This window comes from Protopterus annectens, chromosome 1.part2 (genome assembly GCF_019279795.1).
Source record: "Protopterus annectens isolate FY-2018-M chromosome 1.part2, PAN1.0, whole genome shotgun sequence".
Taxonomy (NCBI): domain Eukaryota; kingdom Metazoa; phylum Chordata; order Ceratodontiformes; family Protopteridae; genus Protopterus; species Protopterus annectens.
Genome location: NC_056727.1, coordinates 46211851 through 46356029, shown reverse-complemented (window position 1 = coordinate 46356029; position 144179 = coordinate 46211851).

The following is a 144179-nucleotide window of genomic DNA, read 5'->3' as shown; positions in this document are numbered from 1 at the left end:
AGGTTAAGGATGGTAGAACTGAAGTAGTTGTTAAATTAGGTAGCCATCTCTATATTATCTTGCCTGACATGGGAGGAGGGGTAGTGGGTTTGCCTGTTTGTAACACTTGTTTGACAGCTGGCCAGAATTTTCTAGGGGTTAGTGGTATGTTTTCCTTGTAGCTCTGAGTAGTGATTTTTCTTATCTTGCCTTATCTGTTTTTCTTTTTTGCTTTATTACGTTGTTCGAGGAAGATCTGCCTGTTGTGATCAGTCTTACTGTGATACCATGTATCCCAAGCTTTATTCCTAAGTTTGAGAAGGGCTCTTGTGTTTTTAGAGAGCCATGGGGCTGGGTTGGTTTTTATTCAAATTGTCCGTAAGGGAGGCATCTGATTTAACATGTTTAAAATGGTGGAATTGAAGTAGTTCACTGTCTAGTGTGAGGGTTTTTAGGGGTCCACAGTTGCAGTACCTTAGCGTATTAATGAAATGCTCAGGTATGACATTTTTTGAATTATGTAGGATGGTTGTTTTAGTGGTTTTGAGGTGTTGTCTTAATATGAATGTGGGTAAATGGTCACTAAGGCCATTTGGTACTGTAATACAGTATTGAGCAGTAGATGAATTGTTTGTAAAGATCCAGTCTAGTATGGATTCCTTGTTTGTATTTTTGTCAATGTGACTGAGTGATTGGATAAGTTCAGTATAGGAATACAGGATGATGTGATTAGAGGGGATAATTATACTGATGGATTTCCAGTCAGTGTTAAAGTCCCCTAAGAGAAGTGTCTCCTATGGGAGGTTTGCAGATGTCCAGTTTAGTATAGACTCAAGAGTATGTGTGGTCACCTGAGGGTATGGTTTAGTTGCTTCTGTTGATTGATTTTAATTTTGGTGAATAGAGTTTCTGCATTGTTAAATTTTGGGATTTTTTTATGTATAAGGTCTGCCTTGAGGACAGTCTTGTATAGTATGACTATGCCTTCACCTTTTTCGATAGTTCAATTATTTTATAGCCTGGGGGAGTATCTCATTGTCCTTAATGTGGGGTTTGAGCCAGGTCTCTGTAATGAGTGTAATGTCTGGGTTATAAGTGCAGAGTGTGGCATGTACTTTGTCAGTTTTGACCAAGATATTTCTAGTGTTCATACCAAGTGTAAGTAGGTCACAGTTTTTTTTTACAGTTAATTGCATGTTGGATGTTTGGTCTCATGAGGTTGCTAGTATCAGTTGTGGGGCCTAGGTTGGTGTGTATATCATCACAAATTTGGATCTGTGTTTGTAAGAATAGACATAGAAATTGAATTTTGAGTAGAAGTTTAGTTAATCTGTTGGGTTTTGTGGAAGGTATGGTGGAATTAATATATTTGAGTTTGCATAGCTCAGTGGTAGAGTAGTTCTGTAAGTGGGGATGGATGTTGGAGAAGAGCGTGTTACTATGTGGTTGCTAGGTGGAAGTTAGGGTTGGGCTGGGGGTGAAATATTATGTGAGCATTATGGTAGCAGGTAATGGCATAAAGTGTAACAAGGGCAGCTAGGAGTAGTAGATGAGAGGTAAGCATAGTTAGTTGAGGGTTTGTGGGCAGTGGTTTGGTTGGTGGTGATATTATGGTGGTATAGAGTATGCTAGAAGGACTTGGTGGGTGTGGGAGCTTGTTAATGTTTGCAGTTGTGTTCTTGTTTTGGGATTGGTTGAGGTGGTGGGTGGGTTGTGGGTGGGGATGTGGTTTTCTATCTATAAATTGGCAGATAGTGGGGATGGGTAGGAATTGGGGTCAGGGCAGGGGAGGATGGAGAGTGCAGGCCAAGATCTGTAGTCAGCTGTTTGAAACTACTCAGTGAACCTCAAGAAAAGGTATGCTAATTTGCACAGTTACTACTTTATACTGTTAAATTAATGCAAGTGTAGCCATTATCTAATTTTACCCTGAAATTCTTAAAAGGATATAAAATTAAAGCTGGTGTTAGTTACAGATAAAACAGGAGAGGTAATGGAATGCTATTATATAGATTTAAGTTTTTTCTCAAAAGAAGATAGACTTTAGTTGGGGGGGCACTTACTGGACGCAAATTTCTTTGCAGTCAGAACAGAAAACAAGCATTGCTCCTCTCTTCTGTGAATCACAATAATCAGGATTGTATGATTTATTTGCCTAATTCTCTTTCCTTTTTTCCAAAATTCATCCTATCTTGTTGTTTATTTAGGTATATTTTGTTGACTTTTGTGCACTTGAGAGATGCAAAAGCATATTTGAATCCAGACTATGTGTTTTTTTCTTTCTTTCTTTTTTAATATTGTTAATCTGTTATATTATTTTAGCTTCACAAGTTCGATATTTATATATTATAATAAGTAAAATGGCATATCTGACCTAGTTCTTTTTTTCTGTTGCATAACATGTATTCTTGCATGGAAGGCCTATCTGCGTTGCTTTCATAAAGATGTAGTTTGATAAAATTAAAGTTTCATAAGCTCTCTCTCTCTCTCTCTCTCTCTCTCTCTCTGTATCTCTCTTTTTCTATTTTCATGAAGACATTTTCCATCTGAGGAAGTATATAATTGCAGACTTTCTCATTTTACTTCCAATTGTCCAGATGTATATAGTACATATAAGATTCAGTCTTTAAAATTATTGTATTTTCTAATTCTGCAGATGTAACTGTTCTTTCTACCTTGTGTATGCCTTTTTCTATGAATGCTTTTGTTATTTGGTTTTGTAATTTAATCATTTTCTTTCAACTATTTTCTTTTTAAAATTAAAGTTATTTTAGTTCCTTTATGTGCTTTTATTTATTTAGAAGGCATGTTGGTTAAACATTTTATTGTGGATGCCTTTCAATGCTTTCAAATTCTCCTTCATGATCTGGAGTTTCAAATATTCAGTCCCATGTGATTAATTTGTTTGTATATGCAATTATCTCAAAGTCTTATTGTCTTATAGCTATTTCCTGCTTTACAGACCTTCCTTCCATGATTTTTTTAGAAGGCTTTTCTGTCAGGCACATTCAGCTATACTTTCTTTGTAGATTTTTTATTTTATAGTCAGTCCTTTTTTAATGAAGTCTGAAGTGCTGTGTGTATGAACTCAGAATTCTACGGCTTTTTAAAAATATTCTAACAGACAGATTAAATAAAGCTGCATGGTCTATTTATACTGTGTGTGCATTGTGCCATGATATGCGCACATGATAGTGAACCATTTGGAATTCAGTAAACGGATCTACATGGTGTGTAGAGCCGCGCACAGCTGCACAAACATGATAAACACTGTGGCATGCAAATAGCATAAGCAGCTGAATTGAATTCTAATTAACCAATCCAAGATGGAGGAGTTGTTCAACAAGCTACAAAGCACCTGTATAGATTCAGTGCCGGTTTTTCCTGAGAATTCCATAACCTATTGTTATACAGCCACAGAAAGTAGTCTACACAGAAACAATGTTAGCGGCTGCTGTTGCTTTAATTCATGTGTATGTGCAAAAGGCTGAAGTCTATGCCTTTGCTGCTGCTAATAGACCAAGGCCAAGAAAGAAAAGAGTTTTCAGACCCCAGGTAACTTATCACAACCTGTATGATTGGAAATTATACAGCTCTACAGGGTGGATAGAGATACACTACAGGAAATCTGCAACCTCTGTTGTTCTCAACTCAGAGCCAGGGCAAACCGAGAGGAGCCCAACCCTGCATCAACAAAGGTATGTTTAGCACTTCGAATCTTAGCTACAAGTACCTTTCAGAAACCAACAGGGGACATAATGATGGTGTCACAGGCATTAGCATCCAGGTTCCTCCATCAATTCTTGAACACTATGCTCCAACATGTTAGTGACCACATATATTTTCCCAGTACCCCTGAGTATAGGGCCAGAAATATGCAGGAGTTCTACCCTGTAGCACACTACCCTGAAGTACTGGGTGTAATACATTGCACACATGTAGAAATTAAGGCACCACCTGGGGAAAAAGGAAGGCTCTACATTAATAGAAAGGGCTTTCACTCTATTAACTGCCAAGCTATGTGTAATGCCAAGGGAATCACCTTGAATGTGTGTACTGTCAACTCTGGCAGTTACCATGACTCACATATCTTGCACACTTCTCAAATGTATTAGATTTTGACTAGGGAGATATCCCACATGGCCATTTACTGGGGAATGCAGGTTATGCACTGGAACTGTGGCTGATGACACCCATCAGAAATGCACACACACTCAATGAAGAACACCATAATAAAGGACACACTCAAACCAGAAGTATCATAGAGCATGTGTTTGGGCTGCTGAAGTTGCGGTTCTGGTGTCTAGATATATCTGGGGGAACCCTGCACTACAAACCATGGACATATACTGAAATATTCATAGTATGTGCCATGCTGCACAACATCATCCTGAGAAAGCACCTTCAGCAGGATCAACAAGGAAAAGGAACACACATCCCTCCACCAATGCTAAGGTCACTACAGCCACACACAGGTGAGGAGTCAGAAGGGGAACCACCGGGGCGTGGCCAAGGATGAACACAGGATAGCAGCAGATTTCTTCAGCTCCACCAATTTCATTACACTGACAGGAATTAATTACTTAAAAAATTAATTTTTGAAGTAATTTTCTTTCTAAATATGTTTGTTTTATATAGTTCTTGAACTATATCTAAAAAAAGAAAGGAAATCTTAACGATATTCCTGTCAGAAATCACTTTGGAAATTTTCCTGTCAGTTTATCAGTCTGAAATGAGTTCCAGTAAGACAAATTTTCAAGACTCCAGCATCAAGAAAGAACTTCAGTCTCTGATAATTATAATCCAGCAACTTACTGCTAAGATGGATAAAATGGATACTAAAATAGACACCTTCATAGAAAAAACTACAAAACAAATAGACTTGTTACATATAGACCTGCAACAACAGAAGATCCAGATGACAGGCATAGAAGAAGCTGTGAATGACATGGAAAATAGAATACAAGAAGATCAACATTGAGTTTCTGCTGAAACAAAATACACATTTACAAACAAAGCTGGATGACCTGGAAAATAGATCTAGGCGCAATAACATTAGGATTTTTGGACTGCCAGAAAATATTGAAGGTAACAATATTACTTCTTTTTTAACAACATGGCTCCTAAAACTTTAGACTTACCAGAAGCATTCTCTTTTGGTATCGAAAGAGCACATAGATCTATAGCTAATACTAACTCTAACAAAAACTATCCTAGATCAGTTATAGTTAGATTTCTATCATCTTTTGATAAAGAGATGGTTCTTAAATCTGCTTAGGCTAAAGCTCCTGTTAAAATTAATGAGACAACTGTGCATTTTGACAATGACTATTCTTCCATGGTAATAGATAAAAGAAAAGTTTTTCAGCCGCTAATAAGGGAGCTTAAAAAAGCACAGTTTAAAACATACCTTCTGTTTCCTGCCAAGCTTAAAATCTTCCTTCCTGATGGTCCTAAAATTTTCGATGACTTAGACTCTGCCTTACTGTTTATCAAAAAAAATAAGATTTTGGATAAAATAGAAGAAATGGAATGGGCTAGTCCTTCATTAAAGAGACTGGCAACTGAAACTTCGTGGAAGACTTCAGAGAAGAAGAAGAGACTAAAAAACAAATGATCTGTTCTATGTTTTTTTTTCTCTCATCATTATATTTCATTATTAATCTTTTTAAATATAGTTCCTGCATTTCCAAGAAGCAACAAATATTTTGAAAAAGATTTAATCAAAGTTATTCTCTGTGTGCAAAGAAATGTTTTGTTTCATAACTAGTCAAAATATCTGGAGATTTAATGGCAAGTTGTGATTCAACTTGTTTCTCTTTCGGAAAAGGAGAAGTAAGGTCAGTAATTTATTACATTTTTTTCTTTATCTTTTTTTTTTTCTTTTCTTCTCCTTTTCTTCTTTTCTTTGTTTAAAAAAATGACATTCTATTTAGATTATGTAGTGGGTAAAAGGTGGGGGAGGGCAGGGAGAGAAGAGTAATGAAAATATGATTAATAGAATAATAACATATTTATTCCTTGTAAAAAGTTTATATGTTCTTCAAATGCTATTCCTAATTATACTTTCTTGATTACACTGCTTATGCTTGTTTGTAAATAATCTGTCATGCTTTAACTAATAATAATTAGAACTAAATAATAGTAAATAATATGTTTTATTTTTAACTCTATTAATATAAACAGTAAGTAATATTCCATTGTATATACTTCTTATAGCTTTCTCTTACATTTTTTTTATTTCTGCCTTACACCCTTTTACTTTCTACTCTCTTTTCTTTTCTTTATTAATATATAGAAATGCTTTTGATCATATAGACACAGTAAATATTAAGATTTGCATAAAAATTGAGTTGGGACAAAAATATTGAGTTTTATTATTTATTAATAATTTTGGGCTTAATTTCACTTACATAGAGGCTGTAATAACCTGTAAAATACATTGTGAAGGTTTTGTCATGTTTAGATGCATTTACACTGCTAAATGAATGTTTGTCACTAGTTTTTAATAAGTTTCCCGCCAAAATGTTAAGAGAGACAATCTGGGATGTGGACTGTCTCATGCACAGTGTCCATGAGCTACTTCAAAAGCTTCAACTCTCAGAATTCTCACAGAGAAGCTGAAAGCAGCTAGTCTCACATTTGACCTAGATATCACACTGACAGATCACAGATTCAGCAATGACACTCTACCAGGAAATAGAAATGATACAAATGCGACTATGTGAAGGAAAATGAACTCTTTAACATCTAAATGTGAGTTATTTTATATAATTACTTAAATATTTATGTTATAATTCATAAAATATGTCAGTAATAATGAGTTTAAATGATACAGTTTCTTGTAGTAAGTAAATGTCTTATTTTAGAAGGCATAGAAAATGAAACATTTATTCAAGTGTTTTTGAAAATCTACTTAACAGCAGCTTAATAATATGTGTTAAAAACTTATGTTCCAAACATATACATTACTATAACTCATTTAATTCATCTGATTGACAAGCATAAATAATTTTATAACTCTATACTGGAAGAAATTGTCATGTGATATATTTTAAAGCAGTAGTATAGCATGGTTGTAAAATCTGGTTACTAAAATGTGTTTGCTGTGCATTATTTTGTATAAACCAGACAGATTTATTGTACGGAATGCAAGTAAGATGGTGCTCAGTAAGGACACAACTCAGTGAGATCAGATATATATATATATATATATATATATATATATATATATATATATATATATGTGTGTGTGTGTGTGTGTGTGTGTGTGTGTGTGTGTGTGTGTGTGTGTGTGTGTGTGTGTGTGTGTGTGTGTGTGTGTGTGTGTGTGTGTGTGTGTGTTTGTGTGTGTGTATGTGTGTGTGTGTGTATGTGTGTGTGTGTGTGTGTGTGTATGCATATGTATATATATATATATATATATATATATATATATATGTATATGTGTATGTGTGTGTGTGTATGTATGTATGTATATATATATATATATATATCTATCTATATATATATATGTGTGTGTGTGTGTGTGTGTGTGTGTGTGTGTGTGTGTGTGTGTGTGTGTGTGTATGTGTGTATATATATATATATATATATGTGTGTGTGTGTGTGTGTGTGTGTGTGTGTGTGTGTGTGTGTGTGTGTGTGTATATATATATATATATATATATATATATATATATATATATGTGTGTGTGTGTGTGTGTGTGTGTGTGTGTGTGTGTGTGTGTGTGTGTATGTATATATGTATATAAGTGTTTCTGAGAATCTGCATAACTATGCAGTATGATTTATAACAATTTCTAAGAATACAATATTTTCTTCTCTTGACAATAATGAGTTTGAGTAAATGCTCATATACAAGCAATTCAAGGTTTTTTTTGGAAGCTGTTAATTGCATTTACATGACAGAAAATAGATGCATCTTAATATATGTAATGTCTGAATCATATTAGCCAAAGTTTTTGATTTAAATGAATGTTAGAACTTATTTTTCTCTCCTCTTGATTTCTAACATCAAGATTATTTGAATGCTATTTGAATACAAGTGTTTTATATTACATGGATGTATATAGTAGTATGAACAGTTTTTTTTTTAAAAAAGGTTTATTTTAGTTTATATGATGCTGTTTTACCAAATGTGTAGTCTTGTCTTGCTAGATAATTGAATTGAAAATTGTTAACCTCAGTTAAATATAACTAGTATTAAATTGATAAGGTGGTAGCTGAGGTACTGCTGCTTAGGGTAGGGGGTTAACTTGAGTGGTAAATACTACTCTAAGTTGGAGTTTATAACTCCAGGCTGGATGCAAGGTTTAATCCTTACATTATTTTCACTTGTTCATTGTTATTTGTATATAGTTTTGACATCCACAATATATTTTGTACATTCATTGTCACTACAAACAAAACTGAATCCTATACGAAATCCCATAAGAGATTCAATAAATACAGCTATATTTAAAGGTACACCTAAAGGAGGAGATGTAACATTACTTATCTTGTTATTTGTTATTTTGATCATAAGATTCTTAAGTTTTAAAAATGCCAAATGACATCTTTAAAAGGAATTTCTTTAAACATTAATGGGTTGAATAATCCATGTAAAAGGGCAAGCCTAATAAGATACATTAATTTATATAAGGCCAACTTAGTCTTCCTGCAAGAAACCCATCTCTTGAAAAAAGATATTGATAAACTAGCCACAAGCAAATATACAGTATTGGTTAGTTCAGAGCACACTCAGAAAAAAAGAGGAGTGGCTATTTTATGGAATAAAAGTATGCCCATTCCTAAAACCATTAAGTCTTATCAGGATGACAAAGGAATGTTTTGTATGGTTACAATACAAATTAATGGGAAGACTTACACTTTAATTAATGTATATTGGATACCTGGAATTGGTATTAATACAGTGAAATATCATATTGATAAGATCATATCATTCTCTATAGGAGATATTATTTTAGCTGGTGACTTTAATTGTATACTACATGAAAGTGATACTACCACTATAGGGAAAAGAAGAATTACATCTAATGCAAAACATTTAAATGATTTTGATAATTCTTATCATTTGAATGATATTAATAATCAGATAGATTCAAAATCATTACCATACACCTTTTTTCTAACAGATACAAAACTTATTCAAAAATAGATAGGGTCTTTATTTCTAACCAGATGGTAACAGATTTAATTAATTCCAAAATCATTTCATGTCCTATATCTGATCATAATTCAATTGTTTTGAATTCATTATAAAAATACTCATAATGTTCAGATCAAAAGGATACCAGCATACTTAACTCAACTAAAAGACTATAAAGAATATATACTTTCAGAAGTAAAACATTTTTTAGACATAAATAATACTCCTGAATTCTCCATTGTTTATGTTTGGGATGCCTTAAAATCATATCTATATGGACAAAGTATCAGATGGTATAATAATAAAAGGAAATCTTGGGATAAGGAATTGTTAGATATTCAAAGTAAATTAGACTCTTATAAACATAATAATAAAGAAAATATTATGGACAAGAAAGTTATTGAAGAAATAAACTAAATGAGAAATACAAAGAAATTTTAACTCATAAAGTTAAAATAACTTTAGAGAAATACAAGTTTTTGTCTTATTCAATAAGCCCCAAATACTTACATAGACTTAAAAATAAAACAAAAGGTTGAATAAACAAAACCATATCAAAGAAATCTTTTCTCTAAGGAAAAAGAAGAATGTTTCTAGTATACCAGAAATACTAGATGAATTTAGAAATCACTTTCACAAAATTAACCATAATAACATTAACATGGAACCTAAAGATAAAATAAAGGATTTTATAACCACAAACATGAATAAAAAGCTTAATAAACAACAGATTAAACTATTGGACAAAAGTATTTCATATACAGAGGTTATTACATGGAATAAATAAGCTTAAATCAAACAAAGCACCGGGTAATGATGGTATTATACCAGAGATATATAAAATCCTTTCTAAAAGTACATATACATTAATACATAAGGTTTTTATTTTGGCCCAAACTGAGTTAATAACCCCTCCATCTTGGCAATATACATTTATTTCGCCAATTTTAAAACCTAATAAAGATCCAACTAGATGTTCTTCATATCGGCCCATCTCATTACTTAATGTTGATTATAAAATGTTTATGAGTATCTTTGCTGATAGATTGAAGACAATCATTCCCGGCATTATAGATATAGATCAGACAGGCTTCATTGTAAATAGAAATACTTTTGATAATATAAGAAGAACTTTAACATTAATAGATTTTGCAAATAGGAAAAAGAAAGACTTAACACTTATTAGTCTTGATATAAGTTCAGCATTTGATTCAGTAAGTTGGGACTATCTGTTTACCTTAATGAAGTGCACAAACTTCTCAGATGCATTTGTAAATCTAATTGAGCATTTATACAAAGGAACGTTGGCTTATATTAAGGTAGGAACATATGTTTCACAAAAATACCCATTCTTAAAGGTACAAAACAAGGATGTCCACTTTCTCCACTATTATTCACTTTAGTAATGGAGCCTTGGGCTAATTTGATCAGAAACAGTACTGACATAGAGGGTTTTGAAATAGATGAAAATACAACATCCAAAATTCAACTTTTTGCAGATGATGTTCTAATTACATCAGCAGGATCTAATTCTTCTATGCAGTCTCTATTTGATAATATGATGAATTTTAAAAGTATTTCTGGTTTAATATTCAATGAAGAAAAACTAAAATGCTACCTATATATACACGAAAAATATTCTCATTAGTGATTTTACTAAATATGTACCCAATTCAGGTCAGATAACTTATTTAGGTATAATACTATCTAAAGATATTAAATCTATTATATATAATAATTATAATACCTGTTTTCTTAACATACAAAATCTTTTTAATACCTGGAATAATATGTTTTTTACTATGGAGGAGAGACTTACAATTATTAAAATGATAATATTCCCCAAGATTTTATACTTAATACAATCAATAATACTTCCACCTACAAAAATAATTATCAAGAAACTGAATACACTAATGTTAAATTTCCTATGGGCACCTAATAGACCTAGGATTGCATTAAAGAAACATACTAATAGCTGGTCTCAAGGGGGTATTTCTTTTCCAGACTTTAATTTATATACTATCTCTTCTATTGTAAAAGTTATTACTTTATTTATAGATCAGTCATATGTCGCAAAATGGAAAGATTATTGGGAGCTAATTAGTATGCACTTCATGAAAATCTCCTTAACACATAAACATTTGATTGTAAATAACTCCATGTTATGGTTACTAAAGGAATTTTGTACTTCACCTATTACACCTAAACATATGGTTTGTTACCCATTAAATATTATTATTAGTTATCGTAACTTTATATTCATGCACCCTAAGTATAGGGAATGGAATTTTATTGTATTCCCTATAATGTATACTCAGGGTATGCTTTTGTCATCTACTTCTGAAGGAACTCATTTAGCTATAGATAATGATCTAAAGTACTGGTATCAGTTGATATCTGATAATAAAGTTAAAAATCTAGATTTCTTAAAACAAGAATTTGATCTAAGAGAAACTTGTTGGTTAGAGGTTCAGACCTTTAGACAACATCTCATTAATAAAATAGATCTAATGTCTATAACAGTTAAAGAATCTATTCCAACACTTATTGATTACTTGATATTAAATTTACAACATAAAGTTTCTGATAAAGGTAAACTTTCATACATACATAAAATTATCAGACAAGAAACTTTTTACAGTGTAGATTCATACTGGAATTATTTCACTTCTATTAATGGGGACCCACCAAATCAACAAGATAAACAATATATATTGGAATCTGCTTATAGAACTACGTCTTCCATTGTCTGGAGACTTTATACATGGAAAATACACCTTTGATGATGAATAAAATAAATAATAAAGATAATTTATGTAAGAGATGTAATGTAGAAATTAATGCTGACTGGGCTCATATGTTTTATGACTGTATAAAATTGAAAGAATACTGGAAGTCAGTTAATGAATTTTTGCAGGCTCTTTTTACAGATAATTTAATTATTTCTAAATCTCTTATATTATTCAACACACCTGTACCTCAAAGTGTTAAAAAGGTTAAGCTTCCCTTGTTATGGTCTATTCTAGCAGTGACTAGGAAAATAATAACTAGAAATTGGATTTCAGATACACCTCCTTCGTTCAATGAATTTAAAAATGTTATGAATATAGTGTGCCATATGGAAATAAACACAATTAGGACAAGAACAAATAGAAAAACATCTTATTATATTGTATGGGATAATTTACAAAATTTGTTAAAAAAATTTTAATTTAATAGCATGGTATTTTAGTTTAATTAATTGATCTGATTGTAGTGGATGTCTTTGTAAATACTTTAGTTGTTTTGTTGAATATTATAATAATACCTATTTTTAATTACTTGTATAAAATTGTTATGAAATTTCTCTTATATGTTAAAACAATAAACCTGTTTTGAAAAAAAAAAGAAGGGGAACCACCAGCTGCTGTGGGTGAAGGCAGACAGATGTAGATGTGCTCAATATGCCCTTGCATTGGCTAAGAGACAATGCATATCATACTCACTCTCCACCTCAGGAGCTAAAGCCTTCCTCCTATGCACATACATATACTAACATTGATGCCAGGCAACTCTCACATCCTTTACCGCCTCATGTATGGGCTGTGTACTGCTTGCATAAGACAGAGTCAGCCCTGAACTAATCCTGTTGCAATTGTTGTATTTACAAGGTAAGTGTTGAACCTGGAGTGTATTGTATAATAATATGAATGAGTGGCATATCCTTGCATTTTGTTACCTGGTAGTATAAGCAAGTAAAAGGTTGGAGATTTGTACAGAAAAGACCTTAACACATGACAGCAGAGACTTATTTGACTTATATGTGTCCACTATTAAGTAGTAGGCCTCAGGCATCAAAGATTCACACAGTCATACCTCTCAAAAGTAGTTATGGTCACTGCATGCCCTCAGAATAGCACCATATGTTTGTGCTTTAAAATTATTAAAGAGAGAAGTTAGAAAGCAATGATATACATTGCAGTTTCAGACTTCACAACCTTCATAAGGTCACTCACAATAAAGTTGGAAAATGTTGATTCTATGAACTGTCTAACTTTCTAAGACCAGTATAAGTCAAAGGTACAATTACCAGTTCAACATCACAAATGCAGGTATACTAAGCAGTAAGTCAACCATGCATCCTGAGCATCAGACACAAAGCTTATGTATCCCTGAATCCAAAAGATATAAAACAGGGATATGGCACAGTTATCATCACTTGCACAATGTGTTGGGGGCAGCAAGCTTGGGCTGACACAAAAGTTTGGTGAGTGTGTTTGAGTAAGAAAAAGAAGCAGGCTGACATCGGGATAAACTAACAAATGACCAGTGAGACAAAATCAGTCTTAAGCTGCATGGCTGAACCACATAACTGATGTGTGTGTGTCTGTAGAGGTCCTTGAGGTGAAACTGCTGTGTGGGTGTCTGCATAAATACAGCCTACCTTTGTGCTCGCTGTACATCTTGGTATGTTGGACAGGTGTGAGCTGTGCATGCTAGAGGTGGAAGTTCATTGTTATACCCAACCACAAGAACTTGATCTGCCAGGGGTTGCACTGACATGTCCATTCCCATGGTCAGATGCACTACCTGAATGTTACTGATGTCTGCTGGATGAGCTCCTCTCACAAGGACGCTCAGGATCATGACTCCATGACCTGCCACATCTGGGTGTAGACAGCGCACCCATTGAGAGAGCAGTAGAAGTACTGCCACTATGGGAGCGTTATTGGGCACAGCCACATTGGTGAACAACAGATGATGTGGCTGACCTATGTCCATGATGATGCCGTTCCCCTCCCAGCAGATGTTCCATCACAGACACCACTCCTTCCAACGTGCCATTCATCCAGTCCATTGAATCAGCAACATGGTGGAGACAATCACGCATGTCAGCTTGTGCCACAGCTACAACCCTAAGACTTCTCCAAGAAGAAAAAGCACCAGAACCACAGCTAGACAACGTTGGACTTTATTAAAACATTGATCCAAGTTAAAACTTAAAATTTAAAACAGAAGACTTAAAACTTAAGACACAAGTAAAAACATTCACCATAAGGCTTCTACAGACTAATAGCTACATAAATCATTAAACCAAATTTATAGAGGTGAAACCAGTCATGTAGTCTAGTGTATCTGTTGGTTAAGTTGACATACTATTAGTTTTAAAGTTGCAGTTCTATTTAAAACCAGATGCTAAATGTGCCTTTAACCTCAAGATCTACTTTAGCTCTTTGTATTCAGCAAGGTGAATGATATTACCTCCACGTAATTGTTCACATATTGTGGTTAAAATCAACCATTTAAAATTATGTGATTTGTTCCAAGCATGTGCTTCTATGGGGCATTATTTTTTTTTTATTTATTTATTTAACATTTGTTAACTGGGAAAGTCCGACTTGGAACAAAGCCAATTTCCAGCGGAAGCCTGGGAAGAAATGCTCCAGACTCATGTCTTTGTAACATGGGAGGAAACAGGAGCACCCGGAGGAAACCCACACAAACACAGGTAGAACATGCAGACAAGCATTAGTAACAGTACATCTATTACTGTCTGAAATATGGTTGCCTATTCAATCTTTCAACTTCCTATTAGTCATGCCAACATAATAAGAGGACATTGAGTGAATTTTGCCAGGTATACCAGATGTTGGGTATCACAGTTGCCATATGTATTCAATTTAAAGCCAAGACTAGGTACAGGATGTTTAAAATATCTTTCTGTGTATTTGTATGAACTGTAAATAGATTTATTACATTTAAAAGTAATTCTGGAATAGCATTCATGGTTGGCCAATATGTTTCCATAATTTGTTGTACAGTGCGAGTGATCTTATTAAATATAAGCATGCATCATGATAGTTAGTTGTTGTGGTTTATTACTTTAATAAGAACCATTATATAATATTGCTTTAGTCAAAGAGTCTAGCATAACTATAACCTCAGTCTGTATTTTCCATACCTTGATAGGGTTACAGCCTCTAGCAACTTCTTGTGAAGTCCTCCAAAGTAAACTACTAACCCAAATTAGGACGGGTCTATATTATAACCTTAAACAATTAAAAGAGTGAATGCTCTTTAATTCACCCCTTAAAATTGAAAGCACTAAATCCTGAACACACTTCCCATGGGAAATAAATTGCTGCTTCGCAAAAAAAAAAAAATCCATACACAAAATAATGTAGGGAGCTTCACCCCCCACACCCTCCCTACTTAAATAACTTAAAATATATCAACTCTGAGATTGTACCACAGTGGAGGAAATGGCAAAGTCCTGAAAATGGTCCAGCGATTTTTTTTTCCCCTGGGAAAACAAATCGCTGTTTCGTTGTTTCAGGATTTAGTGCTTTCGGTTTTAAGGGGTTGATTAAAGAGCGTTCCCTCTTTTAATCATTTGAGGTTATAATATAGACCCATTAGGACAAACATAAGGTATTCTTTAGTTACATCCATAATGCAAAAGGAAAGGCACAGATATGTGCAGAACTGGTAGTTAATGACAACACATATACTGAGCCTGTGGACATAGCTAACCTGTTAGATGACAGGTTCTGTGAAAACTTCACTCCTCTGTTAACATAACACATACCCCTTAACATCGCTACCACCTGTCCCCTACCTTGTATCTCTAAAGAGCAGGTCATAAAAGCCCTCTCTAAGGCCAAAAACACAGCATCTATGTGACTTGATAACATCCCAGGCTGCATCCTACATGGGCTCCAACAAGAATTAGCAACACCATTGGATACTCTTTTCAGTCAAAGTCTAAGCACCAGCTTCATCCCAGTTGAATGGAAAATGGCCACCATTATTCTTTTGCACAAAGGTGATGCTTCCCCTGACCCTGGAAGCTATAGACATATTAGCCTGACTAGCCTTATTTGCAAGGCCATGGAACAAATCATCATGGACTTTATCAACAAATATATAAGTAATCTCCAACCACTTGACCCTACTTGGTTTAGTTTTGCCAAAGGAGATCATGCCTATTAAACCTGGTGGACTTCGTTGAGACAGTCACTAAGACCCTGGACGAGAGGAAATCTGTGTATACAGCCTACCTAGACTTAGCTAAGGCTTTTGACACTATCCCCTCAACTCAGGCATCATTGAAAACTCATCCAGCTAATTATCATCTCGTACATCATTAGATGAGTCACTAACTGCCTCACTGTTAGAAAGTATATAGTCAAAATAGGAGAAGCCACTTCCAACAGCACACCTGTAACCAGTGGTGCTCCATGTGGATCTGTCCTGGGACCTCTACTGTTTGGAATCTATTTCTCCGAAGTACAAACAAAAACTAAAGGTCTGTGGCTGATCAAGTTTGCTGATGACTGCAAACTTGGAGCGGTCATAGAATCTCCAAATGATGTCAACATCCTACAGCAGGGTCTTACACAAAAAAAATGATTGGTGCCAAAGTCATGGCCTTACACTTAATGCAAAAAAATGTATTATCATCCCTTTTGGTAAGAGCAATGTTCCTGCTAACTACCACATCAGTAGCAATGCCCTAAGTATGCACTCAGTGGTGAGAGAGTTGGGCACACAAATTGACAGCATCCTTACCTTTGATCACCATATATCCACTCCATAGTGATAAGAAGGGCATTCTATATTGTTCACCCCATAAGTAAGGGCATTGTCACCAGACAAAAAAAGAGGTTATAAAATACCTGTACTCTTCCCGCATCAGGTCCATAATTGAGTACAACCCTCCTTTTGGTATGTACCATTCCAAGCACCTGCAGCAAATGGAGAGACCACAGGGGTTCCTCACAAGAAAAATTCAAGGTCTTCATCATCTCTCCTATTTGTATCATCTAATATCACTGTCACTTTATTCTGTTTCATACATACTATGCAGAGGTGATCTCTGCCTTACATATAAGGCAATCTCTGACCCTACTTTATTGGAAATGCTGCATATCCACAAGTCAAATGGTACACAGGTTACTCGCTCTAAAGACCTTAACCTGGTATGTGAAATTAATAGAACCTGCTGGACAGACAGATTTGTCTCACAGAGGTTACCACACCTTTGGAACAGACTCCCACTTCATGTCAAACAAAGCACCTCATTGGCCCTCTTCAAACGAAATCTGCACCATTGGATGGGTAACCATAAATTCACCCTGGGAGTTCTACCTGTTTCCCTCTTGGACAGGGGCAATAGGGGATGATTGTGGAAATAAGGGTAGAATTTGGCTAGGCTTGTAAGGGCCCTAGGACCATTAGCCTAGTAACTTCCTACGATACTATGATCCTAATCTTGTGCAGTGATACTGAGCTGTTCATTCATCTTGTCATCTTGCATGTTCAGTTTAGCAACCCTTAACATGTGGTTTTTTACATCATTTTTAAACGCAAAACTTGGATGCATGCTTGTGTGATGAAGTTAAGTATTTTTCTTTACTGGCTTCTTGTATAGTGTGGTATGTATTTCTCCTTCCTGATTTTTGTTAATGTTATATAAAAAATGTATCTGATCAGTTGAAATTTCTTTCTTAAATTTAAGAAACTACTGTATTCAAAATATAGTTGAAAAAGTTACCAAAAGATGTTTCAGAGCCATACCAGACAAGAAAAAGGTCATATACAAATCTTGCATAGAACATTACATGGTCCTTATGTGGATTCTGATTGGACAATGTGTATTGCCTTTCCCATACATACATACATAAATACATACATACATACATACATACAATGTTGGCATCTGTATTAGTTACAGGTGTACCCATAGCTACACCTCTTTCTTGCTTACTACAGTTACTTTTGGAAAAGGAAAATATTATTGTTAAATACTTGTGTGAGCAGTATGCATAACAAGTCAATATGGACTTGAAAATAAGTTGAGAATTATATTAAATACTTAGCTACATATTGCATCCCTGTATTATTGGGTATAACAGTAAAAAGTGAATCTAAATCAAGAAAATGCACTCAGGAAGGTCCTTTTCTTTAAGCCTTTTGGATATTTGACAAAGAAAGTTGCTTGTGTCCTTAATAATTGTACCTGTGTTCTCAAGGCTGATCTTAAGCTGTCCCTCAAGACATTTTGATAAAGGACAGTAATCCAACCCCTAGCTGATACAATTGGCCATATGGCGGGATTTATGATGGATGTATGAATGTTCAGAATGCTGTATATAAAGGTAAGTCGAGGGGAGGAAGTTATTAAGTACTTATATAAGTCAAGTTCAATGTGTTTGTCAGCATATAGTTTGTTTAGATAATCAGTCACTGACTTTATTTTTAATGTACATTATCTTTTGGTTATTGTCTTATATTCATTGGTGTTCAGAAGTTATTGCATGGTATCCATATAGAATGTGGTGTTAAGCATTACAACTCAACCTCCTTTGTCAGCCGCTTTAGTAATTATTTCATCATTATTCTTAAGAGACACAATGGCTTGAAACTTTAGGTTGTGAAATGAATTGGGGTGTCTATGTTGATAAAGCTGATAAACCTCTCCCATTCAACTACTTTTTCAAAAGTTTGTAAAATCGTATTGTTTTGTGGTGTGAACGTATTATTTCTTCTCTACTGAGGTATCCAGAATTCACATCTGTACCAAATAAAATTTTAGATTTAGTGATCTAATATAACATTAAATTTCAGAGACAGCTTAGGCTACGTCTGAAACACATACTGGAATAAAATTCTACCCTTTACTCAAAATGAAGTGTTCGTGTTCAGTGAGAGTGTGGTTCGATAGATTAAACACTAGTTCTGTACAATTTATGTCTGAGACAGGGTGCTGATTCATTTTCCTGCCCTTTTGTGTTGTTTCTGAATCTCTTGTTCAGCTGTTGTTTCTGTAACAGAGGCAATGGTTGTTCATTCAACATGGGAAAATCCACTCAGTCTAAATCTCTTATTGAATTTGCATCCACTGGCAGGGAGCCTTGGTCTAAATTCTGTGTATTGATTGGTTGCTCAGGTGGTGTATGCAGTACATCAGCCTGACATTCTGAAAGAGTTCTATTCCAGTTATACCAAGAAAAAATGTGACCCTTTTTAAAATCATTAATGTCCCATATCAATTTGTGTTTTTTTGTTTCTATCAACCTTTGTTCAAAGACAGTGATACAGCCAATTGTTTCATAGAGCAAACTAGGGTGTATGTTAAGGTCTATGTTTTGCACTAACACTTGAATATTTTGTTTCTACCTCCTGTTGTAAATCACTCTCAATTGGTTCGAAAAAATGTGTTTATTAATCGCATATAATGGAATGAACAACTTAAATTAATAAGTTGCCATCGCCTTAAGAGGTCAGGGTATTTATTCCTAAACATAGGCATTTTGAATATTTTGAGGCCCCTAGGTACTATTCTCCATTTTAAATAAACATTGAAACTTAAGTGCTGCCATTGCAGTCTCTTAAAAAAGTTTAACTGTTTGTTCAAACTTTTCTAACTGCTGCATATACAGTATTGTGAAAGTGAATTCATATCTTGTATTGAATTTTACACAGTTCATACCACAAAACAATACGATTTTACAAACTTTTAAAAAAGTAGTTGAATGGCAGGTTTATCAGCTTTATCAACATAGACACCCCAATTCATTTCACAACCTAAAGTTTCAAGCCATTGTGTCTCTTAAGAATAATGTAAAATGTAAATGTAAAAAGTGAAAATGTAAAATAAAATAAAATAAATAAAATAAATTTTCATCGCGATTTGGGTATTCTTATTATCCAGGTCACCAAACAAGGGATTCGATTGTACATCCATAAGTTTGTGGACCTATAACAGCATCTGAGCTGGCATGTTACTAGTGGAAGGTAAAGTCTCTGTTCCAGCCATGTTCATCAGCAACAATAAAGGAAATGCAATCAGAAAGAAAAACACTTCTGAATGGTAAATCCGGTAGTTTCCAATGGTTCAGTAATCCAAGAATAAAAAGCACCGGAATCACGGCTATACAAGATCAAATTTTATTAAAACGTTGATCCAAGTAAAAACATAACATTTAAAACACAAGACTTAAAACTTAAGAAGGAAGTAAAAACTTTCACCATAAGGCTTCTTTAGGCTAATACATACATAAATCATTAAACCGATCTTACAGAGGTGAAACCAGTCATGTGATCTAGTGCACCTGTTGGTTATGTTGACGTAATAGCAGTTTTTTAAAGTTACAGTTCCATTTAAACCAGGTGCTAAATGTGATTTTAACCTTAAGATCCATTTTAATCCTTTGTTCTCAGTAAGGCAAACAATATTGCCTCCACATAATTGTTTACATATTGTGCTTAAAATCAAAAAGTTAAAATTATGTGATTTGACTGTTTCAGGCCTGGGCTTATACAGAGCATTTAGTAACAATACATCTATTAATGTCCAGAATATGGTTGCCTATTTGTTCTTTCAACTTCCTATTAGTCATGCCAACATAATAAGCAGGGGATTGAGTGCATTTTGCCATGTATACCAGATGTTGGGTGTCACAGTTGCCATATTCATTTAATTTAAAATCATGACCAAGTACAGGATGTTTAAAATGTTTGTATGTAGATATATGTAGATATATGTAGATATATATATATATATATATATATATATATATATATATATAAACAGTAAATGCATGTATTACATTTAAAAGTCCTCTTTTTTATGCTGTGGAGCCTTAAAGAGTTCTTGGATTGTAAATCAGTCAGTATCTCCCAATTCCTAATGTTCGTGCTTGCATGGAGAAGTACAGTTATGGCTAAAACATTGCCATGAAAAGGAAGGTGATATTTTTCATCTCCCAGAACCATACCACTGTTTATTTATTTAGTCATGCAAACAAGTTTGCATATCTTGATCCTTATTCCAGGAATCATCAAATCTCAAAAACAGATAAGTTAGACTGTTTAAAATGTTACCTAAAATGAACAAGATTATAGAATAGTCTGAAAAGGGATTAGAAATTATTCACATATCTATATTAGTGTGAGTTAATTACTTAGACCTAAAAATCCTAAAAAAACCCTAACGTTATTAAATGTCCTACTTTGCCAGAGCACAAACTTTGTTCATGCATAAATCTAAGGAGGGTGGAGTGCTGCTTTGCAACATAATCATTTCTGTATCTCTCCACATTTTTTTTTTGCCTCGTTAGCGCACATGATGTTTTATTATGCACTCATTAACATGCAGTATGATTGGCCATGTTATTTTAGCTGTTTGTATCATGTAGGTATGTTTTCTGAATCTCACATACACACTTTGCATTTGGCAACTTGAAAGCCAAACTCAGCATGATGTTGTAGGGTTTCATTATATATATATATTTTTTTATTATTTTCTGCTGTTCTCAAGAACATCTGTGTAGTATTGCATGATTTCTTTATTTCGGGTATATGTATCATTTATTAACCTGATTCACATCTACTTCAGAATGCTTAATTCCCTAGTTGTACGCCTTTCTGTAATTTGGCCTTATACCTTGATGTCCATAATTGACAGCAAAGAACTATAGCTGTCATTTGTGTGCATTATATTTAAATTGAATGATTAACTGGAATGTGTGAACAATGGCGATAGATGATTGTCACTGTTGACGTGACACCCCGACCCCATGTGCAAAAATAGGAAAAGAGGTTGTGGACAGATGGATTAAGTAGAATAGGTGAATGAAATAGTTGACTTAAAGAAGTCTTATATCTCCTCAGTAAATTAGGTAAGACACTGTAGCCTTGGTAAGGATTAATGCCCAATTTAAAACTAGAGAGTTATAACTATTTTCCTAGTTATTTCCAGATAAAAAGTAAAAACCTAACAGTAGAACAAAATAAGTAAAATTGTTGACCACTCTTTCTACATTTTCAGTCATATTTACTGGTCATCATAACAGACTACTTTAAAAAGAGGTCCTTTAATTTCATTCGTATAGATATGACCATAAGAGTATAAATCATTATCTGAATGAACCTAAAGACTTGTCTCATGATTCAGTGAGAGACTGAATTGATAAGTTTATTCATTTTTTTTTTTAATGGTATGGTGGGAATGACACTGAGATAAGCATCTTGTATTATTCCATGCAGACTCAATATCATTAAAAAAATGCATAAACTGCACCACATTGTACCTTAAACAGACTGAAAGTTTTCATATTTCTACCCAAAGAGTGAATGATTAGTGAAATTGCTTTGTCTAGTTCCTGGCAAATTAAAATTGGTTATTCTACAGACATGATATTATAGTTACAGAATACATTCATTATGTTGAATGCTTTAAACATTAACGCACAGAACATTGACCACACAATGCTGATATATAACAGTGAAAGCATTGAAACTGACATATTTGCAGGGGGGGGGGGCATTTACATCTCACATCCCCTGCTAATTATACATGCCTACTTTGAAATCACTCTGTAAAGGGGAAAGGGAAAAAACAGACACTACTGTACTGTTATTTTGCACAACATATTACCAGCTAAGATGGTAACAACATATATTCACTGTTGCATGTTTTGACATTGTATGGTGAATTTCTGTACTTCAGTGTTCAAAGCATTCAATGTACTGGATGTAATCCCATGGGAGTGATTGTCATTCAAGTTTTGTTCCATCTAGACAAGACAGGACTTCTGCCATATGCAGATCTAATTTTTTAAGTCTAGGAACATTAAAGCTTTACCTAGTGGGTTTCTTGAAGTGGAGGAGGTAAATTTATATAGATGCAAGACTTGGAATATGTAAAGCAATGGTGGATTGTGTCAGCCCGCAGACCACATGGTATATGAGTTTATGTGAACTTTTTTGACTGACAAACCCTCTTATACATCATTTTTAAATTTCAAGAAAGCTGGGATAAATACACTTAATTGCCATAAACGGGGCAATAAAGAATTTGCAGCTGAGCTGAAACAACAATGCATTACAGCATTTTAAAGCTTAGTACCTCTTTTGGATGGTGTAGGCTCTTTCAAACCAGTTTGGATGTACCCTTCTGGATAGGCTGTCTCACTGCATTCTTTCATGATATGAGAAGTATGTAAGAAGAAAAAAGGATGATGCTTCTGCATGACTGAAGGGCAACTACTGCATAATTACCTAGTCTTGTGCTTTTAGATAAGGGGAACATATTTAGTATTGGGATTAGGCACCTTAATTTTTGTTTGAGTCTTTCATACTTAATGTTTTCCAGGATTAGGAAAAATTAGAGCACCTAAGTATATGAATTCAGGGCAAGACCATTCTGCTGGTATTAATTAATCAGATGAAGTAAGGGGAGAAACTTAAGAGATGTATTTTGATTTTGACTCTTTTGAAAGGTAAGGTGTCATTCCAAAAACTAACTCTCTATTTCATACGATACTGATTGCTCTGAGAAAATGTTAGTAAAACATAATCCACATCAACAGTTATCTTATACATATCATGGACATTTGCAGACACATGGCTCATTAGGTCATGACAATTCCTAAAATTTCATTCATCATTCATTCATTCATTCATTCATTTATTAGAATCCTGATACATGCTTTATTTCATTTAGGGCTTTGGGAAAAAAAGAGCTGCAACACACTAAACTATTACTGGATTACATGTCAGCGTATTGCAAAGAGTTGAGAGGGTGGCCTAATGGTTAAGATGTTTGCCTTACAAACACAAGGTTCAGGGTTTGAATCTCACAGGGGATAATAGGCTAGGCTTAAAATGGCTCGCAAGGGCAGTTAGCCTAGTACTAATCTATGAATCTATGAATCTAAGATGCAAAGTCTAGGAACTCCAGATACTATCCTGGAATTCACAATAATTAAGGTAAATATCTAAACCTGGATGGGTTAGCACCAGCACATTGCAGAATGTGAGTGTACGCACAAGGCACACACACACACACACACACACACACACACTCACACACACAGGCATGTGCATACATGCACATATACACTTGCACACATACACACCTATTTGGAGGATTAGTAACTCACTTTCAAAATGTATTTAATATGTCAAGGGGAAATGGAGCTCATGGCATGGAAAAAGACAGGAACTCATAATCTGAACTGATGGCAGGTTGGGAAGTTCAGCAGCCTTCTGAAGACTCACATGAAAGTCCAGTTTGAATTGTACAACAAAGGAAAATTGGGAAATGATAGAAACTCTGGTGTTGGTGATACTGCTACATAATGGGAAGATGAGGCCCCACATGGAAGGTCAAAGGGGCAGGATGCATCTGAAGAAGTTACAACATAGGATGATGGTCTGAAACAGTCTGTAGATGACTCAAATGAAGATGCATTCAGAACTGCACAGCAAGTTAATGAACAGAAAAGAAAGAAGTGAAGGTCTTCTTAGTCCTGAAGAAAATGGTCCAAATGAAGATCTGACTGGGTTATTAGAGACATATCATATTAAGATAGTTTAAAGAAAGTAAAGGAGGCCCACAATGTTAGAAGACTTGTAAAACAAACACAGTTACCAGGACTATTGAGAGAAATACATGTGATATAACAGGAATAAAAAGACTACATTACTATGCAGCTACACTAATAGATAAAGGGCCAAATTCAAAAACATTCACCATATTACACCCATAGTGAATGTGCAGTGACTGTTCGCGGGCAGACTGTGTGCACTTCATGAAATTAAGTAACACAATGTGGTCAACATTGTTGATAAAATCTCTTCAAATGCATGTGTCCTAAAAACAGCACCCTGTTTTTTTTCAGGGCATAGATAGCTAATACATAAGTCAAGAGTAAAATAGTTAATCAAGCAGGGGTTCAAAACCAATGTTGTGTTCCTTGTATCAGTGAGAAAATCAATATGCCTAGCAAGCACTACTGATTTAGCATACACATATGAAGTAAGCTATACTATCTGGAGGTGACAGTTTGTGAAAAAGGTGTACATTTCCAGTAAATGGAATAGAGGGCTTGATCTCTGCTTGCTGTAATCTGTTTAACATTATCAGTCACAAAAAGGTACCAATAGAAGGTGCCGAAATAATCACCGTGCAAAGATGTCGCAGCCACAAACAGATTTATTGCATAAACGCCAGCCAAAATCCACAGCATTTTCATCCACTGACTTCTTCAGATGTACAAACAAATTCATCAGTTAAGACAGCTTATATATCCTCCCCTAAATGTTTAATTGAATAATTTATTAACATATTTAATCAATTCCATACAAATTCCCCTTAAAGCCATAATAACCATACTAATACTAATATAAAAGCCATACAAATTTAAAATAATTTTTATAAAAGGCAGATGAGAAACTGAAATACATCAATACTCTTACTCAAATAAGTGACCCTTTCTAATAAATAACAATGATAATCTAAAAAATAATAAATATTTACTAAACAAATGTATATATATATAATATATATATATATATATATATATATATATATATATATATATATATATATATATACATATATATGTATTTGTAAAATACTTTAGAAAGTGTGAAATACATAAAAAATTACAATTAATGTACAAGAATTGACAACAATAATCTGAAACCCTAAAAAAATAGAAGTAAAAAATGCAATGTTTCACAGAACGTAGGACTAAATTCACTTATATCCATTTACAATGTAGCAGCTCTCATTCCCAGTATGGGAGCAATAGAAATGTGTTCAATAAGCCCGGAGAGTTTGTTAGCTTCCAAGAGTAATTGGCAATATATCTCTCTTACTTCTATTCTGTTCTCCCACGGGCCCCCCCTAGAAACTTGGTGCACCATTTCAATTACAAAAAAACCCTACTGGACCTCAGCACACAATAAACTATGTTTATATAATGCATTGCTACTGTCCTTCGTTCAAATGGCATTTAGATGTTCATATATACTCCTTTTTAGTTTTCGTGTAGTTTTACCTATATAGAATGCCCCGCACGTCTTACAAAGACCTAGTTATACAAGTCCTGCACTATCACAGTTAGAAAAACTAACACTTTTAATCAAATATTGTCTATTCTTAATGTACCCCAAGTCCTGCCTAAGAATATATGAACATTGGGCGCAAGACCCACACTTGTAGGTCCCAGGTTTTTGTCCTTTCTGTCCCTTATAGTTGTTGTCCAGTACCTCTTTAAGGTTTTTACCTTTCATATAGGTAAATTTCAATGGATGTTTGAACACCATGTCCAATTCTGAATTGAAATCCATAGAATACAATAACAAATTGTCATCATTTTCACAAATCAACTGCTTGTTGAAGCACTTCATAAACAATCTGTGAAATGAGACAAAGCTAATTCAGGTAGTCTAGGTAATAACATGGCTTTTCAGTGTACTCATACAGTGATGTTTAAATGCGCTGGGTGAAGCATTGTAATCCACTGAGTGCTCTAAATTGTTTTAAGGACTCTGCTTCCAGTTTGCAAAACTATTACATATCACTACAAGGTATCTGTCTCTGCATCAATAATACACTACTACTACAACAGAGAATATTGGTATGAAAGGCATAAATTCAAAGGCATTGCTATCCACATTTTGTTTGTTACTATCAGTCTGTACAGCTGTAGTTAAAATCCCCTGAAATGTGATATCTGGACTTTTGAGTTTTTGTGTGACTTGCTTTTTCTCCTTCAGTGTTGCAGAGACTATCACAAACATGTGGGTTCAAATCCATTGAGGAATAATTCCGTTATCTTTCCTCATGTTTTCTGTTCCAATTAAATTTTTTTTTTTTTCATGCATATCATCTAGAAGTTATTCTATGGCGTGCCTTGCTATTGCAGAGGACTACAGATTATCAGAAACTGAGGAGTGGACCTCAATCCATTCACGTGTTCTTTTTTTTTTTTTTTGTTCTCATGTGTTCTGTTCCCCTGAAATGTATTTTTCAATAAAATCAAAGGAATGCCTCTTTAGCATGCATTGCATTGGCAAGGTGGTGTTACAGTGGATACCAATAATTAAGGCATAAGTTCAGGTCCACTCAGCTGTAAAGCTCTTTTGTTCTTGGTGTGTGTTATTTTCCTCTGAACTGTGTTCTTCACAGATCTCTTTGAAGAGTACATCTGTGGTTTGCCTTGTTAGGTAAATAATACAATGCATGCAGACTGCTTTGACATGTCAGTCCTCCTCAGGATTTCCTATTTACATTTATATGTCACATTTGCATTATCATTTAGGTACTTGGATCAATTGTTGATATCTGGAGTGCTATAGGAGTTATATCATGTTTCTTTACTGTATCCCCATTGTTGTGTGTTAGGTTAACCTAAATCCACCATCATCTATTTGCATCATCCACTGACCAATTATGTTTTGCAGTCTTGGTGTTTTCTGTAGTTCCCGTTGCAGTCTTTTGTCCATCTCTGTGCTTCACATTGCTGAAAAAAACATTTAGACTCCACATATAGTCATCCATAATACTTACCACTTCATAATACATGGCTCTGAATATACAGTTCATTAAATTATTACATTAGAGTGGCAACATAATTTTGTTATGTGCACATGCAGAGTTGCAATGATTACTATCATTACTCATATATGAACTATTTGTGTTTACTGCAGATCCTAATACATCAAAATGGCTTCAAGCTGCTCGGCCACAATCTGGCTATGGATATGTATTAGGGCCACACTGAGAAGCTTCTCATCATGTACACTGCCCTGGCCACATGCCCAAAATCTGGTTATGGATATGTATTAGGGCCATGATGAGAATCTCCTCATCATGTACATTGCCCTGACCACATGCCCACAGTCTGGCTGTGGATATGTATTGGGGCCACAACGAAAAGCTCCTCATCATGCACACTGCCCTGGCCACATGCCCACAGTCTGGCTGTGGATATGTATTACAGCCACAGTGAGAAACTCCTCATTGTCCACACTGCTCTGGCCACATGCACACAGTCTGGCTGTGGATATGTATTAGGGCCACAATGAGAAGCTCCTTGTCATGTACATTGCCCTGGCCACATGCATTCATAATGAGCCTTGGATGTCATTGTGCAAGCAATGCACACAACATTTTTGCTAAATCATAGCTGTAGCATTTATGAATCCCTGGGAAAGTGTTTCCACAAAAATGTAGAACAGCAGAGGGAGAGAGGAAGGTAACCATTAGCATGCCACCATGGAAGCATCACATAGTGAAAATGACAAAGCAGCTAAGACAAGAAGTACTATTGTTAGGAGAATACAGAAAAGTGAATAGTTCTTGAAAATTCCTTAAAAAGAATACAAATCAGGGTTCATTATACACTATTTCCAATTTGTCAAGTCATCCAGCCTTATGGCTGATTGTCTGTATAATAAAAGGCATAATAATGTGGCAAGACTCTTGAACTGGGAGCTGTGCAAACACTACAATAAAGAGGGTCTATATTTAATGATCAAATGGAATGCTCATCGAACTTATCGGTAACGTAAGGATAAAGAAATCTGCCCTTTCCCCAATGCAGTGCAATATTGGCATTGGTATATATAATAGCAGGGTCTATATTATATCATCGAATGCTTAAAAAAGCAAATGCTGATTAATCGACCTAATTTAAGCGAAAGCTTACAATCTCGAACTGTCAGATCAGCGATTTTTTTTCCCAGGGAAAAAAAATCGCTGATCCAAAACATCTGATACCTAACCCTACACTAAACTATGCACACACCACTAACTACCCACTTACCTTAACCCAAACCCTAACCCTATGGTCCATCACTATCGCACACTCACCTCACCCGCTCCCTAACCCTAACTCACTTAAATCCACCCTAACCCTCATGTCCACTCAATCGCAGACACACCTAACCCAAGCCCTAACCCTAACTCACCTAAATCACCCTAACACTCACATCCACACAATCGCACATGTACCTGAATCCGACCGGTAACTTTCCACCATAACACTGAAAATACCGAAGCAACAGAAACGGACAATCAAATTCTTTCCCTAGGAAAAAATTAGAGTTTCTGCTGCTTCGATATTTTGCAGTTTCGCGAAAATACGTTCAATCAATCAGCGTTCGCTTTTTTAAGCGTTCGAGGATATAATATAGACCCTAATAGCAGGGGGTGTGGAGGGAGCAATCCCCCAGAAAATCAGGGTCCGGTGTTCACAGAATCCTCATCCTGTGGGCGGCTGTGCACCCCACATTCCCCTGCTAATTATATATACCAGCTCTGAGATCACACTACAGTGGGGAATAGGCAGCCCCTATGTTACCGATAAGTAAGTACTGTGTTACTTTTCTTTTGTGTTGGCCAACTATGATCATTAATTGAAATTATTTATGATCAATTAGCCTTTCAAGGAATGGAAGTTCCAATGGTCTACGTACAATGAATGTCCATTCAATGAACTTTCCATTTAATCGTTAAACATAGACCTCAATAAAGAAGCAGGTGGAAAGGATTAGAAACACGAACCGCAAAGTATTATCAGTCATGTTGTGGTTCAGATAACATGATATAACTCAGTGCAAACAATTGAGAAAACAGATATGCAAAAACCTGATACATTAGCTAAAAAAAGGTGGAGGTAGCATTAATTATTGAAATTGTTACACCCAGCAGTTAGAGTGTCTTATATATTAAGAGACACTAGTCATAAATTATCAGGAATTGCACTGTGGAAGAAAGATACCCAGACAGTTCCAATAGTAGTTGGAGCAACAGGACTAATCATAAAAAAGTATTTACAATCATACTTAAATATGCTACCAGTACATGTAACAACATGATCCGTAGAAGGCAGCAATTCTGGTTATATTGTAGATGATGAGAAATGCACCCTTGGCAAACATCAAACACTGAAGGAATAATTATTCCATGTATTCAGATGAACATCACATAAACGGATTGCTGAAACTGCAGTGCAGCATAAGAGGGCATTAGTCCTGTGGATGAAATGTTAAAGAAAGTTCCCATCTGCTTGAATTGATGTTTTTTCAGATGGATATAAAAGCTCCCTTGGTACCTTTACTTATATACAAAATAAGTCTTATTTACAATATATTTACACATTTAGAAATATTACAGCTGCACAAATATATAGCTATAGAAATCTATTTATGCACATTCATAATTTCCTTTACAATCATACTAAAGTTTCATCCCTAATAGACTCCCACACCATTTTCCATAACAACCATCTGATTTTATGTGATATTGTTGCTAAAATCCATTTACCATTAAACATAATTTAATTTATTTTTTCATTCCATATAACCCGGGTCTATATCATTTAGTTGAAACTCACATAGTTGAACCCCTTTTTATAGAACACCTTTTAATCGAACTCTCAAATCAGTGAATGGACTTTTCATCTAAGTTTTTCCCAGGGCAAACCAACAGTTGGCCACCATATGGAATTTGCCCTTTTCCCCACTGTAACATGCTCTCAGAGTTGGTATATTTAGTTAGGGTGGTGTGGGGGTGCAGCCCTCCACATTGGGTGTGTGTGTGGGGGGCCCAACCTAGATAGGTTTTAAGCTTTTTTATTTTTTCCACAGTCACTATGGTGGACTACCATTGGTTTGTCCTGGGAAACAGTTTGATTAAAAGTCAATTCACTGATTTGTGTGTTCGAATAAAAGGTGTTGGATGAAGAAGGGTTCCACAATGTGAGTTTAGATTAAATTATATAGACCTCATAAAACATAAAATAACTGTTCATCAACTCTTTTAACATAGTCTTTATTTCTATTCTTATAATATCCATATTTAATTATATCCATCTTTAATTGATCCACTTCTTTTATATCTTTGAAAAAATCTTCTTTACATAGTTTTCACCATATTTTTTACTCCTTTATATTTCAAAAACACGTTTCAAAGTTTCTTCTTCTTAATAATGCAAATATATTCCAATCACATTTCTTTTTATATCGCATATTTCCTTTTATTAATAATTTGTGTATTAGCAATCTCCATAAAAAATCATTACATTCTACTTTTTGAATGCACCATTTTCTTCTTATGTGTATAGCTTTATTTTTTTTTCATTTGTTAGAATTTCCCATGGTTTTACATTGTAATGTTTTATCATTACATTCTTCTACCATACTTTTCTATCTTTTTCTATTTCATCAACTTTTATTTTCCACAAAAATATTTTTTATGTAAAGCTGTATACTTCTGTGAAGTTACTAATGTTCTCCTTTTTTCCTCTCACCCCACCACTTCTCTTTTGTTTTTTTGTTCTTATTTTTTTATTTTATTTATTTATTTAAGTTTTGTTTATTATGTATAATTTTATATTGCTTGTTTGTTAAATACATTTTCATTTATTTGTAATTGTGTTTGTCATCATATTATTTAATATTGTTATATAATTTATTATATTATTGTTTCTTTTTATTTCCATTTTTTGGGTTAAGTTTTATTTCATTATTGTTTTTTTTAATTTTACTAATGTTATTATTACAGCAGAGTAGAGTGGGCCGGTTCCCCATTATCTGCCTACACTCAGCCCACCATTTGAACCACCAAGGCCCAGCACTTCTGGGCTGCTGTCTGGTGGCATCCCCCTGCTGCCACTGCTCTACCTGGACCCTCAGGTAGTTCTGCCACAGAGGCTAGGCTTGTGGTTTTCTATCTCCCCAATTTCTTTTCTTTAAAGAAACTATACATGGTGGTGTGCAGTGTGCAGCATCACTAAATAATGGTAAGCGGCAGTAAAAGTATAATACACACTTGTAAAAATTATGTCGACGCCCCATTTTGAACTCAGTGCCATCTGCCTTCCTCACCAGTGCATTAACCCTTCCAGCCATAGAGTCAGTTAATTAGCAGATTTATTTTATGCAATCAACACTAATTGTCACATATTCTAAATAAAGCATGTTTGTGTAATGCTATGTATCATGCAGCATCACTCAACAAGGCAAATAAAATATTAATTTCATAATAGGAACATACCTGTCAACTTGTTAGAGCAATAAATCTGGACAAAGTCATACATAATGGGGGGGATAAAGGCACATAAAGGGACAAGTTATAAATATTGCTCTTACAAACTTAGCATGGTGAGAGAATAACAGGTATTGCATTATTATTTTATTAATATTATTATTATTATTATTATTATTATTATATAACCACAATTTATGGGGAAGCAGAACAATCATACAAGGCAAAAACTGTTGACATTATGCAAAAATCTGTACAATTGAGAGAAATGAAGAGGAATGAGAATGTATTATCTGCACCTGCTTTCCAAAACAGTTGCATGAGGGCCAAGAAAAGTAAGTAACACTACCTGAAGTCAGTTACTACCTGCAGCCAAAGATTTACTTCAGTAGCAGATGTATGGAACAGCAGTTTAGTGTGCAATTATGTATTTGATATATCAAATACACCTGCTACTCAACTGACTCTTTTGCACTATCTGTTAAATGCATTGATGGTATATTTCTTTGGTTGAGATGGTAGTGGGTTAAAATACAGCTGTATCTATTATTTTCAAATACTTTTATGTCTACATCAAGATTATAAATTGCTTAACTTATGACTCTGTGTCATCAGCTGTTTATGCACTTAACTGAGTAATAATGACCTGTTTGGTGCTGCATGGCAGTGGCATCAAATAAAAGTTTATATAACCAATAGTACTCCATTTTACTTATGCTAAGCCATTCTGCACATCATGTACCATCACGTAAAGATTCTTTAAAGAAAAGAAATGGAGAGATAGGGAAGTGGTGAAAGGGAAAGCAAGCAGGGGGGAAAACAAAAGGAAAGGAAGGCAGGAATATGCAGGAAGGGTGTAGGTAAGAACCATAGCTATCCATTTCTTTTGCAGTAACAACTGAGTACATATACAGAATCTTAGCTAAATTTGGAATGGCACCTCCAGAGAGGGGAATGACAACAACATAATTGTGTTGTGAGGCCAATTGCACCAAAGTAGATGTGTCAAATAGACAAGTGTGTGAAATGGAGAGCTATGTATGGGATGATACTTTTTATTTTGGGGCATTTGCCCTTTTTTGTTTTTTTTTTAAGCAGAGAGATGAATGTTGGGGAAGGGACATAGGCATGTCTGGGGCAGGCAAGTTAGGAGGCTGAGGAAGCATTTGCTGACAGACAAAACATACAAGACAAGAGACAGGGTTGGTGAAGGACACAAGAGGGGGTGAACACCATGCTTGGAGTGAGGGTGGGGAGATTGTGAACTTATGGATGTCAAGATTGGTGACAGTGAGAACTGAGTCCTTACCCACTGGACAGTCATCACTGTCACCTCACTGCACCAATGGCTACAGTGTCTGATATCTGTGTGTCCTTGTGTTATTCAGGATGACAATGGAGAGCAGTGTCTCCACTTGGCGTAGGCATGCACCAGTTGTGTGGAACGCAATCCTATGCAACCCCTCCCTCTACCTCTGCTCCCAGAGGGAGCTACAGGCCTATCCTCTGGGTAAGAACTACCTGAGGGTCCAGGTAGGGCAAGGGCAGCGAGGGCGTGATGCAGGTGGATCACTGGGAACTGGCCTACCCTTCTGTACTGTAGTAATAACATAAAATTAAAATTCAATAATGAAATAAAACATAACCCAAAATAAATGGAAATAATAAAATTAAATAAATTAAACAATAACATAATAAATTATTATAAAAATAATAAACAATATAATTACAAACATGATAAATAATAAGAAATGAAAATGTATTTAACAACATAGCAATATAAAAGTATACATAATAAATAAAACATAAGTGAGAAAAATAATAATAATCATCATATTAAAAACAAGACCATATAAATGATAATACTAATAATACTACTACTACTACTACTACTACTACTAATAATAATAATAATAATACAATAAAAAATCTATAAAAAAAAACAAGTGAAGAGAAGGGGTGGGGTGAGAGAAAAAAGGAGAACATTAGCAACTTCACAGATTATGTACAAAGTTTTCTACAATAAATTTTTACTCTCTTCTGTTACATTTTACTTTTAACACTACCACCTGCTAAGAAATGTCTTTATTACTTTGAAAACTACCCTGTTCCTAACACATACACATTATAGTACAGGTCATATTGCATCCAGCATTCATTCATGGGTGCATATATTGCGCATATGCATGTTCCACGCAGACTGATTACACTTGACAGCAGGCCTTTGAAGTCACAGGTATAGAGGTCTAAACATAAATACTATCATGATGAATACATAACAGTTCTGTATTTTTATTGCTGAAAACCTAAAACAGGATTGTAAACAATTGAGTTTTATATTTGAGGAGTGTGTATTTGAACCCACAACCAGTGACTACTATAATATTATACTATTCCTTTGCAATACAAAATAACATGAGCACTCTTTCCTTATCAGAGAATGTGCAACTACTGCTTTGTTACAGACCATACCTCTCAAACTTTTAGAATAGGCTATCTCGACAGATGATAAAATAATGAGGGGTACAATGACCCATAAATGGGAACATATTTTAAATATTGCTCTTACACACATGGAAAGCTGCATATAATTTGTGTTAACATACATTTTGACATTTTTGCATGTCCCAATTATAACAACAATCTTCAGCAGGCTATTTTAGCCCCTGGTTTATAGGTCTTATGTTACCTTTCAATACTGATGCCAGGTTAAACAGTATTGTATAGTTGGGAAGTCTGTTTTTTGAATCGACAACCCCTGTATACTCTGTAATACTGGACTGTTGTTTTATCTTACTTACTAAAGTATGCATATTTTTCCTTTACAACTGACAAATGCATACTCAATGTGACACAATTGTTTACCACAATAAGCTGTATTTACTCTTTATAGGTTCATAGATAAGTACTAGGCTATCGGCCCAAGGGCCTATGTAGGCCTAGCCAACAAGGTTCCCTGGCTTACGCCACCCAAGAAAGTTATTTTCCTTAACACTGTCAAGCAGAGGCATAGAAGTGATCCTCGGGGTATATTTTCTATTTCCCATCCACTCATCAAGATTTTTCTTGAAGAGTGGTAATGAAGAACTTTGCTTGAAATAGATTGGTAGCCTGTTCCAGAGTATGGGAAGCCTCTGTGACAGGAATCTATCCCTCCAGCATGTCCTGTTTATTGTGGTGACAACTTTTATGTCCCTAGACCGTGTAGCTCAAAGGGATTGGGATTTCTTTAGGTGTAGCATGTCCAACAGCTCTGGGTTTGACATAGCCTTATATGTTAGGCAGAGATCACCTCAGAGTAGGCGATATGCTACAGAGTAAAGCTGGAGTTTTTTGAGGCGGTCAGTGTAGGGCATTTGTTTAAGGCCAGTAATCCTCTTTGTGAGGTGCTTCTGTTGCCTTTCAAGCTGCTGCAAATGTCTTATGAGGTACATTTCAAAAGGGGCCTTGTACTCTATAATGGGTCTACTGAATGTCGAGTAGAGGGGAACAATTACCTCTTTTTTCCTGGATGAGAACCCTTTTATGATGAGGTGTGTCATGTAGAAGGACTTCCTGACTACTGTGGCAATGTGACTATCAAAGGAGAGACTACTGTCCACCTGGGTCCCAAGGTCTCTTATCACACATTCGGTGTTAAATAGATTGCTGCCTATGTGGTAGTTCATGGGTACAGAGTTTTTACCAAAGGGGATGACACTGCACTTTTTGGCATTGAACTTGAGGCCATGGCTCTGACACCAGGCATCTGTCTCAGCGAAGCCCTTCTGTAGGATGTCCAAATCACTTGGGGACTTGACTATGGCTCCTAGTTTACAGTCATCTGTCAACTTTGTTAGCCAGAGGCCTTCTTTGTTAGCCTGTACTTCAGAGAAGTAGATACCAAACAGGAGAGGTCCCAGGATGGAACCCTGTGGGACTTCACTTGTTACTGCTTTGAGGTCAGATTTGGAGTCTGCAACTTTTACAGTGTGAGTTCTATCAGTAAGCCAGTTGGCAACCCATCTTGTGACGTAGGTATTTATACCTAGTTTATTGAGTTTAGCTATAATTCCAGAATGGGGGATGTTGTCAAAAGCCTTGACGAGGTCAAGATAGGCTGTGTGAACCACCTTACCCTCATCTACGGCTTTGGTGACTGCCTCAAAGAAGTCAATTGGGGTCAGGAGGCATGATCTGCCTTTCACAAACCCAAAATGGGTGGGATCCAGAGTTTGGAGGTTACCAATATCTTTCTTTATGAGTACCATGATGATACGTTCCATGGCCTTGCAGACCAGGCTCATCAGGCTAATAGGTCGATAGTTCCCGGGATCAGTTGTGGAGTGGGATAACTGTTGCTGTGCACTATTCAGTGGGCACAAAGCCTGATGTGAGGCTATTATTGAACATGGTGCTTAAGTGGGGAGCCAGTTCGTTCTGAAGTTCATGTAAAACACAGCCTGGGTTGTTGTCCGGTCCCATGGATGCTGTGTTTTTTGCTTTAGAGAGTGCAGCTTTTACCTGCGTAGTTGTGATCACAGGGACTGTGCATTCTTCCTGTATAGATATGGGCCCTTTAGGGGGTGAGGGGGGGTAAAGTTAGTACTGAACCTATCTGCCAGGATGTTGGCAATATCAGTTGGTTCTGTAATTTGCATGCCTTTGTGCTGTAACTCAGAGCATATCTGGGTGCTGCCATCGAGATTCTTGACATAGCTATAGAATGCTTTGTGGTTGTCCTTAGAATTAGTAGCGGTTTTGTTTTCATAGCTAGCTTTGTGGGATCTTATAAGGGATCTCAGCTTCTTACTGAGGCTGACCAGGGAGCTCCACCACTCATGGGATTTTACTCTTTTTTGCAATAGTTTCTTCCTTCTGTTGTACAGTTTGTTTATGGCAGGTTACCACCAGATTGGCTTCCTTTTTTTGGAGGATAGCATCTTGGTTCTGTTTGGGATAGCACAATCCATGCACTTGTGTAAGTGCTTATAGAGTGCATTTGTGTAGATTCAGCAGTTGTAACTTTATTGTCCATCTGCATGGGTGGCATGAAGTTCACCACATCTGTCTTAAGAAGCATGAAGTTGGCTTTGGAGAAATTTTTTACCAATGGTTTCCTTAATGGGGGGTGGGGGTAGGATGTGGATATCAAGGGTGATTAGCTTATGGTTGGATCGGACCAACGGGGAGTTGACTTCAGGTGTGGAACACTGGTCACTCATGTTGGTAATGACTAGGTCTAGGATACTGTTGCCCTTGGTGGGGGTGTGGATAAGTTGATCCAGGGCATTGGAGTTTATGAATTCCAGAAAACGTTGCGCTAAGGAGTTGGTACATAATTAGTTTTCTCAGTTAATGGTGGGGTATTTGTAGTCACCCATTATTAGGGTGTTTGGTTGAACCCTAATATTTTCCAGTACACCAAGAAAAGAGGAGTGGGAATCCTGGGTCATGATGGGACATCTGTAGCAAGTTTCAATTTGGATTGCAGTTTTCCCCAGAGTTAGTTTCACTTGGATAACCTCGGATGCATTATGCTGAGCAACTAGCCTGGAGGTGTGGATATCCTTAATGAATATGGACACACCTCCATCTTTGGTGTTTCGGTCCAGGTTACATGGCCAAAAAGTGTGGTATGAGACTTATAGCTGGTAGTGCAGGGGTGCTTTCTGCAGCCTTGAACCAGGTCTCAGTCACTGCACAGATATCGATGTTCTCCATTTTAAGGAGTGCCTTGAGTGAGTGCATTTTGAGATTTAGACGTCTAGCACTGAGTACCATTACCCTCAGTTTTTGCTTGCCTGTTCCTGTTACAGTGGTGAATTTGTTATTTTAACCTTGCCTAAAAAAGGCACTATAGGGGCAGCAAGAGCCTTAGCCAGTATCCGGAATCCCAGGGGCAACAGGTGCAGGCCATCTGTGGCAAAGCATCGTGGTCTGTTGACCATGTCGTCCCAAGCAGACAGATACTGGATCCCCTTAGAATGACACCAGAAGCTTAGCCAATTGTTGAAGTCAATCATTTTGTCCTTGTACTGCGGTATCATTCTGGTGATGGCAGAATGCTACTCAGGGCTAGGGTCATACCTGCTTGGGCTACAAGCTCAGAGAGCTCTTCCATGTCTCTTTTCATGTAGTCCAGGGTGGTACGTCTCAGGTCATTCACACCAACATGGACAATGACAGAGTCATATTTGTACTTGTTGTGGAGTAACCTCAGTGCATGGGTTATGTGATGGATCCTGGCACCCGACAGGCAGCTGACAGTAACCTTCCCCTTGTTTAGCCTGGTGAGTGGGACATCAGTGTGCCTGACTATAGCTTCACCTATGACTAGCGTGTTGGGTACATTGTTTTGCCTTATTGGCTGTGGTTGAGTGGCACACTGAGTCTGTGGGCTATGTGTCATTTGGGTTGGGTTGGGGGATGGAGGTTGCTTGCGTTTCTGCTTTGGAGGTCTCTTGTTGCTTAGACAGATTATTACTGAGAGCCTCCGTGAATGTTTTTGTGTTACTATGTGTGGATTTTGGTGGTGTAGATTTAATGAGACTATATGATGACTGTGGTGTGGTGCAAATGTTTACCTTCTCCTCATGACTGTCAAGTTCAGTCTTGGTTGGAGAAAGCTTTACCTCCAGTTTGGCTAGATAAGTGCATCTCTCACAGGTTGTAGTGTTGTGTGGTAGGAGGAGAGAGTTGTCTGTATACATGAGGCAATTTCTACATTGCGTCAAGATGCCCAGATTCATCAGATAGACAGGAGAGAACACTGGGAGCTGACTCTTGGACATGCCTGAAAAAAAACTATTTTCCTCTAGAAAAGTGAGGAAAGTGAGTACAACAGCTGTTTTTCTCTAAGCAAGTGAAAAAAGTAAGTACAAAAACTGTTTTCCTCTAGGTAATGAAGAAGATGGAGTGCTATAGTAATTAGTAGCTTATTTAGTGCTTAAAAGTTCTAAACCAATGCTAAGTACGAATAAGCAAATTTAAGTGCTAAAACTAAGAATCTGTATCTGCACTAGACGGGTTACAGGACAGAAACAAGTGCAAATGCAGGCTTTCAAATCAGAAAGTTGAGAGAGATGGAAGAGATTGCCCAAACAGCCAATAACTACAATTTCTGGGCCAGAACCACTCCTTATGTGGTAGACAGGTTACCTAGCGTTTACCACTCCCACTGATAAGCTAGAAGCCTTCCCTCCAACACAGAAAGGCTTGGGGGGCTCAGAAGATTACCTACAGACCTGGATACAGCAAATCTGTATCTGAACACTGGTTACAGGAAAGGTAGGAAACAGGCTTACATTTTTTTTTTACAGAAAAGTAGCAAAAACAGTAGTAAAAACAATTCACATGCAGTGCAAGCTAGCACATTTGAGTATATGGCAATATTAGACCAAACTCAGTTTAAAACATGCAATTAAATTAAAAAGGACTAAAAGCAAGTGCAGAAAGAGTTTACTAGGTAGAATGTGGTAAAGAGATGGGACTGGGGGATTGTCCCATATCAAATCTACAGTGGGGTGGGCAACTGCAAAAGCCACCAAATTTAAAGTACAAACCAAAAATAGGGAGGGTGGGTGGAACAAAAACAGTTTCAACAGAGATCTAAGCAAAAACTAACAGTGCAAACTCTAAAACCAAAAAAATACACTCAGCTCTGTATATTTGCAGACAGTCTGGAAGGCAGTCTCTCAGAACACAGGTTCCAGCAATTAAATGCAGGCTGTTACTAACAGGTCAAATTTTATGCAAGTGATCCTTGAGTTAGATAACACACAAGCTGTAAAAAACAGTTATACCAACTGAGGACACAGCAGAAAATAGTGGTGGGGTGGGGAAAACAGTTTCAGCAGAGATCTAAGCAAAAACTAACAGTACAAACTCTAAAACCAAAAAAATATACTCAGCTCTGTATATTTGCAGAGAGATTGGAAAGCAGTCTCTCAGAACAGGGAGACAACAGTTTCAACAGAGATCTAAGCAACAATTAACAAACTCTATAACCAAAAAAAATATACTAAGCTCTGTATATTTGCAGATAGTCTGGAAGGCAGTCTCTCAGAACACAGTTTCCAGCAATTAAATGCAGACTGTTACTAACAGGTCAAATGTTATGCTGCAATAACAGTACTGTTTAAACACATACACACCACTCGTGTCTCTCATCCATGCCAGTCTTTCTTCTTAAGTTCGCAGATTCAGTAATCTATCAGCATTAGCTGTGGAAAAAGCAGAACTCAACAGAATACCATTAATTACACCAATCCTGAAAAAATGCAGCTACTGACTCTTACAAGCAATGCCTGTAAGTGATGCTTACACATCTGTGGAGTGCCAGAAGGCTGACATTCCTTTATACAACAGTTGAGGGTATCCCTCTTCTTCATATTGAGGTCTCAGTGGTGATTCCAACACAGTTCACCACTATTGAGAATACTGTTAACCTTTCACAAATCCCAGGCCAAAGTATTCCATGCATCTGATTTGTAATTGGATCCATGATAGTGCTTTTGCAACAGCCAGGGACCATACTCATTCACTAGGAGTCCAACAAACACTTTGGACTCCTACACACCCCACCTTTGACACAAAAATCTTGATTACTTTTATATAAATGTAAATTTGTCTATGCCACAAGTGATGTCACTAAAGGTGTTTGAAAATAAATATCTCCCAATGAGCACTAGCTATGTCTAATGCAGATAAAGACCAATCTATGATGATGTTTTCCTTCAATTCTAGTTATGACAGATACTAAGAGTGCGCACTTTTGGATTTTGCAACTTTTGAAAATGGTGTACTTTGCTTAGCATTGTTCAGACACAGGCAACATGTTTGCGCAATGGTAACCAATAAAGAGATGCTAACCAATGCAGATATTATTACATAAGTACATAACTGAAAATATATTAGTGTGTCAGCCATCAGGAAAATAATTATGATATAAGATATACTAGGTCAACTGCTATAAGTGAGAGTGACTATCAGTGGTGGCTCGTGCTATAGGACTGTGGGACTGCAGCTTTCCCACCTGCAAAATAAAGTCCCGCAGTCCCCATAGAAAAAAATAAATATAGAATAAAATTTTAAAATAATCAAAAAAAAAATTCTTGGACTGCACACATGCATGCTAAGTTCCTGGCTGCTGTGTTAGGCAGACCAGAACACTTACACGCATGCTCAAGCATTCCTGAGCTCCAGACTACTCAGTTAGGCAGTCCAGATAGGGAACGGAGTAAACTCCTCCCTTCCAACCCAGAGATCTGTGCGGTGATGACCGCACAAACTAGACGGTCACCAGACTGCATCGCCCGCAATCTGGGCCAATAGCGGAGGCTCCAGCCTCCTCACATCCCACAAGAGAGTATGTGTGGGCTAGGATGGAAGGTACAGATCATGCCAGCATGGAGGACCGAGATCAGGGAGCTGCAGGATGGATTTGGTGCACAACCAAGTACAGGATCAGATCGTGGCCAAGACAGGTAGGGTGTATGATTGGGAAACAGGTGTGCAGAGAAGCTGCAGGATGGACCGAAGAGGGTGTGTGTGTGTGTGTGTGTGTGTGTGTGTGTGTGTGTGTGTAATGCCTTACAAGTTTGAGTATTAGTCGCATTTGCATAAAATTCGATGTACAGCTCCTTTGATGGATATAACATGGAGTGCTCTAATGGTCCGCTTGGCATGAGTTATTAATGTATGAGGCGCTTAGTGATTTATGCCCTAGCAAGGCACAAATGAGTTGGTGTGATAGTGCGCCCAATTTGACTGTTGAAGTGGGAGAGAATGCTTCAATTATTGATTAAACATGGTCTATCAATTTAGGCAGGTGCCTATGGATTTATGATGAAACGAGGTATACTTACTAATACATGTCCAACACGTGTCGCTCTGATGTGATAAGTTGAAGGGTTTCACCCCTATTGCAGAAGAAGAATGTATATATGTGCATATGTGCTTCGCTATTCTGTATTTGAAACAGGTTACTGAACACATCAGAGCATATATCATCTACTGTTTTTATACAACTCTAATAGAGTATTCAACATGGTTTTTATAATTTTTATAGCCATTATAGTATAAGAAATGGCAAATGATTTATGCATCTTGAGGAATATAAGCATTGAAATTACATTGAAATTATATTTGATATTTGTCATCTGATACCCTGCAGGAGTATATGTGATATGTATGAAATATTGTATGGAATAGGGGTCATATAATAATATCTTGTGACATGTTTATGTCGAACATGAATAACGTAGTGGACATTAATGTATTTATCTTGCTAGATAAGTGCAAATGATATTGCTATTTGGATTACACAATTCAGTCTACTTATTGGTGCCGCATAGGGAGAGCTGGATGTGAACAATGTTATTAGTGTTTACCGAGTGTTACATAATACATTTTTTACTAATTACAAATTTTATGCAACATACCCTACATTAGATAGGGTTGTGCTAAGTGGGTTCATGTATGAAAAGATGATGGTAAGGGTTATGCGCAGTAGCGCAATTTATGCAGATAGAAATTTTAGCAATGAGTGTATATCATTCAAGGGCATAACAGTTTCATAAGCTCCAAGTGGACTGTTGCATTAGTCAACTCATGGTTAATATAAAGCTTGAGTGGTTTTGATTAATACATATGGAAATTAAAATGTTTTATATGTTTTTATGCTATTACTTTAAATGATTTGTTTTGTGTACGTATGACATGCCTGTGTAATGTGATGTTTCGAAAGGGAGTTAGATTTCAAATTGATTAGGCGTGTTTGTGCACATGAGATTGTGAGTATATATAAAATGTTTTTGATTTTTACTCTGTTTGCTATATGGTCTGAAGAAGCCACCTGTCCGGTGCTGAAAGTGCTAACCATAAAAAAATGCTGCTTGTGTTTTATATATGAGGATTCCTTGAATATCTGTGCATGCAGAGATATTGTGCTTTGTTGTACTGTATGTGTTCTTTAATTTTTAGTACTGTTTGTATGTTCCCCCAATATATTTGGCGTTGTCCAGATTTTCTGCATAAACAGGTTGAGAGATACATGCAAATAAATTGCTTTATAGAATTAAACATATCCAAACCTCTCAACTGTCCCCAATTTTGGCTCAAAATGTTGCTCTTCCCCTAATAATCCCGCTCCAAAATGAAAATTTTGGAAGAAAACGTGGAAGGTTTACAATTAATAAGTAACTGTAATAATCAGAGTTATAGATTACTCTTATTTCAGAAATGCATGTAGATTCTTTTATTTTGTCAGCTGCTCAAGTTAACAGTACTAATATTAAAAAGTGTCCCTTCTTTGACAGGTTCCCAGCTGTATTGTGTGGCTATTTTATATTTTTGCATCACATTTTTGGTCCGATTTTCATAAACTTGTGTTTTTTGACAAAATTAGTGGCAAATCATTAAAGACTGACAGAAAATAATGACAGACTTTTCAGTTTTAGATTTCATATACTTCAGAAAATTCATACTAATGCAAGACCATTATCTTTCTAAGTTTATAAGACCAATATTTAAAAATTGTCCTTATTTTTGGGCCTTTGTCACACTTCTATGTATGGCTTTTTCCAGATTTCTTGATCTGAGGTTGAGAGGTATGACAAATGTGTCAGGGCTATCACAGTCATCCAGAGACATTTCAAATTGTGACATACTTCTTGCACCCCACTCCCCCACGTAGTGACTCTGGATGTGAACAAGCAAGGCAAGGAGCAGCTATGCAGTGTAAGTGTGCAGCATATCCACCAATCAAAGGTAGACTCAGGTACTAAAGTGGCTTTTCATCTGCCCTTGATTTTGCAGAATGTTCTGGTTTCTGTCATATTTTTATACTGTTGATTTATGCTTATTATTATTTAGAAAGTGAATGTTGCGCTGTGTTTAAGTAGCACTGCTTTAATAACAATCAGTTAAGCTTGTCTGAGATTGTAAGATGCAAGTAAGCTTTAATAAGAATACTGTTAAAGAATTCCCAACATTGAAAGCCTTTCTGGTGTTGCCATGCAGAGAATACTTACATAACTAGATAACGTATAAGCCTTGGGTATTGAAATGCATATGACAGTATTTGTAATAAAGGACAGGATTACATTATTTTAAGAAGCTCATTACATTTGTTGGAGACTTGCAGTCATCTTTGCATGCTTTACCTGCAAACTAAACAGAATGCCAGTCTGTCGTGTGTGGTCCATAACCTGTGCAGTAATCCTTTAAGCAATGTATGTTGAGCTTGTTTCTTGTTTGCTTTTCATTTTTTACTTTGATCATGTTTTCCCCATGAAACAAGTAGATAGTTGCTGTCAGGCAGCAGGTCTTTTTTGGATAAGAAACATTTTTACAAGGGGGGGTATCACAGAGATTGCTACTTTCAGCATGTCACTTGGTACTTTTATAAAGCTGAATATAAATTATAATTAGAACTGCAGTGCAAGGAGAAGTGCTTTGAGTTGAGTGCTGCTTGTTTTTTCTTATACTTGATTTTGACTGGCATTCCAGTAATGTATTTAAAAAGTAATTTATTTTGTCATGCCTCTCAGCCTTTTTGTTTCTATCTAGGTATTAAGTAAGCTGCCTTGCAGCCAATGCATTGATTTTTTTTTCTTCTACACTTCATTTTGTCTTGATTGGACTTTCATAATGATGCTTTGGCACCCAGGGCAGCATATTTAAAGTTACAGTTTTTGTGGTTTTGAGCATAGCTCCTCCCCATTCTGCTTGGCCACCCCCACCCCCATTGATCCCACCCATTAAGCTGTCTCCTGCAGCCCCCCTTTAATGTGAAGTCACCAGCTGCCACTGGTGACTATAATGTGAAGTGGGACAGTCACCATTGAAAAAAGACAGATGATTGCTGTATTAGATCCCTGGACCTTATCTATGGCAGTCCTACACTCACAGCTATTGCCAGTAGAAGAATGAAAGAACACGTCTATGTTTAATTTCATTGCTATCTAATGCAAGGTCACATTAGTAAAATAAGGTTATAGTTCTTGTATTCAAACCCAGGACCATGTGGACTTCAACCCAATACTTAATATCTGCAGCCACAGGAGAAGTTACATGAATATCTACATCATTAGTATTCATCCTGAAGTTCATACTGTTATCTCTAATGCATAAATGCAGCACAGCAGAGGTTAGCATGTTTGAGCCATGCAGACTTAAATTAGTAGAATGCATACCATGTCTATTTTTAGATGTCTGAGTCCTGTCGGCTACCTGGGTGGTCCAACTGTGCAGTTTGTGCACTGCTGCTGTGTACACAATCCAGCTGAGCCTGAAGCCATTTATGCTACATGCAGCACAGCTCAAACAGTGGCCCCAAAAAGTAAGAGAAAAAAACAAGTAATAACAGGCAGAAACAGAAATTAATGCATGACTTGTACAGTACACTATGTTACTACACATGAAATATCCCTACATAGGTCTCAAATCCAATTCGCCATCCAATGCACATCCAAAACACAAGAGGAGTGCCTTAATCCTGTTTTTCACACATGCACCTTCGTCGCAATCATCAGCAGCAGTCATCCAGCACACAAACTGAACAGAATGTACAGTTATATTAAAATATTATATGTTACCTGCACATGTAGTGAAATGTTTACCTTTCAAAGTACTGCACTTAGTGATTACACGGTCTGTTATGATTTTTTGCTTATAAATATACAGCACTGTTTTAAATGTCTGTGTTCCTTGGTCATTCAGCAGTTATTTTACCAGTATTCTGGGACATACAGTGTATACACCATTCTATATCATTGCACTTACAATGTCAAAGGATATTAACTGGGAAGAATATGATATGCGGCTGCCCACTGAGGAAAGCCAGGTTGGATGTCACAAGCATGCACTGATTGTTCATTTGGGGGTGGGGGAGTAAAGTTGTATTTCTGTTATGGCACTAACAAGACTGCACTGGTCTGGTTACTCTGCTTGTTTGGCATCCTGCCTATTGTCTGATTTAGGTAGGGTTGAGAAGTCTGAAACTGCAATGTGTACCCTTACTGTTGAACTGTTATCTCTAATGCTTTCATAGTACAAAAGTATAGTGATGTAGGAGGGTGGTTTTAGGCTCCTAGGTGGTGAGTCAGTGTGCTATGGCTTGTCTCCTAGTGCATGCAAGGACATGCTGAGCAAGCCTATTTCTGCCTACAATCTTACCTGCTGCTGGTTCTTCCTCTGACTCATCATTGGCCTGTGGCTGTGGTGACCTTGGCATTGTCGGGAGGATGTGTTACCCTTCCCATCGATAATCCTGCTGCAGCTGTTTTCACTAGATTAACTTTGGTAGCATAATACATACTATGAGTACTGAGGGACATGTCAGTGGATTGTAATGGTACCCTTGGACAGAGGTATATAGGCACTCGCACTATGAGTGCAGTAGCTCAAAAACATGCTCTATGGCTTTACAGTTTGGACTGTGTGTCTCATTAAGGTGTTCCTCTGTGTGTGTGTGTGTGTGTGTGTGTGTGTGTGTGTGTGTGTGTGTGTGTGTGTGTGTGTGTGTGTGTGTGTGTCTGTGTGTGTGCATTTCTGATTTGTATAATCAGCCATGACTCCCACTAGCACACATCCGGTGCAGTTTGGATATGTGGCACATATGTAAATCATGTTAATTGGAAGGGTTGCTAGCACACACATTCCAGATGATTCTCGTGCCATCAGTTATTCAAGTGGTAGATGATACCCTGTTCCCCAGGTGTTTGTTCTTATGTGTACATGACAGCAATGTATGGCACACATCACTTCCGGGTAGTGAGATAAAAGGAACAGTTGTAGCATTCTTGTGACCCTCTCCTCATAACTAATGGTAAAATGTATGTGCTCTCTGCCATGTGTGTAGCACAGCATGCAGGAATGTTTGGGAAATCCAGCATGCTGATGCCTGTTACACACCAAGCATGTCTCCTGGTAGTCTGTGAAAGGTACCTGTGGCTAAGATTCTAAGTTCAACACATTCTTTACATTCCACTGTGATGGGTTTCCTGCAATTGGCTCTGGCTGTGAGTCAAGGCTGCCAGAGGCAGCACAGCTCCTATAATGTATCTTTGGCCTGCAAAGTCTTCACCCTCTCTGTCTATGGCTATTGGCAGCAACAGCAGCATTGTCTTCAGTCTGTAGCACAGACAAATATATTAAAAAAGCAGCAGCTGCTTACAAGCTATCTGCAATTACTTTACATCTGCACTCCACTACTTTCACAATCCGCATAAAAAAAAGCATGGATACTACATGGATGCATTATGTCTTGTTGACTAGCACCACAAGATTGGTTGATTAGAATGCAGTTCAGCTGTGTATGCTGTAATTAACATCTAGGACAGATGCAATCAACTACTTCTGGCTTTCCCGGTTAGGGGTCGCCACAGCGGATCACCTGTCCACTTATGATTGGCAGTGGAGCTTTACAGTGTCGAGTTGCCAGCCCAGTGCCCAACCTTCCACAGAAGGCACACACACAGACACACACACACACACATCTAGGGCCAATTTGGAGTGTCCAATCCACCTGCAGCACGTCTTTGGGAGGAAACCGGAGCACCTGGAGGAAACCCACGCGACCACAGAGAGGACATGCAGACTCCGCAGAGAAGGCACACCCAGCCAAGGATCGAACTGGAGAACCTTTTGCTGTGAGGCGGCAATGCTAACCACTGCACCACCATGGCCACCCAGATGCAGTCGACTACTAATGTCTTTTATTACAAAAAAGCAAATGTGTAATTAGGCAAACTGATGTGGATGAGTTATCGCACTGTTGAACTCAGTGACACATTTGTTTTGAACATAATATCTCTACAGAGGAGTATTGCACTCCAGCATGTATGTATCCATTTTGTTAACTACGTAATGCATATGCTGAATCTAGTTAAGGATAATGTGACATAAATCTGTATGCTTGTCTTTGAACTGTAATCATGGCATGGCCTTTTTATTCAAGGCATATCAGAGGTACAGAGGATGTAGAGTAGGCTTGATATTTAATGCTGTGTCATAACTATGTACACATGTTTCACTGAAAGTACCTGTGATAGCACTTTTAGCATTTCATAGTTGTTTGCTTAGCAAAATTGTTTGTAAGCCAGTTATTTTGTTTGTGGGGAGGGGGGTAAACAAAGATGAATTTCTCCTATGGTACAAACTACTATGGACTGTTACTTTTGGTGGGTGAGCATAGTTGAGTATTTGTTATGGCACATACAAGGATATATTCCTCTTATTACTCTTCTTGCCTTTGTATCTTCCATCGTTATGTTTTGACCCCTGTTGTACATTTAAAGTTTAGCAAGTGGAGAATACTGATAGCTTTCCTTTACTGCTGTATCTGTAAACAGTTTATTTGTATTTATGTGATCTTTATATGTGTTATCATTTTAATGTCTTTCAGGATACAAAATGTCTGTTCGATGTAGGCCCCCATTTACCAAGGCTGAGAGTGACCTCATCATAAAGGGATTATGTCAACATCATGCAGTATTGCTGTCTAGAGGGTGGGCCAATATGGCTCAGAGTACAGCCTGGTGGGATGAATTAATCCGCAATATCTATGATACTGGGCAACACAGTCACACCTATGAGCAGGAGCATCACAGAGTGACAGATATGATGACATCTGCAAGGAGGCATGCAGCTGCAGTGGCACATGATCACCAGATAACTGGTGGTGGGCCTGCTGCAGAACACCCTTTCACTGACACAGAGAAATTCCTGGCAAATAGTGCCACACAGGACAGCTCCCAGCGGTTAGTAACACAGTACATTCTTGATGTGGGCACCACTTCTGTGTCTCAAGAGCAGCTTCCAGGTATGCTTTGTTAGATCATCATTAAGATACTGTGACATTCTGACAAGATGTCAGCAGTTTATCTGTGTATGTAAAGTTATTTTCAATGGTGGGGATATTTAAGATAGCTGCAGTTTTATGCTTATTTTGCGGTTGTCAGCCACATTTTTATTAATAGTTGTGTTAGTGCAGAAATAGATGATTAAAGGTATTACCCCCAATTATACTTTTAAATGTGGTGCTGTTGCCATCACCTCTTCCTTTACTTATATCAGGACTGTCAGGAATTTGGAGACATAGGGCTCCTGCAGTTGGTAAATATGATAATTTATGTCATTACTATCAAAAAATACCAAGATATCTGCTAATGTGTCCACTCAGGCCTGCTGTATGTATTTCTGTACTGTCTGAATACCTGTCAACTGTAAAAGGTTTTGCTGACTGTCCAGATTTTTTACTCATATTTCTGGCCCATAGTTCATATCATAGTGATTTCCTGCCAAATTATTGACAAGTAATGGAAGATTGCGGACATAAAATAATGAGAGAGATCTGAGTTTCACACTTCATACCCTGCAAAGATGTCATGCTAAAGCAATACCTGTTATTCCATTAACTTTCAGGGTTTGTATGAGCAATATTTCTAAATTGTCCTTATTCTTGGGCCTTTGTCCAACCATTATTTATGGCTTTGTCCAGATGTCTTGTTCTAAGAGGTTGAGAAGTATAACTGTCTGTAATAGTGGCAGCAGTGTAAATTGTTTAGCATACATTGCAGCATAGTAGTGCAGGTATTAATGTATTCCTGTGTTTCTTCCTTTTATCACAGGAGATCATGGATGTGGTTCTGTGTCCCTTACGCCACCTGGTGTTGGTATCTCATCTGACTCTAATGATGATGGTGGCCAAAATGAAGCACAGCCAGGGGTTGCAGAGGCTGAATCTGACACAGTGATTGACACTCAGTGACCACCCTCATTTTCCCCATACACAGGCAGTACTCCTACACATCCTCAGCCACTGAGGCCACAGATTTTGGACAGGTGGAGGGCAACAATACTGACCAGGGAAGTGTAGCTACTGCTGCTTCAGAACCTGTATACTCTGGCCATTGCCAGACTGTTGGCAAGGTGCCACACAAAGGACTTGATAGAGGTGCTTGGAGGATGTCTGCTGTCCATCCTCCACCTGGTGCAGGTGTGTCTTCTTGTGTAACGTAACATATCTTTAGGGCCATCATGGAAGCACAGGCACATTTAGAAAGCTGCTCCAGACAAATGCTCAGAATTCTAGATGTGGCACAGACTGACATCCATGACTGCCTCCACCATGTTGTTGTTGATTCCATGGATCAGATGAATAACACATTGGAGTGAGGTGTGTCTGTGATGGAGTGCAGAGTATCTTTCATGGAATGCACATTGTCTGTGATGGAGCTTCTGCTGGGAGGAGAAAGTAAACTTCATGGGCAGAGGTCAACAACTACATCTGCTGTTAGCCAACATGGCCAACATGGCCATGTCTGAGCATGCTCCTGTAGTGGCAGTATTTCCACTGCTCCATCAGGGAGTGTGCTGTCCACACCCTGGCATGGCAGATCATGGGGTTGTGGTCCTGAGCATTCTTGTGAAGGGAGCACATCCAGCAGACATCTGTTACCTGCAGGTAGTAGCCCTGCATCTGACCTTGGGCATGGAGGTGTCAGTGCAACTCCTGGCAGAGCCAGTTCTAGAGATTGGGGATGAAAAAGAAGAACTGTCAACTCTACCATGCATGGCTCACATCTGTCCAACATACAAACATGTAGATCTAGCGCTGAGCTTGGCTGTGTGCATGCAGCACTCACATAACAGTGGTATCTTGAGGGCACCTACAGACACATACACAATATTTTCATGGTCCGTCTTGCCTGCTTCACTTCCTTACTCACACACATTCACACACCTTATGTGTCAGCCTTGGTCTCCTGCACTCCCATACAACACTGTGTGCAAGTGATGATAACTGTGCCATATCCCTGTTTTCAGTCTTTTGGATTCAGGGATAGTAAAGCTATGTGTCTGATACACAAGGTGACTATTTACATAAATGATGATTACATCTGCATGTGTGGTGTTGAACTGATGATTGCACCTGTCAGTTATATTGTATTTGGCCAGTTAGAGAGATGCTACCACCATCATTATTTCACTACTTTACAGTGGATGCTCTTGTAAGGGTGGTGAAGGTATCAACTGAAATCTGTAATATATAATTTGAAATATTCCCTGTAATTATTTTCATTACAGAGTTATGGTGCACACCAGAAGTCACAACATCAGACTGAGATATCAGGATTTTAGGTATGCATTGTACTTAACTTTCATCAAAACAGTAATATAGTATAACAATATTTCTGGCATGTACATCAACATAGCTTCATAAGTACATAGGATGTTACTAGGCTAATGACCTGATGGTGTTTAGAAGCCTAGCCAAGAAATCACAATATAAAAGTCGATGTCAGATATCATATATGCACAAGATTTGTCTAGCAAGGGCTACACATGTCCAGGTAAGAAGCAGGGTCAATGCAGGGCAGAGATTAACAATTTCACATCATGTCATCCAGGCTGTGATGAAACAGTGTCATGGAGGTTTTTCAACTTGACATGATTTTGAAGCCTATTCCAGAGGAGTGGTAACCTATGGGAGATGTATCTGTCTCTCCAGCATGTCCTATATATGTCAGTCTACATTGATGGTCCTTGAACAGCTGACTGTAGTCCCAATGCAATATGTAGGGGCAGCATTTTCATCAGAATTGGGTCAAAGATAGCACTGTAAGGCTTATATAAGTCACCTTGAAGCACTGTTTATCATACTGAGTACAGTGACATCTACATCAGTCTGTCCATGTTAGATATGTTTGATAGCCTGGTATGTATTGTAAATCTCTGAGATCTGTCAAGTTTCTGCAGGTGTCTGTTACACTACATAGCAAAGTGAACATTATTTTCAAAAGTATACCTTGGGGGGTATGAGCACAGGGGATTTAGAAATGAATGTGATACTGCGGCAATGGTTTTGCTAATCTGATGCAATATGTAGAAAACCTCCCTTATAACAATAGATACATGTTGTAGTCTACTTGTGTTCCAGGGTCTATCAATACAGATTTGGTGATTAGGGTATCCAGGGTTATGTCATAATAAGCTAGAACATTTTTAATACCGTAGGAAATGATGATGCATTTATATGGCAGTCATTTAACAGCACAGAGTTGTCATCAGTCATTGGTAGGTGTAAGCCCCACTTGAACAGCACTTACATTGTTAGGGGATGCAATGATAGCACCTAAGTTTCATTCAACCACAAACTTGGTTAGCCACAGACACTCTGTTTTGGTCTGGATTCCTGAGGCATATATGGTGAACATGAATGGACACAGCAGTGACACTTGTGACCCAAGGGTGACAGCTGCTAGAGGTCAACTCTCCCTCTTTGAATGAATGTTGTTTGTTTGTGAACCAGTTTGCAACCTACCAGACAACATAGCACTTGATATTCACCTGGCTTCACTTCTCACTGACACACAAATGTGGGATTGTGTGGAAAGCCTTGGACAAGTCAAGACAGACCATATTAATGCTGTGCACACATGGCATGTCTCTGGTCACATAACTGAATACCAACAGTTTTAGCATACACAATCTTTCCTTGTGAAAACCATGCTGGAAAAGATGTAGTGTTTGGATGTCAACTCCATGAAAATCCATTCAATTGTCCTACAGTTGAGGCTTGTGAAAATTAAGGGATTATAAGTACATGTATATATTGCTGATTCACTCTTGTGTAGGGGGAAATAGGATTCTAATTTCATATCTCTGTTGATAAATGCAGTACTCAGACTGTGATTGAATAGGGTGCCTAGTGCAGTACTTTGCTGGTTAAAAACATTAAGAACACATGTCAAAATGCCATATTGTCCCATGGGGGCTGTGTTCCTATTCTTGAACAGAGCAGTGATTAGTTGCTCTTTGTAGAGGGAGGTTGGATATGTTGTAGTAAGCTTCTCGGTGGGCAGGGGATAATTTTTATCCAAGCATGTCTGCTGGTGGGCTTTCAATTTACACAGGTTCACTGTGTGCAGTACCATCCACAATTAGTTCATCACAAATCTGAGTTATACTTTGATATTGCAAATGTAGCAGAGGAAAGCCTTATTGTTATCCTTAGCTATGTTTGACATATTTCCCAAGCTGCTGTGTGAGGAATTTACAAGGTGTCTTATTGTCTTGTTTAGGCTGGGAATGTTGTCTTCTAGTTTGGGATTTACAGTTTTGTATTTGTAGACATCAGCCACAATCGCTTACTGTATACTCAAGTAATGTCAGTCGTACATCAGCATGGTTATGATTTTTGTAAGGATCTTTCACTGATTCTATCAGTTATGTGTGTGTCTATACATTTACAGAAGTTTATACAGGCCATCAGGGTATACCTTACTATAGTTTTCAATGTCCTCTGTGGAATGTGGGGAGTGGAAGATGATTATATATATTTATATATAAATATTTAACATTTGTTTGGGCAGTGAAGTGGTGCACCGGTAGTGTTGTTGCTTCACAGCAAGAGGTTCTCCGGTTTGATTCTCGGCTGAAGTGCCTTCTGTGCAGAGTCTGCATGTCCTCCCTGTGTTTGTGTGGGTTTCCTCTGAGTGCTCTGGTTTCCTCCCACATTATAAAGACATGCATCTAGACTGTTTCTCCCTGGGCCTCTGCTGAAAATTGGCTTTGTTCCTAGTCGGACTTTCCCAGTTAACAAATATATACCATCCTTCAGGATGGTGAATTTATGTTCAGCGGACCTATCATGTTTAAATTCTGTACCTATTGCAAATCATGAATAAATACTTTATGGCTGGATTAAAACAGTGCAGGCCCTACACATGAGGGTTGCATTGGTGAATGCTATTTGTGAGGAGGACTAGATTTAGAATATTACAGATACTTGTGGGGTGCTGCAGTCTTAGTTCCATGACATATGAGTTACCAAAGTCAAAGAATTATTTATTGTGCAACTGAGTTTTGTCTCTTATAAGTTGCACAATCAATATAGTTATAGTTGTTATCATCACTGAGTAGCTTATTTTGTTCAACTTTAATTGTTATAAGTACTTATAACTAGGCTGGACTGTGGTGGTGGTGCTGCGGTAGCATTGTCGCCTCACAGTTAGACGTTGCCCATTCGATTCTCAGTTAGAGCATCTTATGTGTGGCAACATGCTTGAACGGGCATTCCTTCATTGAAGGTTGTGCATTAGGCCCAGCAAGCCAGCACATAAAACTCTACTGCCAATCATTAGCGGACCAGAGTTCCACTGTGGCGACCCCTAACCGGGAAAAGCCGAAAGACACAAACAAACTTATAACTAGGCTGTGTCTCCATTTTTGTTCATGGAAGTGGACATAACTGTCGATAGTATTTGTGGTTTCTTAGCTACAGTAAGTTGGAGGTACATTAACTCCATAGACATATGTTGTTTAACTCCTGTAGAGGAGGAGTTATCTTCATTGAAGAGAGAAAAATCTGCCTCCCATGGTTCCCACAACTTCAAGTTGCAGTCTGAATGTGCGGAAGGCTTTGTAGCCTTGCAAGTCTGGGTTACTTACTGCAGTCTTGTATAAAGTGACTGTGACTGCGCAGACATCCACCACTTCCATTGTGACAAATCCTGACAGAGAGTGCAGTTTCTGATGTGATCTCCTACACTTTAGCAGCATGACCCTTACTGTGTTGAATTTACATACTTTCACATAGTAACCTGTTTTTGGTGACATTGCCTAATGAAGGTATTATGGATGATGCGCGTGCCTTAGCCAGCAAACAATAGCCTAGATGTGCCAAATAAATTCTATGTCTTGCAAAGTGGCATGGTCTATCCACAATGTCATCCCACACTGACAGGAATTGGAGCCGCTTAGAATGACACCAGACACATAACCAATTTTAGATGATAGTTTGTTCTTTATATTGTCTTATAATGATGGTCAAACAAAGGGACATACATGGCAGGGACACACATGTAGAGAGCTGAATCATGCCTATTTCCATATAATCCCTAGAGATTTATTTATTTGTTTATTTTTTTTTTATATATTTATTTGACATTTGTTAACCAGGTTAGTCTGACTGGGGGAGAAAGCCCCTTTTCAGTAGAGACCCAAGGAGAAAAGTTCCAAATATATAAAATATCTAAAACTTATACAAGTACAAAATACTAATAATGAAGCCATAAGTAATACAGTAGATACAAAAGCAATTATTGATTTATTAACAAAAGAAATTAAACAGTTTAATTCACATACAGTTTAAGACTACAATAACCTCACTGAGAAATGGTCAACCAGTTACATAATGGATTGCCAATTCACTATATCTGTTAGACTGCGAGAAAACAGATTTACTGCTTTAGTCACTCAGGTGTAGAAAATGTAGTATTCTGTAAGCAGAGATAAGGGAGAATAGAAGATGAGGAGGAACAGGTCAGGATGGAGTAGGACAGGGACATGTCCACTTATTAAGCATGCAATTTTTTAGTGTTTTTATTTTAAATTGAGACTGCTCTCTATGCTGCGGTGGTATGGCGGTAGCGTTGTTACCTCACAGCAAGAGGTTCTCCCGTTCGATTCTCGGCTTGGCTTGGAAGTGCCTTCTGTGTGGAGTCTGCATGTCCTCCCCGCGGTTGGGTAGCATTTGAAAGATATGCGTGCGTAAATGGGCGTGCCTTCATTGAAGGTTGGGCATCGAGCTGGCACCTCGGCGTTTCGTAAAAATATCTACTGCCAATCATTAGCAGACCGGAGTTCCACTGTGGTGACCCCTTACCGGGAAAAAGCCAAAAGACAAACAACATTTTAAACTGAGACTGTTAGAGATTGCTCTAAGGTCTGGGAGAAGTTTATTCCAAGTACAGACAAGAGCGTTACTATACAGAAGTTTACTAATTTGCTTTGTGGGTTTATAGACTTCTAGGAGATGTTGGTCTGCACTGAGGAGGCATTGTTTGGGGGTATATGGAAAGATTAGGGTAGAGAGAGCAGGACAGTGGGAGGGATTAACTAGTATTGAGTATGTGAGGTAGAATTGAGGAAGTAGGAGTTGGCTTTGTTTTTCTGGCCATAAGAGATTTTTTAGGGAGTGCAGTGATGGGAGTGGTAAGGTAGATTTGCTGCAAATCTAGGAATTTTATTTAGGTGGATTCAAGTTTGGCCATGAGGTTAGATTGAAGATTAATGAGTATAGGTGCAGCACAGAATAGAGTAGGCAATAGAAAAGCTTGAGCTAGTGAACATTTTGTGTCCTTCATCAGGTAGTTTTTATTCCTGTATAGTAGGCCTAGTTTTTGGTGTGTTTTTGATAGCTTGTAAACTATGCATGTCAAATTTGAGTTAATCATCAATAACTACTCCAAGGAGTTCAATATGGGTTTCCACCAAGAAAGTAGTATTGCTATGGGATGTGACTAAGAAGGAGTTTTTACAATGCTGTAGAGATTTAGAGAGGAAAAGAAGAAGGTTTGTTTGTTTTTTTTGGATTAAGAAAGAGTTCATTGCTGGTTAGCCACTTTTCCAGTGACAGGATTGAGTCTTGGGTAAGGGAAAGAAGGTGGGGGAGATTATCGGAGCAAGATATGATGGTGGAATCATCTGCATACTGAATTAGAGAAAAGTAGGGCAAGATGTGTATAGATTATTTGTAAAGATGTTGTATAAAAGGGGCCCTAGAATGGAGCCTTGCGATACACACGTATGAAGAGAAAGGAAGGGAGAGGAGGCTGATAGCCATCTGACAGACTGAAGTCTATCAGAAAGGTAGCTGGTGAACCAAAGTATAGTAGACTGAGATAGATTAAGATTTTTATGTTTAGTTAGAAGTGGATTATGACAAACAGTGTCAAAAGCTTTTGATAAATTGAGGAAGAGGTAAGAGACCAGTTTATTTTCATCACGAGCTTTGGCAATGGTTTGAGTGAAAGTAATAAGAACAATGGCAGTGTTATGGTAGGGACAAAAATCATGTTGAGTGGGAGTTTAGAGGTTTACCTATAAAAGATGATCAAGTATTTGTTTGTGTATACATTTTTCCATTATTTTGGAGAGGGGGATAGGATAGCAATGGGACAATAATTGGAGGGATCAGCAGAGTTTCCACCTTTATGAAGGGGGATAACATAGAATTTCTTCCAAATTTTGGGCACAGTATTTTCAAGAATGGATCAGTTTATAAGAATGGAGACAGGGTCGACAATGGAGTTAGGAGCTATTTTAAGAAATTATGGGGTAAGTTGTTGGCAGAAGGAGAGCAGGTTAAGTTTAGAGAGAAGTGATTTGATATATGCAGTTGCAGAGGGTTTTAGAGAGAAGGTGGAGGTAGTGGAGGAGGGAATGGACTCAGCAGAGGAAATATTTGTATTATTTTTAGTAACATTTTTGATAGAATTCATGAGAAAATGGTTAGTAGAGTAGCAGTGTCAAGGTCAGAGCTATTTGGACAGGGACTAGGTGTAGTGGGATTATCAGGGTAAATAAGCTTATTAATATTGTTCCAAAACAGTTTGGGGTTAGAGTAGGAATTGTTTAGTAGTTTATAATAGTATTGCCTTTTGTCCTTGTCAATGTGTCTTTTGGTAAGGTTTCTAAGTTCTCTATAACTCTGAAGGAGGTTTGGCAGATGAGTTTTTTTCCAGGTCTGCAAGGCCTTGTCTCTTTGCAACATGAGGTTATGAATGGGTTAAGATAGCCATGGAGAAAAGTTAGATTTAAGTCTTATTTTTCTGACGGGGGCCAGAGAGTTTAGAGTATTAAGGAAAATTTCATTGAATTTGGACATGGCTTCATCAAGAGGAAGGTTGTATAAGAAGTTCCAGTTGAAGGAGGAAAATATATTATTGAAAGTATCAGGACTGAAGGTAGAGAGTTTATGACAGTCTTTAATATAGTGGAATCTGTGACGTTGAGGAGAGTTCTATGAACTAGGATGGGAAGGTGACCCCCCCCCCCACATAGTTTGGATATATATTATGTTCAGAAAAGAGTAACTTATTGGAATTGCAAGTATCCATGTATATAGTTCAAAATATTTAAAATAGGTGGGGGGTTATGACCCCCACACCCCCCCCAATGTGGGGGGCGGTGCCCCCCACGCCCCTTACTATATATAGTAACACCAGGGTTGCACGACAGTAGGGAAAAGTACATATATAACTTTCAGTGAGATGTGTTTCAGTAAATTGTGTTTTCAGTGAATTGAGCTTTCAGTGAATTGTGGACAGTCAAATGTGTTTCAGTGAAATCGAAAAGTGCTTCCATTTATGTGTGCCTGTTTCATAGATCAGACTACAGTACGGTTAAGGGAAAATTCCCTTTTCCCCACTGTAGTGCGATCTCGGAATGAGAATATTAAAGTAGGGGGGGTGTGGGGGGCACAGCCCCCCTGCAGAAACGTACATTTTTTTTTTTGAACTACACATACACGGAAGCGCTTTTTGATGTTAAGCGCTTTCATGCATGCGTGTTCGATGTTTTGTGATTCGGACACATGCTAGTCGAGCATGTGTCCTAGACCTATATATATATATATATATATACATATATATATATATATATATATATATATATATATATATATATATATATATATATATATATATATATATATATATCTACATACATGTCCCAAAATGCCCATACAAACACATGCTGCTGATAGACCATCCACAACTGGGGCAGCATGTGCAGTTGAATACAAAAGCAGCCATGACACTCACATCTGCACCCCCACAGTCGAAATAAATGAGTGAACAGTACACTGCTACAAAATCATGATAGGCCATACACAATGGCCAGACATACAACAATCTCTTAACAAAACAAATACAATGTTTGAACATAGCAAAGAAAAATACAAACAGCCAGTAATTCACACATTTTTATTATACCCTGATGTCTTGGCCAAAGCCTTCAAGGAGTAAACATCACCAGAAATACATGTCTCAATCCCAAGAAGCAATTAACACCTAATTACACAATTGAATACACAACCTCCAATTACACTTGTCATTTAACCCCCATGGGATAAAGTATCACAGTTAATATTAATACATTGAAGTCTGTACATAACAATTGTCCTTTTATGAATGTGTCATCACACTGAGGAACAGACATTTTCATTAACTGTACCTTGAGACCCACTATTGTCCCCATGGTGTGATTTATGTACAGTTATAGAACTGACATATTTCTTATCAGTAATACATCTGACATGTTCTAACAGCCTAGTTTTAAAACATGCATTACTGCCCCCCACATAAAATATGTTACAAGGCCATTCAAGAGCATTCCCTATACAGCTTCCTCTTGAATGTACAGACTTAAACATGTTTCCAGCCATTCCCCTCAGCAGGAATTACAGCAGTAAATAATGATAGACCAGTATACCTATACACCTACTACTGTGTGACATCTGGACAAAGCCTGTCATAATTGGTGGACAGAAGCCCAAATACACGGCCATACATGGGATATTGTTGTTATACACTGAGAAAGTTCCTGGTGTTACAGGATTTGTTGTAACATATCTTTTCTGAGGTTTAAAAAGTCAGAAAAAAATGGATGTTACAATCTACATAATGCAATCACCAGATTATGCTACTGGTTTGCCAAGGACAACGCCTGTCTGGGGAACAGCCCATACATAACAGGCTAACCTGTGGCTATTATGTGGATGTCCCTACAGTTGAGAGCAATGCAGAGACAGAACTCTGTCAGACTGAACGCCATACAGAAGTAACATGTGCAGACAAACCCTGTTAAACTAGCAGTATTCCAAACATATAACAGCAATACTCACATTCTGCTTCTAAGTCCTGAACCTTCCCCACCATTTAGTTGGCTTGTCTCCACAAGTCTTATTGTAAGAGATAGTACCTCACACAACTCCAGGATGTCTTCCTTACAAGTAAGGGAAAGGGCCAACGCCTACATGGAGTACTCATTTATAGGACTGTGTTGCCATGACATTGGCTATTGGAAGACCTACACAGCTGCTCTGCATGCAATTAGCAAGTGGAAAACCCCAATAGGTGCACAGGCCATCACCTGGTCATGAGCATCACCTACAAAAGCAATGCTCCCACTTATTCAAACCAGCTCTGTCAGAGTAGTGCATAGGGAGAGAGAGAGAGAAATAACAAACGAGACATAAAGTGGAAAAGAGAAGAAAGAAAAGAGGTAAGTGGAACATGTAAGCAAGTAATTGAATGTAGTACTTGGTCTGTAATAATGGGAAATATGGTTTGGAAGAATATATGTCCCAACAAGACATGCTATACTAATGTCCTGCTAAACAGCTGCTATGGCCATAGCATCTGGCTCTCGCTGGAGTGGGAGATATCACAGACATAACTCTCAACTGCACAGATCCTCACAGAATGTCCGCATATTACCATCATGTATTTTTGTCTGTTCCTCCTGAGATCTGTACTTTACTGGCAAATAGCTGAGGATCGAAGTACTCAGGTAATGACAAACACTTGAGTATGAGACTCCACATCCTTAAGAATATTCACTGTAATTCTAAATATGTCATTCTACAAACTTCCTATGTTTGTAGCAGGTATATTTAAAGTCTGCCCCTATTTATCCCCTCATCATTTTAGGCATTGTCCAGATGTGATGCTCTGAGAAGATGTGAGGTGGGAACACAGCTCATGAGCCTGACTCACTTGTGAAAAGACAGCTCATATATGACAATTGCAGTGGTGTCCATCAAACAGTTGTGACTGTGCCACTGCTAGGCCAGTTAATGGGATGTTTTCCATATCCATATTACCTGTGATTAGGAGTATGACACATGTTTGCCTTGTAAAGCTAAGACACCTATAGAGGATGTGTGCATAGTAAAGTACTGATGCAGACGTGTGTTGAACTGCATGTGGTATGTTGACTTAAAAACAATCAACTGTACAGTGTTCTGCTGGACAATAAGCACATTTGTGACTGATATCTGTAGTCACATACACATATACCTGTGTTATGTCACCCAAACCATTGGCAAGTCTATGAGCAATGGCATTGTAACATAATAACCTACTTATGACTGTTGGACATCTTCCAGGTTATAACAGTGATGTCAAACCCTACTTTGCAATCAATGTACTAATGTATAGTGCAGCTATATTAATACAGTATTAACACTGATGTCCCCTTTGACACCCATTTATGTGTGCCATTGTCCAGACACACTGCTGTAACAGATTGAGAAGTATGATTGAGCAGCAAGACTGTAAATATAGTGTGCCATACTTACATTCAATAGAAATGTATACTAGGTATCCCCTGAGCACATGTATGTATGCATATGTTCAGCTGGAAGGCTCAAAAGTAATCACATGGGTTTCAAGCAGCTAGATAAATAGTTTGTGCATGTTGCACATGTGTGTTATATCAGTGTCAATGCATACAACAGGCATATATGTGGACAGCTACTGGTGATTGCATTGCCCTGACACTGATATGGGTACTGGAGTAGGCATGATTATCAGGTATTAATCAGAGAAGTGTTCACCTGTGTTATGAGCCTCTGTCCATGCCGACCACTACCAGCTATATCAACACCTATATACAGTGGATATCACAAGTGCACACACCCCTGTTGGAATGCCAGGTTTTTGTGCTGTATGACAATCAGACCACAGAAGATCATGTCATAATGTTTCTCATCTTAAAAATGGCCCCTATCCTGTCCAATTCCATTGCAATACAATCAAAGGTGTTTTAAGGAAGGTGAACAACTATTGCCAAGTGAAGATGTGCCATGATGTTAGAGTCCAGACCAAGACGGATAAATGCTGTAACCATCTCAAGAGGGGCATACACAAGTTTATGAGTGTGCACACTCATTCAACTGGCTTATTGTACTGAGTATTATTTCCATATGTTTTCCCAAACCAGATTGTTATGTTTTCAACTGAATTGTACAGGCTATATGTCACACTACAGGTGGGAATTGTTATGAAATGAGTTATTGTGGTGTCATGCTCCAATTGCACAAATACTAGGCAGTGTATCAGGGGTGTGTAGCCTTTATATCCACTGTAGCTATATGGACACAGCAGTACCTGACCTGTATATCTAGCCTCCACCAAGGTAGAGTAATCCCCTTTGGTGGACAGCAGCAATACACAAACCACATAATAGGTTGTTACATTGACTGTACAGGGACACATAGGTGCAGGCAACAACTTTGAATCAAGTCCACCTATATCGGAGCAAGTAAGTAAGGTCACAGGTGACATCCTGTAAGGCTGACTATGACTATGAATTGGACATATCCACACTGCCAAGGACAATTGCAACCATGTCTCCATATATGTTGTAAGTCTCAGGTGAAAAAACACAATTCACACTTTACTGGCATAAAGAACACCTCTTACCCACATGCCATGGATATAGGCAACCTGCATCACACAGGTTAGGTGGGAACATCGCCACCCTGTCCACCCCAGTCGTACATGGAGATATACACATCAACCACACTCCTCTCCACAGCAATGGTGAGTGTGTACATATTGCCTACTGATGGCAACAACAGCATATCTCCATGGGGCATACTAACATCAGTGTCTGCCTCCTACATGAACTCAGGCATATGCTCAGAGCTCCATCACACACCACAGTCAAACACAGGCCTGCCACTATACACACACCGTCCACATAGAAAATGACCACTGTCAACCCACTACACAGAAATGAATGGAGGATAGAGGATTATACAATCAAGTGCCCAACTTTGGGGGGGAATAAGATAGCTCAGGGACAGGCTTGTAATGCAAGCTGCTACAGCCATGATAGCTTGGAGGTTTCTGGGGTAGTCTGGATTATTTGCAAGTGATATCCACTGTTGATGTGCATTTTGACAACCGTATGAGGTCCTCTGACCCTTTCCTGTTCAAGTCTTCCAGGTAACATGCAGAGTGCTCGCCTATCAGCATTCTCTGTTGGGGAAACAGACATCATCAACCAATATGTGACTGGACATTTTGCCCTGTCATGTGGACAGAGAGCAGAAGATGTGCTGGAGAGGACTTCCCTGTGGAACAGTGTGGTCCACAGGGTAAATGATGCTGGACTGCACAGCAGAACATATGGGCATGTGCAGCATTGGGCCACCAGCCTCAAATGTCATGCCCATCAATGGGCTGCTGCTGTAGCAAGGGAGCGACTAGACACAGGTGGCGGCTCAGCCAAGCAGCCCACACTGACACCCACCGACGAGATCCTCACCACACTTGGCCCACACCCTGAACGCACAGGCCATGATGCTGAGGGAAGCATTGTGGAGGTGAGTTGCACACACACACACACACACACACACACACACACACACACACACACACACACACTGTATAAGGAGCATGCAGGTAAGGTCCCAGTGGGAATTAGTACACTAATGTATCAGACATACATGTATCTGTATTGTATCTACATGTATGTGTCAGGTCCGATTGCAGTTTTGGATGGGGTTTTCTAATGCACAGAGGTGCATATCTATGGTGAGGACAGGACATTGTGTATTATTGCGGTTAGTACTGTAGATGTGCAGACATGCTGCATCCATCCTATACCAAGGCCACATGTGCATCTGCTGACAATGACCCCCTCTCACATTTACCTAGGACACTCTGGTCTGCATATGGGACAGCAGCCTATAGCTGGTGGTTATTGCATTGTTCTGTGGTTGCCTGGTAATACCCCAGGCTTGTGAAGCCCATGCAATTTACCATGCACACAACCATCAGTAATAGCTATATTGCTTGTTGTGCATGTTCACTTGTGCTGGGATTGACTGTATTGCATGTCAGTGATCACTACTGGGGCCCATCTGATGTGAAGTCAACATTCCTGTAACATACCTCACAACTTGTCAGTGCCAAGACATCTGGACAGAGGCCACCAATTGTGGACAAACGTCCTAAGGTAAAGTCATGCATGACACATTACTGGTATACAGTGGATACAAATTGTGTACACACCCCTCTTAAGATGCAAGGTGTTCCAGTTACATACTAATTAGGACCACAATATGGCAGTCTACACATCTTCCAGCCTTTAATGTGACCCATAACAGGTACAGTTCATGTGTAAAACCAAGCATCTGTACTCACGCATTGCACCTACAAGGCAGGCCACCTGTGAGGGTGGCAGATGCCCTATCAGCATGATGTTTCAGTCAGATATGATACCTCATGCTGCCATATGTGTCTGTACACTCACTGTGGCCTATTTGACTATAATGCACACAGACCACTACCGACCCTGTATAGGTTTCAAACATATGGATATTTCAGACACATCCGTACAGAGGACTGTACAATGGTTTAACCAGCTGCATATGAGGCAGCTGCTGTCACCACACTGTATAAAGTAATGGAAGTGGGAGGTGGTCACCAGCCGTGTATGGTATACACATCAAAATGGTATAAGCCACACATGATATGATCCTCACACACACACACAAACAGTTGCAAGCAGTAGGATTAGAACTCCTGCCTATCTTGGTGTTCCTACTACAGTGCTATGCAGTTATGAGATGCACCACAGAGCTTATACATCTCCACCTCTTCCAAAGGTACTTCTAAGGTGGATGACATCAACAGGTCTACTACAGTACAGTGAAGGGAAGTGCAATGGGTAGTACACAGGTCAAAATGGTATGAGCCAGACAGTACATGATTCACACACACATACACTTGCCAGCACTGGGATTAGAACTCCTGCCTATTGAGGTATTCCTACTATAGTGTTACACAGTTACTACATACGCTACAGACCTTACTGAACTTTCACATGACCAAAGCTGCTGATAACTGCACAGCTGTGGTAAAGTGTTACAGGTGGCAGACAGTCTACCTTCTTTTCCACCCATACATCATGCTAGTTCTTTCTGTCTTGCACTTCAACTAGCATTATGGCTTGGCACTTTACCAGGCTATTGTATCATGAAGTGTGGCACACCTGTGAGCCATCAGCAGTACTCGTTCATCACAGATGTCGCCCCAGTACTTACTAGTTATATCCACCCCTCCTGGCATGTTTGAAGTGCGGTTATCTGTGCTTTCACCCATTGACCTGGTGCACATGTCCATTCCAGGGCATGATTGCAACTGCCGAATGTACACAGACAACCCTCCCGTCTAAACTCCAAACACTCAGAGCTGTAAAGGTTACCCATATATCTCCCAATGTGGACATATGCACTCTCCAGCAAATAATGGACTAGCAGGTCAAGAGGATAAGATCAACACCTACACCACACCATGTGGAACACGTAGCTCACCATGACACCCACTTTGACTGCCATGACATACAGTGGAAAGCCACACACCCACCTTCCCAGAGGCACTCAATGGACATCTACCCAAACAGCACAGACCAGCAAGGCAGACACCCACTCAGACACCATGACATGGCACATGCCAAGGGACACATATTTAATTTACAGTGTGCCCCCAACCTAAGCCCTAAGGCTAACCACCTTGCACAATACAGTGATCATGGGCAACTCGATACTGAGGCACACACATCCCACTCACTAGGTTGAATATGGAGCAGGTAACAGCCAAATATCAATCACATGCCAGCATCTAATACATGACACAGCCAGTCATGTCACTCCACAACAACTACAAGTATCACTCCATATCCATGTGAGTATGAATGAATTGGGACACACCTCCCTGGACTACATGACAGGATATGTGGTTAAAATCTCTGACTGTGCAGTTCATGCAGGTGTGAGTAGCCCTGGGAAGTGTACCACTGTTACCCAGAATGATGCTGCGGTACTATCAACAGATGGTTGATTATAACATTGGCTTACGTGTTATGTGTCATTCTCAGGGAATCCAGGGCCTCTCTGCCTGGGATGGCATGATTGCCAGAACCCAATGACATGCCATGGATGTCCTACATCTGTCACCACTGGGTTGCCAGGTAATGGTTACGTGTCTTGCCACCCCTATGGTGCCTTAATTGGCAGTGTTCCTAAAGTTATTACCACCATAACATCTACACATGCATGCAATCCGAGGGTCATGCTACTCAAAGTGGACATCTAACTGTAGAATGCAGTCACTCATAGCAGTTGTTGGAGTGGAGGACACATGTCCGCTGTAGTGGAGAGGTAGTTCACAGCAGCAGACAGCAGACCTGCAGTATCAGGCTATGATGCATTCCACATCTGTCAGCCCCCAAACATGGACCACACCACACCTCCATAGGTGGTGTCTCCATATTCATTATGGATAGGAACATTTCCAGACTAGCATCCCATCATAATGCAATGGAGATAATTCTGGTACAACCGCCTTGGGGTAATGGTGCTATCTAGAGCATAGCCAGCTATGGGTCCACATCTATGTCCCTAGACATTCAATGCACATTCCTCAACACCCTGCCATCTCTTTCGCTCCAATGCAACAGTGACATAGTATGAGTCTTCAACTACCCTTCCATCACCTGGGAATGTAGCCAATCACCAGTTCAGTGTCACAACACTTCTGGAGATTCATCATTTCTATTGTCCTACACCAGGTCATACTTACCCATGGTAGAGGATGCAACAGCCATGACCTGTGGTGACCACTTAAATATGGGATCATTACTCATCCCCAGATGTCAATCCCTGCATGGTGAGATTCAAACAGGCTGTAATCAACATGGAACTCAACATGTCATCCACACCCCACACAAAGATAAGCACCTGGCAAAAACTCTCCAAAGCTGACTTTGCAGTCATGAAAACAGGGTTGGATGTCTTCACTGCACCCATGGCAATAGGATGTAGATGCATGACTGTGGAATCATACACATAGGCACTGTACAAACATGTACATTAATGCATGGTACTAGCCAGAGCCAACAGAACCCAGACATTCTCCTCCAAACACTGGAAGACAATGTGATGGTCCCCTGCCTTTACTGAAGTGTACATCAGAAGGAGGACACTGTTGCAGGGAAAGGAGGTGTCCGATGACTTTTGAACTCCCTTATTAGCCTCAAACACAACTTTGGATCCCTCACGGAGTCCCTGACAGGCATCTATAGCAGCAGAGATGCAGCAGACACTGACGACAGTCACAACAGCCGTGATAGTTACATCAAAAACCTCCACAGCATTAAACACAAATGCTGCAAGTTACTGCACAAAGCTAATACCTATCCTGAGACAACAGCTATTGTCCACAGTCCTGGCAACACATTCAGTGCCAGCTTTACCTCTCTCTCCCCCCACATGTGAAGTGCTGAGTGAATGGGTTCTCACATGCTGTATCCCATGTCCATTCTAGGTGTCTGTGTGTCACCAGGATGTGGTCCTGCAGCAAGGCCACAGGGTATGGCAGTGTGATGACACATCCACCATGTCATAGGCAGGGTACAGTATGTGCATGGTAATTCCTGATTTGTAACACAGTGATTGAATATGCCTCAGATTATAGGGCTGAGGGTTGTACATAGGTACATGTTGATGTACAACATCTGTTGTAGAATGGAGAATGGTAAATGTTCTGGTTTGGACACACCACTGATTGCTAATAACCACAACCACAGGGGATACTCATCAACCATACACACTGGGATTACTATTCACACACACACACACACACACACACACACACACACACACACACACACACACACACACACACACACACACATACATTTGCCAGTACTGAGATCCATAGGTTCATTGCTTCATAGGTGTGTAGTAGGTGAATGGGCCTGAAGGCTCTACAAGGCTAGCCCAAGGGAATACCTTGGCATCAGGCCACATGACAATAGTCCCCAGTGTGGCTTAGGGAGTGGTCTCCAGGGATGGGTATTGTATTCACCATCCACTCATCCAGGTTTCTATTGTGGGTGGCCAGTGATGTGCATCTTTGCCAAGGCATGGGCATACTGGGCATGCCTCCTTCTGCCTACATGGGCAGGCCCAGGTAGTTCCTCCTCCAAGTCTCTCTGTGCCTGTGATGGTCTTGGTAATAGTGGGGAGCTGTGTGGCCTAGCCCATGCTGTTCCTGCTGCAGCTGTTTCCACAGGATTATATTGTGTAGCATGGCACATACTATGAAAATGTGTGTACATGTAGCTGGAGAGAACTGGAAGGCTCCACCAGATATATCCAGGCAGTGGAACAGTGACTTGAGCATCCCAAACACACCCTCTATTCTGATTCTGGTTTGTGCGTGTGCCTCATTATGGAGTTCTTGTTCAGGTGTGTGTGCATTTCTGAGGAGTGTCATCAGCCACGGCTCCAGTGTGTAGCCAGCATCCCCAACTAGGTGGCCATATGGGATGTCCCCACTGGCAAAAGACTGGTACAGCTGTGTCATATGCCAGATGTGGGAGTCGTGATAGCTTCCATGGCTGCCAGCACACACACTCAAGATAATGCCTTGGTTATCGCACATGACCTGGCAGTTGATGGAAGGGAAGCCCTTGCGGTTTATGTAGACCCTACCCCGCTCACCGGGTGGTGCTTTGATGTGTATGTGTGTGCAATTTATAGCACCCACTACCTCAGGGTATTCTGCTATTTGGTGGAAGAGATGTACATTGTTGGTCAATGCCTCACGTGTGTTAAGAAAATATATGTGCTCACTGGCATGTGCTGACAAGGCATCCAGGAACTGGTGGAGTACCCTGGATGCTGATGCCTGTGAGATCCCCATGATATCCCCAGTTGCCCTTTGGAAGTTACCTGTGGCCAGTATTCTTAAGCCTACACATATCTTGGTATCCACTGGGATGGATTCCCCTCTGTTGGTTCTGTGTGTGAGGTGGGGCTGGCACAGCTCAAAAATTTGCTGTAGAATGTCCCTGTCCACCCTATAGTGCTCCAGTATCTCCAGCTCATAGCCACTGGTAGGTTACCCTGGGTCTATACACTCTTTTCCTCCTCCCCACTGTGGGATGGTCATCAGCATTCACATCCTCACCACCCCCAGCCTCTTTCACATATAATAACCACAACCACAGGGGATACTCATCAACCATACACACTAAGATTACTATTGACACACACACACACACACACACACACACACACACACACACACACACACACACACACACACACACACACACACACACACACACACACACACACACACACACACACACACACACACACACACACACACACACACACACACACACACACACACACACACACACACACACACACACACATATACATTTGACAGTACTGAGATCCATAGGTTCATTGCTTCATAGGTGTGTAGTAGGTGAATGGGCCTGAAGGCTCTACAAGGCTAGCCCAAGGGAATACCTTGGCATCAGGCCACATGACAATAGTCCCCAGTGTGGCTTAGGGAGTGGTCTCCAGGGATGGGTATTGTATTCACCATCCACTCATCCAGGTTTCTATTGTGGGTGGCCAGTGATGTGCATCTTCTCCAAGGCATGGGCATACTGGGCATGCCTCCTTCTGCCTACATGGGCAGGCCCAGGTAGTTCCTCCTCCAAGTCTCTCTGTGCCTGTGATGGTCTTGGTAATAGTGGGGAGCTGTGTGGCCTAGCCCATGCTGTTCCTGCTGCAGCTGTTTCCACAGGATTATATTGTGAAGCATGGCACATACTATGAAAATTTGTGTACATGTAGCTGGAGAGTACTGGAAGGCTCCACCAGATATATCCAGGCAGTGGAACAGTGGCTTGAGCATCCCAAATACACCCTCTATTATGATTCTGGTTTGTGCATGTGCATCATTATGGAGTTCTTGTTCAGATGTGTGTGCATTTCTGAGGAGTGTCATCAGCCACGGCTCCAGTGTGTAGCCAGCATCCCCCACTAGGTGGCCATATGGGATATCCCCACTGGCAAATGACTGGTACAGCTGTGTCATATGCCAGATGTGGGAGTCGTGATAGCTTCCATGGCTGCCAGCATACACACTCAAGATAATGCCCTGGTCATCGCACATGACCTGGCAGTTGATGGAAGGGAAGCCCTTGTGGTTTATGTAGACCCTACCCCGCTCACCGGGTGGTGCTTTAATGTGTATGTGTGTGCAGTTTATAGCACCCACTACCTCAGGGTATTCTGCTATTTGGGAAGAGACGCACATTGTTGGTCAATGCCTCACGAGTGTTAAGAAAATATATGTGCTCACCGGCATGTGCTGACAAGGCATCCAGGAACTGGTGGAATAACCTGGATGCTGATGCCTGTGAGATCCCCATGATATCCCCAGTTGCCCTTTGGAAGGTACCTGTGGCTAGTATTCTTAAGCCTACACATATCTTGGAATCCAGTGAGATTGGTTCCCCTCTGTTGGTTCTGTGTGTGAGGTGGGGCTGGCACAGCTCAATAATTTGCTGTAAAATGTCCCTGTCCACCCTATAGTGCTCCACTATCTCCAGCTCATAGCCACTGGTAGGTTACCCTGGGTCTATATACTATTTTCCTCCTCCCCACTGTGGGATGGTCATCAGCATTCACATCCTCACCATCCCCAGCCTCTTGCACATATTGATGTATTATAGTATTTATATCCGCACTTTATTGTTTTAAGATCAAAATTTATTGTTTGGATATGCTTTATGCTCTGAACGGAGATAAATATATGCACATTCTTCGCATATTAAGTGTTTTGCCTTGTTTGCACTTTATGACAGATTATCACAATGCTTATTTCTATGCTTGTTTTAAGGCTGAAACAAGCTGACATTAACAAACAAGCTTAATTATTGACATAGTTTTTTATATTATCTTTGTTTACAAGCGGATAGCGTGATTCGTCATGCTTTCATGTGCATTGATGCTGATGTTTACGTTAATGTTTTAAAATAATTTTTTTGTAAATGGTTAGTTCATACATTTATGAACATTTAGAGGCAATTGTGTACATATTTATTTATGCATTAATAACGATGTGGTTCACACATCTTGGAATTTTATTAAGTTATGGTACTGACTTGTGTACTATTGCATTAACTGTTTAATCAAACAAATGCTGTTTAAAGAGCGCGCTTATCCAGCGCTGACATCAGAACACAGGTTTTATGTTTTAATTAATTTATCACATTTTCCCGCGTTACAGCGGATATATACAAGCGTATTAGTTGTTTTAAATGATATCTGATGAAGCGTGGATTCACCACGCGAAAGCGCTTATTTCTTGTGTTTTAAATAAAGAACTTTTTGGATTTCGTGACGACCTGTTTCCAGTCTTTTGGATTAACATCAGTGATTTACTAAGAGCATTTATTTCAGCGTTCCTTGTGGTTGGTTCCTCACTATTGAGTTTCCGAAGTACTGCTGTTTTTTGGTGAGAGAACCGTTTAGCAGGGATACCAACTATTCTTTTACAATTTCTTTGACTTGTTTTTGGTTGGTAGACCTCGCACACTATGGAGTCTGTCACGCATGTTGAACCGGAGCCGAGGGAGACATCACCGCTATGGGATGGACTTATCCATCTAAACAACAACCCTTTATTGTCTCTGGATTTGACGAGTGAGACTGGAAGGACACAATCTCATGACAATGGTGAGAATCTTACAGAATTTTATTCTATGCTAAAGTCTCTAGAAGACAACTTATATCAACTTCAAAGATACGCCTGGCAAAGGCTTCATTTAGAAGCATGCATACATTTCAAAATAGTCCCCAGGGGTATGAGGGTATTTTGTATGCCCACCTATGGGGACTACTTAAGCAGTGGCAAGATTTAAATATCGAGTTGGGATTTAGTTATGCCAGATTAATGCTTAACTATTTCTTACCACTGGAAATGGAACTAAGAAATAAAACTGATCTGTTATACAAGCAATTATTAGAACGTTTCAACTCAGCTTTTTGTGTAGATAAAATTAATCAAATGTTTACACAAGTAAATATGTTTAGTGAAAGACTGAAAGTGACTAAACATAAGAAGCTGTTACGTGATTACAACGATTTTCAGAGGGGCCAGGTTTTCATTTGGCCTAGGCATCAAGCATCTCTGCCTACCTCCTCACAAACTAGACCAGAGAACACTGCCATGCCTTTTAAACATAATACAGCCACCAATTCGGTGCAACCTTTACCTCAACCACCAGCCTCCATGTTTCAAGCAGAGGCATCTACATCGGTTCCATCTGGGACTGGCCAAGTTGTGACAGGGTTTGCAGACACCCCCCCCCCCCCAATCAAGAAGCCTTTTTCAATCATACCTCTTCACAGTCTACTGGAGCTATTCCCAAAAATACATCCAATGCTCTACCTCCTTCGGCTGGTTTTTTACCTTATTTGAAAAGGCAAGTTACACATCACAACAGGGGGAGGTCCCACAGCAGAGACTCCCGCAAGAGGAAATATTTATCAGAACAGTTTCCGCAGAACAGAAGGAGAAAGAACTGACTTCTAGCCTGTTGTTTAATTTTTCTTGCCTTTTATTGGATGAACCCAGCATTAGGGTTTTGAACAAAGGTTTAAATTTTATTCCAGCAACTCCTGCAACCTTAACAGACACACTTATTGATTTAAGGTTATTTTGCAGAAAATTATGTCTAAAATTGTTATTTAACACTCATCATGATACTGAGCAGGGTACCACACGTTATAGAACCAAAAGTATCTATATACCTAACATGCCCACACATGTTGAATGTTTTTTAAGGGCATGTGAACAACAGTATTATATGATGTTTAGTAGAACAACTAAAAAAGGGAGATATTATAACCTTACCCCTATTGAGGCATGTAGTTTGAACAAATTAAAACAGGATCCGAGTATAACAGTGAAACCTGCTGATAAGGGGGGAGGTGTCGTGGTTTTAGATAGATATGAATATGAAGAAGGCATGCTTAGTATGTTATCAGAAGCTGATACTTATACATCAATAACTCATGAAGAAGTGTTATGCATTGTAAGAGGGGTTAAAGATGCTATATATGACCTACTTATGTGCCGCCAAGTAAGTCAGGAGATTTCTGACTTCTTGGATATAGAACACCCCACCATACCCTTAATCAAAGGGATACCAAAAGTGCACAAGGAGGTATTTCCAGTTCCCTACAGACCCATTGTATCTGGTGAAAACTGGGTAACAGCACACATTTCTAAGTTCATAGAGGACACATTAAGACCGATAGTGAACCAATTTTCTACCATACTGAAAGATACGTATGACCTTTTAGACAACATAAAAGAAGTCAAACTAGATCATAATGAACAAAGTATCTTCATTACTCTAGATGTAAGAAATTTATTTACATCAATACCCAATGAAGAAGGTATAGAGTATATTAGACAACTTTTGGTTAAAGAAACTAAGTTCACTAACGATAGAATCATTTTGGTGTGTCAACTCTTAGAACTTGTACTCTATAACAATGTGTTTATGTTTGGCAATAAGTATTATTTGCAGACAAGGGGGGTAGCCATGGGCACCCCCTGTGCAAATACTTATGCCAATTTGGTAGTCTTGTGGTGGGAGAAATCTTTTTTATTTAATCATGAAAAATTCAAACATGTACAATTCCATAGGCGCTTTGTAGATGATATTATAATTGTTTGGGAAGGCACCTTGGTATCTTTTGAATCCTTCCTCAAACACTTGGAAACAACTACCACTTTCTTAAGATTCACTATAGAATCCTCCTCTACATGTATCAACTTTCTTGATGTCACACTCAGCTTCACGCCAACAGGTAGCATCAGCTCCACTCTGTATAGAAAACCAACATGGAAGAATGCGATGCTAACCTTTGACAGCATGCATCCTAGGCATGTCTTCCAAGGCATTGTAAAAAGTCAGTTTGTGAGGATATCCAAGCTATGCAGCACAGCTGAAGATTTAATTAAAGAGGCTATGCTATTAGAGAGATTATTCATCAATAGGGGATATGACCCTTCGATGGTCAGACAAATAAAACAGGAAATATTAGGGATGATAATACCTATAGAACCAGGTCGCATAGACACCGATAACCAAAAACCATGCCCCATCTATCATAGAAAAGATAACTTGGATAGCAGTCATGTCAGGTATACCGTTTCCTATACCAGTGACATAAAAAGCATACAGCAAATCATTTATGATAACTGGCACATATTAACCATAGATATTCATACCAGGGATGTTATTGGAAGGAAACCAACATTTCTCTATAGAAATTGCAAAAGTCTTAAAAGAATTTTATGTGGTGACCAACAACTTGTACCAGACCAGGCAGGTAAGGTAATACATCATCCTTACCTCAAACAACAAGGTACGTTTCCATGCAACAATTGTAACAGATGTGATTATATAACTAAAGAACAACCTTACAAGCACCCCATTTTGAATTATGTTTTTACACCACACTTCTATGCTAACTGTAATACCCGTAACCTCATATATCTTGCCACATGTACGAAGTGCCAGGCGTTCTATATAGGTCTAACTAAAAGGAAGCTTCAGAAGCGCATATATAACCATCTGTATGACATAAGGAAGGCAGTAGAAACCAATGCTTTAGCAAAACACGTCATGGAATTTCCATCTCATTCCTTTTGTTTCAGGGTCCTGCAGGTAGTCTCCCATAATGGCAGGGAAGGCAATGTGGAGAACAATTTGGCTCTCATGGAATTAAAATGGATCCTAAGATTAGGAGCGCATTTAGCACCAGGGATAAATAATTTTTTATCCATCAAACCAGTGCTTTTGTCCAGATGAAAAGATTTATAGGCATATATTAAGATCCAATGTATACATTTACACTTTTTGCTTATATTAGGCACCATCCTCATTTTTATGTTTTATCTAATCTTGTTTTATAGCTAGAGTAGATATGATTGATAAAGATTTATATCTGTGTCTTCTAAATGTTGAAATTTAATAAGCTCACCTGATTGATTGGCTAGTATTTATAGATTTATTGTTCTAATTGATCATAAGTTCATAAATAGAATTTTTATCACATATATACACATTCTTTATCATTTTTTATTTTTCATCATGCACACACGCTGTCTTGTTTATACTGGTTCTATAATACTTTGTTATTTAGAATAAGACGTTTGATAATACGCCAGCCTATCACATAAGCTAGTTATTACTTTGTCGCCATCCACACGCAGTGCATTTTTGCACTGAGTATGGGCTAGACATAAAATCTTGTTTATATGTTTATCTACGTCCTAATCATAAACTCGAGACTGACAGTTCCTGCCTTTTGCAGGATCTCTTATAGTATTTATATCCGCACTTTATTGTTTTAAGATCAAAATTTATTGTTTGGATGTGCTTTATGCTCTGAACGGAGATAAATATATGCACATTCTTCGCATATTAAGTGTTTTGCCTTGTTTGCACTTTATGACAGATTATCACAATGCTTATTTCTATGCTTGCTTTAAGGCTGAAACAAGCTGACATTAACAAACAAGTTTAATTACTGATATAATTTTTTATATTACCTTCGTGTACAAGTGGATAGCGTGACTCGTCATGCTTCTATGTGCATTGATGTTGATATTCATGTCAACGTTTTAAAAAAAATTTTGTAAATGGTTAATTCAAATATTTATGAATATTTAGAAATAACTGTGTACACACTTATTCATGTATTAATTATGATGTGGTTCACAGATCTTGGAATCTTATTAAGTTATGATACTAACTTGTGTACTATTGCATTAACTGTTTAATTTAACAAATGCTATTTAAAGAGCGCGCTTACCAGCGCCAACATAAGAACACAGGTTTTATGTTTTAATTAATTTATCACATTTTCCCGCGTTACAGCGGATATATACAAGCGTATTAGTTGTTTTAAATGATATCTGATGAAGCGTGGATTCACCACGCGAAAGCGCTTATTTCTTGTGTTTTAAATAAAGAACTTTTTGGATTTCGTGACGACCTGTTTCCAGTCTTTTGGATTAACATCAGTGATTTACTAAGAGCATTTATTTCAGCGTTCCTTGTGGTTGGTTCCTCACTATTGTGTTTCCGACATATTGATGTATGAGAGCGACAGCAGAACCTAACATTGTGAATTTTGTCAGGTAAAATTTCCCTGTCTGGGTACACCAGTGGTGTTGAGTTTGTAGGAAAAAACAGACTGAAAGGTGTTTGCATAGTTTATCATAGTGTGCTGAGCTGCTGCATGTGTAATTGGCTGCTTCTGATACTTTTTACCTGCCAGCTATGCTAGTTCTCCTTGATTGCCTTCCTACTGCTGTTTTCCCTTCCCATTGCCTTCCCATTTAAGCCCCAAGGTGCGCCACACATACCCAGTGCTCAGATGTGAACAGAGCTGCTATTTCCTGTTTTTTTTTTGTTTTTTTTTGTTTAAAACCCCGTGCATGGCGTGCATGGCATGCACACCCGTTTAAGCAGGGAAAACAGTGCTCAACAATGTGAGACACACCCCCCTTCCTTAGCTTTGCTTACCTAAGGGTAAACACAGACCACACAGCTCCAATAAGCTTAGAGCATGCATGACACTCCCCCTTATGAGGTCATCCACCTCTTATACAGTGGTGTTACTGCATCTACACAGTTGGGTGCAAGCTAACACTGAGAGGAAATCTGTGATTCAGTATCAATCCCCTCATTTACATAAACCAGAATGCTAATTCATTGTTACCACATTCACACTGAGCTTTCCCCCTTAGCAACCACTATTCCCTGGTATTGTTGTCTTATGCATGCCATTGATTATTATGGCAGAATGTTGATTTGGGTAAAAAAGCTTATTTCCCCCCTTTTTTTCTTATTTTCATGGTGATTCATTTTGTGTACCATGCCCTATGCTTAAACAGCTGAGATCGGCCAAAAAAAAAATTTTTTTTTTTATAACATTGCAACTATTTTTCATGCCAATGGCCATATATTTGGCCATTGGCATTCCTACTAAATTGAATACATGCTTTCTTTCGAGCTGTCATGCCTCCGTTTTGTAATTTGCAGAAATGTATTAGGTTCGTAACCAAATACATTTCTGCAGGTTACACTATTCCTGCACAGACACCTGCCTGCTTCCTGGATCGCTAATTCACCTCATTTGCATGGCTTTCACCAGCAAATGAGGTAATTAGCATATAGCAATGGTATCCGTGCAGGAATAGTGTAGGAGTGCTCGTGCACATCCCGAAAGCTCGATACTGGATCGCTCGGTGGCCATATTGCTTGCAGCAGCTCTTGCACTATTCCTGTACTCCATGCAGAGCTTTCGGAATCCAGGAGTACATTTTGGATTTGAGCAGTGCATAACACTGTATATAGCATTAATGTGATTGGAGGCAAACATAAATTATGTAAAAAATCAGTACATTCATTACAGGGATATGAAGAACTTTTTTCAGTGCACAGGTGTACATTACAATTTAAGGGGACAGACGATAAATATTAGAAAGAGATGTTAGCTGTGCCAGACAGTAAACAGAAATGAGCTGTTTATAGGTGCAAATAGAAATTGGTAGAGTAATTGAGAATGGATGGGTTATAACAGTAGTCAGGGGAGAATTTAAAAGAGAGGAATAGAGAAAGATGGGTGAGTAAGGGGATAGGGAAGTTGAGTGGGCCTAACCAGAGAAAGTACAGGAGCAGAGACAATTGTTATTTAGCTCAGTTTGAAGAGGACTAACTTGTCTATCATTTTAATGTCATAAGGATTAGAGTTCCAGAGTTTAGCAACGTGGTTTGAGTAGAGTGATTTGCCTGCATCATTACTGGATTTAATTATGAGCAAGTGGGATTTGTTGTTGAATTTATGCTCTTCATTACATATGGCTGTTGTAAGTCAGTATGAGACAGTGTTCAGGCATAAAAATGAGCAATATATAATGATGGCAAGGTCAGTTGCAGTACTTAGATTATTTGTGAAAATATTCAAAAGTGGGGGCCCCAGGATTAAGCATTGTGGGACACCTACAGTAATAGTAAGGAAAGAGAAAGTGACTGTTGCCCTTTAATGGCTTAGTTTCTGTAGGTAGTTATGGAACCAGTTTAGAGTTGATTGACTGAGGCTGAGGTTAGACTGTTTGGAGAGAAGCTTTAGATGAGAGACTGCACTGAATGTTTTTGAAAGGTCAATGAAAAGGGAAGAGATGAGATTGCCTTCATTCCTAAGTTGGTTAATAGTGTTTGTGAAACTAAGAAGGGAAATAGTTATACTGTGACTGGCATGGAAACTATGCTGTGTTACAGATACAAGGCTGTTGTTGATAATGTGATTCATGAGTTGTTTGTGAAAAAACACATTTTCAAGCATCTTTGATAGTGGGGATAGGATTGCTATTGATCAATATTTTGACATTTTGGTTGAGCTTCCACCTTTGTATAGAGGAGTATTGTATGACATTTTCCATACAGCATAGAGACCTGGTTTTCTGGTACAGAAGAGTTTATAGGTACAGAGATGAGCAATGCCATGGCATCTACAGCAAGTTTTAGATACCCAGCAAGAAGATTGTTGACTGCTAGCCTAGTTGGTTTTAGTTTGCATAATTTCTTGTTTTATGATTGAAGTCTGCACTGTTTTGAGAGTAAACCCATTAGTGTTATTACTATAGAGGATGGAGGGAGTAAGGTATTTTGTGGGGGATATGATTTTGGTTGAGAAGTGCTAGACTTGTGTAGATAAAGCAGGAGTTGAACTGTGAATATGTTGTCATTGTTGTTCATGGTACTCGGATTAGTATGGTGGACTGACCTGGGTTGAAAAGTTTTTTATAGAGGACCAATGGAACTTGGGGTTATTTTGGTGTTTCTGTTGGAGCTTAGTGTAGTAAGGTTGCTTCTCTGTTTTTATTTGTTTTTTAAGAGTTCTAAGCCACCTAAAGTTTTGGAGACTATCTTAAATTCTACTTTTGTACCAGTGTTTATATGCTTTATCCCTCTTTTTTAGTAGTTGTCTGATTTCATTTGTTAGCCATGATATAGAGGGTTGATTTATAGGGTCATAGGCAAGTGCTAGGCTGCCTGCCTTTACAGACCATTTTAATCTTAGCCAAGTTGCCTTTTAGAAGTGAGAACACTTACTTTATGTTTGTGAGGTAACGATATTAACCATTGTGCTAGCTCTCCTACTCCTGGTTGTGCTATTTCATGAAATATACTGAGGAATGTTTTATTAAAGTGAACAATAACATCTTCAAGGGGAAGAGTTTTTAAGTCCATTCCACCTACAGAACTGGCAGGAAGCAATAAATGAGTCTTTGTTAAAATTTGTTAAGTTATGTGTTTTAAGTAAATCCTATTGTCCTATTGATGCTGAGACTTTCTCTCAGTATGCATGGTGAGAGATGATAACTAATGTTATCTAAGAGACAGCCTGTTAGGTTTGTGACAGAGGTTTTGTTGGTCAGGATTCAGTCTTGAGTGTCTGTTTGTTCTTCTGTCATATCTTGGGGTGAATGGGATTAACTTAATGAAGACATATAAGTTTAGGGAACTGCTGGGATTGTTAGAGTTACAGATATGACAACCCTATGGTAAGGTCTCCCAGTACAATGGTTTCTTGTTGTATGGCCTGGGATGACTGGTAGAACATTTAATCTACTGTAGTTGTTATTGTCTGGAGTAATATAGATTCCAACAATGGTAAAGGCTTTTTTGCGATTCATTTTCAGTTGGAAAAGAATTAATTTGCTTTTATTGGAGGTACGTGATGTTTGGGTTTGAAGACTGGTTTCAATATTGCTTTATACAGGACTGGTACTCCTCCAAAACATTTAGCTTTTCAGCCCACCTTAAGGATGTTCAATCTAGGGGGTAGAACATTTTTATCTTTTATTTCAGATTTGAGCCAGGTCTCTGTGATACCAGCGGTATCAGGAGAGTGCTGAGTAAGAAAGGTAGGAGTTCATGTATCTTACCTGAAATGCACAAATAACTTACTAAACTTAAGATTTGGTTATGGAAGTATTGGTTATGTCTGGGTTAGTATCACTGTTCAGTTTGGGAGGGAAGAGGAATAATTTATTTATTTATGTTTTTATAGGGGGCAGGGTTAGCAGAAATTGGAAGTTATTAAGCCAAGACTCAACAGACGAACGTGATTCTTGAGTTTTTGATTGCAGTTAGTCGACATTTTCTGCTAGAGTGATAGCCATTAAGTTATTTGCATATTGTACAAGCATGGCATGTTTACAGGTTACCTGAAGGTCATTTATAAAATTCTTGGAAGGTAAAGACCATAAGCTTTATCCTTGCACAGAAATACAGTGATAAGCCTTGCATGCAGTGTGGTACTCACACACATAGACCAAAGCATATATACATGCACACATATAGATAAATATTTGCACATCTACCAAATTTTCTAACTTTATAAATCTCTTTGCTAAAACTGCTGTAAAAGAAATCATGTCTTATCTGCTTTTCAGCAAAATGTTGTAAATTTAAGCTGGAATTTTAATTCAACTTGCAGTTCCAGGAAAGTCCAATACGGGGTATTAATAGCTCTTCTTCACTAATTCAGCGTACTGTTCAATCCTGCGGCAACAACATTGTACATACTCTACCAAGTCTGGGTTACTCTTCCATGTTGTTGTACATTTGATTTGTACTCTTCTTCAACCACAGTTTTACCATTTTACCATACTTGCATGCATCCAGAGTTAATATAATACAGTTTAAAAAAATGAGCACATATTTGCAACTCTTCCTCTTACTTCTACAAATTTACATATATTAGGGATAGTGCACGTTCATACAGTAGCTTTGTGTCATCTGATAAACTAAAGAGAAAGCTGCATCAGTCAAATGTTTTACATGAAAATTATCAAAAAGCTAGGCAAATTAACATTCCTGTATCCATACAAATATTTGACTGGGCTCTTTTTATAATGCACGTAGCATACTTAAAATGATGAGTCTTCTCTTCCCTATCATAAAATTTGTTAAGCTGAAGATACATTATTTTTGTTTTGTACCTTCTGAGCATCAAATTCAAGCCGTCTTTGTTGGTGAAGGCCGTCCTGCACCCTTGTGGAAGGAGAGTCCTGTCTGGGTCCCATATAATCAAGGGAGATTGAACTAGAACTCAGAGAGACTATCCTTATTGGCTAGTTTGAGTTAAAAGGGTTATTTCTTGTTTTATTTAAGCCTCACATTTGCGCTTGTTTGGGTGTAACCCATCATTGTGCACTGCAGTGCAGCAGTAGTTACCATTGTTGGTAAAGACAAACATTTTTCTTGTTAAATTTTCCCTTAGCACTTTGCTTGTAGTCCTCCAGAGGTTTTTCGCGGCCCTTCTCTGCTGTCAGGTAGAACACAATGTCAGGCACAACACTAAGCCTAGCCTCAAAGGTACCAACACACCTTTCAGCCACTACCCATTCCTAAGTGTGACCTCTTTTCCCAACTATATAAATTTACCTAACACTATGGATGGACAATTTCTCACAGTTTCTACAGACAGCTTAGTCGACACGGGCAACCTGAGGGAATGTAGCAACTCCCTCATGTTTACAGACAACCCCCTACACCTAGTCCACACAAACACAGCATGCAAGAGTTGCAATTATATTAAGAACCTTGGATCCATGCTCTCTCATGCACCAGTTAGTACATATGACAATGAGTGAGTTGTCAGCATGCACAACTCACCACCTACTCCACCCAAACCCACATCACACATACCTACATATGTGGAGGTCCTCACCAGAAACATACCTAAACACCAGAGACTTCCCAAACACAAACACAAGAACGCTACACACAATGCTTCCTCTGCAGAACACAATACACATAATAGCTCATGCACCAGTGTCTCAAGTGTCAAGCTTTAAGGCAAAATAGCTGGGTGGCACAGTGGTGTAGCGGTTAACATTATTGCCTCACAGCAAGAGGTTCTCTGGTGCAATTCTTGGCTGGGGTGCCTTCTGTGTGGAGTCTGCATGTCCTACCTGCATTCGCATGGGGTTTCTCTAGGTACTCTGGTATCTTCCCACATTCCAAAGACATGCGTGTGGAGCATTTCTCCCCAGGCCTCCACTAAAAACAGGCTCTGTCCTAGTTGGACTTTCCTGTCAACAAATGTTAAATAAAAATAAAAAAAAAAATAAAAAAACACAAACCAAAAATATTAGTCATAGGTGATTCCATCATGAGACACACAGATGTCTCTCTCACCAGGCTGGATAAGGAAAAAGTCATGGTCCACTGTCTGCTAGGTGCCAGGATCTGCCATATCACACATGCACTCAAGTCTCTCAACAATAAATACTGCTATGACTCCGTCATAGTCCATGTTGGTGCGAACGACTTGAGACATGCCTCTCTGGACTATATGAAGAGAGACATGACTGAGCTCTCAGTCTATGTGTCTCAGGAAGGTATGTCCCTAGCCTTAAACAGAATTTACCTTCACCTAGGTTGATGTCTCAATACAAACAGAAAATGATTGACTTCAATAATTGGCTTAGTCTCTGTTGTCATTCTAACGGGGTCCAGGATTTGTCAGCCTGGGATGACATGATCAACAGACCTCAATGCTTTGCCAGAGATGGTCTTCATCTGTCACCCCAAGGATGTTGGCTACTGTCTAAGGCTCTTGTCACCCCCATAGTGCCTTTTTTAGGAAATGTCTCAAGGACAAAATTCTCAATGTAAAATCTCCATTAAAAACATCTTCAAATTTATGCTTCTAAATGCTAGGAGTCTTAACATGAAACTGGACTCACTGGAACCAGTCCTCACCTTGGAAGACACAGACATTTTTGCAGTCACAGAGACAGGGACCTAGTTCAAATCTGTGGAGAGCACACCAGCCTTACTGGGTTACACCTCCTTCCACATGTTCAAAACAAAAAATGAAGGAGTGGAACTAAAGCAGGTGGTGTATCAATATTCATTAAAGATAAATACACCTCCAGATTGGTTAAACAGTATGATTCCCTGGAGATACTTCAGGTGCAATTAACTGTTGGGAGGACACCTATTCAAGCCACTGCCAGCTGCAGGACCACCTCCATGAATCAGGACTCCAACTCTGCCTATTGGGATCTACTTGAGTTTATTAAGATACATCTGAACACTATGGTTTTGGGTGACCTTAACTACCCATCCATTGGCTGGGTAAATTACTTGTGCTCAAACTCACTTGCCCAAAGGTTCCTTGACTTCATTAACTTCAATGACCTGAACCAGCTGTTTGACACCCCCACAAGGGGTGCCAGCATCCTGGATTTGGTGCTGCAGGGGGACCACTGCATCACAAGGTCTTCCATGGTGAGATCTGGCCAGAAATCAGTTTTACTTGAAGTAAATATCACAACTGACGCCCCGCCTCAGCAACTAAACTAAAAAACCTCCAAAGTAGATTATAACCTCTTACTGGATGGTATAAGTAGCGTTATTGCCTCACAGCAAGAGGATCTCCTGTTCAATTCTCGGTGTGAGTGCCTTCTGTGTGGAGTCTGCATGTCCTCCCCGTGGTCGAGTGGCCTCCAAAAGACATATGTGAATGGGTGTGCCTTCGCTGAAGGTTGAGCGTCAGGCTGGCAACTCAGCACCATAAAAATCTACTGCCAATCATTAGCGGACCGGAGTTCTGCTGTGGTGACCCCTAACCGGGAAAAGCCGAAAAGACAAACAACTGGATGGTATAAGTAGTTTCACTGCACCTCCCCCTCAGATGGAACTGGTAACTCTGCCGAATTCTACACCAGTGCTTTGTACAAACACCTGTATAACTGCATTGACTTGGCCGTACCTGATAGGACCAAAACAAGCTCCTCAAGGAAGAGCAAACCTGCCTGGTGGACAACTGCCATTAACAGGCTTTACAATAATAAGAAGAAATTGTTGTCTAAGAGTAAGAGAAAGCAAGCCCTAAACTGGAAACACTACCTCCTCAGCTTAAATAAGCAGATAACACTTCTTGTGAAGTCCTCCAAAGCAAATTATGAATCCAAGCTGGCTTCCTTAGCTAAGGACAGTTATAAGGCATTATTTAGTTACATCTGTAACCTAAAAGGAAAAGCCCAGATCTGTACTGAACTTGTAGTTAATAATACCATATATAATGAGCCTATGGAGATATCTAACCTGTTGGCCAACAGGTTCTGTAAAAACTTCAATCCCCTGTCCCCGCCACATATATACTGACTTGCCTTATCTGCAAGGCCAAGGAACGAATCATCATTGACCTTATCAACAAAGATATAGGTAATCTCCAAAGACATGACCCTACTCACTTTGGATTTGTCAAAGGGAGAGCATGCCTGTTAAACCTGGTGAACTTCTTTGAGACAGTCACCAAGGACCTGGATGAGGGCAAATCTGTGCAAACAGCCTACATAGATTTAGCCAAGGATTTGACACTATCTCCCACTCAGGCATCAACGACAAACTTACCCAGCAAGGTATAAACCCTTATATCATTAGATGGGTCACTAACTGGCTCACTGATAGAACACATATGGGATAGACTGCATATAGTCAAAATAGGGAAATCCACATCCAACAGCAGACCTGTAATCACTGGTGTTCCACTGGGATCAGTCCTGGGACCTCTACTGTTTGGAATCTATTTCTCTGAAGTACAAGCAAAAACTAAAGGTCTGTGGGTGACAGAGTCTACTGATTACTGCAAACTGGGAGTGGTCATAGAATCTCCAAATGATGTCAACATCCTACAAGAGGGTCTTAAACAAATAATTGATGCCAAAGGCATGGCCTTAACTCAATGCAAACAAATGTATTATCATCTCTTTCTGTAAGAGCAATGTTCCTGCTAACAACCACATCAATAGCAGCACAAGAAGTATGCACTCAGAGGTGACAGACCTGGGTACACAGGTTGACAGCAACCTTACCTTTGATCACCAGGTCTCCGCAGTGCTAAGAAGGGCATTATGTAGTGCTCATCTCATAAGTAAGGGCTTTGCTTACAGAAAAAAAGAAGTTATAACCTCTATGTACTCTTCCCTCATCAGGCCAATAATTGAGTACAACACCCCGTTTATGTACCTTTCCAAGCACCTGCAGCAATTGCAGAAGTAGCAAAGGTTCCTCACATGGAAAATTCAATTTCTTTAGCACCTTTCCCATGTGGATTGTCTGAAATCACTGTCACTTTCTTCTGTTTTATACAGACTACTCAGAGACAATCTCTGCCTTGCCTATAAGGCAATCTCCGACCCTATTTATTGGAAATGCTGTATATCCTGCAAGTCAAATGGTACACAGGTTACTCGCTCTAAAGACTTTAACCTGGTATGTGATATTAATAGAACCTGCTGGAGGGACACATTTGTCTCTGAGAGGTAACCACACCTTTGGAACAGACTCCCACTTCATGTCAAGCACAACACCTCATTGTCCCTCTTCAAACACAATCTGGACGATTGGATGGGTAACCTTAAATTCATCCCAGGGGTTCCAGCTGTGTCTGTCTTGGACAGGGGCAATAGGTGCTGATTGTGGAAATAAGGGTAAAACTTGGCTAGGCTTGTAAGGGCCCTAGTTCCACTAGCCTAGTAACTTCCTATGATCCTATGATCCTGTGAATTATGACTACACTACTTAACCCAAGATATTTATATGCTTATGAACAGTGATGTTTTAAAAGGTTAATAGCTTATGGAGTCATGGCCAATGATTACTGACACAAGACTACTGGCAGGTTTTTGATTCATATTACACCTTTAGTTATAAACCAAAACAGACAATTGCAGATATGCATTTTATATTCATGTAAATGTATGCAATTAACCAGATAAATAGATGCACACACATACACAAAGAATAACAGACACACACACATACACACACACACACAAACACACACACACACACACACACACACACACACAAAGACACGCGCGCGCGCACACACACACACACACACACACACACACACACACACACACACACACACACACACACACACACACACATAAACTTTTATATATCTATCTATCTATCTATCTACTGAATTCTGCCCAGTGCTCCCATAATGATACCACAGCTTCATGGATCTTGGGTTGGCTAGGCATAGCCGCTAATAAGGCCATCTAGGACCACCGATTATCACTGGATTGGAGCGCAGATGGAAGGGAGCCACCTCTCTCCAGCAGTGCACTGCACATTCGTGGGGTAACCAGGTACTAAATCATTCACAGATTACCTGATTTATCTGTATGGAGTAATTTATAATGTAGCAAAATGAATGTCACATGTAGATATAGATATATATATATATATATATATATATATATATATATATATATATATATATATATATATATATATATATATATATATAGATATATATAGATATATATATATATATATATATATATATATATATATATATATATATATATATATATATATATGTTCACTTCATAATCCCGAAAGCTCAAAATCCTGAATCTCAAAATCCTGAAAGCTCAAAATCCTGAAAACTCATAATACTGAATCTCATAATACCGAAAAACATACAGGACACCAACACTGACTGTATTGCAGCTACACTACACTGCACATACATTACTATCTATCCACTTACCTTAACCCAGACCCTAACCCTAAGGTCGCACATTCACCTCACCCGCGCCTTAACCCTAACTCACTTAACCCGCCCCTAACCCTAACGACCATCACAATCACACACTTACCTGACCCGTGCCCTAACCCGAACGTCCGCACAATCACACATCAGTGTTGGTGTCCTGTATGTTTTTCGGTATTATGAGATTCAGTATTATGAGTTTTCGGTATTTTGAGCTTTCAGGATTTTGAGTTCGTGATTTTGAGATTCAGGATTTTGAGCTTTCAGGATTTTGAAGTGAACCCATATATATATATATATATATATATATATATATATATATATATATATATATATATATATATTTATTTATTTATTTATTTTCACCCCCACACACATATAACCACATGCAAACACACACACACACACACACACACACACACACACACACACACACACACACACACACACACACACACATATATATATATATATATATATATATATATATATAGCGATGGCAGATCTATATCTATATCTAGACTTTTATCTATTTATCTATATCTGTATCTATCTGCCTATATGATTATTATCACAACAGTGAAAACCACAGTGTTCAATGTTAGTCCATAGCTTTCAAACAATGAAAAACTCTATAGGCTCATACATTTATAGTTAAGTACTAGGCTAGCTCCCCTTGTGGGCTATTTTAAGCTTAGAATATTTCACATTTAATGCTTGAATTAACCTGTCCCATTTGGTTTCAGATGAGCATTACTTATCCCATGGTCCAAAATTATATATAACCCCTAATGGAAATAAATTGGATTATACTATAGATAATTTGAGGGGACACATGCTTAGAATGAAACATTTAGAAATTGCCTCTCTTCATTAGTAGCACATGGAGCACTCCTGGGATAAAGTTTCTGTTTCCCATACATTGATCCAAGCTGTGCTTGAATATGACAGGGATCAACTTTGTTTTATGTGGATGGGGAGTCTGTTCCAGAGCAGTGTTATCATATGTGAGATATACCTATCCCTCCAAACCATTCTGCTGATATTGCAGAAGTTGATTAGATCCCTAGACCGAGTACTTCCAATGCCATTTGACTTGCTGTTATGCAATAAATCCATTAATACAGAGTCATTGGAGACATTCTATGCCAAGCAAATGTCACCTCTTAGCAGTATGTAGAATACTAAGTGAAGTGACAGATTTTTGAGTCGGTCCGTGCAGGACATGTTGTTTACTCCATCTATCCTTTTAGTAAGGTATCTCCATTTGTTGCATGTGTCTGTATAGGTACATGCTAGAGGAGACATTATTTTCGATGACCGGCCTAGTGAAGGCTGATTAAAAGTTGGACAATGATATCCCTCTGTCTAGATGCAATCCATTGTTTATAAACTATGCGATTTTAAAGGAATTTCTTACAACAATGGACACATATTGGTCAAAAGTTAGGTCACTATCCACAAGTCCCCAAATCCTGAGAAACTGGGTCAGCTCTAAGGGGTGTATTGTTAATGAGGTAGTTCCCTGAGGTAGATGGCTTCCCCAGCATATATCTATATCTATATCTATATTATTTATATATATATATATATATATATATATATATATATATGTATATATATATATATATATATATATATGTGTGTGTGTGTGTGTGTGTGTGTGTGTAGCAGAGACCAGAAGATCAAAGTTTTGTAACTTCAAACATTTTAAATGGAGTTTGCTGAAACGGATATTTACCGTTTTCCTCATTGCAGTGCGATATCAGAGTTGGTATATTTCTAAAACACAGAAAAGCGGAAAAGCGAGCAAAGTACACCAAAAGTAAAAGTAAACGTATTTTATTAATAACGTTTTCGCTACTGTTTAACAGCAGCTTCATCAGACAAAAGCTAAGAGCGCCAAGGCACTTTTTAAAGAAGAAACAGGTATGCAGTGTGATGTCATTTCCTATACAAATTAGGCACTGCAACCATCACACCTGTACAAAAAACACCACAGGTATTCAAATTAAAAAACATCCAAAAACACGTATATCACTTTTATATTACAATGCACAATACATACTAAAATATCTCCTCGCTCAAATAAAATGTGTAAACACAGATAATACTGCTAGAACTATGTATTCATGTGTCATTTTAAAATATTAAAATATTAAAGTTTATTAGTAAAATCCATTATGTGCTATTAGACAATAACACAAAAAAGGAGAATGGAATTAAATTTAATACCCTAAAGGGTGTAAATCGTTGAACCTAATTCAAAACCTGCTCCTTGAACGAAATACTGTTCGTGCAAGTAAGGGACAGTCCCACATGTTTTAATTCGTATGCCAAAAAAAAACAACAAGTAAGGCCTTGAAAGATCCATAATGTATAACGTAGGCTGTCCAATATGAACAACGAAAAAATCAAGACCTAAGATAACTTTTGTATTTTAAAATAACAGAGATGTTACAGGCTTCATTTAAACCTGGGGGGGGGAATGCATTTAAAAGAAGTTGCCATTCTAGCTCTTTTATTTCCAATAAGAGTGGTTGAGGCCCCCCTCTTATACCAAGTTTTACCAAGTCGATGCCCATAAAGCAAAAGCTGTGCCCAGAATTTTCAAGGATGTGCTGTTGTGTTGAACGTATCGGAACCTGGCTCTACATGTTCGTTACCACCAGGTCAACCACAACGGAAGACGGTAACTAATGCGGGGTTCCAACCTGAGGAAATTAACGAGCTGACTAGGTCAACTTCTCTTTCGGGACAGAGCAAACACATTCATCCGTGCCAAGTTGCTGGTTCTTTACCTGGCTTTAACAACATGGCGTCTAGGAGTGGAAACACGGACGCGAACAATGGAAACCTTACCTCTGGGCTTATTGGCGTGCCTACTTTTGGGGAATGGGTCGAGAACACCGAAGCATTTGCTTTTGGACTACCTGCTCATTCTGGCTCGTCGGCTACAGGTCTTCATTCCACAGGTAACTTGGATGATTGCATCACAAGCAATTTAAAACTACTTGACTCCAAAATGTTAAAAATAAAAAAACTTCAGCTTGAAGTTTCTTACTTCAAGCAATGCATAATAGAAAAGGTTGTACCTAAGGGGTTGAGAAGCTCTTTCACCCCTACTAGACTATTTTACGATTCTGCCTTTACAAGTGATCTTTCCAGCCTGTTTAACAAACAGGGGCTGGAATTGCTTGACTTAATGGTGAAACATTATGGGAAGCACATTGACTGTTTATTATCTGAGACTAACGCTCTTAATGAAAATATTAAACTTGATATTAACTTTCGGTACAAGTATGAATATAAACGAATTTTTGAAAGCATTGATGCTTTGTTGGTCAAATTGAAAACGAATAAAAACAAAAAATTAAATAGGGACAGGCAAGCTTATTCTAAAGAACTAGCCTATCCTAATTTGACCAAGAAACTTAATGGGCCCACCTTGCCTGAAATGCATAACACCAACAAAAATGACTGTGGGGCTAACTCCTCTACTACCATTTTTGAGGAACAAGATTTCGACCAGGAGGATGGTGATGAGGGTTCGTCTTCCCATAAACCTAGGAGGAGCAATAGGATTAAGGCTAACTCTAACAATAATAGTCAACGCCCTAACTATAACAATCAAACAAAGCCTTTTTTAGGGCGCAAGAACTACCAGAGGAAAAACAACCAGAACAGGTTGAAGTAGAAAGCAACTCGGTGGTTCTTCCAGCTTCCTCTGGCACACCTACTATTTTGACGAACAACAAAGGAGACTTTACTGTGTATAATTTTTCTAATGTGAAAATAGAACAAGAGCTTATTGAACTACTTGCTTATGGTTTATCTTTTGTACCTGACCAGAAGGTTTGTCTATCAAAACTTTTGATAGAATTTAAATGCTTTGTACGCAACCTTAACCTTAAAGTGTTGTTCAATGGGGCTCCTAACACAGAAAAAGCTCCTTTTAAATTACTTAGTACCTTTAATCCTCCCCTCCACCCTATTTTACACACTTTTGAGTATGTTTGCGAACTTGACTTTAGGCAACTTTTTGATAACATCAAATGGTTCAACAACTCAAATAACATCTCACCCGAACAAAGATTAAGTTTGAAAAATCTACGCAACTTACCTATTAGGGTGATGAAACCTGACAAGGGTGGGGGCCTGGTCATCTTTGACAAAGATGACTACAATGTTAGAATGACCAAGGTTTTGAACTCTCCTGCCTACGAAGTTTCATCTTTGAATGAAACATCAGGCCAATATAATAAAATCAAAGGGTACTTCAGGGACTTGTTCATTGAAGGGAGAATCAATGTAGATACTTTTAATTTTATCAATATTTCTTTTCCCAAAGTTCCAGTCATGTTTGGGATCCCTAAAATCCATAAGAACTTAGTGGACCCACCCATGCGTGCCCTTGTGGATGGGAGATGTTCCATTACCCACCCTTGTTCAAAAGTTGTTGATCACATTTTAGGAAAATACCTTAAGTTACTTCCGCAAATTTGCAAAGACTCTTGGTCTTTTCTTAAAGCTATTAATGATGTGCCATTTAACCCTTCCAATAACTTCCTTACTATTGATGTGGTAGATTTATACACATCTATACCACATCAAGAAGCATTGGAATGGGTAGAGCTTATGTTAGTTCACTTACAAGCTCCGAAAGATGAAATTGAGGTGGTCACTCTCCTTTTGGATATTATTTTATCTTCAAATTTTTTTACTTTCAACAATAGCCACTACTTACAGAAAAGGGGAATCGCTATGGGTTCCCCTTGTGGAGGTAGTGTGGCAAACCTTGTGGTTGCCTATTGGGAAAAGACCGTTCTCTTTATGAACCCTTTATTTAAAAAAGTCACTAAACTTTACACACGCTTCTTAGACGATGTCTTTGTCCTTATTCAAGGCAACTTTGATACTGCTACTAGCTTGGTTCAAGATATGAACGAGTCTTGTGCTTTTTTAAAATTTACACATAAATTTTCCAATAGTGAGATTGACTACTTGGATGTCAAACTTGCGAAAGACCCTAGCAATGTTGGTATCCTTTCTAGCATTTTCAGGAAACACACTTATTGTAATGCTTTTTTGCATTTTTCCAGTAACCATCCCTGGAAACAAAAAAGATCAATTGTCAAGGGCCAACTAGTTAGAGCCACACGTATGTGTAGCACTTTAGTGGCCTTTGAACATGAGTGTTCTACTCTTAGGAGCATGTTTTTGAATAGGGGATACCCGGGTGAGCTCTTAGACAACTTAATTAATGAAGTTTCTAGGAAAAGAGCTTCAGGGTTCTACCAGCCACTCCTTCAAGGCACAAAGCAGAACAACTTGCAGGTTATTGACACGTCAAACACAGCTATTGATTGCCCTGTACTTGGACCTATTGTTTGTGACTTGAACGGGCCTGTGCATTTTAAAACTCACCATATTGGTGATTTTAAGTCCAGGTTTATTATCACACACAATAAACATGTCAATACTATGTGCTCGATTATTAAGAAAAACTGGCAGTTCATTTCAAATAATGCACACTTGCTTGACGTTCTGGGATCATACCCCCTTTTTGTGTTTAAGAGAGGTAAAAATCTAAAAGACCTTTTGCAAACCTGTGAACCATACAACATTGGATCCAGACAAACTGGGACTTTCACTTGTGGAACCTGCAACTGGTGCAGATTAATAAAAGTAGGGAACTCTTTCATTATAAAAGGTGAAAAATTTACCATTAAACACAGGATTTGCTGTGATACCAGGTCTATAGTCTACATAGCATTTTGCAACTGTTGCCCTGCATTTTATGTTGGTAAAACGGACCGGAGATTGCGGGACAGAGTTTACCAACATAATTATGCTATAAAAAACAAAAAATTGGATAATGCTCTTTCTAAGCACATCCTTGAAAATTCTGGGCACAGCTTTTGCTTTATGGGCATCGACTTGGTAAAACTTGGTATAAGAGGGGGGCCTCAACCACTCTTATTGGAAATAAAAGAGCTAGAATGGTAACTTCTTTTAAATGCATTTTCCCCCCCAGGTTTAAATGAAGCCTGTAACATCTCTGTTATTTTAAAATACAAAAGTTATCTTAGGTCTTGATTTTTTCGTTGTTCATATTGGACAGCCTATGTTATACATTATGGACTTTTTCAAGGCCTACTTGTTTTTTTGGCATATGAATTAAAATATGTGGGACTGTCCCTTACTTGCACGAATAGTATTTCGTTCAAGGAGCAGGTTTTGAATCAGGTTCAATGATTTATACCCTTTAGGGTATTAAATTTAATTCCATTCTCCTTCTTTGTGTTATTGTCTAATAGCACATGATGGATTTTTCTAATAAACTTTAATATTTTAATATTTTAAAATGACACATGAATACATAGTTCTAGCAGTATTATCTGTGTTTACACATTTTATTTGAGCGAGGAGATATTTTAGTATCTATTGTGCATTGTAATATAAAAGCGATATACGTGTTTTTGGATGTTTTTTAATTTGAATACCTGTGGTGTTTTTTTGTACAGGTGTGATGGTTGCAGTGCCTAATTTGTATAGGAAATGACATCACACTGCATACCTGTTTCTTCTTTAAAAAGTGCCTTGGCGCTCTTAGCTTTTGTCTGATGAAGCTGCTGTTAAACAGTAGCGAAAACGTTATTAATAAAATACGTTTACTTTTACTTTTGGTGTACTTTGCTCGCTTTTCCGCTTTTCTGTGTTTTAGAGGTTTTTTATCTTTTTGGACTTTACCAGAGTTGGTATATTTATTTAGTAGCAAAACCTAAAAAAAAAAAAAAAATTGTTTTTATTTTTTTTTTATTTTGTTTTTGAAGTTTACTGCACCCTTGTCCTATGTGCAGCAAAATGACACTGACACTGTGCAAAGACAGACCATCTACAAAGGAGCCTTGATTTTACCATATAATTTTTGCTTCTATGGGATAAAAGTGGTCATAAGACATAACTGGAGTATTTTTTCAAAAGATCAAAATATTAAGTGAAAAGTAGGAGAAAAACCTACCATAGTCTAGAAGAAAGATCTTTGTTTTACGAATTTCATTGGAAAGTAATAGTATTAGAGTGGCTGAAAGGGGTATGCACAAGTGTGGAGGATGCCGCCAGTGTAATTTTATTTTAGAGGGTGAAGGTGTAAGAATAGGTACTGGCAAGTATATTAAAACCACTTCTAAAGGTTATTGTTTTACCTCTGGGGTGGTTTACATGGCAGTTTGTCAAGGATGTTGAATGTTCTATATTGGTAAAACCAAGGAGGTATTTAGAAAGAGGATTTACCGACACCAGTATGACATTTCAAGGCTAGATAAAAAGAATGCACTTGCAAAGCATGTCAAAAACCACCCCAAACATTATTATTATGGAACAAGTTGAAATGGGATCAAGAGGGGGGCACTATAAAGAACTATAGTGGCAAATAAAATGCAATGCCAGTGTACCCCCAGGGGTCAATGATGTGATTTCTATCATTTGTGTTTTAAAGATGAAAGCTGAATTTGCTTTTTTAAATATTTTCTGTTCAGAGTATTTCATTTCAACTATATTGTGTGTCTTGTTGTATGTTTAGAAATAATATATGTACTGTGTTTTTAAGACAGGCTGATAGATCAATTGAAAACATGTGACTTTCTTATTTTATCATATAATGCAATTTTTTCATTCTTAAGAAGTCATTTGTACCATTGATGAAAGAGCTAAAGTGTGTCTTAATAAGAGAATCCATCATCCTGCAACTTGTCTTTTGTTTTTTTTTTTTTTTTTTTTAATTTTTCCTGGTTTGGAGTGTATTCTGGTTGCAGGTTATACAAGCTTGTGAAACAGGAAAGGCTAATTTCCTAATTATCCAGGATTTAAAAAGGGCTATCAGTACATCCCTTAACTGATGACTTTAAGGGGAAGGCTGAATTTCCTATGAATGATGGATTGATACAAAATACTGCCCACCCCTCTCAGTCTACATAATCCTCCAGTCTCATTCTTCTGACTGACTGACCAGATGCTGAAGCCTCAGCAACCCTCTGCTATGCATATTTGGATATAATTGTCATCCATTTGGAAGACTGGAGTTATGTCCTTCTTAAGGTACAAATAGTATTAAATTCATTAAGGCAGAATAGGATTATTATTAGCACTCCAAACAATAATGTAGGAATAACCCAAAACAATAGGAATGCTCCAAACAGGCTGTTAACTCCCCATAGGACAATAAAGACCCATCCATTAAAAAATAGGAAGATTTTATTAGATTAAGCACTTTTGTCCATCGGTACTGTGGACTTCATCAGAATCTTAAATCACTCCATATAAAAGCATCTTTATATACAAATGTATCCAATGGGGTGTGTCCACATGACACTGGTTTAAACCACATAATTACTTTGATTAAAAGGGCAACATATAAGTGCACCAGTATCACTTAAAACCTGTATAAATACATAATAAATCATTGTCTGTGTATATTCAACATATTAATATTTGGAATAAATAGTGTAAACATTAACACACCATGCAAGCTTAAATTTCCACTTATAAACAAGTAATATAACTGTTTAAATATTAGAAAATATTAGAACATGTTAAAAACTAACTCAACCCTTTTCTTTCCTGAGTTTCAACACAGGGTTAATAGGGATGTTGTTATTAATACATTGGGGGTATGTGGCATTGACTAATAACTGCCATTTTACTTCTTTTTCTCCTAATAGAGCCTTGGCATTCCCACACCTAAGATTAACATATAAGATTTCCAAAATATCAAATTTGAAAGTATTACATTTCGGGTTAGATGCTAAATGTCTGTATAGGGCATTGTTATTGTTCTATCTTTTTATCAGATAGTAGTGTTCATATATCCTGTTCTTAAGGGCTCTGTAAGTTTTATCTACATACAAGGCAAAACAAGTCGTGCACTTGCTAAATAAACTAAATGCCCTGAACAACAGTTTCCCCTCTTAAAATATAATGTGCTACAATTAACATTGCCCAGTGTTAAAGACTCTCCTTCTAAGACAGCAAAACATTGATTGTAACAACCACATTTCCTAGTGCCACCGTCATTTATTTTCGTATTTAGTTGGGTGAGGGCCTGAGCATATTCAAACTTGTTTTTCAAGTTGACCACCGTTTTTTATACAAAACTAGGTTTTTCACTCAACAATTTGTAAACCTCACCATTACTTCTTAAAATATTCCAATTCTTAATGAAAATACTTTTAACATGCTGAACAGAAGAATTATATTCTAATACAAGAGCCGTACTGAAATCATCACATTTAACTGGCTTGTCTGTGAGTTGCAGGCCAACACTTAATAATGGCTTGTATTTGATCCCCCATTGGGATTTCACATAATTAGTGACATCCCTGACCATAGTAGCAGGGTATCCTCTTTCTAAAAACATTCCTTCTAAATTGTCTAATTCTTTTATCATATCATCATATTTTTAAGTCATTTTTGCAGCCCTAATACACTATCCTTTCATTATACTCTTCTTCTGACTAAATGGATGACAACTAATATATTCCAAAGAAGAATTTCTAAATGTGGGTTTGCGGTATACACTGGAACTGAATCCATCCTCTGAGTGTGAAATGTACGTATCTAAAAAAGGTATACCTTCTCTGTCAAAGGTGTTTGTAAATTTCAAAAATGTACTAGTAGTGTTCAAGTACTTGACAAATTCATCAATATCAGTGATTGTTCTTTTCCATAACACAACTATATCGTCCAAAAAATGGACATAACACTTAATGTTGTCAGAAAATTTACTTTTAAAGACATGTTTCATTTCCCAGTCAAGGAGAACCAAATTGGCAAATATAGGGGCACAGGAGGTGCCCATAGCTACCCCCTTATTTGTCTCCTTCAAAATATATAAAATTATAGTCCAACACCAGGGTCATAAATTATTAACTGTTTTTTGTCCCAATCCAAATCTGAGTATGTTCTATTGCAAAAACATTCTAAACCATCATATCTAGGAATGGAGGAAAACAAATCAATAACATCAATAGTTAAAAAAATTAAATCCTTTTCCCATAAATTTCTTTCAAGCGACTCAAAAAGTCCCAGGAATCTTTTAACAAATGTTGCACTTTACCACTTATCAATAATAACCTCAGACAGGAAAGTCTTGGATTTGCTTCCGGATATAATAATAAGAAAAAGGAGGTTAGATATATTTTTATGAATTTTTGGTATTCCGACAGACAAGAGAAGTAAGATAGAATATTAACTTTTGAATAACTCAGAACTAAATTATAAGTTTTAAGAAGCATTTATTGTCCCGGTCCCCTTCAATAAATACACATCACACCAAATGACATTTGATGACCTTTATTAAACTTCCATAACATAGCTTTGATAACCAACATTTATTACAACTGAACATAGTATAGTTGCTTGTAATCACAGAATAAACACATTAATCAGGGCAGCGTGACCTATTCATCCTAACCCAGTAAGCAGCATCCATACCTCTGCTCGCTTACTTTACTTATGAAGCAGTGTCCAACAACTCACTTCATATCCCATTTATTGAATTACCCATCCAACCAAATAATTCACGATGACGCAGCATTATACATCCTTACCCAATAAGCAGCATCCATACTTTTAATTGCTTAATTTACTTATGAAACAGTGTCCCCAACTCACTTCATACACCATAGATAGAATTACCTTCCAACTGAATAAGCGGCATCCTTACCTCTGCTTGCTTATTTATTTAGCAAGCAGCCTCCAGCTGCTCGCTTTGCTTTCCCAAATCCTTGAAATGAATACCCAAACACCAGAGGGGGGAATAGAAGAGGGCAAGCCTGTCCTCTTCTCTGCCGACCCCGACTGATAAAATAACCACAGTCCCCACTAATCCACCAAAAGAAAGGGAGGGAGGGTGGGTAGCAAGTTCATGCCAAAATGTGATTACTTACACAACTACACTTGTCTAAACCCCTTAAGCTCCTCCCCACCCTTACCTCATTTCCTCTCAATCATCTCTCCTTCATTTAACCCGTTCACCTCCCCAACCCTCTTAACTCCCACTAATATATTTATCTAACCCCCTTCTGAAGATGTCCCTGGACAAACTGGTTTGTTGACAAACCTCATTTGTCCTGGTCCCCTTCAATAAACACACATCACACTGAATGACATTTGACGACCTTTATTAAACTTCCATAACATAGCTTTGATAAGCAACATTTATTACAACTGAACATAGTATAGTTGCTTTTAATCACAAAATAAACATCCATGTAATGTTAATCAGGACAACGTGACCTACTCATCCTGACTAAGTTAGCAGCATCCATACCTCTGCTCGCTTACTTTACTTATGAAGCAGCATCCAAGAACTCACTTCATATACCATTTATTGAATTACCCATCTAACCAAATAATTCAGGACGACATGACCTTACACATCCTGACCCAATAAGCAGTGTCCATACCTCTACTTGCTTACTTTACTTATGAAAACAGTGTTCCCAACTCACTTCATACACCATTTATAGCATTGCCTTCCAACCGAATAAGCGGCATCTTTACCTCCACTTGTTTATTTATTTAGCAAGCAGATTCCAGTTGCTTGCTTTGCTTTACCAAATCATTGAAATGAACATCCAAACACCAGAGGGGGAACAGAAGAGGGAAAGCCTGTCCCTCTTCTCTGCCACACCAGCCTGACCAGTCTGTTCCCTCTCTCTCCTACCAAAAATTTTCAACCAACTACCCCTCATAAAAGGAGGGGTTAAGCCAAACATCATTTGGTGTTCCCATCATCATTAACCAAATTAGATCCCTGTCATCAACCCCAAAGTCCAAACATACCAGTACTGAAACGTGCCTTGACGAACCTAAATAAAATAGAATTACCTGTGACCCCCTTGTACCACACCAGAATATCCACTCCAACAGAATACATTCCCATTCACTCTGCTTCTGTCAAGCAACTAACAATTGCTCCCTCTGTTAACTGCACTCTGTGGACTCATCGCACCACTCTGGTGACCAGGACCTCTTCTGCGACCAGTATAGTCAAACAGCAGGAACAACCACCCTGTCGACTCCATCACCTTCCAATGCTACTTCCTTCAGGCCCCAACTACTGCCACCTGCAAAAGAAAGAACAATGTAAATTCTCTGCATGCACCAATCAACTTTTCTAATGACATTAGGCAATGTCAATGTACATCTCACCCCTAAACCACCCATGTTAAATTGCCCTAGCTCCCCACCTCAACCTAACACTACCTTACCCCCATCATTCCTTTCACTGCCAAAGCAAAAACATACTACAGAATCAATGACCCTCATTATAACACAAGTTAAAGTGGTACCAACCGAGGATATGGCAACTAATCACTGTAGAAGGATAACTTAAATATCAATATACCTTACCCGGGACACCTCATGATTTCCATATAAAACCTATAAAGCACAGCATACACCCAGCAAACTTGCCTCTTAATAGCCTCTAAATCATTTATGTAATCACCCTACCAAACTATCCCACATGATTACTGAAGCAACTGGTAACAGGGGGTGTTTAGATCATAGATGCTGTGTACATTAGAAGAAAACCAATATTAATGTCCTGTCTTGATATGTCAAGCTAAACCATTGCAGTATGTACAACAGCAACTTATGTGAACTGTAATAGTCCCCAATCCCTCCAACTAAACTGAATGACCTGAAGTGCGCACATAGCAGCAGGACTCCCAGCCACGTAAAAGCCACCATCTTTCCCATCTCACCCGGACACCTAGTGCACTAGCCTAGTCATCATAATATATGTAGTCACTAAACTGTCATCCCTTGCCCCTCAAAACTGCTTGTCCTCCCATTTCTGCTGCACGTAATTCTCAATGTTAAGAGCAATGTTAGAAAAAGAACCTACTGTGTTCTCCTGCCAACATTTGCCTTCCTCTTACCCTCTTGAAAAATTCTGCCTCTCCTGGGTATTAGCCAAGTCTGGTAACTGCAAATAATAGCAAGTCTGAGTGCAGACAATACCTCCCCCACCAACCAGAGCAATACACTCCCCCACCTGGTAATGTCCTGTCAAACCCTTATCCTATTCCTACTATCCCACCCCTGTAGCTCAGTCCAATGGTTAACTCTACCAAACTCACAAAGCAACACCGTCACCATGGGCCCCTTCCATAGACAGTTAATCCTTTTCTTCTCACCTTCTTCCGGCCATCAACACCAAGCAAACTAAACTTAAACAGTTAAAATCTTTCCTTCCAACTTCCATCCTTCTGGCACTTAATCTCAAAATTCCCCAAAATACCCCCATCCCCCAAAATTACTGTCACCCTGTAATTACCTGCACATCCCCTGGAACAACCCTATCTGCAAGCTCAAACACCCTACCATTCACTACTAAACACCAAGCCCCTGCAATGTCCAGTCAGAATGCACCAACCTATTAAACCTTACCCAATGACACTCGATAAAGAAAAAAACACCATCCCACCAAGCCAACCAGTTGAACTGCCTAACATTCAAGATTCTAGAACTGAATAGCTACCAAAACATTCATTAACCCATCCTTGACCCTAGATTTCACAAACACTGCTAACTGTCAAAGCCTCAAAGCCCCCAGAACAAACCATTATCCCATCTTTACCCAAAGCTCACCAGAAAATCACAATGTTTATGAAAAGTGGACTAAGTTATTTAATCAACCCAAGGAGTACGCTCAGTGCAAATCCCAGTATATGCTGTGCTATTAATGCTTAGTCCAACAAAGTTAATCATACCCAATGTGCCTGTAATTCAAAGATGCTGACAGGCATTTCCATTTATAATTTGTCTTTGCAACATTTCACCCATTGCACCCCCATTTACTTCTAAACTACTACCAGCTGTTTGATATAGACTGCCCTGCACCTGAAAGACTTAACCCTGTGTGAATCCGCACCCCAAAAGAACTGTGACAGCCTTTTTTTTTTATACTGCGCTGATCCATACCTCTCAACCTAATAGAGCAAGAAATCTGGACAAATCCATAAATAATGGGAGGACAAAGGCCCTAAACAGGGAAATTTGTAAATATTGCTTTTACAAACCTAGAAAGTTGATAGAACAACAGGCCTTGCATCAGCCAGAAACCTCTGAAAGATATGAAGTCCAAATCCAAATGTCTGTCATTATTTTCTGACTTAATTCTTCAATGCTTTGCCAATGAATTGCTAGAAAACCACAATTTTATATGATTGGACCCAAACATGAGCCAAAATCTGGACATTCTGTGAAAATCTGAGCAGTTGAGTGGTATGCTCTTATCAACTCAAGGAAGTAGAATAGCCTGGTTTATTTTAACATGATTTTCAGAAGAGGTAGGGAATCTGAGAGGGCAGTGCAGGGGTTCCATAAAGCAGGGAAGTCTGCCTCAACACACACTTCTCCTCTTAACCCAGGAACAAACCATGAATAAATAAAAGTATTGAGTACACTGACTGGTAGTCATCAGACACTCTCCCCCTTACGCTGTTTCTGTCATCCGACAGTAGACACATATTAGCACAAAGCCTGCCAGTGGGAGGACCAATGTGTAAAATCCAGATAAATGCCAATTCTTCACACAGACCTCACATGCAGCAGTTGAACATCCAAACCTTCCACAGTCACGCCATGCACATTCTCGACTAATGACACCCACTCATTGGCACCCCACAGCCACAGGAATCTGCATCTGCCATAAGAGAGAATATACCAACAGGCTCTGCCCATAAACTATGCCGGCAGCCTAGACAAACATGATGAAAAAGAAGACAACTCCTCTCAAACACCAGCTACAAAGCATACACACTACACTCCACCTCTCAACCTCTTAAAGCAAGGGATCTGGCCAAACCATAAATAAAATTGTGACAAAGACCCCAAAATTAAGGACAACTTTTTAAATATTGCTCTTACAAACTTAGAAAGTTGATAAAATAAATGGGTTGCATGAATCTATGAAGGGTATGTAGTCTGAAACTCAAATATCTGTCCTTTCAAACTTCTATCTTTAATGATTTGCCACTAAATTCCACACGTCTGTATAATTGAGAGGTAAGCATCACACACAAACTCACCTTCCAGTCCATCAGTGACATCACTCTTGTCACCCTCCCCCTGACCATTCTGAAAACACGAATGCCACATGGAACAGGCCAAACAAGCAATTCACTGCCCTCCAAGAGAAATCTGGACATTCTGGAAGAAGTACATGATTGAGCAACAAGTAATCAAACAACCACCATGTTGCCTCCTGCCACAAACAAACTGCAACAAGCTCGTCCAAACAACTGAGGAACAGACCTAAAAGTGCTCCCCTGCCAATCCCCCCATAGATGGAACAGTAGTGCTGACAACCACTTTTTTTATTACTCTATCTATCTATATATATATATATATATATATATATATATATATATATATATATACTTATATATACTTACACAGTCCAATGACCAACCTGCATATCTCACTGGCAAATGGCCCAGTATCAACTGTCCAGGATATGTGCCACAAAACAAACCATACCTTCAAGTAACCCCAAGCCAGTACACCCATGCTTGCTGCTCAGCATAGAACCAAAGAAACAGTGACACCATTCAGATGGCTGAGGCAAAGAATCCAATCAATCCCGTTGAAGTGACCTCTCCAAGCCTTCATCAAAACACCTATATGTATCGACGTAATGACACAACTCCGACATACAAACGTCCAAACCTACATCTATTTATTTCCTAAACAATATACCAGAATGTGTTCAAAGCAAAGCAGAAAGTGTTTCAACATCCAGGCAATCTGATGTCATTGACCTGCTGCAGCACCCATTTCTTGCACCTTTCAAATTCAAAATACATCCGTAGCTGTGCAAACCTGTCTCACATCATGCCTGCAATCCCTGTGGTAGAACTACTCGATGCCCTACCCATCTAAACAAATATCAGTTCTTCCCAAGCCTCGAACCAAGCCCAGCCCTAACCCAAACTCTAAACTCGTCAAACATGCCTCCCGGAAATGTAGAGCATTGATAAAATGACAGGCATAGCACCAAACTGAATTCCTGTAATGCAGAAAATTTTAAACTTTAATACCTGCTATTCCTCCTTAACTGCAATTAATGCCTTGTCCCTAGCTAGCCAGAACTGCCTCCTCCTCCTCATCTAGCCACAGAGAATGGACTAAATTTGACCGGCTATGCATCACATCCCTCAACCTTCTCCAACAAAATCAGTGTCCCTCAGACAAATCCAAGGACCCGAAGCCAGCACAAGTGCCATCCATTTTAGATCAGTCTCAATTTCTTCAGAAAATGCATGCAAAAGTATTCGCAGAAAATAGGAAAGAAAAAAAAATGACATATGGTGAAAGCTAACAGTGGATACAGATGAGAAGTCATGCGATAAGTGTTAAAAATCCTTTTTAGTACCAAAGAAAATATACTGGTTCTATTAAAACTTAATTTGCTGCTGAGACCAACTCTGCCAAGTGTACAGTGCCTTATTCATTTGTACAGTGAAAAGCACTTTAGGTAACTGTGGTAAACAGAGGGACACTATTAAACACTCCTAAATCTCTCAGGGCTCAGCAACAGTCTGAAAGACATGATGGCCACAAACCTCCATCTGTCACTGACATGGAGCAAGCTTGGCAACAACAGTCACACTGACTTGGTCAGAGCCCACGAAAGCCATATGGGGCTTCCATGAGGAAAATATCTCAAAATGAGCATGCCAGAATGACCCCAACTGAGAATCCCAAATCCGCTCTTAAAAGCAATCAGTGCAAACCAAAGAAGGGCTGGCAGAGAGGCCGAACCAACCGGACTGCCAATGAGCAACACAGGAAACACCCCCCCCATCCTTCTACTGGACACCCGAACATAATTACAACTCACCCCAATATATTTATCGCTACTACCAACCCCTGTTATTGAATGTCACTCACCTCTTATATACACCACCATTCCAAGGCCTACCTGACCACTAATACCTTCGGGTCATCACGGGCGAGAACCAGCTGTAGCAAGTTTATGCCCAAATGTGATTACCTACCCAGCTACATTTGTCTATACCTCTTAAGCCCCTGCCCACCCTTAACTCATTTCCTCCCAATCATCCCTCCTTCGTTTAACCCTTTGAACTCACCAACCCTTTTAACTCCCACTAATATATTTATCTAACCCTCTTCTGAAGATGTTCCTGGACAAATTGGTTTGTTGCCAGACCTCATTTGATGCCATTGCAGTGGGCCGCTGAGCTCACTAAGCAGTTGGTGCCTAGTATTTCAGGTTACATTGTACCCTGCCCAGTGTTTCAGTTTGCTGTATTTTTGGTTCGTTTTTTTTATAATTTACTTCACGTTTGTCTTTTCCTGCAGCTAAGTACTTGACTTTGTTTGTGATTTGCCACTGGATTCCTTGTAGATTCTAAACTTTTTCTGTGTCAGAGTTCCCAGAGATACCTCTCAAAAATTGCATTGAGATGTTTGTCTGTTTTCCAGAAATTCCTTTCAGATGTTGTTTGGAGTTGTTGACTTTGCACTGAAGCATCTTCCATCTTGTCCAGTGTTCATCGGCATTTTTCACCATTACGTAGCAACATGTCCCATTGTTTTGTCTGTCATGTTGAAACTTGGCTTCCTAGGAAGATTTACTATTTTGATTTTATCTTCGTGGAACAATGAGAAATACTAAGCTGCTTTGTGAAATCTTGACTGTGCATTCTGGGGTGTTGGTTTGCTAGCAGCTGTCTGTGTAATGCTTAAGTGACAGTGTGGTTTAATTGTGAAACTTTGTTGCTGTTAGATTTATTTTATTTTGATTGTTTTGTAATGCCTTTGGATCTTATAATTCTGTTAAATAAAATAAATAAATCTTAGAATTGTTCTCAGTGTCCTTGCAATGTTAATAATTCTACAATTTCTAACTGTACATTTCATTTTTATATTTTATGTCATATAAATTGATCACTTTCCAAAATGTTTGCTTTAGAAATACTCTCAGCACTGAAGTTAAAGTCTTTTACATGGAGAATACTTCCTTTATGTTGTTCTTCTTCTTCTTCTTTCAGCTTTTCCCAGTTAGGAGTTGCCACATCAGAACTCTGGTCTGCTAATGATTGGCAGTAGATTTTTACGGTGCCAAGGTGCCAGCCTGACACCCAACGTTTAACGAAGGCACACCCATTCACGTATGCCTTTCGAATGCCACTCGACCGCGGGGAGGACATGCAGACTCCACACAGAAGGTGCTCCAGCTGAGAATCAAATGGGAGAACCTCTTGCTGTGAGGCAACAATGCTACCGCTACACCACCGCGGCTACACATTATGTGTACATGGTTATTTTTCACCATTCCAGATTGCATTTTATTTATTATTTCTTCACCAGGAAAGTCTGACTTGGAATAAAGCCAATTTTTAGTAAAGGCCCAGGGAGAAACACTCCAGATGCATGTCTTTGTAATGTAGGAGGAAACCCACACAAACACAGGGAAGACATGTGAACTCTGCACAAAAGGCACTCCAGACAAGAATCAAACCAGAGAACCTCTTGGTGTGAGGCAACAACTCTACTGCTGCACCATTGCACCATTCATGTTATACTTTTTTTGTAATGCATGACACTTAAATACTACTTTTACAGAAGTAAAGTTATATTTAATTAGCCTGCAGTGGTGTGTAATGTTAACCAAATGCTCAAATGTAATGAAATAAAGTGAGATAATCATGGTTCCTCTTTAGAGTTGAGGTAATCACTTAGTAATTCAATTAAAGCCTGTTTATATGCCATGTGTAGATAGTATGTATGTATTCCTCTGCATTATTATATACAATATAAGATGGTGAAACATCATCTGTGAAGCAGGAGTAAATAAGTTATAATTGTCAAATGTTTCATCAGTGTAACATGCTGATAGTCAGACTGCTGGTGGCTGACATTATACAGCAATAAATACGATCTACAGAAGCAATGCTCTCGTTTTGCATGGATCATTTGTAAAAATATGTTTCCTGTTAGTTTCTTCAGTTCTTCTCTAAATCCATGGTGGAATATGGTGACAACTTATAATAATTACAATGTATCCTTAGAAACAATGTGTTCCTTGATGAAGTTCCACTGAAGATGTATAACCACATATATCGGTTTTGTTCTTTAAGGTCTCATGGTGTGGCTAAATCCTAAAACTGTCATCATGAAGCAGTGCTGATCTTTATTTATTTATTTGCTTTGTTTACTGGGGCTGTCCGTCTGGGAACTGAAATGGCTATTTTCAGTAGAGGGTCTAGAGAAAAAAGTTCCAAAACAAGAACAGAAATGCATTTTTAACAATTCAAAATAAAAGAAAACAGTCAACAAATATTATTTGCAAAGTATTTCAAAGCAAACAGTCAACAAATATTATTTTCAAAACATATAAGATTAACTAAATGCATGTTTTCAAGATATTACTTGTATAGTATCCATAGTGGACAATTAGGATTATATACTTCAAACTGTAGATGTGGTACTGTTGCATAGTTACTATCTAAACAGGGTCTTTATTATAACAGCAAATGCTTAAAATAGCGAACGCTGTATAATTTACCCTTAAAAACCGAAATGTCAAAATGCCGAACACATGGAACAGAGATTTTTTTTTCCCAGGGGAAAAAAAAAAAGCTGCTCCAGAAAAAAAAACGAAACACAAAATAAAGTGGGGGCCTTCGCTCCCCACACACCCCCTACTTAAATATACCAAATCCGAGATTGCACCACAGTGGAGGAAATGGCAAAGTCCCAAAAACGGCCCTGTGATTTTTTTCCCTGGGAAAAAAAATCACTGTTCCATGTGTTCGGGATTTTGCAGTTTCGATTTAAAATGGTCGATAAAATAGCATTCACTATTTTAAGCATTCACAGATATAATAGGGAACCTATAAATATACTTATGTAGTACCCATAGTGGACAGGGTTAGGGAATATATATGTCAACTTCCACCATGTCTCTCGATTTAGTGTCATTCACCTACCTTCTTTGGCAATCATGCCTGACTGTCACAGGTCTTCTCTCACATAATCCATCAATATCTTTGTCAGATCCTTTTATTTCATCTTTCCTTCTTCCTGTCTGTCCATAAACTTCTTCAGCAGATTGTCTTCTGCTTTCCTGAACATGTACCCAGACCACCCTAATCTGTTCCCTTTGACCTTCTCTTCAATTGGAGCTATTTGATCTTCTGCTATGATATACTCTTTTCTTCTTCTGTTCCACAGTGTGTATCCTACCACCCATTTCATGGACTTCATCTCCATCACTTCTAGCTTCCTCAATTTCTTTTCCTTCATTGCTCACATTTCTGCACCATACCATAGTACTGGTCACAAAATTGTTTAGTAAACCTTTTTTTTCAACTCTTTTGGCATTATTCTGCCACACACTACCCCTGACACTCTGCACCAATTAGCTGCAGCTTCTCTTATTCTAGCTCTCACCTCGTCATTCAGACTTCCCTTCTTCTAAACTTCCTCCCAGGTACTTGAAGCTGTTAACCTGTTCCACTGTTTTCCCTTCTATCTGAATATTCAGCATCTTCTAATTCCCCTATTTCTGCTATGACAACTAATTTATCTGTACTCACTTTCATCCAATGTGCCTTCAGTATTTCATTCTATTCTACTATTATTTGATGATGTTCCTGTTCAGTCTGCTTGTAATGCCACACTATCATCACATAGCAGGTTTTAGATCTGTCCCTCTGACCTATTTGCTAACATATTCACCAGTATGAGTAGTAGTTGTCTCAGAACTGAACCTTGATAAGCTACCACTCTCACTGGATACCCCTGTATGAGTCCTTCCACTATTTTTACTTGTGTCATTGGGTCTTTGTACATAGTCTGCACTAATTCTACTAATATTTGCTGAAATTTGACACATTGGAAGAATGCCTAAATCAGTTCTCTTGGGACTTTGCTGGGTTCAGAGACCGAGGTAGTGTGACATTTCTCTGTGGTACATTTGGTTGGGGACACATGGCTGTAGTGGCATTAGTTTCCAGAGAAATATGGCTGTTGTGAATTTCCTGTGAAAAAAGAGAAGAATATGGGGCCATGCCCACAAATTTAATAACCAAAGGCACAGGGGCAAATAATGTCCATGGCTCCCAAGGCAACATGATAAAGCAGGTAGTATGGCAGGCATCAGCAGCAGGGTGGCCAGCAGGAATGTCAATGTCAGTAAAAATGTAGTGCACAATGGACATTATTAATATAACTGGTGGGAAGATCACTACTCCCTTCACAGCATAGGGAACACTATCTAAAATGCATACTGGAGCATAAACATGACTTACAGCAGCATGCAGGATTTTCTCCATGCTGTAGCACACTTCTACATGTTGTAATTACACAAGCGTGTACTGTACACTGGCACAACACTCATGACATCTTCTGCCTCCATGAACTTGGTCATTAAAGCTGTGAGCATAGCAGTGTGTCCTTCTCTTTGCCCACAGAAATTTGCAACATCCATATTTCTCTGTACCTGAATGTCACTTTGGCCATGTGCCCCTGTCAAATGTACCACAGAAGATGTCTCATTCCCTAGGTGCCTGATCCTGACTTTGTCATATAGCCCAGCTGGACTTTTTTCTTATCTCTAGCTTCTTCTCATCCATCTGTCTCACTGCAATCTTTAAGTCAGTTTTGCTTCATCTTGCGCAAAATTTAATCTGCTCATCTCCCACCTTACATTCTACTACTCTGCGTATTACTTGTCAACCAGCATCTTCAACACTTTCATGCAGTGTGACAAGAGTTTGAAACCTCTATACTGCTTACATTTGTGAATGCCCCCCCCCCTGTTATTATAACCAGCCACTAGACTGCTTACTTTCTGGTCATCTGTGTTATACCTTTCTCTCTACACTGCTATGAATACTCTCTGGAGCCATTTCTCCCCTAACTCACACAACATCTTGATCATATATGCCTGCTGCTTTCTCTGACTTAATTTTCCTTTGTGCAGTTCTTACTTCTTCTGGGGTGGGCTCCTCTTCTTTACTCACAGTAGGCGGAGTATGGGAAAGTACAGCTTCTATGGGAGTTTCCTCATTCAGAAACTGCTGGAAGTATTCCATCCATCTACCTTTGATGACTGGTGAGCAGGTTGTTGCTGCCATCCATTATGACAGATGTCTGATGACTTTTTTTTATCTTTCTGTCTTTGCTTAGCAACCTGACAGAGCTTCTCTGTGCCATCTAATGAATCACTTTCCAGAAGCTGATAGAGTGCCTGTACTGTCTTCATCTTTGCTATTGCAACTGCTCTCTTACAATGTTTAACATGGCACTGATTAAAGCAAAAAAAAATAATAAATAAATATATATATATATATATATATATATATATATATATATATATATATATATATATATACATATACATATATATTATATATATATATATTTCTTCATGGAAGATACAGAATTACTCTTGTCATTCAGTATTTTATTTATTCTCTTATTTTTCTTGACACTATATTAATTTTATTCTGTTCCCTCCTTTTTTAATAGAAAAAGGAAAGCAGTTATGCAATGAATGAGTCCAAGTAAAGGTGCCAAACTCTCTTCAGCTCCCTATGCTGTAAAGCACTGCTAGCCTCATCTCAAAAACCTCATGAGCAGTGGGGTGGGGGGAGTGTTAGATCTTTCGTATGTCCACCCCTGACTTACTGTTGCACATATCTCAGTTACCACCCACACTACGTATTTTATTTCCATGTGCACATTTTGACAACTTCTAAGATTTAGAACCAAAGGAAAACAATGCTTTAAAGGTGCAGAGATGGTTCAAAAAAAGTTTAATTCACCAGAAATAAAAGCATTGTGTGCTTTCATGTCCTAAGGTGAGACTTCATCAGAATAATGCTAGAATAAAATGCAGGGCAATAAATAGCTTTAAAATGCATGTCATTAGTAGTTATTTAACAACTGAATTGAATCAGGTTAACCTAGATTGTTAGCTTTTAACATTTCCTGTTTTGAATGTGTGTGCAGATTAAGATCACTTAATACCTTCATTATTGCTCAGCTTTCTTTTTTCCTTTCTTATACAATAGGCCTGTTTTTCTTTCTTTTTTTTTTTTATAGCAACATTCTTTATTTTACCTCAAGTTGACAATTCTAATGATTTATTTCAGTTATTCGCTGAATGTATTTTTTCTAATTTCATTTGCAGGGGACACACAAAGGTTGATGGCTGCCTTTCTTACCGCCTTACTTCATTTCCATCAGTTCAACAACAAAGGAAGATATTCAAAGTTCAGATGAACTATTAAGCATTTTCCATTGAAATTTTCTGTTTTCCTACTAATTTCAATATAGTCGCTTCATTCTTTACCCGATGCAGTCATAAGTTGCTGTTTTCAAGATGAGCCCCTTAGCTTCCATTTACTAGGCAAGCAGTTGGCATAGGCAATCCAAAACTCATAAAAGGCTGCAAGGGTAAAACAAAGCAATCTCTGCTCAGGCACCTTTTATTGTTTGACTGTTACACTAGCCTTCCTCTCCAATGCAGAAATGCTAAACTTTTAAGTAGTCAGAACAAGATACTAGATCTTAGTAATACAGAAGGGTGTAGACACAGTAGGAATCATATCACCTAGAATGATCAGCACTGCTTCAAAATTACATATCGATCCCTTAAAAATCCAATAAACTGTTTATTCACAAGAAATAAGGCAATGGAGTATCATCTTTTCAGAAAAGTTCACACCAGATATATATATAAATATAACAAAGACGGCTGTGATGGTGTTGAATATGTTAACCATGGTCCATCCCTCATCTCAGGATGTTGTTACTATTTCATACTCTAAACCACCTTTCCTGGATTTTAAACTGTCAGTATAGGACATTGTTTTTTAACCTTTGTTTATTACTAACCAACATATTTATACAGATTCAGGTTTATAGGTTTATATGTAAGTACAAGGTTAACTGCTCTTGCAAGACATTTTAAGTGTAGCTAATTTGCCTTTTGGTTCTTGAATTAACCAATATCTTTTGGTGTTACATTGGCCTTACCCATCTCATGGTTGATAATTATATATTACCCCTAGTGAGAATAACTGGGATCAAACCATAGATAATTTTAAGGAGCCCATGCAGAGCATAAAGCATTTAGGAGCTGCATCTATCCATCTGTAGTACAAGAAGCAGTCCTGTGGTAAATTTTTTATTACCTATCAATAGATGTAAGTTGCACTTGAATATAGACAAGGATGAATTTTGTTTTACATGTATGGGGAGTCTTTTCCAGAACAATGGTATCCTCTAGACTGAGTATTTTGATGCCATTTGACTTGCTGAAGTGCAGTAAAAACATCAGTATTGGGTGAGTGCATGCCTTGTTTTCCAGACACAGGTTATCTCTTAGCAGTCTGTAGGATACTGAATACAGTGAGAGGGCTTTGAGTCGGTCCATGTAGGACATGTTATTTGGGTCTTACATTCTTTTAGTAAGGTGTCTATGGATGTGTTTCAGTTGTTACAGGTGTCTGGACAGATATATGCCAAAGGGAGATATTAATTATACTCAATGACTGACCTAATGAGGGCTGAGTAAAGTGGGACAATGACATCTCTAGATCTAGTCACAATTCCTCTGTTAATAAGTTGCACAATACAGAAATACATTCTTCTTCCCAGCTCTGCAGTCTACAGTATGTCAAAAAAGGTTCATCACACTCAAGAGTTTCTTCACATTCTCAGTCCCTCAGTGCAAAATTATGGTTCTACTGAAAGTGCATAACTTATGCACACTCTTTTTGTTAACAGAGACCCTCCTCAAAGTGGACAAAACTATCCTTCTTCTAGTCATAATGAACGTCATAGGGAAGGTGTGTCCCCTCATCTAGTCACAATATATTACTGCTGCCAGTTGATCTTCAGATCACTTTTTCTAGAGGTCCATCATTGTTAATGTCCCTCTTTTCTATTCTAGCCATAATAATAAAGCTTCAGTTTTGTTTTCTGTCTATAATCCTGTAACCTGTGAAACCTCTTCATAAAATGTAGCCTACACAACTTAAAAATGTCCTACCATCCTAGAACACAACTTGCCAAAAGCACTGTCTACTCCAGCTGCAAGTTTACAACTGACATTAGATTGCTTAGAAGCTTATCTTTCAACCTGCAGACCTCAAAAATAGGTACCAAGGGCCTTGAAAAGTAACTGCATCCAGCCAAAAATATGGACCCCTAACTAACATAAATGTCGACTACCAAATCACATATAACTCTTCCTGCTGCTGGTAAGAATGTGGGATACAACTCGTGAACATGTTTAAGAAACAGAGTGATCAAAGTGATGGAAAATATAAGCACAGTATCAAAGATACAGTATAAAATCTATAGGCCTTAATGAACTGTGATGCAAAATTCTACCACACAAGGTCATTTACTTTTGCTTCTGTAAAACGGAGATGTAAGATGTGTGTCCCCCTTTTTTTAAAGTGTTGGTGCCATCAGTGTGTCAGTGATGTGTGGTTTTCTGTGTATTGCACAGCTTCAAACGTCACATGCAATGAGGAGGGATTCAGAAAAATCTGTGAGCGGGGTTAAATCAAGCCTTAACATAGGGCCATACCTCCACAGATAGGTACATCATGTGCAGGAGGAAAAAATCAGGCTTGAAATTTGAATGCTCCTTCAAAATGGGAACAATAGAGAGCTATGCTAAGATGTCCAATGAGTGCTTTTAATATTACCAAGGAGTACATACAAGAAGTAAAGGGATTCATTTATTAGAGATGCCTGACTGACCAGATTAGTGTGAAGTAACAAATTATTCCCTTTTATTCTCACTACATCATGAATTCATTCTGTAAACCTGATTTAATTTCAACAAGTCTTTTGGATTTCTAATACCATGATGGCAATGGACCACATTCGTAAGTTCATGAAATTAGTATTGTTTCAATCATTGATGCTAGCCAAAAGTTCTCTTTGCACCACCCGCAATGTGCCCACAACTGACTCCTTCTGCAATTTATATGGAGTTTCATGTATCAGTAGCATATCTAAATAAACATGTAAATTCTTTTTTTATGAGACCCATTGATCCTACTACTACTAGAACTGTCTGGGTATCCTTCTTCCACATTGCCCTCATTTCTGCCTACAAATCCTGGTATTTTATGACTTTTCTTCTCTGTCTGTATGTAAGACACAGTAATGACTGTATATAGCAACTTCAATGATCAATGCTACTTTTGTCTTCTTTTCCTGGACTACTATATCTGGATTACCTGCATCTAATTTTTGAATTGTTAGTAATGGGTAATCCCATGTGATATAAACTTCATCATTCTACATAATGTTTTTTGGCCCATGTTTCCAATGCTTCTCAGCTACTCCAATACTGTAATGTTTTCACAATCTCAGTGCAGCAGCCTTGCCACATTATTATGCCTTTCATTATACAGGCAGTCTACCATTAGTGCATTACACCCAACAATAAGATGTGTGGCTGCTTTCAGTTCTGTTTTACAGAACCTGCATTTGTCTGTTTCTCTCTTGTGTTCAATGGACTTTGTAAACCAATGTGCATGTAGTCCACTACCCTGGGCTGCTAATATTAACCTTTCGAGCCAGATTCATGAAGGCTTGCACGGAGTGTAAAAGTAGTGTAAGACGGCAGACAGGCAATATGTCTGCCGAGCGATTCAGCAATAGCTGGCAGGGGCATGCATGAGAACTTCTAAAGCTACTCTTGCACGGACAGTGTTATGGTATGCAAATTACCTCCTTTGCTGCTGAAAGCTATGCAAATGAGGTAAATTTGCGATTCAGGAAACACTAACCTGTCCGTGTAAGAGTAGTGTTATTTGCAGAAATGTACTCCACTGGTAACGGAGTACCGTTCTGCAAACAGCTAAACGGAGCTATGACATCCCCAAATAAAGGACGCATCTAGTTGAGGAAGCATGCCAATGGCCAGATATAAGTCCATTGGCATTTGCAAATGTTGTAAATCCTTAAAACCCAAATTTGTTTTCCCCGATCGCCGATGTTTAAGCATAGCGCAGCGGCGCACAAACGTGCTGCGCTTTAAATAAAAAGAAAAAAGTGAAAAATAGCCACAAATGGGCAATTCCACTAAAAAGTTTATTCTGCCATGCAGGTAAATGGCAGGCTGAAAACAACATGGCAACTGAGTAGTGGCTGCTAAGGGGGGGAAGCTCAGTGCGAGAGATGTAACCAAGCATTAGTAGGCAATTCTATGCAAATGAGGATAAGGATAGTGAATCCCAATTTTCCCCGGCATGTGAGCCATGTCCCTAGAGTGTAAGTGTAGGAGTAGGGGAGTAGCAGAGTAGAAGATAGGTGACATCGTAAGGGGGTATGTCTGAAAGACTGTAAGCTGACTGGAGCACAGTGGCTTGTGTTTGCCCTGAGTTGCTCATGATTGCAAGAGGCGTGTCTACAGTTGTCCTAGCTGAAAACAAGAAAACAAAGGTGTACGCCGTGGATATATCTGAAATTTCTTGCAAACTTGCACCCGTGTGCGCGTGTTTGCGCTTGTTTGCGTGGCGCTGCCCCTTCTGGAAACAGAAAGGGAAAAAGGAAGGAAAAGAAGTAATAGGAAGTTAACCAAGGAGAACTAGCAGAGCTGCCAGGTGAAATATATCAGAATCAGCCAATTACACAGGCAGTAGACTAGCCCAGCCCAGCCCTTTAAACTCTACAAACAGCAGTCTACCCTGTTTTTTTCCCAAGAACTCTGCAACACTGCAGTATACAAATTGTGAAAACTTAAAAAACTTAAGTCAGACAAAATGTTAGGGGCTGCTATTGCTATCATAAACCAACATGTGCAAGGTGCTGAGGGTGGTGATGTTGTGAATGCTGCAGAGCAACCCACAATGAGGAGATGGATAAGAGTATACAGACCCAGGGTAAAGTACCAGGGGCTACATGAGCTGGAGATAGTGGAGCGCTATAGGGTAGACAGGGACCTCCTACAGCAAATTGTTGAGCTGTGCCGGCCACACCTCACACACAGAACCAACAGAGGGGAACCCATCCCAGTGGATACCAAGATATGTGTTGGCCTACCAATACTAGCTACAGGTACCTTCCAGAGACCAACTGGTGATATGATGGGGGTTTCACAGGCATCAGCATCCAGGGTACTGCACCAGTTCCTGGATGCCATGTCAGCACTTGTCGGTGAGCACGTATATTTCCCCAATTCCAATGAGGCATTGGCCAGAAATATGCATCTATTCCACCAAATAGCAAAATACCCTGAGGTAGTGGGTGCAATAGACTGCACGCACATACACATCAAAGCACCACCTGGTGAGCGGGGTCTACATCAACCGCAAGGGCTTCCCCTTCATCAACTGCCAGGTTGTGTGCGATGCCCAGGGCAAAATAATGAATGTGTGTGTTTGCTGCCCTGGAAGCTATCACGATTCCCACATCTGGCATCTGATGTAGCTGTACCAGAGATTTGCCAATGGGGACATCTCTGACGGTCACCTAGTGAGGGATGCTGGATATGCACTGGAGCCGTGGCTGATGACACCCATCAGAAATGCACACACACCCAAACAAGAACACCATAATGAGGCACACGCACAAAGAAGAAACATTACTGAGCATGTGTTTGGGATGCTGAAGTCACGGTTCTGGTGCCTGGACACATCTGGTGGAGCCTTGCAGTACTCACCAACTACATGTACCCAAATTGTCATGGTATGTGCCATGCTACACAATATGATCCTGCGAAAACAGCTGCAGCAGGAACAGCATGGGGCAGGGCCAAACAGCCCCCCACCATTGCCAAGGCCTGCACAGGCATGGGGTGACTCAGAGGAGGAACAACCTGAGCCTGCCCCAGTAGGCAGAAGGAGAGATGCCCAGTATGCCCTGGCCTTGGCAAAGAGGCAACGCATAGCACGTACACTGAATCAGTAGGAACCCTGGAAATGACACCTCTCTCTGACTCGCACATACAATAAAAGAGATGCCTAACTTGACACTACCTGTTTTCAAACATGTATAGGGAGTGTACTATTTGCATCCAACATAGGTAGCCTGGCAGCACCACCTGAGGCATGATTGCCCTATTTTAAGCAATATAAAGCAGTGCTAAGCACATTTTACCACTACTTAGCATATTTAAGCACAATTGCCTATGCAGACAGATAACAGCAGGCCAGGCAGTGTGATGTGGGTTGGGTAGGCTATGAAGTCACAAACTAATATATGTGAAATTGGAAGCTAAGATCTGTAATACAGTAGTATGCCTCAAGCCAGTATGATTGGCAACAGTACAGACTGAAATTGAGTACCTGACATAGCAGTGCAGGCCTAGCAAATGTGTATAAGTGTCAGGTGTACCCCTCATCCTATGTACACCCACAGTGACAATGAGGTGTGACCCCGGGTAGAAATGTACAAATAATAGCTGTCCCCCCTGTATGTAGAAATGTTGATAAGTCTATGCAGAGTGACTCATGGAAGCCCTGCAGGCACAGCATGCTTCCTGTCGATGAACAACACAAAGGTGAGCCCTGAAGTAAAAACCAACTTGATTATTCATACACATATAGTATATATGTCAATACTGGGCATGCTCACACACTTAAACAAATTTAGCAAATCTCAGTCAGCAACGTACTGAAAGGTCATACTGGGCATGCTCACACACTTAGGCCATGTCTGAGTACAGCAGTAGGCCACACATATCTGGCAGCTGCATATGTTTTACCCCAGGAACCTGTCACTATTCACCTAGCCTGCCTTGTGCACAGAGTTATATGAAAACAGATACATATAATATATTGGAACCCTGTCATAATCAAACAATGTACCACAAGTACTTAAGTTGTTCATAGAAAGTGAACAAGCAAAGAAGATCAATAAACCTGCAATCAGTATCATGAATAAACAATTTGCACTCCAAACATTATCCAATTCACGTTCTGGCAAAATAATCTGTGAAGGAGTCCATAGAGAACCATGACGCTTCCTTCCGCTATGTCATAATTAGCAATGTACACTCATATATGTCCTGAGTCAGTGCAAACTGTAAATGACTGACATTGCCAACATCCTGTCAGACAGGCTCATACATACATACCCCCCTCTCACTGACAAAAGGCCCTATCATCATACCTGGTGATTGTAAAACTAGAACTCAGCAAACCACAGAATAACCAGAAGAACGTGAGCACTCCAAAGGACACCACCTTTATTCACATACAGTTAAGCGCTTTCCTCTCCACTACAGAGACTTCCTCAGAACAAAAATCACAACCTTACCCAAGCAAGTTAAATACATCCATAAATTATTCAATTAAGCAACAATTAAAATCCTTAAAGCAATATCAAACTTCCAATGTTAACATAGCTCACCAAATTGTTTTAAAATAAATCTTAAAAACAAGATTTAAACAAAATGTTACATTGTTTTATATTAAAAATGTGTTTACATAAATGAACAAACCAAAAACAAATAAAAAGTTCTCAAATAAACTAACCTGAAATTTGATCAAGTTTAAGAATGCTAGCAATAATAATGGTTTCATTGATGCCTGGAAATCTAGAGGCATCCATAAACGATTGCCATTTTAATTCCATTACATCCAAGTGCACATCCAAAAGTTGCAAGACTAAACATTTTAAACAATGTGTGGTATGTTCAAATGGTATGGTATGGTGGGATAAAAGAACATGTCAGAGACATAAAAAATCAGAAAGAAAGCAGTCCTTTAGCTACACACTTTTATAAATATCATAATGGTAAACCTGAAAATTTAAAAGTTACAGTATTGGACAATGTTTATAATGAATCTTATTCTAGTGAACAGCATATAAAACAAATATTAAGGAGAAAGGAATTATGCCTTATATTAAAATTTAATACATTAAGTCCTAATGGTCTTAACCATGACTGTTCTTGGAAAAGTTTATTATAAATTTAATAAGTTTATTTTTATTCTTATATAATGTATATTATGTTTTTTTAAATATATATGCATTTAGTTTTTCAAAGTATGTTTAATGTGACGAATTTAATTGTTTAATTGTTTAATTGATTGAATGGGAGTGTCTTGTTAAATGTATTTAAGGTTAGGTGTTAGGTATTGCTGAAGTTTTACTCTGTAAAGGCAAGTTTTGCCGAGGCGCTAGAGATTATATTATTCATTTGTATTTTGCTTAAGACTTTAAGTGGATTAAATATTTATCTAGATGTGCATTGGAGTCATTCTTCTGTGGTATTGGTATATCAAGTGTTCTGGACTTTTTTGGTGGTTTACTGCATCTCTTCATGGCTAGTGACTCCTTTGCTGCGTTACCAAGAATGTTCAGAGAATCAGTTATGGATAACACGCAAAAATCTATTGACAGCTTTTTGATTTCTTCAAACGGAACAGCTGGTTCTGTAAATATGGGCAATATGACGGCTAGAGAAGATACATCTGTTCCTGAAAGAGCTTCAGCATTGTATAACAAATGGCAGCAGGACAGAAAACTGTGGCAGCAAAATCCTTTTGCAAGAATTGGCAAAAAATCGGAAACTGCAGTTGCCCCTGAAATTCAGGATTTATTTGCACAAATAGAGAAGTGGTTATACAAAGAAACATCTGTTTTTTTAAATTTACAAAGTTTGCAGCGTTACGAGGAGTTGGATATCACTCCTCGAGGTTTACGTACTGTGAAAAATCCATCTACTCCATTTGATCTCATGAATGCTGAAGACAAGCAGTTTCATGAGAGATGGATACAAGCGGCTCATCGTTGCAGTAAAGAGTGGGTCCGTATATTAATAGAAAGAGACATTTTAAAAAAACATAAACTGAGAGAAGAAATTAAAAATCTATGTGTAGATATTTGTAATAAGATCAAGAGTGATGATTTGCAACAATTTTTAGTGCAAACCAACCAGCAATTATTAGAATATGAATCTGATTTAATAGAGCGCAAAAAGAATAAACTACACAGAGATTTGCGTGACTACGACAGCAAGAGGGCGTTCCTATTGACCAATAATCCTAAGACGAACTGGAAGTGTGTGCAGTTCGAACGAGTTCAGAAAAATGGCGGTGAAGAAGGAAAAGGACGAGTCTCAGGGGAAAGTGGTTTATCGCACACTGAAGACGATTCTGATAGTGAAGAGTTCCCGGCTCTTCCCAACCCTGGAAACAGCAAGGGACTAGAGTCATTTGAAAATAACCGTTCCAGTCGGAAACGGAGTTGGAATGGACAGGGACCACAGAGGGGAGGGTATGGGAAACAGCGTTTTCATAAAAGGGGAAAATGGTACTAATTTTAACCCTGAAACAGAACATCAATCGAACTGTGAGTATGTAGTTAATTTATCTGGTTTGGAATTAACACAGAACGATTTAAGTGTATTAAATAAGGGGTTAAAATTTGTCCCCGCTGTGCTTCCTAGAATCCATATGTTAAAAGCTGACATATATAATTTTACACGAAAATTACATCTTATGGATTTCTTTAAAAATAACAAAAATGGGAATAATGAGAATGTGGAAAATGAATATGTAGATTTAAGTACAATTAATACAGATGATGAATTTTATTCTTGTGATTCAGAATTAAATAGTATGGAATGTTATGAATTAGATACTAGTAAAGTTACAGTGAAAAGTACCTTTATACCTCCATACCGTAATGATGGTATTAAATACTTATATAAATCTTTAATACATAATATAGAGGCTGATTTTTATCATTTTAAACAAAATAAAAGACAAATTGAGTATAATTTAACAAAGGAAGAATGGAACAGCCTGATTAAGTTGGGACAAGATTGCAATATGGTGTTCAAACCTTCAGACAAAGGGGGAAAGTTAGTGGTATTAAATGTTGTTCAATACATGGACATGTGCTATGCTCATTTAAAGAAAGATGAGGTATATGAAAAGATTGCATTGTCTGAGTATGTAGAAGCACAAAGAAAGTATGAGTATATAATATATAAAGGCTATAGGTTGCAATATTTCTCTTACAAGGACGTAAAAGAAAAATTTAATCTTAATAATCCTAGAATGCCATGTTTTTATTGTTTACCCAAGTTACATAAAAATGAGTTTCCACCTCCTGGACGTCCCATAGTTTCAGCTACTAATAGTTTTTTACATAATGTCTCTATTTTTCTACATACATATCTAGCTCCGTATGTATGTAAGTTATCTTCTTACACTAAAGATGTGTTTGCTCTCATTGATTTTATTAAAAATATAGTATGGGAAGAAAATATGTATTTTGTTGTAATAGACGTAGTAAGCTTATATACAAGTATAAAACATGCGGATGGATTATTTGCTATTAAGCATTTTATGGGTGATACTTTAGTTACGAAATACATATTGGAATTGTTATATATGTGTTTGAACAATAATATATTTGAATTTAACGGAGATATTTATAAGCAAAAACAAGGCACAGCAATGGGGGCGGCTTTTGCCCCCAGCTATGCAAACATTTTCATGGGTTTATTTGAGAAGGAGTATATATATACTAACCCATTTTATGAGAAATATGTTTGCAGATATTTCCGTTATATTGATGATTTGTTGTTTATATGCAAAGGTGGTCAAGAAAATGTTAAACAGTTTTTGGAAGAAATACAGAATAATAGAATGAATATAAAATTTGATGGACTACACATTGGTAGTACAGTCCATTATTTAGACATTACCCTGAAAGGTTATAATAATGTACTAATAGAATATCAACTACATAGGAAATTTCAGGGTTCTGGTTCAGTGTTGTATGGGACAAGTTATCACCCACCACATGTCATACAGTCTATTCCTTATACAGAACTTTATAGGGTGAAGAGATTATGTAGTAACCCAAATATAAAGGAGAAAGAGTATTTATTAAGTTATAATAAATTTAAAATTAGAGGATATTGTGAGAGTGACTTAAAATATAGCTTGAAAAGTGTTAGAAACAAAGGCAAAAATAATAGTGACAGATATTGTAGTAAAAATAGAGAACTTAAGGATATTATATATTTTGTTTCAACTTTTTCTTTATTGTCTGAACATGTTAAGCGACAAGTAATTTTTAGTTGGAATTTACTTAAGAAAGAAATGGATTTTTTAAAAAATAATATAATTAGCTTTTCATATAAAAGAGGTAGAAATATCCAGGATTTTATAGTACATAGTCGTTTTAAGTTACCTAACATGCAGATGTATAAACAAGTGAAATATCAGGGTACAAAAAAGTGTGGGAAGTGCACTATTTGTAGGTATGTAGTTCCACAGTTTAAAACTATTAATGGAATTTTGTTTGAAACTAAGGGTGTTTTTAATTGTAATTCATTACAGGTTATTTATGGTATAGAATGTCCTTGTGGGAAGTTTTATATTGGAGAAACAAAAAGAACCTTGTCTTGTAGGATAAAAGAACATGTCAGAGACATAAAAAATCAGAAAGAAAGCAGTCCTTTAGCTACACACTTTTATAAATATCATAATGGTAAACCTGATAATTTAAAAGTTACAGTATTGGACAATGTTTATAATGAATCTTATTCTAGTGAACAGCATATAAAACAAATATTAAGGAGAAAGGAATTATGCCTTATATTAAAATTTAGTACATTAAGTCCTAATGGTCTTAACCATGACTGTTCTTGGAAAAGTTTATTATAAATTTAATAAGTTTATTTTTATTCTTATATAATGTATATTATGTTTTTTTAAATATATATGCATTTAGTTTTTCAAAGTATGTTAAATGTGATGAATTTAATTGTTTAATTGTTTAATTGATTGAATGGGAGTGTCTTGTTAAATGTATTTAAGGTTAGGTGTTAGGTATTGCTGAAGTTTTACTCTGTAAAGGCAAGTTTTGCCGAGGCGCTAGAGATTATATTATTCATTTGTATTTTGCTTAAGACTTTAAGTGGATTAAATATTTATCCAGGCGTGCATTGGAGTCATTCTTCTGTGGTATCGGTATAATGTGTGGTATGTTCGCTTATGTGCCTATATAGTGCACTGGTTACCCTACCATGCTTAATGTCACCTAAATGTTCTCTCATTCTAATTTCAATTTCCTACTAGTTTTACCTATATAGAAAATGGGACATTTCTGACATTTAGCCATATAAATCACCCTTTTACTATTACAATTGTAATGGCCCCCCAATATGTAACCTATGTCCATTAATTTTCACATAATCCCCAGTTTCAAATATGTGTGGACAAAAAGAACAAGCATTACATTTAAAATTAAGCATTCTTCTATTTGCCTTGTGTGTAAATCTCACCCCCTCAAGAATGTTCTTAATACATTTATCTCTTCTAAAAACATACTTGGGGTGTTTTCCAACTTTAGAACCTATACCTGCATCACACTTCAAGATATCCCAGTAGTCATTTAACACCTCAATAATGGAGTTGGCCATCCCATTATATGTTAGCACTAAAGACAAGTTAAAATCCTCCTTTAAATTCCTAACACTATTATTTCTAACAAATCCTAAGCCGAAAATTGGTTTGTATACCCCATGCCTGCGCTTAAAAATAACCTCTCTAGTTAAATTTTCCAAAAGCCAGCCAGGATATTCCCTTTGCTTAAACATTTTACAAATAAAATCCAACTCAATCAAAAAATCAGCTTCTGAACTAACCATCCTAGCTGCCATTATCAATTGGCCTTTTACCACTCCTTTTTTCTGATACTCAGGGTGGCAACTCCCATAATCTAAATACGAATTTGAAAAGGTTTTTTTCCTATGTATTTTAGTTAAGAATTTTTTCTGGGAATAATCAATGGTTAAATCAACATCTAAGTAAATAATGTGTTTGTTGTTGTATTCAAAGGTGAATTTGAAAAACTCTACAGTTCTAGTAATATATACTAAAAATACTTGCTTATAATATATCCCTTCAAACCATAGGTAATGGATTTAGTGTTGAAAAATAATTACCTATGGTTTGAAGGGATATATTATAAGCAAGTTAAAAGAGTAGCAATGGGGGCCGCTTGTGCCCCCATTTTTGCCAATTTGATAATGTCATGCTGGGAACAGGAGTACTTACTCAATAGCCAGTACAAGGACCAAATCAGATTTATTCCTGATTTGGAAAGGGACCGAGGATAGTCTTAATGAATTTTTATTATATATTAATATTACTGCAGAGTTTTTCAAATTCACCTTTGAATACAACAACAAACACATTATTTACTTAGATGTTGATTTAACCATTGATTATTCCCAGAAAAAATTCTTAACTAAAATACAAAGGAAAAAAACCTTTTCAAATTCGTCCGTGCTGGGACTGGCCAGAGCCACATGCATGTGGTCTTCTAGGATGGTCTATGGACAGCCCACCACCAACATTGCTGGGGCTGGTACTAGCACTACAGGAGCGGCTGTGACTTGAGGGATGTCCACGGCGACTGCCAGCTGCTGATGTTGCTGGCATACGTCCACGTCGACGTCTCAACCGTCCCGCACTGCCCTGACACATGGACATGACATTGCAGAGGACATCTAATGTCTCACCCCAATGTCTATCAGTGACCTCAGTGTAATTACGGATGGCACCTGCTAGGTCACGGATACTGTCATTTAAAGCAGTGTTATGTGCCCTCTGTGCCCTTAGTCCCTGTCTGGTTTACCGTTCCATACATGCCTGTGCCTCCAAGACAGCCTGGAACATGCGTGCAGTTGTAAGACCTGTGGCACGTCTGCCAGGGGCATGATGACCAGCAGTGCTCTGATGAGAACCCCTAGACATCTGCCTATGTGGTACCATTCCAGACTTCTGGGTGTGGCTGCTGTGTCCAGATGCATGTGCCATATATACCACACTGTCCTGGCAATTGCTGACTGTACACTGTCCCTCAGCTAAGGGCATTGGTGATGATGGATGTATTGGCAGTATGAATGTGTGCATGGATGGGGTGGACACCTGTGTACTGTTGATTGGTGGCCCAACGACGGACCCTGGCAAACATGCCTGTGCCTCAACACACCTATCCTCATTATCACTATTTGTGTCAGTGACATCAGGTTCCATGCTGCAGTGAACCAGCCGAACCTCAGCACCTGTGAGAGGAAGACAGGAAACACACTTTACTACCTGTACATGATGTCAGAAAACATGCACACATGCACACATGAACAAATGCACACATGAACACATGCACACATGCACACATGAACAAATGCACACATGAACAAATGCACAGATGAACACATGCACACATGAACACATGCACACATGCACACAGGAACAAATGCACACATGCACACATGAACACATGAACACATGCACACATGCACACATGCACACAAATACACTCCTCACTAAAGCAGACACACACACACACACACACACACACACACCACCAGCAATCCAGAACATACTCAATAGTGGTTGATGGTGGGGTACAGTATCACAAGCCAAACAGTCATATCACACGTGTCAGCATGCAGGACGTGTGTTGCTCAACAGCATGCAGTGTGAGTGTAGACAGTCCTTGCTATAACAGTATACATGGCTTTGATGCATGTGTGTTGTTGTTCAGTGATTGGCCTCACCCTGGAATGCAATGTGTACATGGACATAACATTGCTGTGCAGGTATACATACCATGGCTGGATGTTTATCTGTGTGTCACATAGATATCCAGTACTGATTAGAGCATCTGTGTCTTTAGCAGTTAATTGTGGGCACAGGTTTAGCGCATGCATGCTATGTAAACACACAGGATGAGTGGTGCGTGTATACCTGATGGAATACCATTGCTCAACATAGCCATTGTACAGTAGTTATGGTGAGTGTAGGACATATTGTGGGCATGCCAGTGCCAGCCATGACATGGCATGCTACTACACAACTGCAACAGTAAACATCACGCATACCCAATGTGTGTCATGTGACCTATACACTCAATAGCATTACAAGACATATATGTGTCACTTTGTGCAAATGGTGATTGCTATGCATATTGTGTATAGGTGCATATGTTTGCACACACACAACATTGAGGTGTATAGCAATGAATGTTATGTGTAGTACTGTAGTCACTGTAACTGGATAGGGTGTAGTACCATGAGCCATCATCATGCAGCAGCACGTGGTCACTCAAGGCTACTAATGTGTGCCAGACCGGCACCTATCAAGCTGTACCTGAACCTCATTACCATGGCTACATTCACCATTTCACAGCCATTTGTTACATGGGTTTGTAAGGTGCCCAATAGGGAGCATTGCCTAACATGAATGTGTTGTGTGTTGAAGAGTGTCGCACCGCCCCATGATAGGCCTCTACCCCTAAGGTATATTATGTGTGCTGTGTGGATGACATTTGGGATACTGGTGTGTGACCTTACAGCGGGTGTCTGAATGCGCCATGTGTAGCATATTAACATGTACTGCGTATGACGAAGTTGTGTATGTTGTGTGCATGTGTATCGACTCTGCATATCCAATGTCCACTGCAGTATAGCCACAATTGTTTGGGATGCTGTGTGTATTGCATGTGTTTGAGGCAGCTATTCACGTTACTGAGATGTGCATTGTCTCACAGCAAGCATGCACAGCATGCATTATGCTTAGGTGTGTTACATGTGTACATGGCCTACACCTCACCTATGACATGCGCATATTATTTGCAATATTAAATGTAGAACACACTCACCAGCATGGGTCTGCTGCCTTTCTTTCACACCAGAGGGACCTACTAGGATATGAGACAGTTTGTCAGTGGCAACAACTGTGGCATTGCTACTGTGGGTTTGCAATCTTACAGTAGTACAACGGTTGACAGTCACAGGCCTACAGATCATGTTCCAAATTATCAGTATTGCACAACACCAGGCTCCACATCTTCTAACTACACAGTACACATCTCACATATGCATGATCTACCGATAGAGATAACAGTAGTCTACAGATATGCCATGTTACCTGCACGCTCCATGTGAACTTGCTAGGGGGCTCCGGCCTCCATGATGATACATGTCTGCTGTTGTTGTTGTTGGCCAGGAGCCACCAGGCTCAGGAGCAGCTCCTCCACTCTGGTGAGGAGGGGATGGGTGGTAACCCCACCACCTGTGGCAAGCCGTTGCCTACAGACATCAGATGCACACTGCCGGACATGTCTAAGTAAATCACTGCAGTGATGGTGTACCTGCTCATATGTCCGGTTATGCATGCCTATGTCATTTACCCAATGGACAACATCTTGCCACAGTGCAGTCCGCTCATGCTGTTCCTGGCTGATTCTTGAGAATAGCAAGGTGTAGTTTTGCTCCAGACTGGATGTTAGGATTTCATCCTCTGCTGGACTAAAGGATGGGTTGCAATTGTGGACCATGACCCTAGAAGACAATGAAACAATATGTGTGAGCAAGTCATGTGTCACACTTAACATTCTACAGTACGGATATCACTGAACTGCCATAAATAGCAATCTATTGTCTGTCAAAGGATACACACTTTCAATACCATATATCAGTGCTTAACCCACAACTGCCTGACAGTGCCTGGCACACTCTATATATTAAACCATTTTCTGCACAGCAACAAAGAGAAACCACTATGTAAGACTATACAACCATACATGGCATGCTGTATGTGACACAATGCACCACCTAGCCACAGGAGGTATATATCAAGATAATGCATAAAGAAATATGTCATCCATTGCAATGATTGTAAAGTCCAGTTACAGTATTACCAGTGTACCATACTAGTTGTTGATGGCAAACCCCTGCCTAAAATATGTGCACATTCGTGAATATAGGTGGCATACTGCTGTACTAGACTATACATGTTGCTAGTTACGCACTTATATCCTGTAACACACATGTGACCGAGGGCATGTTACAGACATACCCACACACACACATCAGACATACATACGGGACACAGAAGTATGGCAACACAGATGAGCTTTACGTGTGTACCATACAGTACTGTGTGTCAGTACTTACAAACCCTTATGTCTGAGGTATGTAATCTGTGAGGACTACAGGGTACACACAAAACAGTGTTTCCAAGCAATGTGGAAATACACCATACTGTGCTGTTTAGGCCTACAGCTTCAGGTAGTACTACAGTTCATACAGGATTTGGATTCACCAGTAGTACCAATCAATGAGCATACATGTACTGCTTTAGCCTCCAATGGCACACCCCAGTTAACACCAAGGGACTACATCAGACTGTATGCCATACTGCTTTTTCTGGCTAGCAATAGCATACACATATTTTGCTGGGATCAGAGCTAGGACACATAATACCATGACAGAAACAGTTTCCCACTAAGCTATCCCACATATACACAACTGTGACACATTCACCAACACATTCGCCATCACACTCAGTCAACCTCACATAGCAATTATTGCAACAAGTAAATGTGGGTGTGTATTGGTTCATAGGTAGGTAATAGGCTATTGGCCCTAGGGCCCATAGGAGTCTAGCCAGACGGTACCCTGGACTTTGACACCCAAGTAATTTAATTTCATGTGCCCCTGTCAAGCAGAGCCACAGAGGTGATTCCCGGGGTGTATTTCCTATCTCCCATCCAATCATCAAGACTATTCATGACGAGTGCTACTGAGGAGCTTTGTTTGCTATCGATAGGTAGTTTGTTCCAGAGTATGTGATGTCTCTGAGATAGGAATCTATCCCTCCAGCATGTTCTGTTTATTGAGGTGACAAGGTTTAGGTCCCTAGAACGTGTAGCTCGTAGGGATTGTGATCTGTTTACGTGGAGCATGTCCAACAGCTCTGGGTTTGACATAGCTTTGTATGTTAGGCAGAGGTCACCTCTGGGTTGGCAGTATGCGACACAGTCTAGCTGTGGTTTTGTGAGACGGTCTGCATAGGGCATCTGTTTGAGGCCAGTAATACTCTTTGCGAGGTATGTCTGTGGCCTTTCCAGTGGCTGTGGATTCCTTGTGAGGTTCATACCAGAAGGGGCATTGTACTCTATAATGGGTTTTGTAAGTGATGAGTAGAGGGGAACACTGACCTCTTTTTCCCTGGATGACACACCTTTTGTGATGAGGTGTGCCACGTAGACAGATTACATGACTAGTGTGTCACTGTGATTATCCAAGGGGAGACTGTCCACCTGTGTCCCATGGTCTCTTATCACACTTTCGGTGTTAAGTCAACTACCACCTATGTGGTAGTTCATGAGTACAGAATTTTTAGCAAAAGGGATGCCAATGCATTTTCAGCATTGAGCTTGAGGCCATGGCTTTGTCACCAGGCATCTGTCACAGTAAATATGACTCTGTCTCTCTCTCTCTCTCTCTATATATATATATATATATATATACATATATATATATATATATATATATATATATATATATATATATATATATATATATATATATATATATATATATATATGTATATATATATATATATATATATATATATATATATATATATATATACATATACACACATACATATAAACATCCATTGGTGTACATATAGATATACATATAGGCACATATACAGTCCACCTTTCATGGTGGAAATATCAATTATGTGAAGGATGTGAGGTATGCAGTTATGTAATGATATTGCACAGTCTTGTGTGAAATGCATTGAAGGTGTTCTCAGCCCATGTGGCTTTAGCAGGCCTCACTGGCTGCAACACTGCAAACCTAACAAATCACACCCACAGCGTTTAACCACCACATGTCATATACCAGCACTGTATGCTGTCTTGATTGCCACACACTACTACCTACATACAAATATACGCATAACAACCTTCACCAACATATATATGACCTCCCTTCACAAACAGTTGCAGTATGTCCCTTGCTCTATGCACATGTACAGATGCTAATACATCTGACACAGATATATCTCTCCATATGTGTGTGCCATACACACACAAGGTCCACACTGTTGTAAGTCCCAGGACCTCACGGCTGACCTGTTGGGCCTTGCTGCAACATGAACAGGTGTCACATGTGAGCAGACAGTGATATTAGAGGGTGTATATATATATATAGCTGCATATGCTAGATTAGCATACTAGCCTGGTACAGCAGTTGCCAATGCTAAGCTACACGTTAATATGACTATCATGCATGTGTTACTCTGTCACATTCATGCTTATATAGCTGTATGCGCTACTCCCCCAAACAGCCATTGTCCACACTACTGTACAGAACACAGATAACATGAATCAGATGTTTGACATTTGATGCTGAGCTACACATGTCACAGTTTTGTCCACTGCACACAGCTACATGCTGATTTGTCCATGGCAGGAGTTATGCAGGGCATCTGTGCATAGATACGTACTGCTGCCACATATGGATGTTTCAAAGTATGTAGAGTACTCTTCAAATACATCTACTACATGCCAGTAAATACATATCTGTTACATACCTTTCCTTTGTATGTATTGGTAGTATTACGTTCCGTGTGTTTTTTTTTTTCTGTGTATGTTGGTTGGTGTGTGTCTCTCTCTGTCTCTGTCTCTCTCTCTCTCTCTCTCAATCTCTGCAATGGAATGATTGCATTGTGGCCAGCAAGTACAGCCTGCTTTTATAGGTATCTGCACATGTGCATGTGATGGCCTCTGCACCAATTGGTGGCCACCATTTGGTAATTGCATGCAGCCTGCTGTGTGGTAATTGCAGTACTCACTGTCATAGCAACCCAATGGTATAAATTGCTATGTCAGGTATGCATAGCCCTTTCAGCTTTCCAAAGTGAGCCCATGCTTGTTTGCTGTGGACACCGTTGTTTAAGTCAGAAGGTTAGTGTAGTTCTTATATCTGAAGCTAGGGATGTAGCCAGTGATTTAAATGTTGTACTCAGACCTGAATGCTGCCACTTCCAGTACACAGTTGTCAGTATAGAATTGTACTCACCTCTACAAATGCTAACACCAGATACATGGGAGTATGTATTTTCTTTTCTACTTATACAATTAACTGCCATACAAAAGTAGTTATTGAGATGTATTCATTTGGCACATGTACTGTTTGTGAACTGCTATACTGTGAATATTAATGTACTCACTTCTGCACAGTTTGTGCTTTTTTATTGTTGACATTAGCACAGGATGCTCAAGAAAACTGGACAATGCCAGTACTGAGTATGCCTATCTACATCCTTGGTAGACCCTGAACACACAGATATATTGTACATTTGGGTGGGGATGCAGACATACAGGGACCATTATGCATTATTGCATGAATGTCATCTTGATGGACTTAAATGGTTGCTGTGTACCTGTTAGTTTAGCAAGGCAAGTAGTCTGTCTGCATAGCTCCCAACTGTGGACCTATCCAGATGGTAGACAGATGTTAGGCTGTTATTCTCTGTCTGTGCAATGCACAGGTCTTTTCAGCACTGGTACAATGGCATTGTTACAGTCGTTTGCTACCAGTACATTGCTACACCCTTTGGTATTTCAGTGTTGTACTCCTACATAAGGGTATGCTTGTGGAACTCCTTCCAAAGCTATTTGCACAGTGTGTAACAGCAGTAAAGCTGATATGCCTGTGTGTTTCTGCCTTGGCCAGGCCTCTGAAACACTCAGGTACATATTTGAACAGAGTGAGGTAAAGGTAGGTAAAAGTGAGGTACACCTTCAAAATATTAGAGACAGTAAGTGGAGACTTCGGGAGAACCAGTGCATATGGATTACTACACCTTTTCTGAAGTACAAGCGGTGTCTAACTCCTACATATTGTCATTATTCATTAGGTGTAGTACCCCACCTTTCTGCTTAATGTCAGTACTTTGCAGGGGATTCAGAGGGACATAGCTAACATATGTTTCAGAATCAGGGACATCCCTCATATGTAGTCACAGTTGGGATATATGTCCTCTGCCCTAGTCAGATATGCCAGTGTTTGTCCTGCTATGATACTGTGTGGGGGTTGTAAAATGCTGCTGTAATATCATTTACTGCTAGAATGGCTGGTTCTCTTATCACAGTCATGTAATGCAATTCCTCAACAACTGCTGATAAAGTTCCACAGAACAGGTTTTGTGTTATGGCATTCCTATTTTTCCTTTACATTCACTCATTCTGATGCATGATATATTTATTTCAGCAACAACTTGCTGTATAGCTACTGTGGCTTAGTGGTACTTCATGCAGTTCAGTGTGTCCAAGGTCTGGGGTTTGAGACGGACAGACGTGTTTTATTCTGCTGCTGAGCAGAACGAGGGCCCTCACATGCAGGGTGACTAAGGCACTTTTAAGCAGTTGTAAGTGGGTTTGTGCAGGTTTGCGTGGGTTTGCGTGAAGCTTAGCAATGCTTAGCTAGGCGCACACAAGGACACACTCGCACAAACCCACTGACTACTGCTTAAAAGTGCTTATTACCACTAACCCTCACGCTCATTTCTTTGAAAAAAAGAAAATGGGCAGATAGGACAGTGGTGAAAAAGGGGCACAAAGAGGGAAAGACAGTAGGGAAAACAGCTTGGGATGTGCAGGACAGGTGTAGGGAAGGACCATAGCTGCCCATTTCTTTTACAGCAACAGCCGTGCATATGCAATAATTTTGGAGGGAAATATGATACCTTCCACCCTTGAGAGAGGGGTGAGGACAACAACGTATGTTGTACTGCCAATTAAATTACATTTTATATGTCCATCGAACATATGTGCAAAATGGGCAGCTATGTATGGGTCGTAATTTTTTTTGGGAGCAGATTGCACTTTTTTCTTTTTCCAGGTGAGAGTGGAATGTGGGGTAGGGGATTTAGGTATATTTGGGGAGGTAGGTTGAGGAGGTAAACAGACAGGACAAACAAGACGCATATGGGGTGGAATATGACACATGTGGGGGGGGGTGAACATTGACGGGGAAGGATATTTGGAAACCGCAAGCCCATGAGCCCACAGATGGCAACAGTGGAACTGAGATTCCCATCCATGGGCTGTGTAGGAGGGGCAGGCTCACCTGTGAGTTGCACCACTCGTGCCTCAAGCTGGCGTAGAGGATCAGTGACAGAATGCTGGATCTCCCTACGCACCACAGCCCGGACCGTTTAGAGGGTAAGAGGAGGCCCTCCTCCGCCCACACTTGCACGTGGGGGATGAGCCCCATCCCCTGCTGTGCTTCCACCTGAAGGTGGCACAGGCCCAACGGAGGAGGAGGTCCCGGGCTGGGCACCAGACCTGCTGCTAGGTGCAATCGCCAGCTGAGGTGGGACAGGTGGGTCCGCTGGGACCGGCCTTCCCATACGTTCTATGTTTAGGGGGATTTAATGACATTATGGGTTGGTAACAGCCAACAGCGTTCCAAATTAGTTGTAACAGCATGCAGTAGTATTCCCATTAACCCAACACACCAGAGTTCCAACAGTAGAACAGCAAGCATAACACATGCATATATAGAACAACAGTGGACATTCCAACAGCATGCAGGATTAATTGGTGGCAACAGGCCACCAATATTGTGGTATTTGAACAGGGCACATGCATCAAAGTAAATGCAGATATTTATAAACCAATAGGACATATGTCCCAACAAATGTTTTGAGATTAGACATACCCATTGAGGTGTGGAATTGCATTGTTTATGCACATACAGTAGGGTGTAAAAAGATACCTCCATTAACAAGTTATATATACTTATAGTTTACACTACATTCCTATTGATTGCAGGTATATATCCCCTACATGTATTGTTACACTAGGCAATGTCCATTAAATTGTGATATGGGTTTTGCTAGTTCTTTATATACCTGACCTGTATCTGACATACAAACTGTCCAGGATGCAGATGTTACTGCTACGTATTTATATATTACATTTATATATATCTACATATCTAGATGTGTTCAGGTGACTTTATCAGTTATATTTTAACAGCCCCCTACATGTCTAGCAGCACACTGAAATTTCTGGGGAACACAATAACAAGCTAATTATGTGCCAGATTAACCTGTACATGCCGGCCATGAACCAACAGTTGAGGACTGTATATATGCTTAACAGCTACTGGCACTCCCTTCATCCACTTTATATGGGCCTACCCAAGTGTGGGCTGACAGCGCTTAATGCAACAGTAGTATTTCTATAATGCAAGAGTACAACAACATATCAAAGAAAGTGACACGGACACACTCCAGGTATTATACCTTTATTGATTACATACCACACTTTTCTAGAGGCTCTCTCATTTATTTGGTATAACAGTGCATGCAGAAGACTTATTCAAGATGTATTATACCTTTATTAATGGGTTGCAGCACTCTTTTTCAGGCTCTCTCACTTATTTTATATAACAGTACATGCAGTGAAATTATTCAGGACTTATACCTTTATTAATGGGTTACAACACTCTTTTTCAGGCTCTCTCACTTATTTTATATAACAGTACATGCAGGGAAGTTATTCAAGACTTATTATACCTTTATTATTTGGCTACAACACTCTTTCTCAGGCTCTCTCACTTATTTTATATAACAATACATGCAGAATAATTACTAATCTGCCTGGTGGCGCAGCATTAGCAGCCTATCTGCATAGGCTTGCTGATTCGCAGCATAGACACCTTGAGCTGTGAAGTAAATGAAGTGATATTGAGACATACCTATCTATAATACAGACTACCATAGCAATTCTTACATACTTCATTCCATGGCTACCTACTCAGTAGTGGGGCATTTTCCATCCCACGGGCTTCCTGTATCCACTGGTTCAGTCGATCCTCCTTGCATCTCTTCAGGTCTGAGTAGTGTTGTCTGACCTGCTCACCAGTCCGAGGGATGCCTGTGGCACTGATGTGATCATGAGCTAGATGGTTCCAGGCTTCCGCTTTGTATTGGGTGCCTTGGAACTGGCCCTGCAGGAGTCTCTCCTCATGATTATGGACGAGGAGCCAAACCATTACTTTTGACTTCTCAATGCTCCAACGTTGTGCTTGAAATCGAGAGCCCTCTCCAACACCGGCCATGCTGACTGCAGATGGGAGCTACAACCAGTTATTGCATGTATTCCCACCTATGGAGCTTAAATATGCCTCATTTCCCACACTTATCTGTGATTGGCCGGTTTTGAAGAAACTCAGCTGAAAGCACACCTGCTTAGCAATGGGTAAACTTCTATTGATATGTATGTGTGTGTTGAAAGTGCATGCATATGAAAAGCTGTCGTGGCTTAGTGGTTCAGTACTGTGATTATGGTGCACAGCATCCCGGGTTCAAGGCCTGTCATTGCCTTTTATTTTACTACTGGCCAGACCGGCTAGGAGGTCTGGCTGTGTTTAGCCGACTTTGCTCAACTTTGCCCAACGTTGCTGTACATTGCTCGACGTTGCTCAATGTTGCCCGACGTTGCCCGGCTTTGTGCTAGTTAGCGTGGTGTGCAGCTACGCGCAAACATGTTCTGTTTGCGCTAGTCGGAGCGATGCGCAGCTCCACGCAAAATTATTGTGCTAGTTAAAGCAGTGCTAAACTATGAGCAATTATACTGAAATGTGCTTAATACTGGTAAACTTTGCTTAGCATTGCTACACATTGCTTAAGATATGTTACTTATGCATTCATCAGTATGTATAACCATTTCACTTTCCTATATGTATATAAAATTCGTTCACTACTACATAGGCCATTTCAATGCTTTTTACTAAAATTTCAATGATAAATGTCAGGAATTCTTTTCATATATAGATTTCCAACAGAAAATGAAAAGGGGAGTGGTGGGACTTGAACCGGTAATGCCTGCTCTTTGTGCGAAGATTCTACCACTATGCTATTTTGCTTAATCTGCATATAAGTTTCTTATTATCCTCTTCGATGTCTTGACTGCTAACTGTAGCTAAGCAGTGGGCAAACCCACGCAAATATGGGCAGCTATATCGGGAATAATAAAAAAAAAATAAAAGCTTTACATTTTATAATTGTACTGGGGTTTAGAATGTGGGGGAGTGTAGTGTTGTACACATTTGAATGGACTCGCTCATGTCAGTTGACATTTCCCAATTGAGAAACTTGCAGGGGAGTGGATTTTTGGACTGCTCGGCAGTCCGACACACCCCCTGCACTCATGCATGCTCCATGTTAGCCTTTGAGTTGAGGCAGTGCGCCCTCATTAATATGCATGGTGCGCTGCCATCTTACTCTTAGACTGGCGTTTCCATGTAAGACTACTTTAGTCTTACATGGAGGATTTGTGAATCCTGGGTTTCATCTTTTGGTTTAAATTCACCTCTCCTTAAACATTCCTACATCAGATTGTGATTGACATGAGGTTGTTCCAGGAGTTTTCTGTACTTGCAACTATATCTAATATTTCTTGCCTTCTCATCTGATCCTTTGCCTTATTCTTTTTTTTTGGTTTATGGCACATTTGGGTACTCCCTGACGTTTCGTCTGTTTCCTACTTAACACTGATATCCTTCTGCTAAACTAAGCAGGGAAATCATCTTAGATTTGTTCTCTTCATGTTTCAAAATGCTCACTCTGTTTGTATCTGGTGAGGTCAGTGGATATGTATGCAGTCTTACGATTGTAGATCTATAGATATAATCAGTTTTGAGGAAACCATACCTCTTTCAGAACAAGGAATATATAATTTTGGTATACATTGATTTTTATATATCATTTGATAAGTATGAAGCATTTTTCTTGTTTTCCTGTCACACTGATCCAATACATTTTGGGGACAGGCAATCACCCCAAAACTGTAAGTTAGAACAGGAAGAGCAAATTAGTTTATAGTTTGGACTTCATTCCTTGATGTCAAGTCTGTTTTCAGTACAAACTTTACTAAAACATTCCTTAATGCATTTTCTTTATATCTGTTTATGTTTTGTTGCTGGTCCTTCATCTATTCTCTCCCTCCTGCTCAAGTTCCTTTATATCACATTCCTGTCACAGACTATTTTCTTTGTGCTGCAGTTTTCCTGCTTTAAATGTTGCTTTTGTACATTTATCAAGACCAAATGGCATTCTTATGTCATCTTAGAAAGTTTTAACTATTTGTAGCTGTGGTTTCAGCTCCTCATCTGTTGAACCATACAGTTTTAAATCATCGACAAAAAGAAAATGAAAAACCTTTATATGTTGTTGCTGTCTAGAAGACAAATTGTAAGTATGAGCTATTCTGTTACATAGACAGCTTAATGGGTTAAGAGCAAGACAAAAGACCAGCAGTGGCAAATAGTCTCCCGGGAATATTCACCATTGAATTTTTATCCCGAGGGTAATAATTTGCCCTTTATCATGGCTTAGTTGCAGAGAAGTTTGCCACTGCTCCATGGTCACTGTAATGTACTTGATCAATATAGGGCATATCTTTTACATCCTGTAAGCACTACTTTATGCATGAATGTAGGATGCTTCCAGATGCTTTTTTTGTAATCTGTCTGTGCCATACTAAGATTCTTCCCCTTTTTACAATTCTCCATTATGGCTTTATTTAACAACATAAGATCCTTTGCTCTATATGACTTTCTTTTGTTACCCTTTTGTTCTATTGCCATGATTGAGTTTTCTTCTAAATGAGTATAAACTCTGCTACCATCAGTTCCAGTATGTAATTTATACATTGTAGGAAGGCAAGTTATTGCTCTATAGGTTTTAGGATAGCTTACAGGTTCACACTTAAGGAGGAGTATCATTTTTCCTGTTGTTAACCAGGCTGGTGTCTGCTCAGAGTGTGCATATAAGTAGTTCTTACTCAGGGCTAGTTCTTCATGTAAAGATGTTAATACTTTTAGCCAGAAGATAGGTACTGCATCTGGACATGGAGTTTTCCATCTTGCAGCTTTTATTAATTTTGCATCTGTGTCTCTGGCCATTACTCCATACCATTTCATATCCTGTTATTTTGAATTTCTTGCTGTTTCTTTAACTTCTTCTATCCATTCAGCATCTTTGTTATGTTCGACAGTCTTCATAGATATTTCTTGAAAATGTGTCTATTTTCTTCTTTTTTGGTGGTGTTTCTGTTCCTTTTGATTTGTTTCCCCAATTCTCTATAAAACTTTTTGGGTCATCAATGAATTGCCTATTTTGTACTTTCAATTTATATTTATCTGCATATCTTCTAAATGTTATTGCCTGCACTGATATCTTTAGTTTATTATTTCTAACAGTGTATGTTAGATCAGGGTGTGTTCTAGTACTGCACATTGCTTTTAATAAGCCTATCTTTCTAAGTATTTTAGTATTATCTGTTCCCTCTCCTATGATTCTACAATTGACACATCTTGTCATAATTGCTTTATAGTTTTCTCTTTTCAATACTACCATGATGGCATTTGATTTCTTCTCTTCCTTTCCCTTATTATCCTGTATTTTTGTGATAATTTAGCTGCACAGTAATATATCCTATTTAATTCTATTATATCACATGAATTTCTATTACTAGTCTTGATTGCTGTGTTCATTTGTTTCATCAGACATTTAACATTTAGAGTCTTACTGACTTTCATAATCTATTTCTTTTATACATTTTAATATATCTATCCATCTCTAACAAATCAAGTAACACTTCGCTTAGATTTTTTCTTCCAAACTGAGGGCCCGCTCTTTATTTTCTGTTTTTTTTGGGCATTCTACAAAAAGTACCAGAGCATCTTCCTATGAAATATTCTCTTCAACCGCATCCTGAATTAACTGTTGCTCTTTCAAATGACAGCTCACTGGCTTATCATTCCACAACATTAACTGCATCAGAGTTGCCACAATTTCCTGTTCCTTCCATTGTTCTGCAACTCCAATTGCTCTTCTGCACTGACCTCCCACTGAAGGCTCCAGAGTATCTGCATATGGCAACTGACCAGATGCTTCCTGATCCACCTGTTTCTCCTTAATTTGGGGATTCATTGTTCCATTATGCTGTCACATTACCAGAGTTGGATTTTCTACACCAAATCCTTCACTTCCCAGGTAATCCATATTTTTAGTTTCTGTTTCTTTAACTTCTCCATTACTAATCCTCTTTTCTACTGTCCCTATTTTTTTCTTATTTTTGTATTGTAAAAATATTCATTTCTGGATGCCTTTACTGGTACTTCTCTTCAAATGACTTTGGTGCTGCCTCTTTTGTATTGATTAGTTTTGCTTTCTCGTTTGCATCAATATTGCACAATGTTAAATCTCTTTTTCTCCCCCATGTCCATATTTCTTCTTCAGATGTCTCCTGCTCCACCTGTTTCTCCTTGCTTTGGGAATTCTTTGTTCTATCATGCTGTAACATAACCTTTGGTAGGCTTTCTACATTGAGGGCCGGATTCAAGAAGGCTTGCACAGACTCTAAGAGTAGAGTAAGACTCCAGACAGCCAATATGTCTGCCGAGCGATCCAGAAACAGCCGGCAAGGGCGTGTATGAGAACTCCTAAAACGACTCTTGCACAGACAGTGTTAGGTTATGCAAATTAACTCATTTGCTGCTGAAAGCTATGCAAATTAGGTAAATTTGCGATCCAGGAAACACTAACCTGTCCGAGTAAGAGTAGTGTTATTTGCAGAAATGTACTCCGTTGGTAACTGAGTACCGTTCTGCAAATAGCAAAACGGAGCAATGACAGCTCCAAATAAAGGATGCATCCAGTTGAGGAAGCATGCCAATGGCCAAATATAAGGCCACTGGCATTGATATGTGTTGCAAAATAAGAAAAAATATATTTTTCCCCCGATTTCCAATGCTTAAGTGTAGTGCAGCACCGTGCAAACGTGCAGCGCTCTAAAAACCAGAAAAAAAAATAAAAGCCAAAAATAGGCAGTTGATTAAAAATATCCATCTGTCATGCAGGTGAATGGCAGGCTGAAGACAACATGGCTACTGAGTAGTGGTTGTTAAGGGGGGAAGCTCAGTCTGAGAGATGTAACCAAGCATTAATAGGCAATCCTATGCAAATGAGTATAAGGATAGTGAATCCCAAATTTCCCTGCCATGTTAACCATGTCCCTAGAGTGTAAGAGTAGGATTAGGGGAGTAACATAGTAGAAGATAGGTAACATCATGAGGGGGTATGTATCAAAGACTGTAAGCTTATTGGAGCAGAGTGGCATGTGTTTGCTGTGAGTTACTCAGGACTGGAAGAGGCGTGTCTACAGTGTTCTGAAATAAAACCCAGAAACCGAAGGTGTATGCTGTGGCTACCACCAAAGTTTCTTGCAAAGATGCTTACACTGTTTGCGTGCGTGTGCACACCTGTAAACCCGTCTAAGCCTGTGTGCACATGTGTGCACCCATGTAAGCCTGTGTAAGGCTGTCTAAGCCCGTGTGCATGGATGTGCACCAACCTAAGCCTGTGTAAGCTTGTGTAAGGCTATGTGCGCATGTGTGTGCTCATGTGCGCGTGTTTGAGCTTGTTTGCGCGGCACTGCCTCCTGTGGAAACAGAAAGGGAAAAGGAAGGAAAAGTAGTAGTGGGAAGTTAACCAAGGAGAACTAGCAGAGCTGCCAGGTGAAATCAATCAGAATCAGCCAATTACACAGGCAGTACACTAGCCCAGCCCAGCCCAGCACTTAAAACTCTGCAAACAACATTCCCCCATGTTTTACTCCGAAACACTGCAACACTGCAGTATACAAAGAGAAGTGAAAACTTAAAAAGCTTAACTGAGACAAAAAAATGTTAGGGGCTGCCATTGCTATTATAAGGCAACATGTGCAAGATGCTGAGGGCGGTGCCATTACGAATGTTGTTGAGCAACCCACAGTGAGGAGACAGAGAAGAGTGTACAGACCCAGGGTAACCTACCAGGGGCTACATGAGCTGGAGATAGTGGAGCGCTATAGAGTTGACAGAGAGCTCCTGCAGCAAATTGTTGAGCTGTGCAGGCCACGTCTCACACACAGAACCAACAGAGGGGAACCCATCCCAGTGGAAACCAAGGTATGTGTTGACCTAAGAATACTAGCAACAGCTACCTTCCAGAGGCCAGCTGGTGATATGATGGGGATTTCACAGGCATCAGCATCTAGGGTACTGCACCAGTCCCTGAATGCCATGTCAGCACATGTCGGTGATCATGTATATTTCCCCAATTCCCATGGGGTATTGGCCAGCAATATGCATCTCTTCCAGCAAATAGCAGAATACCCTGAGGTAGTGGGTGCAATTGACTGCACACACATACACATCAAAGCACCAGCCGGTGAGCGGGGTAGGGCCTACATCAACCGCAAGGGCTTCCACTCCATCAACTGCCAGGTTGTGTTCGATACCCAGGGCATAATACTGAATGTGTGTGCTGGCTGCCCTGGAAGCTACCACGATTCACATATCTGGCATCTGACACAGCTGTACCAGACAATAGCCAATGGGGACATCCCTGACGGTCACCTAGTGGGGGATGCTGGATATGCACTGGAGCCGTGGCTGATGACACCCATCAGAAATGCACACACACCTGAACAAGAACTCCATAATGAGGCACACGTACAAACACGAAATGTAATTGAGCATGTGTTTGGGATGCTCAAGTCACGGTTCCAGTGCCTGGACACATCTGGTGGAGCCTTGCAGTACTCACCAACTACATGTACCCAAATTGTCATGGTATATGCCATGCTACACAATATGATCCTGCGAAAACAGCTGCAGCAGGAACAGCATGGGGCAGGGCCAAACAGCCCCCCACCATTGCCAAAGCCTGCACAGGCACAGCGTGACTCGGAGGAGGAAAAACATGAGCCTGCCCCAGTAGGCAGAAGAAGGCGTGCCCAGTATGCCCTGGCCTTGGCAAAGAGGCAATGCATAGCACATACACTGGCTCAGTAGGAACCCTGGAAATGATACCTCTTTCTGACTCGCACATAAAATAAAAGGGATGCCTAACTTGACACTACCTGTTTCCAAACATGTATAGGGAGTGTAGTATGTGCATCCGACATAGGCAGCTCTGCAGCACCACCGGAGGCATGATTGCCATGTTTTAAGCAATATAAAGCAGTGCTAAGCAGCATTTACCAATATCTAGTATATGTAAACAAAATTGCCCATGCTAACTAGCGCAATGTTGGGCAAGGTCGGGCAAAGTCATGCAAAGTTGAGCAAAGTCAGGTAAACATGCTCATATTTGTTTTACTGTTCCTTAAGCAGTCTGGTCTGCCCAGCAAGAAAATAAAAAGCAGTGACAGGGCGTGAACCTAGGATACTGTGCACTATAGTCACAGTACTGAACCACTAAGCCATGATAGCATTTCAGTGGCACAGACACAGCAGGATAATTGTACAGTAATGCAAACCCAAAGAAATGCTGTATCATGTCCCTAAAGAGGCATATGGGTAACCTCCCCCACAGGCCTATGCAGACAGAGAACATCAGGCCAGGCGGTGTGATGTGGGTTGTGTAGGCTATGAAGTCACAATCTAATATACTTGACATTGGATGCTAGGATCTGTAGCACAGTAGTATGTCTTAAGCTAGTACGATAGGCAACAGTACAGACTGAAATGGTGTACCGTACATAGCAGTGCAGGCATAGCAAATGTGTATAATGTCAGGGGAAACCTTCATCCTATGTACACCCACAGTAACAATCAGGTGTGCCCCCAGGTAGAAATGTGCAAAGAATAGCTGCCCCCTGTATGTAGAAATGTTGATAAGTCTATGCAAAGTGTCTCATGGAAGCCCTGCAGGCACAGCATGATCCCTGTTGATCTATGACACAAAGGTGAGCCCTGCTGTAAAAATACAATTTGATTTTCCATGCACATATAGCATAAATGTCTATACCGGGCGTGCTCACACACTCCAACAAATGTAGTGGATTTCATTCAGCATCACACTGAAAGGTCATACTGGGCATGCTCACACACTTAAAGAAATGAAGCAAATGTCAGGCAGCAACATACTGAAAGGTCATACTGGGCATGCTCACACACTTAGGCTAAATATGGATGTGATAACAAGGGATCTATGGACAAATGTGGATAGTCGTCTTTACTTCCAGAAACACATTCACAAAGTGGTCAGAAAACCATGCTATGTGTTCACACAAACTGCCAGGATCTGTGCATGTAGGTCAAAGGAGGTTCCCACTACTCAACAGTCATCAGACCCATCAGAGAGTACCACAACACACTTGCAATGAATCTGACTAGGCATGTTTAGCAGCCAGAAAGACCACTGAAGTACCTTAACAAGAGGATTACTGGCCTCAAATAGTTGCCCCATGCAACAAGACTGAATGTAACCCAATCTGTACTTTGTTGCATACTGTCTACTCAGGAGATCTCTGTCCAAAAGGCAGGTCCATGTCGTGGCTACACTCAGATCTGTTCTGAGTTACAGCTCAATGGCACTAAATATACAGACCTAACTAATATTGCCAACATCCTGGCAGATAGGATCAGTGTTAACTTTACCCCCCCCCCTCACCCATGAAAGAGCACATCTCTATAATGGAAGACCGCAAAGTTGTTGTCATCACGGCTGCACAGGTAAAAAACACTCTCCAAAGCCAGTATCACAGCAGCCATGGGACCAGATAACTTCCCGGGCTGTGTAGTATCTACTTCCCTGAAGTAAACTTTAACATGGAAGGTTTGTGGCTACTGAAGTTTCCAGAGGACTGCAAACTAGGAGCCATAATTGTAAACACTAAAGATGTGGGCATCCTACAAAAGGGCCTCACTGAGACAGATGACTGTTGTCAAAGCCATGGGCTCTAGCTCAATGCCAAAAGGTGCATTGTCATCCCCTTTGTTAAAAACTCTGTAGCCAAGAACTACAACATAGGTGGCAGTATACTTCACACTGAAAGTGTGACAAGAGACCTTGGGTCACAGGTGGACAGTGGACACAACTGTGATAATCACATTCCACAGTAGTCAGGAAACCCTCCTATGTGGCACACCTCATCACAAAATGTGTCTCATGCAGAATAGAAGAGGAGATTGCTCACCTCTACTCATCACTCACTAGAACTATAATAGAGTACAACGCCACTTTTGCTATGTACCTCACAAGACAACTACAACAACAGGAAAGCCTGCAGCAATACCTCACAAATATCATTAGCGACCTGAAATGCATGCCATACACAGACCATCTCAAAATGCTCCATCTGTACTCCCTTGCATATTGAGGTGTTAACTGCCTAACATACAAAGCTATGTCAAACACAGAACTGTTGGACATGCTCCATGTAAAACACTCACAATCCCTCTGACCTTTGGACCCAAAACCACAAGTGAAATACAAAAGGAAGGGGTGTACCCATTTACCTTATGGATACCCACACCTTCAGGTTAGTGGCACAGCATGAGGCCTTGGAGACCATGCAAGTGCAACTAACATTGGGCAAAACTGCTCATCAGATTGTAGCCTGCTACAGATCATGTACCTTGTCTCAGGAACCTCACTCAGTATTCCTGAGAACAATGGAAAATATAAAGGTCCTATCAAACGCCATTATATGAGGAGATTACAACTACCCAAACACTTGAGTGGGAGAATTACTCGTGTACAACGTCCTCTGCCCAATGTTTCCTAGAGTCTAAAAACTCTAGCACCCTGGAACAGCTGGTCACCACGCCCACTAGAGGTGACAACATACTGGACATGATCATCACCAACATGGGGTACCAGTGTTGCAAAACAGAGATAAACCCCTCGCTGGTAATATCAGATCATAAAGTAATCACACTGGACATCCACATCCCAGCCACCCCACCCAGTCAATGAAACCACTGTGAAGACATTTTCAAAAGCAAACTGCACACTTCCCAAGACCAAAGTGGAACGTTCAGAGTTGCGGGTGCCATGTCCGACTCCAAGCCAGTCACAAATGGCATCCCACAGGTCTTGGTCCTGGGAACCCACCTGTTCAGTATATACTTCTCAGAGGTACAGGCAAGCATGGGATGTGTATGGCTGAACAGGTTGGCAGATTTGCAGGTTTGCAGGTTTACAGATGACTGCTAACTGTGGTCCATAATAGACTCTACGGCTGACACAGACATCCTCCAGACGTGTCTTACAGAGACTGATACCTGGTGTCAAAACAATGCCCTTAAGCTGAATGCCAAAGAATGCATAGTCATCCCCTTTGGTAAAACAAAGTGCACACAAATTACCACATAGGTGGTAATCCAGTATGTACGGAGAAAGTCATTATGGCCCTGGGGACATAGGTAGATAGTAAACTCCCCTTTGATGATCACATGGCCAAAGTGTTCAGACATTCCTTCTATGTAGCCCACCTAATGTCACCTAATGTAACCTACTTTGTATAGTCTGATGATGTCACCATCCTACAAATATACCTGTGGAAAACAGCACTCCCAGTAATGTGCATAGCATGTCATGTTAATGTGCACTCCTCTAGTATCATAAAGTAGTGAAATAGGGGTTTTAATCCTGCACTTGACACGTGTGTGTGTAAAAACCTTGGAGAGGCGCAACCTTTTTGTAGAGTAGTAGAACACCTTACAAGTGGTATACTTATCTTTGTCAAGTCTGATGATGTCACCATCCTACAAATATACCTGTGGAAAAGAAAAATCCCAGTCATGTGTATAGTATGTTATGTTAATGCATACTCCTCTAGTATCATAAAGTAGTCAGATAAGGGTTTGAATCCTGCACTTGACAGGTGTGTGTAATAACCTTGGAGAGGAGCAACCTTTTTGTAGAGTAGTAGAACACCTTACAAGTGGTATACTTATCTTTGTCAAGTCTGATGATGTCACCATCCTACAAATATACCTGTGGAAAAAAGACATCCCAGTAATGTGTATAGCACATTGTGTTAATGCATACTCCTTTAGTATCATGCAGTAGTCAAATAGGGCTTTGAATCCTGCACTTGACACCTGTTTGTGTGTAATTACCTTGGAGAAGATCAACCTTTTTGTA